Source organism: Labrus bergylta, chromosome 2 (assembly GCF_963930695.1).
Source record: "Labrus bergylta chromosome 2, fLabBer1.1, whole genome shotgun sequence".
NCBI classification, from domain to species: domain Eukaryota; kingdom Metazoa; phylum Chordata; class Actinopteri; order Labriformes; family Labridae; genus Labrus; species Labrus bergylta.
Window position 1 is genome coordinate 36,088,743 of NC_089196.1, and position 144,179 is coordinate 36,232,921.

Sequence of the window (144,179 nt, forward strand, 5' to 3'; positions counted from 1 at the left end):
GTCCAAGGATTGGAGGGTTCAGGATGGAGTTTAGGGGTGGAAGAGGGTCAGAGAGGCCGTGCAGAGATTAAGGCTCTGTAAGGAAGTAAGGAGGTCAGAGGTCAGATGCTGCACTTGAAGGTGGAGGTGGATGATGGTGGGGGTGATGTGATGTGCTGCTGGTCCTGAATGCTCTGGATTTGTTTGGACCAGAGAAGGTAGGAGGTTTTAGGGCGTTTTTAGACAGCTCTCTATGATGTTTTAATTTGTACTGCAGTACCCATTTTAAACACTAGGTCAGAGTTACATACTGCTCCTTTAACTTTTTCTGTTTTATTAAAAAAATGTTGGGCTCATGAAACATTGTTGTGTTAAAGCGTTTTAGCATCTCATGTTTCTGCGTTTCATGAAATGTTTGTGCATGTCACAAAATGTTTGAGCAATTCATGATTTGTTTTCTGTGTTCAGTGAACCTTCAGGGCCACCGTAGCTTACAGATACATGAACCATTTATGACATAAGGGACGATTATTTTCAAAACGGTTAGAAGAGTTGGTAAAATAAACCTTTAAAGACCAACATGTTAGAGATTCTTCTCCTCTGGTCATCTGTATTTTCTTTACTTCTGTTCAGTTTTTCCTGCAGCTCCTTTTCGGTGTTTTTCAGTGAAAGTGACTTTCAGAGACTTCCTGACGGGCCTCATCTTTCAGCTGTTATGGTCGATAACTGATCCGTGATATGAGTGGATAAAAGGAAAGCTGGGGGCTCTCGTGTTTGGCACGTTTTGGAGGAAGCGCAGCTGTCTGTCAGGGAGGAAGAGGAGGATGTGATGAGAATCTTCATCACTTCAATCATCTGCCAGGACGGAAACAAACCTCTATGATGAGCGCTTAATGTGTGACTGACAGCTGGATCTAAAGGGACCATCAGTTGATTAGCTCTCCTCCTCTGGGACTGGACTGGTTCAGACCGAACAGTTTGGTCCTGATTAACCAGAAACACCTCTCAGCAGGTTCCTCTGTCGGCTCTGTGGAGTCAGACTGTGTCGCTCGAGGACTCGAAAACACATTTCAAACAAGGGAAATCTATTTTGGAATGATTTTCTCAGAAAAGAAAGGAGGGATTTGACCCCAACAAACTTTCTTCAGTCAGCTCCCAAAGAAGATCTGAGACAAGCCAAGAGGCAAGAGAACTGATCCAACACTCGTGCACTGATTTTTTTAGAGGACATGTACTCCCGATCACTAGGAAGCTGCAGCAGACCGCCCCCCTAGTGGACATTACAGGAACTGTAGTTTTTGTCCATGTTTTTCCATCCTGCAGGTTTCTTTTTTAGATAGTTTTGTGGTTTCTTCTGAATAAATAAACATGAGGCTCTGACTAACTGTAACAGTTCCATGGCAACACACCGAGCAAACAATACATGCATGTCTTTATTCTGAAGCTTTCCTCCCACTGAAAAGATCCTCTCCGGCTTCTTTCTGTGGATTTCTCTGAATTTGCTCAGACATCTTTTCAAACGCACAGGCAGGCCTTGAGAGTACAGTGACGTTAATCTCTTTCTTTGCCCTTTGAAAGCTGCACACCGTTTGAAAACAGAGCTCCCCGCCATGAATAAAGCTCGGCTCTAAAGGCTGCAGAGAATAAAGAGAGACAGGAGGAGAGGAGGAGAGGAGAGGAGAGGAGAGGAGGAAGAGTTGAGGAGAGGTAGAAAGAAGAAAACAAAAAATTTCATCTAAGCCTATTCGACGAGGAAGCTGGAATTTGGATGTTGTCGGCAAATATTAGCCTCTCTGTATTTTTTCTCTCTCTTTAGATACAGACATAAACTCTGTTACTTTTTCTCTCTGAGGGCGTACTCACCACTAACACCAGGCCCAAAGTGCTTCCCTCACTGGCTTGAACTCACACTGCTCCAGGACTAACCGGGCCTGAGCACGGTAACCTCTGTACATACGTTATCATACTTGGAACGGCGCTCTGGGACTTTCTTCTCCAAGTGAGGAAATAAATTCTTTTGAGTTTGCATAATCTGGTTTAAATCCAAAAACATTTCAGTGAGCGCTTTAAGATCCAATCATCACTGAAGTGTCATGCAAGAGAGACGATAAAAACAGACACACTGCTCGGTTATCGTTTAAGGTGGATCGATGTCGTCATGACGTCACCTCAGAAAACACTCGACCTTAACATTTCCCGTAGCGGTCAAATAGCGACCACAGACTGTGATAGCAGCACGGTGAAGTTTCTCTAGTCCAACGATGGAGAACATGACGGCAGCTTTACCGACTTTGTGACTGAGGTTGAGCCGTTTTGTATCAGATAGATCCTGGATTTCTCGATTAATGAAGACGGGGGTTGATTAGAGACCAATTCCTACATCTGGATTGTGTGCGCTGCCATCTTGTGGTGGTGGCCATTACTGCGGTTTCAGCAGCCGCTTTCATGGTTAGATGAAAAACATCATGCAGCTGCTGATGAAGGAACGTTAATCGGGACATCTTAATTGTATTTAGATTTGACATATTAGACTTTTCTTTAACAACAACCTGATTTCATTACAAAGAAAAATAAAGAAAAACTCGACCGGACGATAAATACTCTGTGATGACATGCTGTGTGACGTAACGTTATGCTACAAGCTAGTTATCTTAAACTGCTGACGACATTTTGAAGTTTTTTATCTGCGCTTTAAAAACAAATCAGATATTTCCTAGAACTTGAATCGGACAGAAAGATAAACTCACAGCGAATAGAGCCACAGAAAAAATTTAGCTTCCATTTTTGTTATATAATTTCTGCGTCTAAAGCGCCTTCGTCTCCCGCGGCAACCACGACAGTGCCTCCTTAAAGCAACCAACATGTGTTTCCTGCTACGTTCAGTCAGCTGATCAGATTCACAGTTTGAGGTGGAATCAGAAATGAAGTGCTCGGAGATTATAATCTGTGTGTGTGTGTGTGTGTGTGTGTGTGTGTGTGTGTGTGTGTGTGTGTGTGTGTGTGTGTGAAGCTGAGCAGAGCATCCAGCTCTTCATTTTCCCAGAAGTTTCTCTCTCTGATGATCCCCTGACACATTTCTGACATGATTTAATACACACACACACAAACACACACACACACACACACACACACACACACACACACACACACACACACACACACACACACACACACACACACACACACACACACACACAGACACACACACACACACGAGGTTAGTGTTAGGAAGATTGAGACGATGCCTGATGGATTAACAATCCTGTGCTGGTGGTGGATTACGACTGGAGTGTGTGTGTGTGTGTGTGTGTGTGTGTTTGTGTGTGTGTGCGTGTGATGAGGATAAATCTAAAGCTGATTTTCATTTAGAGCTGCTGTTATGTAATGCCCGTCAGGTCCCATTATGAACAAATAATACAAAGATGAGTTGTGTTTCATCAATGGAGTCCAGGTTTGATGGCGAGATTTCAGGAAACGAACCAGCGGGCCGCACAACGAAGCGAGTTCTACGTACCCGGGTATCTTTAAGTCACCAATCAAGAGTTTCTATGAATGCGTTCACATAAATGAGGCAGTTTATGAATAATCACAGACACCTCCTGTTCAGACGGACAAAAAGCTGAACTGGAACCTAAACCAAATTCAAAAACATTTCAGCTCTCAGTCAAATGAAAAGAGAGAACCAGCTGATTATAAATGTATGCATAATGGACGTTTTATCATTTCATTTTCTGTTAATGGTCCAATCAGTGAGCTGTGTAGAGAGTGAGATGATAAAGGTATCTTACTCTCTGATCATTAAGGAAACATGTTGAAGTGCTGGCTTCTCTGACAACAATGCAGCAGCCAGTATGTCCTCCTTCTAACTTTAGATTCTGCTCCTGAATGCTCTGGATTTGTTTGGACCAGAGAAGGTAGGCGCACACACACACACACACACACACACACACACACACACACACACACACACACACACACACAGCCGTTTTGGACGCCCCTCGGTTTGTCAGATATGAGAGCAGTTATCAGGTCAACAGGTGTTGCAGTGATGGAAGCGGTCAAGAGAAGTGGTTCAGATAGAAGTGATTGTACCCGACCTAAAAAGCCTCTGCATGTTTCTAATAAGCTCCACGAGCAGAAACGTGCTCAAACTAGGATCAATATTGGAGATGCTTTTGAAAAATGGAGAGAGGTTAGAACACAGAAAGGTTTACAGACCCATGCAGAGCTGGATAAACACTGAAGCTTCAGAGTCCACCACATGGTGACCTGAGTGAGCATCCACTATAGAGAGGAGGGGGGGGGAGACAGTGCTCTACGATGTTTTCAATCTGGACTGCAGTACCCATTTTAACCACTAGGCGTCAGAATCACATATTGCTCCTTTAAATCACTTCTCTCTGAGTATGAGGAGCCTTGACATATCTGATGAAACCGCAGGGAAACATCTGAAAAGCAGCAGAAAGTTATCTTTCTTAAATAACCCAGTTATTTCACAGCACATTTATCCATCAGTCCATGAAGAGACGAAATGTGAACAGGTGAATCCTCAGGCACGACACAGCTGTGTGTGTGTGTGTGTGTGTGTGTGTGTGTGTGGCACACTGACCCAAATAGGAGCAAAAATTGAGCCTCAGCCACTTCTTACAAAACACAGCTTTCTGGCACCAAAGGGAGCAGGGCTTAGAGGAACACCCTAAAACATCCTCTGACAAACCACTCTGCAGACACGCTCCCACTACATGACAACAGAAAGTCAGGTCATCAGGAACTCATTAGGAGCAGCAGAGATAAATCATAATCTGATATTTTAGGGCTATGACGGTGATTTTCAGTGAGCGTAAAGACGCACATAATGCGCAGTAATCCGCAGTGAGTGTGCAGAGAGCAGCGCCAACCTGAACCTGCAGGAATCAGAGTTAATGAAGTGATCAGAACTGTCAATCATGCTGATGAACAAAGCCTCAGCCTCCTGTTGCCATAGAGAACTCATGGAGAGAACAGACAGAAACGGAGTCAGCTTTAAAGACAGGAGAGAAACCATTCATCAAACATGTCAGAGCGTCCTCACCTCGATCAGAGGCGGAGCCACCTTGTCCGGAAGTGTACATCCCAGTAATTCAGACAGGAACTTTGCCATAGAGAGGAGCGAAGTGTGCAGCAGAAATAATCCTGAAAACAAAAAAGCTGAATCAACAGGAGAGTCCTCTGTCTGTCAGCAGTCAGCAGTCAGCGTGCATCCCTCCTCTCTCTCTCTCTCTCTCTCTCTCTCTCTCTCTCTCTCTCTCTCTCTCCTCCAGCTGATCAAACCCCGGGAGGAGACAGAGAAGTGTGAAACCCGGAGGACTGAGCGCAGAGGAGCCGCTGGATGGGGAGATTGTTCGTCTTTCAAATCCTCTGTGTGGGTGAATGGACGGTCACAGCGTCACTGGCAGCGTGGACACATGTAGGTGGGGCCGCGCAGAGGGGGAGTGGGCGGGCCAAGAGCTGTCAGGTGGTTTCCATCGATGGGGTCCCCCCACTTTGAAAGAAGAAATGGAGGGGAAATCTTTACTTAGAACTACTTGAACTAGATTAAACTCCAAATGCATGATGTGTTACATCCTGAAATCAGTATTTAAAGACTCACTATCGTAAAGTCTGACCAGAAAATAGAAGCCAGAATAAAGAGATTATAATGTTTATTTTTCTGATTGTATTTCTTCTCTGTGTGAAGAAGCTTAAACAGTCGTTGGAGCCCATAAATATGCCAAATGGAAATTAAACAGCATCTGTTCTGTGCTTTGGTCCAAATATAACATGAATCAAGCACCAGAGGAGGTTTGTGACCCTGTATAAACCAGCTCTCTCAGAACGCTCCGTTTTGGTGTGTGTGTCCCCGTAGACATCACTCCTCTGTAGAGAGAATAAAAATGGCCGACCTGCACAAAAGTTTAGTTCTAGTCTGGAGGTGGAGTCCATGGGTGGTGATACCAGGGGAGATACCAGAATCCCACTGTGACATCACAAGGAGAGCACATTAGAAACAGAGCTTCTCTGTGTTGTAAGACTTATGCAGACCACAAACAAAGGACTGGATGGTTTACTTCACATGTTGTGGGTCAGTAGACTCTCAGGTTACACAGATATATGTTCAGAAATACTGTAGAAGAGGATTTTTCATAATATGTCCCCTTTAATGATTTATTTTTAGGGGCGCATTGACAGTCTGAAGGACTGAAAAGGAACAGGAGAGTTTGTTTATAATGTCTATGTTTTATTTTAACAGCGACCTGATGACAAAGAATGAGAAAAAGATTTTATTGTGAATGAAGTTAAAGTCCTTCAGTTTCAGTTCATTTGGACTTTTTTGAAAGTTCTTGCTCTGAAATCCCCCGACCTCCTCCGACCTCGCCCTCTAATTCTCTCCTGATCCGACAGCTCGACTCCCGTCTTTGAAAATTCAGCAGGCGACTCTTCATAAGCCGCTCATGCTCCCCAGGTGAGCTCTATCCTGTCAGACAACTTCCTTTACTCCTCCAACCCCCTCCCCCCCCCACACCCCCACCCCCATATATGTCAAGGATTCTCAGTCTGTGTCCTCAGTCTGTGTCCTCAGCGTCGCAGGGTTCGTCTTGTTTCCTGTCCGGTGAGAGAGAGAGGTCAAAGGTCAGACTGCATGATGTTGTCAAACTGAATAAATGTTAGTGCGGTCCCTCCTCAGAGGACGCTGAATGAGGAACTGTTCTGACAGCGACGGAGGAGGAAGAGGAAGAGGAAGAGGAGAGATGAAGTCTGAAGAGAGGACAGAAATCATGAAGTCATAAAGAGATGTTTGTGAAGTAAAGACGGTGAGGTGCAGACGAACTGCAGTATGAACATTTCCCTCCACAAAAAGCAGCAGGACCACAGCATGTTGTTCTCAAACTGCAGAGTCTACAAGGTTTCCAGAGAGATCGCAGTCTGAAGGAACGTTTACCAACATTTCAGAATCATTTCTCTTTCATAACCGTTACACACAAACAGGCATCCTAACAAGCAGTGTTTCTAGGACTTAGTTTCCAAGACAGGCAGACTCCAAAATAAAAAATATAAGGGACGGGCGGTCGAGTCCGCGTCCACACATCAGAGTACAACACACAGAACGTGACAGCTACTTTACTGACTTTGTGTCTTATGTTTGTGTCAGAATATTGAGATTTTTAAACGCAGTCTTAAAACTCATTTATTCAGTCTGGCTTTTATATAGTGCTTTATATTAATTCAAATCTATTGTATTGTCATTATTGTTTTGTCTTTTTTATCCTTTTAAATACATTTTTAATATTCTTGTCCTATGTATTAATTTTAATATGTTATTGCTTTTATGTGTCGTATTTTATTTTTTAATTCTTATTGGTGTGCATTAGTCTCTCAATGATTTTATAAACTACTTTTTCATCAATAACTTTTCTGCACTCTTTGTAAAGCACTTTGAACTGCAATTTAATTTGTCTGAAAGGTGCAATATAAATAAAGTTTGATTGATTGATTGATGTTGAGTCATGTCAGTCAGATACAGACAGAACACTTTGGGATTTCTTCATAATGAAGGTTGTCCACGTTGTGTACCCGTGTGCTTGTGCTCGTGCATGAACTGTACCTCTTCCAAGCGTGCCAGGGCCGAGGATCAGAGAACTCCACGCCAGCCAAACGAGCTGGAGGGTACAGATTGATCAGGTGAAATGTAGGTATAAAGAATCAGTAGTGTCTGAAATGTCTCTGTCTCGGGAAGCCCAAAGAGGACATGCAGCCCAACTTTTTATTTTATTTTTATTTTTTAATATTATTATTTATTTATTCATTTATTATTATTTTTTTTAATCTTTTTTTATTATTATTTTCTTGATTGGTGATAAGGTGAACAAAATGAAACAAGAATATATAGACATGACAACTAAAGCGAGAACAAACATACAAAGAAATAAAAAAAAAAAAAGATACAAAATAGCAAAACATGAGCAAAGATTCAGAGCAACAATACAAACAAAACATTTAAATGAGACGAGAGTCAAGCAATGATTTTTACGTTCAGGTAGTGTGTTAGAAACGTGTTTATTTCACTCATCTTTCCCATGATTATAAAATATTTTGGTTGTTTTCTCAAGTTCTTGTCTCCTTTGCCTCATTATCTTGACATATCACAGCGCTGGTTTTCCTGTTGTAATGTCTTCGCTTTTAGAACAGAATTAAGTAGACATCTTGAGAAAACAACCAAAAACTTATTATGACCAGAAAACTGCAGTAAGATAAAATGTTCCTCCTGCATGAAGAGAAGCGTCAGAACAGAATCTGAGTCCAGCTTGAAGTCCGTCGTCCATAAATTATTATCGTTGTCTCACCTGCGCTCACTCTCCTGTCTTTACACCCTCTGAGTTTATCTCTGTTAGCCTGCAGTGATTGGTGGACCTCTAATGGACTCCATCCATCACGTCTATCCAGAGGGACTCTCTCTCCGCCCATTGAAAGACTTTGAGCCAAATGACTCAGAGAACAACCCACTGAACACACACACACACACACACACACACACACACACACGCACACACACACACACACACACGCACACACACGCACACACACACACACACACACACACACACACACACACACACACACACACACACACACACACACACACACACACACATGTGCACACATGCAGGGAGAAAACAGACGCACCTGAAGTACTCCTGTTATTTTAATCAATCAAAAGGTGAATTTAAATCTCAGAACCTTCTTTAAGGAAGTTAAGTTTCCTAATATTGACAGATGTATGTGTGTGAGAGGGGTGTAGGTGTGAGATGGCCATCGTCTTTCAGGCTGGTCTGGGACGAGGAAGGAGGGAAAGGATGAGGGAGGAGGGACGGGATAAGGAAGGAGGGAAGGGATGAGGGAGGAGGGAAAGGATAAGGAAGGAGGGAAAGGATGAGGAAGGAGGGAAGGGATGAGGGAGGAGGGAAGGGGTGAGGAAGGAGGGAAAGGATAAGGAAGGAGGGAAGGGATGAGGATGGAGGGAAGGGATGAGGGAGGAGGGACGTTGTTGTTTTGAGGCATTCTGGGTAAATCCTCCCCTGAACTGTGTTTCTTGGAACTGGATCAACACAATCACATTACGCGTGGATTTGATGATTCAGAGGCCTCGACCTTTGACCTTCTTTGTTTGAATTTGATGCACGTCCAAAGATAGCAGAACAAAAAGCGTCAACGCTGGAAATGAAGCGTGCTTCAGAAGTTCACAAACACACAGGTAGAAGAAGAGACTTTGTTAATCCCGCGAGCTGAAATTACATTTTACACTCTTGCTCCATCACTGATGGAGAGATGTCAGAGTGAGGGGGCACAGAGAGGGCTCCTGAGCTGGGGGGGGGTCGGACCAATTTTCAGGCATGATCCTCACTGGGACTTGAACCAGCGACCCTCCAGTCCCTGCAGTCTGAACTACTACCAGGTACACCTCCCACAATCATTAAACCTCATTAGACCATATAAGGAAGAATAAACCATATTCATCATGACCCCCCCCCCCATGAAACAAACTGTTTACATAAAAAAACATACTTAATGAATCTGTCAGCGTGCACGGCGGCGCTCTCACCGACGCCCCGCTGCTGTGCTGGTTTTTAATAAAGCTGTTTAATGACATGCTCCGTGCTGGCTGGCGAGCGCAGCCCCATATGTTGTTAGAGCGGCGGGGAGCGAGGAATGAACACGATCTACACGGCTTCAGATCACAACCCCCTGCTGGGAGAGAGGGTGTGTGTGTGTGTGTGTGTGTGTGTGTGTGTGTGTGTGTGTGTGTGTGTGTGTGTGTGTGTGTGTGTGTGTGTGTGTGTGTGTGTGTGTGTGTGTTGACTTGGCCCTCCAGAGAATCTGCTTTGAGGTTTTCTTCCTTTTCGTTCTCATTTCTTCTTCTGCTCTGATATAAAAACACTAAATGTTGCATTTTAAACATCTCACACCACAGCTTCAGACAAACCTTCAACACTGCTTTGACCACAACTGACCCGATTAAAGATTTCAAAATAAAATCATCAAAATGTTTGTTAACACGATTTTAAAAGGACACAATCTCAATATTTAAAACAGAGTCAGTAGCTTGTTCCTTCAAAATAAAATACAGACTTCTCCTTCAAAATAAAAGACAGACTTCTCCTGAAGTGAAGCTGCTCCATTGTCCCTTCTGGGCCTCCGTACATGTGTGGTGGTGACTGTGTCTGCAGAGACTCTGTCCTCTGGATTTTACTGTTCTGATTTGTGACGGTTGACTTGGGACGTTTCTGGGCGGGGCTGGTGTGTTTCCTCCAGCCAATGACAGCGCAGCAGGTGAGTTTAGGAGTGGATACAATTCAGTGATTGGACGAGATTCAAACCGGTGAATATGACGGACGTGGACGTGGCAGCAAAGAAGAGAAAATATAATGAGAGTGAGGAGAAACATCAAGTGGATAAAGATCGTTCTAAAACGAGGGTGAACCTTGTGTTGTCTTTAACCTGTGGACGTGGAGTTGATCTACTTCCTGTTGGACAGGAAGGTGATGAACACCGGCGGTTAGCTTGTGCTAGTGTGCGTTAGCTTGCAGTGTAGCTACAAAGCAGTAAATTACATGCTTTCCAAATCTTCAAAATTCCTTGTTGGGCTAAACATACTCGGCAATAAAACCCACAAAGGCGAGAGAAACTGCGAGGACATTTTGATAAGTTTGATAAGTAGAGAGTAATAACACGAGCACTTCCCTTTAACTGTCAAAATAAAATGATATGAAACACAGATTTGAATCTGTCTCTGTTACAGATCTTAATGTTTCACTGCTGAGTCTCCAGCTGAGCCAAACATCAGGGTGTAAACATGTGATGTGCTTTAATGCTCACGTGTAAGTGTGTGTGTGTGTGTGTGTGTGTGTGTGTGTGTGTGTGTGTGTGTGTGTGTGTGTGTGTGTGTGTGTGTGTGTGTGTGTGTGTGTGTGTTCATAGTTCTGTGTGAAATGTGTTGATGGTGCACTTCCTGTGGTTTTATGGCTCTGCAGTGTCCACGATCTGCAAATAACAACAAAGACGCACAGACTCGTCTTCATGACCTCCTGCTGTGACTCCTCACAGAAACACGTGAAGCAGACTGAGGCTCTCGTTTATTTCTCGTCCTCTGACTCGGTCTCGATCTCTAAATGTCTTGGTCTTGACTCGGTCTCGATCTCTAAATGTCTTGGTCTTGACTCGGTCTCGATCTCTAAATGTCTTGGTCTTGACTCGGTCTCAATCTCTAAATGTCTTGGGCCTGACTTGGTCTCGATCTCTAAATGTCTTGGTCTTGACTCGGTCTCTAAATGTCTTGGTCCTGACTCAGTCTCGAGCTCTAAATGTTTTGGTCTTGACTCAGTCTCGATCTCTAAATGTCTTGGTCTTGACTCTGTCTCTAAATGTCTTGGTCCTGACTCAGTCTCGAGCTCTAAATGTTTTGGTCTTGACTCAGTCTCGATCTCTAAATGTCTTGGTCCTGACTCGGTCTCGATCTCTAAATGTCTTGGTCTTGACTCGGTCTCGATCTCTAAATGTCTTGGTCCTGACTCGGTCTCGATCTCTAAATGTCTTGGTCTTGACTCAGTCTCGATCTCTAAATGTCTTGGTCCTGACTCGGTCTCGATCTCTAAATGTCTTGGTCCTGACTCGGTCTCGATCCCTAAATGTCTCGGTCTCGATCCCTAAATGTCTGGGTCTTGACTCAGTCTCGATCTCTAAATGTCTTGGTCCTGACTCGGTCTCGATCCCTAAATGTCTTGGTCTCGATCCCTAAATGTCTGGGTCTTGACTCAGTCTCGATCTCTAAATGTCTTGGTCCTGACTCGGTCTCGATCCCTAAATGTCTTGGTCTTGACTCGGTCTCGATCCCTAAATGTCTCAGTCTCAATCCCTAAATGTCTTGGTCCTGACTCGGTCTCGATCCCTAAATGTCTTGGTCTTGACTCGGTCTCGATCTCTAAATGTCTTGGTCTTGACTCGGTCTGGATCTCTGAATGTCTCGGCCTCAATCCCTAAATGTCTTGGTCTTGACTCGGTCTCGATCTCTGAATGTCTCGGTCTCAATCCCTAAATGTCTTGGTCTTGACTCGGTCTCGGTCTCGATCTCTGAATGTCTCGGTCTCAATCCCTAAATGTCTTGGTCTTGACTCGGTCTCGGTCTCGATCTCTAAATGTCTTGGTCCTGACTCAGTCTCGATCTCTAAATGTCTTGGTCCTGACTGAGCTCTCTGGTCTCGGGTATGTCATGTTCTCAGTTTGTGTGGTTTTGACTACAACACTTCTGGAGAGATTCTTTTATGACATGCTAGTTGAAATCGGTTTGAAAGGTTCCAAACTTATAAAGCTAACTTATAGATCTACGAGGAAAGAGATGATGGATTTATTGATTTATTTGTATCAAACCTGAGAGACGACTTTCTGATCAGAATCAAACAAACCCACTTTACTCTCTCTTTGTATCACAGCGCTCTGATCACCGCCTGCTCGAGTCTGCTCTGAGGGAACTGAAGTTAAAGTGAGCTTCAGAGAGAAGGAGCTTCCTGAAAGGTGCTGACGCTCGGCCCTTGGGTTCCGAGTCAAGAGAACTGAAGGACTGGAGGAAGTGAGCTCTGTGCCGTCCCAGTGAATTAGAGCTCATTTACTAATGGTGAAGGATAAATCAGAGGCTGAGCTGTGCTGCAGTGCAGAGAGGGAGCAGACGGCTGATCCTCTCTCTGGATCTGTGCAATGGTTTTTATAGACTCTGTAGATGAAGCGACAGCCGGGCGCGTTGTGAAGCTCCGTCAGGACTCAGAGACGCCAATAAAAGAGAAAATCTCTCCATCACGGCCGTCTTTGATGCAACATTAGGCAGCTGCTGCAACGAACAGAGGGAGGCCTGTGAGACAGAAACAGTGTCAGTGTGTCACAGTGTGTGTATCTAAGCGTGTGTTTGGTTAGTGTTTGTTGCACCCATAGTGTTTAAGTTAATTAATAACAACTTACACATGTTTTGGAGCTGCAGCTGCGACTCCCATCGGAAACAAGACTTCGATGTTTCATAGAAAATACTTTTTTTTAAACCTTTTTTTAAAGCCCAACATATCGAGCCGATCATGTGACCTAACCTTCCATCTCCGTGCCCAGAATGTCCTTACTTAATTTCAAAATAAAAGCAGGGTAATATTTAAACAACAAGTCAAGTGTTCTCAGCTTAAAATTTCAAAATAAAAGCCTTTTTTTGTTTTTAAATGCGCAATAATGGAGTTTTTTACATGTGATTACTCGTGATTTAAATTGAAAAGTATTTGATTTACAAGAAGAGAAAAGATCGAACATCTTCCTCTCACTTTTCTTTTCTTCTTTCCCATCCAAACTCATTTGTCTCACTTCATCTCTTTTTAAGCCTCATTACCCTCAACTTGTCGTCAACTATAAATCACTTTTAGACACACACACACACACACACACACACACACACACACACACACACACACACACACACACACACACACACACAGACATGATCAGATTGAAAAGGGTAAACAGATGTAGTGAGCTGTCTTCTGCATAATTACTCCCCCTTTCGGTTTCATCATGCCCTTCCCCTTCTTCATCCCTGGAGGAGATTTTAAACGACAGGAGGGTCGATGGCGTTTGACCACACGGCGAGATGAGGCGTGACACGGCTGTGAATTTCACACATCAGATGACACTCTGAGGGCAGCTTTTTGGCTTTGACTGTTAAAGTGTTGACAGCCTTTTTTTCCTCTAAGAATGAATAATTGTTGTAAAAATAAGAGAAGCAGAGTTTAAAGAGAAAGTGTTTGAGGCAAAGAAAGCGTCACACCAACTCTTTATCACGCGGCCGACAAGAAGACAGAGTCCGTGTCCAGATGTGACCCCATCAGTCCTAATGTTTACCAAAAGTTATTATGGGAATTATTTCAAACTAAAAACAAAGTATTCATCAGTTGTTATGGGTGTCTAGAAGGACTGTCCGTTTTAATTTGAAACAATCTTCCAACTCTGGGAGAAAGTTCACATTCAATCTGTAAAGAGCCGTTCAAATTCAAAATGTTAAAGGGGACATATTCTGAAAAATCCACTTCTACAGTGTTTCTGAACATATATCTGGGTAACCTGAGAGTCTACTGACCCACAACATGTGAAATAAACCATCCAGTCCTTTGTTTGTGGTCTGCATAAGTCTTACAACACAGAGAAAAATGCTCTGTTTCTAATCTGCTCTCCTTGTGATGTCACAGTGGGATTCTGGTAAAAAAAAAATCCTCCCCTGGTATCACCACCCATGGACTCCACCTCCAGCATAGAACAAAACTTTTGCGGAGGTCGGCCATTTTTATTCTCGCTACAGAGGAGTGATGTCTAACGGGGAAACTCAGGGGGGGGTCACTGCATTTAAAGAGACACACACACCAAAACGGAGCGTTCTGAGAGAGCTGGTTTATACAGGGTCACAAACCTCCTCTGGTGCTTGATTCATGTTATATTTTGACCAAAGCACAGCACAGATGTTTCAGTTAGACCACAGGGGACTGTTTGAAAAGGTGGAGGAGGGGGATAATATGTCCTCTTTAAGTCTATCAGCTCCCCAGGCCGTGAAGTAGTTTGCAGTTTGATCCAGCAGAGTGTGCTCTCTTAATTGTAACTTGACAATTTCATTGCACTCTTGACCTCAGTAAATGGAGACAGTAATTTTGTGGTAAAGGTAACAGGCCTGCGATTCAGGAGATGCAGACTTACATGAGGGTGACTCGTCTCTCTCGCACACTGCTTTGGTGGAGAGACACAGGGTCGCTACAAACGTCACTCTCCAAGCTGGCTCGCAAACATTTGTGTGTGTCAGGAACGTCTGTGCGCTCTGAAAAGGTGTTCTTGTCAGCGGGTAACATCTTAAATGAAAAGAAAGCTGCACTGGATGCTGATCAGGTTAACAGACTTGTTTTTCTGTTGAAGAATATTAAAAAAATAAGTCATTTGGATGTGTTCAAACATTACCAAGTCATGTTTTGAATTTGTTCAAAGTTGATTTTTTGAAAAAAGAGATAGCACTCGTGTTTACACAACGTCCCAACATTTTAGGAAGCGGGTTTGTACGATAAGTTATGAGTACTGTGATAAAAGTCAAGGTCAATGTTTCTTAATTTGTCTCCCTCGGGAGAAGTTTGTCTCAGATACTGGGAAATTGCTGCACAGACAATAAATGAAACAAATAAAAACAGAGCGCCCTGAGACCCTGAGTCTCCATCATGTTAGAGGTGAAAGAGGCGCTGACAAAGTTTCCTTGGAGACACTTTGGCAGCAGTAATCGTATCTTAACCCCAGACATCACACAGGCAGTCCCTCGGCGCAACGTTAAAACCCTTCCCCTGATGCTCTTTAATGATAACATCCTCTCTGCTGATCCTGTCTTAGCCCACTGTGGCTGCCCTTTCTGCAGCCCATTCACCGGCTTGTCCTCGCCCTCCGGATGATCACATCTTACCCTTCAGAGGGGAGTCAAAGGGCCGGACGTCAGGGGGTAGGATTTACCTTCCATTAATGTGCTCTTTACAACACACACACACACACACACACACCCACAGACACACACATACGTCTACTCTTCTAAACTAGCTTCTCGAGTGGTGTCAGGATTAAAGAGCAATTACAAACTGCTCCAACAGCGATGGACGGAAGAGGAGTCAATGTTGACCCACTTCTTGAAGCGGTATGGCGGTGAGAGAGGAGGCAAGAAGGAGGAGAAATAACGAGAAACAAGTATAAAAAAAACATACACATAGGAGAAATATCCACAGAGCTTACAAAGATGAGGAGAGGATACAGGAAAGAGGACAGGAGATAACGACAGGAAACAAGAATCAGAGAAGCTTTACTGTCCATGCAAACAAAATGGAAAATGATTTCTGGCGCATACAGGCTCAGGTAGGGGAAAATCATCAAAATAAGGGCGTGTACTCTGCGTGCATTATGCTGAGGTGCTTTATAATTATAGTCGTTTATAGTTAGTTCGGAAAGTCTGAACGTCTTAACAACAACAACAAACAGCGTGGATGTTAGGAACAAGATGAGAGGAATGTCTCTGTTACAAGTTACATTTAAGCTAAAAGTTGATGTGCAATAAGATAATTCTTTACATTAACAAAACATATTTTTCCACCATTTTGATGAAGAATATGACGTCAAGTCAGGCAGCTAATTATTTCCCAAGGGGGTGTTCATGTACATCTTCCAATTCGGAAACTTGTTTTTCTGATGTGTCTGACACAACATGAATGCAGGGATAGTTCTGCTCTTTGAGGAGCGTGGTCAGACACAGCTCACTTGCATTTAAACAAAGAATGTGCAACTTTTTGATCCAGTAGATGTCGCCCTTGAGCACCAGAATGAAACCAAAACAAACTGCTGTTTGGCCACGCCCTCCTCTCATGAGACACACCTCTAACCTCCCCTCCACTTGCGTTTGCATGAAGGAGCTAAGCACAAGCGGCGGACATGTTGTGTTAGCATGCTAATGTTAGCTCTCTTTAGTTAGCTCGTAGCTTCACATTGTTGTGTTAGCGTGCTAATGTTAGCCCTCTTTAGTTAGCTCGTAGCTTCACATTGTTGTGTTAGCATGCTAATGTTAGCGCTCTTTAGTTAGCTCGTAGCTTCACATTTCATGTAAACTGACACAGAATGAGCGTGATCTAAAAACTCTTACTAACATCCAAATAATCAGTGAGTATGTTCTTCTTCTTCTCTCTAGTTCTTGACTAAAACAGCTTTTATACACAAGGGGAGGAGCCGGCCGTCCCGTCCATGTAAACACGGCTCTGACAACAACACAGAAACTTGATGGAGCGTTTAAAGATAAGTCCAGTTTAAAGTTTATTCATATAATAACTTTGAATGAAGATAAAACAGACCACAGAAACACAAGTCAATATGTAAAGAAGATAAACTACACACACTACAGAGACTGTGTTGTTGGACCAGTAGCTTCACTGCATGTCCCTGCGTGGATTTAAAGAGCGGCGGTGATGACAGAGAGCGAGCTTCACGAGCTCCAGTGTCACTGAAGTGTGACCTCATATATCTGAGCCGAGTCGTTCCTCCGTGAAGCCTCGGCAACTCAAAGTAATGAACTCGATCTCTGCAGAGCGAGACTCTTCTCATCTCAGCTCCAGACGATCTGTCACAGCCGTCTGCCTCGGGGCCGAGCCGTGTTGACTCTACACACGCCAGGTGTAATGGAACTGACCTCCACCGCCAGCCTGCTGCCGAATAGAAACATCAATAATGTCCTGGACTGAGAGCGGTGCGGAGAGAACTGTAAACTCAGCAGGTTGTAAATAAAGAACAACTGCAGCAGAGAGACGAGTCTCACCTTCTTTCAGGACGTCTCTGTGTCTGCAGGATGAGCAGAAATACTCTGAAATTATACAAAGAAAATGTGACAGTTGTTTTTTTTTAGATTTTTTGTCACTTCAAACCTAATTTAAAAAGTTTAAACTGGTTATGAAGCATGTGTTCATCTATAGCTAATGCCTCTATATGACAAACACACACAAACCAGACCATCAGAGAGAAGATTTCAAATTTCTGTATTCATTTTTAAAGAGGGGATCTCTACTCTGGCTTTTCTTATGGTCATACTTTATACAACCCGCCTAATTAAACATGTAAATAATGATAAAACTGGAAATGCTGTCTCAGTCTAACTTTGAGTCAACCTAACGACAGGCTGAGAGCTGGAGCTGAGGCGGGTTTTAAACCTCCTGACAAACCGTTACACCGCGCCCACCTGTCAATCAGGTCAGCCACACGCCTTATTGTGAATAACTCTTATCCTTCATCAAATCAAAACTGATGAGTCATCAAAACATTCACCCCCCGTACAGTGTGTGTCCATCCAGACATGAGCTAATCACACCTATTTGGTTTTTTGAACCAGGCTGTAAACATGTTCATCTCTGCTGTAAAAACAGGCTTTTTAGAATGGGTGTGTATGTGACTTCCTGTGCTTCTGCAGCCAGCCTCTAGTGGACACTCCAGGAACTGCAGGATTTTACACTTCATTGGCTTCAGTTTTAAACACTGAAGGTTGCTGCTTGATGTTCACAGATCTACAGACACCAGTCACATATGTGGAAACATGGCGTTTTTAGATGTGAAAGCAACAAGCATTGTAAAGAAAATAGTGTAACCATGTGGAGATGTTTTTTTTATTTTAATGAACAAGAGAGCATGTTTCCTCTCCTGAACTGCTGCAGAGCATTTTAATCTACCCTTAGATTTATATTGGGGAGAAGTTAAACACCCCGTCCTCTTTTTGCCTGCAAAGAAATTATAAATTATAAGATTCATGCTGATACGACTGATCATTTCCTCCTAAATGACACCTTCCCTCTAATAGCTGCTCCATGTTTCTGTCCGGTCGTTAATCTCCTCATTTCCCTGTTTGTGCTCTGATGTGACAAACCTTTCATTCCTTGTTACGTCGCTCTCTAATGTGAAATGTCGGAGCTGTCGAGGTGTGATAATAAAGTCCTGCTGTTAATCAAAGAGTGTGAGAGTGAGAGACAGGCTGCGGGACTTTATGACAGAAAGACTAACGAGCAGTTCTTTCACCATCAGGACAGTCCAAATGAGTTTCCTCCTAAAGGCATTATCATCTGGTTAAGGAGGAAATGTTGTGTCATATGTCAAAAACCTCAGCTAAGTTTGAGAAAGAAGTGACCATGTTTGGATGAGCGGGTGGAGCTTAAATAGGCCATACCCCCCAATTATCCAGTGGACACTGGAGGAACTGCAGCTGTAAAGTTGAACATTTTAACATAGAGCTCTATGGGGACTGACTCACTGCAGGAGACAGACTCTAGTGGACACTGGAGGAACTGCAGCTGTAAAGTTAGACATTTTAACATAGAGCTCTATGAGGACTGACTCACTGCAGGAGACAGACTCTAGTGGGCACTGGAGGAACTGCAGCTGTAAAGTTAGACATTTTAACATAGAGCTCTATGGGGACTGACTCACTGCAGGACACAGACTCTAGTGGACACTGGAGGAACTGCAGCTGTAAAGTTAGACATTTTAACATAGAGCTCTATGAGGACTGACTCACTGCAGGAGACAGACTCTAGTGGACACTGGAGGAACTGCAGCTGTAAAGTTAGACATTTTAACATAGAGCTCTATGGGGACTGACTCACTGCAGGAGACAGACTCTAGTGGACACTGGAGGAACTGCAGCTGTAAAGTTAGACATTTTAACATGGAGCTCTATGAGGACTGACTCACTGCAGGAGACAGACTCTAGTGGACACTGGAGGAACTGCAGCTGTAAAGTAGGACATTTTAACATGGGGCTCTATGGAGCCTTCAGGTATTTTTTTTTGCATCATACAAACAAGTATTGCATGAAACCTGTGTTGTTTAAGTAATGTATTCTGCTTTGTAAAATATTCAGATTTTTTTTCGCTATATGTTGCTGTCAGTACAGCGTGAGTTTTTAAAGATAAAGTCCTCAGAGGGCACATGATCCTGGAGGGAAAAGAGCAAAAGGTGTTAAAAGCGATTTATTGAGAAGGAAAACTCAATAAACTCTGAAGTGATAATTCAACTAAGTAACACTTCAGTACATCATCACTTCAGTCTCTAATGCTGCTAATGATGACGGGAGAGTGAGTAATATATCTGTATTAGTGCCTGTCACCTCTCATCACATCATTTTAAAGCAGAGAACTGTTTAACATCAGCTGAGGAGTTTCAACACCTCGAGTGACCTTTGAAGAGGAGTCCGTCCAGAGACCGAGTAAAAATGCTTTCGATTCCAAGACGAGATCAAGACCTTCAAAAAGTGGTCTCGAGACCAAGACCGATTTCAAGTACTAGAACACTACAGTAAGATGTTAAATGTGTCACTGTTTAATGTCAGAATAACTAGCTCTGAGAAGCTAAACCTGGGACCTTAAGAATACGCCTCATTGACACTGAAACCAGATCGTCTTAGTCATTTGTGTTTAACATCTGATTGACTCAAAATGGGACCTTAATTTACTAAATGAACATCATGCTGCGTTGAAGAAAACTTGACACTACAGATCGAGACGATAAAGACGTTATGTAAATGTTTACTGAGGGAATAAATCACCTGGCAGTCTGTGTGGTCTCTACGTCCTAAAGAAAAATAATCCTGATCATATGTTTGAGACATGTTGGTTTTTGTTGCGTGTTTTAAACTGTGTGCAACATGAACTCTGCGACCTGCGCTCGTGACAGGGTTCCTGAGGTGATGAGCTCCATCAGCAGGTGAGTTACATCTGACAGAGTTTATTAAAGGGGATGTGAGGAGCTGCAGGAGCACTGTGACAGCTCACACTTCAACTGTCAACACTGATTAAGGTGTCAGGGGCTCATGTGAGGAGGGGGCTGTCTGACACTCACTAATCTCTGCATGATGGTTTGAACCCAGGGATGGAGGATGACAGGAGGAGGAAAGGACAGGAGAGACAGGGGTCAGGAGGAGGAGGAGATGAGGAGTGATGAGCGATCACAGAGATGAGTCCTCAACAGATGTGCTTCAATATAAGGGCGGGGGGGGGGGGGGGGGGGGGGCTCTCTGGGGAAATGTCCTGATGTGATGTCAAACACTGAGGAGAGGATAGGAGATCCTTCAGCCACTTCTCCTCAGGTACGCTGTAGGGTTCAGATGTTCCAGGAGTCATATTTTGGTGGTTTGCAATTTTTTAGGAGCATTACAGTATGTAACTCTGACACCTACTGTTTAAAATGGGTACTGCAGGAAACTGCAGATTTCCTCTCATAGATACAAGAAACGCGTTCTCTTTTTCTGCTCTGGATTAATGAATACATTAATAGATTAAACTTGGTCAATAAGAAATGTAGCACAAGCTAAACATTCACTTAAGATTGGCACTAGAATAACAGGTAGAAAGACCACAAGGACAGAAAACTTAAACAGGTTATTTCCCTTTGTGATGAGACCTGATGAAATGAGATTAAGTGGTATCCATTAAAGGAAAGATAAATGAGGAAATATCTGCGATAACATAGACAGTTTATGGTCAAACACGATAGATTAATTGGCTCATTTGGTCTTTCTCAATAATAAGTTACTTATGAATGTTAGGGGAAACACAAATGAATTCTCTAAAGGAAGCTTTAAAATCCATCCTTACTTAACCAGCACATTTTGAAAAGCAATAACTTTCTCAGCCCAGCAGTCCAATATAGACCCTGTCAGGACCAACGTCACGGTATTAGCTGGGAGCCAAACGAAGCTAAACGAAGCTAAACTAGAAGTATACCAGAATCACCACCACAGGCAACATAGGAGTCTTAAAATGTTGTCTTCTGTTATTGGGTGCCAGATTAGGAGTGATAACAGCAACGCCTCCAAACTGAAATTCTACCGTTTACCAGCCGCCGCTGCCTCATCACAGAGCTAACATAACACGTGAGGCTAACGGTGGTTTAACGTATTGCTGTTTCATTCCATGTAATCCAGAACAGTCACACAGACGTCAGTTATATCAGTTATGTAGTGGGGTTGACTTTCAAATATAAACTGTAGGTTCACTACGTACTCAGTGGTGATTATAATAATAATAATAATGCATTGGTTTTTTATAGCGCTTTTCTAAGAACTCAAAGACACTTTGACAAAATATGAAACCATAAAACAAAACAAAAAACGACGAGGACAGTACAATGAAGAAGTAATGTAGGGGAGGGAGGGGGGGAGTTAGTGGTTGTAGGCAATGTTGAAGATATGAGTTTTGAGGGATTTCTTGAAGGAGGTGAGTTTGGGGAAGTCTCTGATGTTTTTTGGGGGAGAGTTCCAGAGGGTGGGAGCAGCAACAGAGAAAGCCCTGTCCCCCCCAGGACCGATAGTTTGTCCTGCAGGGGGGGGGCAGGAGGTTTGCATCTGCAGACCTGAGAGTGCAGGTGGGAGTGTGTCGGTGGAGGAGGTGAGACAGGTAGGGGGAGCCAGGTTGTGAGGGCTTTGAAGGTGATGATGAGGAGCTTGAAGTTGATACGCTGGGGGATGGGGAGCCAGTGGAGGTCATGAAGAACGGGGGTGATGTGGTCTCTGGTGCGGGAGTGTGTGAGGAGACGGGCTGCGGAGTTCTGAATGTATTGAAGTTTCTTGAGTGAGTGTGATGGTGATCCGTAGATGAGACTGTTGCAGTAGTCTAATCTGGAGGTAATGAATGCGTGGGTGAGGGTCTCGGTAGCTGAAAATGAGAGGGATGGGCGGAGGCGGGCGATGTTTCTGAGGTGGAAAAAGGCTGTTTTGGTGATGTGTTTGATGTGTTTGTCTTAGGAGAGGGTTTGGTCCAAGATGACACCAAGGTTACGGATGTGGGGGGAAGGGAGCACTGTAGAGCCATCGATGGTGAGGGAGAAGTTGTTGGTGGATTTGATGAGGGATTTGGGGCCGATGATGATGACTTCTGATTTGTCGCCGTTGAGTTTGAGAAAGTTGGTTTGAAGCCAAGATTTTATTTTAGTGATGCAGTCAGTGAGGATTGAGTGAGTGGCAGGAGTGATGGCTTTGGTGGCGAATTGGAGCTGGATGTCGTCTACAGTCTCCAAATGTGCAATGGGAGGTAGAGCCTTCAGTTATCAGGCCTGCTGGTGGTACAGTCTCTAGATGTACTATGGGAGGTAAAGCCTTCAGTTATCAGGCCTACTCGTGGTACCTACAGTCTCTAAATGTACTATGGGAGGTAGAGCCTTCAGCTATCAGACCTGCTCGTGGTACCTACAGTCTCCAAATGTGCAATAGGAGGTAGAGCCTTCAGTTATCAGGCCTGCTGGTGGTACAGTCTCTAGATGTACTATGGGAGGTAGAGCCTTCAGTTATCAGGCCTGCTCGTGGTACCTACAGTCTCTAGATGTACTATGGGAGGTAGAGCCTTCAGTTATCAGGCCTGCTCGTGGTACCTACAGTCTCTAGATGTACTATGGGAGGTAGAGCCTTCAGTTATCAGGCCTGCTCGTGGTACCTACAGTCTCTAAATGTACTATGGGAGGTAGAGCCTTCAGTTATCAGGCCTGCTCGTGGTACCTACAGTCTCTAAATGTACTATGTGTCATGGCTCTCTCACTCTGGCTCCCTCCTGATTGAGGTTCATTCCTTTCACCTGCTCTCACCTGCACACCAGCTCGCCATCTCCTCATCAACTCAGCAGAATATATACCCCGGCTCTCCATCCACTCATAGCCAGATCGTTGTTTCAACTACTGCAGGAGACTCGGCTCCAGCTAAATTAAGTTTCTGAAAAAACATTGGAAATTAATCTTTTTGTGCTTGTTTTGGTTTTTTGAGTCTCACCCTGTTTTTCCTTTGCTTCAGGATCACCATTCACCCACCTGCCTTCCTGCTCAGCCATTTGCCTCAACCTGCTCTCTGGACTCAAAACTGCTCAGCCACACTCACACCCCTACTCTGGTCTGGTCAGCCTTCGTCCTCTTCACTCTGCTAACCTCTGGAATCTTCAACCTATCTTCATCTCCATTTGCCACAATAAACCTCATTACCAATCAACCCCTCTGTTTATGTGTCCTCCATCTGGGTCTTAAATTCACTGGTCGTAACACTATGGGAGGTAGAGCCTTCAGTTATCAGGCTCTTCTTCTTTGAAATCATTCTCCACAACTGATCAAACATAAACGTTACAGAAGCGTTACATGGCCTGCTCCAACCACCACCTCAGTGGCAAGGAAAATCCTTCCTGCATCTTATCTCATCTCCCACTATCCCATTTTTCTTTGGTAACATAACAATGAGTAATCTTTTGTAATGTGTCTCGAGATAACACTTGTTATGAATTGGCGCTATACAAATAAAGATTGATTGGTAACTCCACAACTGATCAAACATAAATGATACAGAAGATCTGTTTAAGAACCTACTTTGGAGCTTGTTAATCATTACTGTTTCACTGTTTGATATCAGAGCCAGTTGAAGTCAAAGTACATTCAGTATTTGTTCAACAACATTGTCACTCATCTTCTCTTTATAAACCTGAAGGCGAGCAGAGCTGCATCAAAGGATGGACACAGAGATGGTGAGTACTTTTTATTGTTTCCTCAAGATCAGTAAGCGTTGGTTGTATCAGTGAAACTGTAAATCTGTAGCACAAAGGAGTATGACTGAACAATGTCACAGATCATGATAATGATGACTGGTACAGTTCAATGTAAACTGTAAGCCGGATGACTGATCCATTAAAGACTTGTCTGTGTTAATAGTTCAACACTGTCTTCTCCAGTCTTCTTTAGGAGTTGCTTTAATGTAATTTTATAAACTTCTGGTAACTAACAATGACTTTGGTGTTTGGATGTTTGTTTCATCTACAGATGAAGCCAACTGTGTTGTTGCTGCTGGCCCTGATGGCTCTGTCTTCAGCCAGTCCTCTGGACATCAGGAGCAACACAAAAAAGAAACAGGGTAAATATTAACCGTCTTTATAAGACAGGACAGATGAAGAGAGACAGGATCTCTCTCCTCTCAACAGTGTTGAGAGGAGAGAGCAGCAAAGATCGGATTGGAACTTAATGCAACAAGGACTACAGCCCCTGTACATGGGGCACGCGACATAACCGCTAGGCTATCTGCACCCCTATTTATAGTTGAAAAAATAATTGTTGGTAACAATTTCTTTGTGTCATCTCTCCAAGGTAACCTTTCACTTTTTGTTTACCTTTCTATTAAAATAAAGTGCTGTTTGCTTTTTTTTTCTTCGGTCTCCTTCATAGAATCAGATCGAAATGACAGTCCCAAAGCCACAGTGAACTCATCAGTGGAAATGGATCCTCATCTTGTAACTGTGGCTACGTTCAGACAGCGGAGGCTGGTCAGACAGCAGAGGCTGGTTCAATCCTCCGCCAGCATGCCAGAAGGAGGCTCTTTCCTGGAATGGGTGACCTGGAACAACTCTCTCCCAAACGATTCAGTTTCCATTTACAATCATTATGTTAATCGTACTGATTATGTCTGCAAATACAAGTGTCACGCTGGTTTTTATACCCCTAGTGAGGGTACTTATTGCCACTATGCCGACGCAAAGAAAGAACATACTGGTTTCCCGTTTGAGGTCCCGGTGAACAAAGACAACTTTGAGATCCTGGAGTGGAAGGATGATTCATATGGTTCAGTGCCCAAGAATTCAGTGAGAACCTGCCCTGGAGAGAACATGTATGTAGGGAAGAACAAATATGGACTTGGTGAGGTTGATACTCAAAATAAGGCCTTCTACTTGCCTTGGAAGGGTTCTGAATATTGGTACAATTACTACCAGGTCCTGACCATCAGTGACAATATAGTCAGCCAGCAGATTGACAATGTCACATACATCACTGATGGATCAGAAATAATAAAATATCCCCCAGAGATCGTGCTTGAGTCCACCATCAAGAACTTTGAATGCCACCCAGTGCTGAGGACAGACACCCTCTCAAAGACGTATCAGGTGACTCAAAGGTGGGACTTCAGTTTTTCTATCACAGCTGGGGTTAAAACAACCTTCACAGTTGGCGTCCCCTTCATTGCTGACGGAAAGATTGAGGTCAGCCTCGAAACAACGTTCCAGTACTCCATGGAAAACACTGTGACAGAAAGTATCACTGATACTGCTTCTGTGCAGCTCACAGTCCCTCCTAACACATCCTGCTCTGTTAATATGATGCGGGATAAGAGCAAGCTTACCATCCCGTTCACTGCACGCCTCAGACGTACCTATGGTAACGGGGAGATTTACACAAAGTCCATCACTGGGACGTATAGTGGTGTTCAGGTCAGAAAAGTTGAGGTGGTGCTTGATAAATGTGAACCTCTAGACATCTCTAATCCATGTGCATGAAATGTAAAGTCCAACATTATGTTTGAAATGATTTATCTGCATGTTTTATTAACTTCCACGTTTTAATGATGACGACACTTTGGCCAAAAGGCAAATAAAAGCAGTCTCATAAATTGAACATGATTATAGATCTGTGCATGTAACTTGATAAAGTGTTGAACTAGAATAAAATGACATGATGGCATTTTAAAGCCCTCCACTGCTCAGAGTTTTCTATTTGTCTTTTGTTTGTTTTTTGTTTGGATGTTAAAGCCTCACTGTGCACAGTGAAGAGTTTTACAAAAGAGATTTTTCTGATGTCTCTGATGTTACCTGAATTAAAATTGGAAAGGAATTTAAAACTCCTGCAGAGTTGGCCGGGCTTCAACTGAACCAGAATGCAGGACTCATACAAGGGCAGATTTTTTTTTAAAATCAGAGTGTAACACACAGTCCAGGTCTGTACATAGGCAATCAGTCAGTGAGTGAATAAAATCCAAAAAACAGAGCAGGCAAAAAAAGGGCAACAGTCAAAAATCAGACAATGGTCAAAACCCTAAAAAACTCTGTGGGAAGAATGCTGGGACAAGGTGACACGACGTGTAACCGGTTGTGTTTTTCTGCTGGACTATGAAGGGTGTATGTCTGTCTCTACTGTCTACTGCACAGGAAGGACGCCACAACAGAGCAGGAGTTGCCCTCACTCTGGTTCTCTTTTTTTATTCTGGAGTTGGTGTGTAAATCAACAGCACACAGTCAGTGCTGATATGCAACTTTAAGGACCCACATCAGAGATTTTCTTTGCTGAGGTACGTACGGTATACAGTCCTTTATACCGTCTCTCTCTTTACCCTTTACAGCGTAATGTCGCCCTCTAGAGGCTACAGAGTGCATCTCATGTCTACTTTAAATTAGTAAACCTGAGAGGAGGGCTTTACGTCTCTGATATCAACAGGACTAACCTGGATAAAAAATGGTTGAATAAATACTAAATAAAAACATGTGTGCACACATCCACGCAACATGCAAAGAGTACAGGTGCAGGACAACAAAACGTGTTAACTGCAGAAAAAAGAAAGAAAGGTCGTCACAGTGTTCAGCACCCAATGAGCAACTTTATTTGAAACATAGTGATGTTTCGATCCAAAAGATCTCCCTCGGGCAAATGTGGCAGGAGACAAACAGTCTCTTCTAAAGTGTAGCAATGAGCATAAAATCACCAGCAACTGTTGAACAAAACAAAATAAAAACGGGCAAAGAAAGAAGGGGACAGATACCCCAGGGAAAAAAAGAAACCCTCGTGAATATTACACAATTTAAAACTTCTTTATAGTTTACGATGTAGCACAAACATATTTTGAATCAATGTTCGTCCTATAGCAAAGATCTAGAGACAGGACTAGCTAATAGAGAAAGTAGAGCCATTAGATTTTAAACATGTATAGAATAAGACGGATAATCTGAAAGCAGCAAAAAGATCCGGAAGTGAAAGATCATCCAAAGCACATCAAAACACCAAATGAACAAATATAGACACCAAAAACCGCAGTTACAGATAAATCTGTGAAATAAACATTTTGATAAACACTAACAGAGGACATGTTGAGTTCTTTTTGTTTGTATACCTTTCTGACTAAACTTCTGCATTTGTACAGTATAAAATGTAATTTTTTACAGCCGAGCACTCTCAGGTCAAGGTTCAGGTTCAGGTGATTTTACCTGCTGATGAATTTGGTTGCTGATGAAGAGTCACATATACTTAAAGAGGACATATTATTCACCTATTCAAACAGTCCTCTGTGGTCTAAATGAAACATCTGTGCTGTGCTTTGGTCAAAATATAACATGAATCCAGCACCAGAGGAGGTTTGTGACCCTGTATAAACCAGCTCTCTCAGAAAGCTTCGTTTTGGTGTGTGTCTCTTTAAATGTATTGAGCCCACCCTGAGTTTTCCCCATAGACATCACTCCTTTGCTAGCAAGAATAAAAATGGCAGACATGTATAAAAGTTTTGCTCTAGGCTGGAGGTGGAGTCCATGGGTGGAGATATCAGGGGATGGGAGGGGATTTTTTTTTTTTACCAGAATCCCTCTGTGACATCACAAGGAAAGCAAATTTGAAACACAGCATTTTTCTCTGTGTTTCTAAGACTTATGCAGACCACAAATAAAGGACTGGATGGGTTAATTTCACATTTTGTGGGTCGGTGGACTCTCAGGTTACCCAAAAATATGTTCAAAAACAAAATGGATTTTTCATAATAAGTCCCCTTTAAAAACACAGACAATATAGAAAACATACAAAGTGCAAATGTATGGTACACGGGTAAAAGTGCATAAAGTGTGCAGTTTCCAATCGTAAATTTGATAAACAAGAAGTTGATCTGTAAAAGTTACAGAGTGTAGAACATTAAAAATAAATAAATGAACCACTAAGAAGCATGACATCAGCTCTCCTGCCTGCTATCTCCGTCCCTCCATACAAGACCTTCATGAAAATACCAATAACCACATCAAGAAGCAAAGGGGGAAAGTACAACACACACACAGATACCATACAACAATTTTGGGATGCGTTCCTTATAAGGTTGATGTATGGGACACCTGAGTTGAACAGAAGGGTCAGCCTACAGTACGTGTGGACGAGGCCTCAGCTGTTGCTCTCCAATGAGCTGACTGGACCACCTCACAATCTGGTTCCAAACACCTCTGTCGACAAAAGGACGGTCAAAAGGGGTCATCATGGTTTGGTCAGTGTTAAAGTTGAAGTTAAACATTCAACTGAGATTGACTCTGGACTCTGGTAGAAAGACCACCAGGAAAGCAAACATAAACAGGTTATTTACCTTTGTGATGAGGCTGGATGAAATAAAGTTAAGTGGTAATGTATCCATTAAAGGAAAGATAAATGAGGAAATATCTGTGATAACATAGACAGTTCATGGTCAAACACGATAGATTATTCGCCTTTGGTCTTTCTCATTAATAAGTTACTTATGAATGTTAGGGGAAACACAAAGGAATTCTATCAAGGAAGCACTTTAATTTAAAATCCATCCTTACTTAACCAGCACATTTTGAAAAGCAATAACTTTCTCAGCCCAGCAGTCCAATATAGACCCTGTCAGGACCGACGTCACGGTATTAGCTGGAAGCCAAACGAAGCTAAACGAAGCTAAACTAGAAGTATACCAGAATCACCACCACAGGCAACATAGGAGTCTTAAAATGTTGTCTTCTGTTGTTGGGCGCCAGATTAGGAATGATAACAGCAATGCCTCCAAACTGAAATTCTACCATTTACCAGCCGCCACTGCCTCATCACAGAGCTAACATAACACGTGAGGCTAACGGTGGTTTAACATATTGCTGTTTCATTCCATGTAATCCAGAACAGTCACACAGACGTCAGTTATATCAGTTATGTAGTGGGGTTGACTTTCAAATGTAAACTGTAGGTTCACTACGTACTCAGTGGCGATCATAGAGTCTATCAGGGCCTGATAAGCAAAAATTCATTGGGGCCCTCCAACCAGTGTTCATCGCCATTATTTCTGTCAGTGACCTGATGCCTACTTGTATGACTCATTCTTTTTTCACTCCCAATCGAATATTCCTCTCACTTTTTTACGCTGACTTTCATTGACAAACTTTGATTTTCACAACAAAAATTCCCTAAATGTACTATGGGAGGTAGAGCCTTCAGTTATCAGGCCTGCTCGTGGTACCTCCGGTCTCTAAATGTACTATGGGAGGTAGAGCCTTCACTTATCTGGCCTCCTCGTGGTACCTACAGTCTCTAATTGTACTATGGGAGGTATAGCTTTCAGTTATCAGGCCTGCTCGTGGTACCTACGGTCTCTAAATGTACTATGGGAGGTAGAGCCTTCAGTTATCAGTCCTGCTCGTGGTACCTACGGTCTCTAAATGTACTATGGGAGGTAGAGCCTTCAGTTATCAGGCCTGCTCTTGGTACCTACGGTCTCTGTACTATGGGAGGTAGAGCCTTTTGTTATCAGGCCTCCTTGTGGTACCTACAGTCTCTAAATGTACTACGGGAGGTAGAGCCTTAAGTTATCAGTCCTGCTCGTGGTACCTAAGGTCTCTGTACTATGGGAGGTAGAGCCTTTTGTTATCAGGCCTCCTTGTGGTACCTACAGTCTCTAAATGTACTACGGGAGGTAGAGCCTTAAGTTATCAGTCCTGCTCGTGGTACCTACAGTCTCTAAATGTACTATGGGAGGTAGAGCCTTCAGTTATCAGGCCTGCTCTTGGTACCTACGGTCTCTGTACTATGGGAGGTAGAGCCTTCAATTATCAGGCCTGCTCTTAGTACCCACAGTGTCTAAATGTACTATGGGAGGTAGAGCCTTTTGTTATCAGGCCTCCTCGTGGTACCTACAGTCTCTAAATGTACTACGGGAGGTAGAGCCTTCAGTTCTCGGGCCTGCTCGTGGTACCTACAGTCTCTAGATGTACTATGGGAGGTAGAGCCTTCAGTTATCAGGCCTGCTCGTGATACAGTCTCTAAATGTACTATGGGAGGTAGAGCCTTCAGTTACCAAGCCTGCTTTTGGTACCTACACAGTCTCTAAATTTACTATGGGAGGTAGAGCCTTCAGTTATCAGGCTCATCTTCTTTGAAATCATTTACCTTTTAGGGTACAGGAGGTAGACACACTCTGTACTTTTAGGATTAAACTTAAAGCATTCCTTCTTGAAAAAAGCTTATAGTTGGGGCAGACGCAGGTATGGACCAGCTCCTAGTTATGGGGAATGGTACCTTGAGCTCCTATCGCTCTCTCACTCCCTCTGTGCATTCACATCATATGTCTGCATGTATCTATCTGTAAATTTAAGTTAATAACCACATTTACCTAGGCTCTACTGAGCTCTCAAGTAGACAGAGCTCCTACCAGCCGACGTCCCTGAGGCTCAGCCACCACCATCAGACTTTGTCGTCCCCACAACCACCGCAATCCTCATTCATGCACGGCCTGCTCCGACCGCCACCTCAGTGGCAAGGAAAATCCTTCCTGCATCTTATCTCATCTCCCACTATCCCATTTTTCTTTGGTAACATAACAATAAGTAAGCTTTTGTAATGTGTCTCGAGATAACACTTGTTACGAATTGGCACTATACAAATTAAAGATTGATTGGTAAGTTTATGGTTAACTCCACAACTGATCAAACATAAACGATACAAAAGATCTGTTTAAGAACCTACTTTGGAGCTCGTTAATCATTACTGTTTCACTGTTTGATATCAGAGCCAGTCGAAGTCAAAGTATTTACAGTATTTGTTCAACAACATTGTGCGTCACTCATCTTCTCTTTATAAACCTGAAGGCGAGCAGAGCTGCATCAAAGGATGGACAAAGAGATGGTGAGTACTTTTTATTGTTTCCTCAAGATCAGTAAGCGTTGGTTGTATCAGTGAAACTGTAAATCTGTAGCACAAAGGAGTATGACTAAACAATGTCACAGATCACATAAATAATGATGCCGGATGATTGATCCATTAAAGAGATTCGTCTGTGGTAATAGCTCAGCACTGTCTTCTCCAGTCTTCTTTAGGAGTTGCTTTAATGTAATTTTATAAACTTCTGGTAACTAACAATGACTTTGGTGTTTGGATGTTTGTTTCATCTATAGATGAAGCCGACCGTGTTGTTGCTGCTGGCCCTGATGGCTCTGTCTTCAGCCAGTCCTCTGGACATCAGGAGCAACACAAAAAAGAAACAGGGTAAATATTAACCGTCTTTATAAGACAGGACAGATGAAGAGAGACAGGATCTCTCTCCTCTCAACAGTGTTGAGAAGAGAGAGCAGCAAATGTTGGATTGGAATCTACGGTCGCTGCGACGAGGACTACGGCTTCTGTACATGGGGCACGCGACATAACCGCTAGGCTATCTGCACCCCTATTTATTGTTAAGAAAAGTATTGTTAGTAACAATTTCTTTGTGTCATCTCTCCAAGGTAACCTTTCACTTTTTGTTTACCTTTCTATTAAAGCAAAATACTGTTTCCTTTTTTCTTCTTCTCCTGTCTCCTTCATAGAATCAGATCCAATTGGCAGTCCTAACATCACAGTGAACTTATCAGTTGAAATGGATCCTCATCTTGTGACTGTGGCTACATTCAGACAGCAGAAGCAGTTCAGACAGCAGAGCCGGGTTCAATCCTCCACCGTCATGCCAGATGGAGACTCTTTCCTGGAATGGGTGACCTGGAACAACTCTCTCCCAAACAATGCAGTTTCTATTTACAATGAAGGTCGCACTGATTATGTCTGCAAATACAACTGTCACGCTGGTTTTTATTCCCCTAGTGAGGGTACTTATTGCCACTATGCCAACGCAAAGAAAGAACATACTGGTTTCCCGTTTGAAGTCCTGGTGAACAAAGACAACTTTGAGATCCTGGAGTGGAAGGGTGGTTAACGTGGTTCAGTGCCCAAGAATTCAGTGAGAACCTGCCCCGGAGAGAACATATATGTGGGGAAGAACAAATATGGACTTGGTGGGGTTGATACTCAAAATAAGCTCTTCTACTTGCCTTGGAAGGGTTCTGCGTATTCATACAATGACTACCAGGTCCTGACCATCAGTGAGAATATAGTCAGCCAGCAGATTGACAATGTCACATACATCACTGATGGATCAGAAATGACAAAATATCCCCCAGAGATCGTGCTTGAGTCCACCATCAAGAACCTTGAATGCCACCCAGTGCTGAGAACAGACACCCTCTCAAAGACGTATCAGGTGACTCAAAGGTGGGACTTCAGTTTTTCTATCACAGCTGGGGTTAAAACAACCTTCACAGTTGGCGTCCCCTTCATTACTAAAGCAGGTATTGAGATCAGCCTCGAAACAACGTTTCAGTACTCCATGGAAAACACTGTGACAGAAAGTATCACTGATACTGCTTCTGTGCAGCTCACAGTCCCTCCTAACACATCCTGCTCTGTTAATATGATGCGGGATAAGAGCAAGCTTACCATCCCGTTCACTGCACGCCTCAGACGCACCTATGGTAACGGGGAGATCCACATCAAGTCCATCACTGGGATGTATAGAGATGTTCAGGTTGGAAAAGTTGAGGTGGTGCTTGATAGATGTGTACCTATATGGAACTCTCAACCATGTGCATGAAATGTAAAGTCCAACATTACATTTGAAATGATTTATCTGCATGTTTTATTAACTTCCACGTTTTGACGATGACGACACTTTGGCCAAAAGGCAAATAAAAGTCTCATAAATTGAACATGATTATAGATCTGTGCATGTAACTTGATAAAGTGTTGAACTAGAATAAAATGACATGATGGCATTTTAAAGTCTTCCACTGCTCAGAGTTTTCTATTTGTCTTTTGTTTGGATGTTAAAGCCTCACTGTGCAGAGTGAAGAGTTTTACAAAAGAGATTTTTCTGATGTCTCTGATGTTACCTGAATTAAAATTGGAAAGGATTTTAAAACTCCTGCAGAGTTGGCCGGGCTTCAACTGAACCAGGATGCAGGACTCACACAAGGGCAGATTTTTTTTTTTAAATCAGAGTGTAACGCACAGTCCAGGTCTGTACATAGGCAATCAGTCAGTGAGTGAATAAAATCCAAAAAAACAGAGCAGGCAAAAAAAGGGCAACAGTCAAAAATCAGACAATGGTCAAAACCCTGAAAAACTCTGTGGAAAGAATGCTGGGACAAGGTGACACGACGTGTAAACGGTTGTGTTTTTCTGCTGGACTATGGAGGGTGTATGTCTGTCTCTACTGTCTACTGCACAGGAAGGACGCCACAACAGAGCAGGAGTTGCCCTCACTCTGGTTCTCTTTTTTTATTCTGGAGCTGGTGTGTAAATCAACAGCACACAGTCAGTACTGATATGCAACTTTAAGGACCCACATCAGAGATTTTCTTTGCTGAGGTACATACTCTCTCTTTACCCTTTACAACGTAATGTCGCCCTCTAGAGGCTACAGAGTGCATCTCATGTCTACTTTAAACAAGTAAACCTGAGAGGAGGGCTTTACATCGCTGATATCAACAGGACTAACCTGGATAAATAATGGTTGAATAAATACTAAATAAAAACATGTGTGCACACATCCACACAAAATGCAAAGAGTACAGGTGCAGGACAACAAAACGTATTAGCTGCAGAAAAAAGAGAGAAAGGTCATCATAGTGTTCAGCACCCAATGAGCAACTTTATTTGAAACAGAGTGACATTTCGATCCAAAAGATCTCCCTCGGGCAAATGTGGCAGGAGACAAACAGTCTCTTCTAAAGTGTAGCAATGAGCATAAAATCACCAGCAACTGTTGAACAAAACAAAAGAAAAACAAAGAAAAACAAAGACAGACTAAAAAATGAAGGGGACAGATACCCCAGGGAAAAAAAGAAACCCTCTTGAAAATTACACAATTTAAAACTTCTTTATAGCTTACGATGTAGCACAAACATATTTTGAATCAATGTTTGTCCTATAGCAAAGATCTAGTGAGACAGGACTATCTAATAGAGAAAGTAGAGCCATTAGATTTTAAACATGTACAGAATTAGTCGGATAATCTGAAAGCAGCAAGAAGATCCGAAAGTGAAAGATCATCCAAAGCACATCAAAACACCAAATGAACAAATATAGATGCCAAAAACAGCAGTTACAGATAAATCTATGAAATAAACATTTTGATAAACACTAACAGAGGACATGTTGAGTTCTTTTTTGTTTGTGTACTTTTCTGACAAAGAAGCTGCCTCATTTTGGTGTGTGTGTCTCTTTAAATGAAATGAGCCCACCCTGAGTTTTCCTGGTAGACATCACTCATTTGCTAGCGAGAATAAAAGTGGCAGACGTGTTAAAGTTTTGTTCTAGTCTGGAGGTGGAGTCCATGGGTGGAGATACCAGGGGAGGGGAGGGGATTTTTTTTTTTTACCAGAATCCCACTGTGACATCAGGAGGAGAGCAAATTTGAAACAGAGAATTTTTCTCTGTGTTGTAAGACGTATGCAGACCACAAATAAAGGACTGGATGGGTTAATTTCACATTTTGTGGGTCAGTAGACACTCAGGTTACCCGAATATGTGTTCAAAAACACTGTAGAAGTGGATTTTTCATAATATGTCCCCTTTTAAAACACACAGACAATATAGAAAACATACAAAGTGCAAATGCATGGTACACGGGTAAAAGTGCATAAAGTGTGCAGTTTCCAATCGTAAATTTGATAAACAAGAAGTTGATCTGTAAAAGTTACAGAGTGTAGAACATTAAAAATAAATAAATGAACCACTAAGAAGCATGACATCAGCTCTCCTGCCTGCTATCACCGTCCCTCCATACAAGACCTTCATGAAATTACCAATAACCACATCAAGAAGCAAAGGGGGAAGGTACAACACACACACAGATACCATACAACACTTTTGGGATGCGTTCCTTATAAGGTTGATGTATGGGACACCTGAGTTGAACAGAAGGGTCAGCCTACAGTACGTGTGGACGAGGCCTCAGCTGTTGCTCTCTGATGAGCTGACTGGACCACCTCACAATCTGGTTCCAAACACCTCTGTCGACAAAAGGACGGTCAAAAGGGGTCATCATGGTTTGGTCAGTGTTAAAGTTGAAGTTAAACATTCAATTGAGATTGACTCTGGACTCTGGTAGAAAGACCACCAGGAAAGCAAACATAAACAGGTTATTTACCTTTGTGATGACACCTGATGAAATAAAGTTAAGTGGTAACGTATCCATTAAAGGAAACATAAATGAGGAAATATCTATGATAACATAGACAGTTCATGGTCAAACACGATAGATTAATCGGCTAACCTCATAATAGAGCTAACATATATATTTCTCAGCTTTGAATCATGCAGTGGGAAATTAAAGGAGCTAGAAGAGGGCCTGACGCTATCTCTACCTGTGGGAGCTGAGAAGTCACCCCCCTTCCCATGGGGGCTTTGGGGACTCTTGGTTCTGTGGTTGACATGATCAACTAGCTCCTTCAACTTCTTATCACAAATGCTAATATAATAGCTATTCAGGTTGGTAATCTCCTCTAAGGAGAGGTGCATCAGACCAGCAACAGTTACATGCAGTGCTTCGTGGTCTGATCAAAAAAAGAGTCTCAGCTCCTGGCTCACATAGGGTCTTGGTACGCATTTTATCTGGAAAAAAGGAACCCCAGTGAGTCATTGTTAGCAGAGCTGCTAAGCTAAACCAAGCTAAATCAACAGGAGAGTAAATTTGTTATAAGTTTAAAACTGATCACTGCTCTATACCTGGAAGCTTAAGTGAGGGGGATTCACACCTCAAGTCCTCCGGATTTGGGGAACTCAGTATGTTAAACTACTCAACTCATCAAAACAAACAAATTGATTTCTGCCTTGCTTGAAATCTATAGTACATTTTCACAAGAAATACATTCCTTTAGTATATTACTTCAGGATTCAAATCTGGATTAATGCAACAAAACGAGTTCATTGAGAAAGTCACACTGGCTGCATCATTGTGTCCAATTGTTGTATGAGCACGAAGAGGACAAACAGTTATCACTTCAACCATTAACTAACAACACACAACACAACTTAGCCACAGCTTGATGTCTGCTTTGTTTAAACAACAAGAAAGAAAAGTAAATCTTCAGAAGAAAAGAGAATTTTCCTCATGAAAAATCTCTTACTGTGCATTAACAGTGCAATAAAGGTGGTTTTATTGTGAACGTCACACGGGGCACCATTTATGTTGGGGTTTACCAGAGCTAATGCGCGGGCAACATTTATGTTGAGTTTTATCTATTCAAATTTGGTTGTATAAATTAATATTAATAATTAACCTTTAATTAGTTACTAATATAGATTAACAATATTAATAAAGTGAGTAAAGAAAAGGGGCACCACCCTGAAATCAGGGAAAAATAATGAAAATATCCCCAAAATCAGTCTCAAATTAATTAATTAAATACTAGTATCATTAATAATTAATAACTTGTATTTCATAAATTGAAGGCGTTAAATCCGTACAAAAAGTCCTTGCACCCAGCTTATATCACAATGGAAATACACCAGTAATCACAAACAACTGCTCACTTAAATTATAACAGGATTTATTTTAAAAAAGCCACATCAAGTCAATCAATGAAACTCAATGAAACAGATAACTATAATAAACCAAACTACAGCAAACAAAGTATTAACAAGCAAACAGAGTCGCACACGTGTGTGTGTGTGTGTGTGTGTGTGTATGTGTGTGTGTGTGTGCGAGAGAGAGAGAGAGAGAGAGAGAGAGAGAGAGAGAGAGAGAGAGAGAGAGAGAAAGAGAACAAGATGGAGGAGAGAGACAATGCACCATGTGGTCAAGTCACAGAGTCACATGAGAGTTATTGAGAGACGACTGCTTTTATCGACCCTACACTTAACACCTATGTGTTAGGTGTTGCAGAGCATGCTGGGAGTAAGAGTCATTTAAAGGACTCGTACTCAGGCTTCTGTATAGGCTACACTTTTCTCATAAGATAACTCAAAGGATTTTACTGCTTTTTACAAAATAAATGAAATAAAAATACATTAATTCATTTCTTAACATTCTTATGAACTTTTATAAACTTTTATGAACAAACACTTTTAAAACCTCTAATTATTTATCAAAACAAATATTTATTCCTATTTTAACACTGGGCTACACATGGTTAACTCCACAACTGATCAAACATAAACTTTACAGAAGATCTGTTTTAGAACCTACTCTGGACCTCGTTAATCATTACTGTTTCACTGTTTGATATCAGAGCCATTCGAAATGAAAGTACATTCAGTATTGGTTAAACAACATCGTGTGTTACTCATCTTCTCTTTGTCAACCTGAAGGAGAGATTTTTCTGTCAAGATAAGAAAGTGTTGGTTGGATTAGTGAAACTGTAAATTTGTAGCACAAAGGAGTATGACAAAACAATGTTACAGATCACATAAACACTGATTACTGGTATAGTTAAATGTAACCTGTCAAGCCGGATTATTGCTCCATTAAATACTTGTCTGTGGTAATAGCTCAACACTGTCTTCTCCAGTCTTCTTTAAGAGTGACTTAAATGTGATGTTATAAACCTCTGGTAACTAACAATGACTCCGGTGTTTGGATGTTTGTTTCATCTCCAGGTGAAGCCAGCCGTGTTGTTGCTGCTGGCCCTGATGGCTCTGTCTTCGGGCAGTCCTCTCAACATCAGGAGCAACACAGAACAGAGAAATGGTAAACATTAACCGTCTTTATAAGCTAAGGGAATGAAGGAACAATACACCCAAGTAAAAACCAGCTTTAATGATGCACAAAAATGGAAATGGTAAATTGACTTGAGTTTGGAGAGTTCTTTTCTTGTCTTCTGAACCCTCAAAGACCTTTATTTATAAATAAAAATATCATGAAATTGCAAAAGAGATAAAGTTTGGATGTCAGTAGAGTCAGTAGTGTAAGTGAGTGAGTGTGTGAAAAAGTGTATTGTGCAGCTGCTGGATAGAGAAGGAAGACGAAGTAACAAAACAAGGTGCATGCAGAAAGTCTCATGATCATATTTTTTCTTCTTCTGTTGACTTTATGTGGAATTGTAGAATTTTATGGCGGTTAACATCTGTTAAACCACCACGGTTTGGATAGTTCTAACTCCATTCTCCCGATCAGACTAAGGTGGCAGCTTTTATGATGACTGTGAGCACTGCAACCAGGTGCTCTCAGTCTGGCTGATTAGACAGCCACCCTACCAATTACACGAATCTGCAACACAAGAAGAGGGAATGCTGAACCTAACAGGACACAGGGCTGTCACAACATTCACACACTGATGGTAGAGGCTGCTATTTAAAGTATCTATCAGTAATCACAGTGATGACATGGAAAACTAGCCTGTCAGTGGTGGTCTTGAGACCTAGACTGTTGAAGAAATTACTAAGACTTGACTCCATACAATAAGACTCAGTTGACTCAGATGGCTTACATGATTCAACATCACACTTCTGTTCTCGTGTCTTGCTCAATCACATCTGCCGAACTTCTTGAAAGGCATCGCATATATCCTAAAGACATTATCATTATCAGGGTCATCTAGACTAAACTGTGATGTCTATAACACTGGAGCAGACAATAAGTCTACCAAACATCCTTGCAGATATTAGGAAGAACAGTTGACACTCTCCAAGCTGTACTTGGTGTTCTAATAACAGCTGAACTCTGTCAGGTCTGACTGATATTAGAGAACAGTGAATAACCCTAGTGACATCTGTACATTATAATCTAAATAACTACAGAAATTCCACCACAAGACCAATTTTGTGTACGACAACATTAGTCCCATTCATTAAAAATTGTACCTTATGTTGGGAAGGCAGAAAAATGATGCAACTTGAAATAATTGGCACTTAGAGCAAAGTTCAGATACCTGAAAACTCAACTTTGGTGCAGTTACACAGTATTTCAACTGAGTTACTTGTCACACATGCATCCATCTGATAATTTCAGAAACGTTTGAGTGTGAACAAAACTAGAAAACCAATGGATAAAAAAAAAACTTAAAGGAAGAGCAACTGAACTAGTTGTTAGTAACAATTTATATGTGTCATCTCTCCAAGGTAACTTTTCACTTTTTGTTTACCTTTCTATTAAAGCAAAGTGCTGTTTCCTTTTTTCCCTCCTGTCTCCTTCAGTAATCAGATCCAAATGAAAGTCCTAACATCACATTGAACTCATCACTGAAAATGAATTCTCGTCTTTGGACTGTGTCTGAGTTCTTACAGCAGAGGGAGGTCAGACAGCAGAACGAGGTTCAATCCCCCATCGTCATGCCAGATGGAGACTCTTTCCTGGAATGGGTGACCTGGAACAACTCTCTCCCAAACAATTCAGTTTCCATTTACAATTATTATGTCGGTCGCACTGATTATGTCTGCAAATACAACCGTCACGCTGGTTTTTATTCCCCTAGTAAGGGTACTTACTGCCACTATGCCAACGCAAAGAAGGAATATACTGGTTTCCCGTTTGAGGTCCTGGTGAACAAAGACAACTTTGAGATCCTGGAGTGGAAGGATGATTCACGTGGTTCAGTGCCCAAGAATTCAGTGAGAACCTGCCCTGGAGAGAACATATATGTAGGGAAGAACAAATATGGACTTGGTAAGGTTATTCAAAATAAGGCCTTCTACTTGCCTTGGAAGGGTTATGAATATTCATACAATGACTACCAGGTCCTGACCATCAGTGAGAATATAGTCAGACAGCAGATTGACAATGTCAGATACATCACTCATGGATCAGAAATGATAAAATATCCCACAGAGATCATGCGTGTGTCCACCATCAAGAACTTAGAATGCCACCCAGTGCTGAGAACAGACACCCTCTCAAAGACGTATCAGGTGGCTCAAAGGTGAGATTTTGGTTTATCTATCATAGCTGGTGCTAGAACATTCATCACAGTCGGCGTCCCCTTCATTGCTGACGGAAAGATTGAGATCAGCTTTGAAACAACATTCCAGTACTCCATGGAAAACACTGTAACAGAAAGTATCACTGATACTGTTTCTGTGCAGTTCACAGCCCCTCCTAACTCATCCTGCTCTGTTAATATGATGCGACATAAGAACAAGCTTACCACCCTGTTCACTGCACGCCTCAGACGCACCTATGGTAACGGGGAGATCCACACCACGTCCATCACTGGGACGTATAGTGGTGTTCAGGTTGGAAAAGTTGAGGTGTTGCTTGATAGATGTAAACCTCTAGGGAACTCTCAACCATGTGCATGAAATGTAAAGTCCAACATTATGATTGAAATGATTTATCAGCATGTTTGATTAACTTCCACTTTTTAACAATGATGACACTTTGGCCCAGAGGCAAATAAAAGCAGTCTAATAGATCTATGCCTGTACCTTGATAAACTGTTTGAACTTGAATAAAATCACATGGCGTTTGAAAGTCCTCCTCCACTCAGAGTTTTGTCTTTGTCTTTGGTTTGGAGGTTTAAGCCTCACTGTGCAGAGTGAAGACTTTTAGAGAAGAGATTCTCCTGATGTGTCTGATGGTATCCGACTTCAAAATCTGAAAGGATTTTAAAACTTCTGCAGTGTGAGCCGGGCTTTAACCGACCAGAATGCAGGACTCAAAACACTCAGAGTGTAACACACAGTCCAGGTCAGTATACAGGCAATCAGTCAGTGTGGGGAACAAATCCAAAAAAGGAGCAGGCAAAAAAACAATCAAAAATCAGACGATGGTCAAAACCTAGAGCCTGTGGAAAGATGCTGGGACAAGGTGACACGACTGAGCATACAAAAAACTGGCATCATGAGGGACGACACACTGGGTTTAAATACACAAACAGTCAAGAGATAACAAGACTCAGGTGAGTTCAATCAGAACGGGGAGCTCAAGGCCAGAAAACATGCGAAGCACGGGTACCCCTCTGAGTCTGCCTTCTCACCGTAATAGGTGAGAAGAGGACATGGAGCGAGAAAGCACCGAGACACCTAAGCCCTTCCAGAGAGGGGGCGTGGTAAGACAGAGCTCATTTACATATTTAAAGATACAGACACAGAAACAGCCTGTTCTGAGCAGGGCTGAAATAGAGGGGTTTATAGACATGATCAAATACAGGATCAGAGTGGATTTAGAACAAGACACTTCACACACATGTTTTGAGGAGCTCTGAGACTTATTTACACTGAAGAGGAGGAGGATATGTCACCTTTAATGTAAATGTTTTTAAATCTGTAAAGCACTTTATAATAATAATAATAAATTAGATTTATATAGCGTTTTTCTAAATACTCAAAGACGCTTTGACAGGAAACTTTGACACTTTGAAAATGTTCTGCATCTTGTTTTATAAGTAAAGTTTAGAGAGGACACAGGTTACATGGAAATAAAATAAAAGCACAGGTAATACGTTGTTTTATGAAAGAACAGTATTGGAGTACATTCACTAAATTTAATTCCACAACTGAGACAATCTCTGACCTGGATGTATATTTTTTTAACCGAAGTGAGGCTTCTGTAGTCAATAAACGATCTTTGACTTCAACAGGAAACAGCCGTTGATCTGCTTCCTGGTCCCGCCCCCTCTCAGTGGTTGTAAACACAGCTCCGTCCAGCTCTCATGGTCCCCTCTCTGCTCCTCTGACTCCTCCACGATGGGAGAAAACGACGAAGGAGACATCATCGAGCACCACGCGGAGGAGGAGATGGAGAAGAGGGGCGCGAGGAGCCACGCCGAGAGCGTGACTCCGTCCGACCGGGAGGGCCACAGCGGGACTCAGTCCTCCCACCGCCTGCTGGCCTACAGCGACGCCCTCATCTCCATCATCGCTACTGTCATGGTGCGACACACACACACACACACACACACACACACACACACACACTCAAACATGCACACATAGAGACACACACACACACACACACACTCAAACATGCACACATAGAGGCACACACACAGACACACACACTCAAACATGCACACAACACACAACCTGTAGAGACACACACTCACACACACACTCAAACATGCACACATAGAGACACACACACAGACACACACACTCAAACATGCACACAACACACAACCTGTAGAGACACACACACAGACACACACACTCAAACATGCACACAACACACAACCTGTAGAGACACACACACACACACACACACACACACAACCTGCTGAGACACACACACACACACACACACACACAACCTGCAGAGAGACACACACACACACACACACACACACACACACACACACACTCAACCTGCTGAGACACACACATGACAGCGTCATGACAGCAGCCAATCAGCCGTCACCACGGATTAGAAAGCAGTGAGGTCCAGAATGTTATCAGCTGACTGACATTTACTTCCTGTTTGTCAAGTGAATGATCTGCGGATCACGTGCAGGCGGGCGGTCATCCAAACAGAGCGTCCATGACATTACAAAGTTTAACTTGACCTATTTGCTGTTTTATAGATATAAAGATGTGGACTGGACAGATGTTTCTTATAAACATGTGGACTGGACAGATGTTTCTTATAAACATGTGGACTGGACGGATGTTTCTTATAAACATGTGGACTGGACAGATGTTTCTTATAAACATGTGGACTGGACAGATGTTTCTTATAAACATGTGGACTGGACAGATGTTTCTTATAAACATGTGGACTGGACAGATGTTTCTTATAAACATGTGGACTGGACGGATGTTTCTTATAAACATGTGGACTGGACAGATGTTTCTTATAAACATGTGGACTGGACAGATGTTTCTTATAAACATGTGGACTGGACGGATGTTTCTTATAAACATGTGGACTGGACGGATGTTTCTTATAAACATGTGGACTGGACAGATGTTTCTTATAAACATGTGGACTGGACAGATGTTTCTTATAAACATGTGGACTGGACAGATGTTTCTTATAAACATGTGGACTGGACGGATGTTTCTTATAAACATGTGGACTGGACAGATGTTTCTTATAAACATGTGGACTGGACGGATGTTTCTTATAAACATGTGGACTGGACGGATGTTTCTTATAAACGTGTGGACTGGACAGATGTTTCTTATAAACATGTGGACTGGACAGATGTTTCTTATAAACATGTGGACTGGACGGATGTTTCTTATAAACATGTGGACTGGACGGATGTTTCTTATAAACATGTGGACTGGACAGATGTTTCTTATAAACGTGTGGACTGGACAGATGTTTCTTATAAACATGTGGACTGGACAGATGTTTCTTATAAACATGTGGACTGGACAGGATGTTTCTTATAAACATGTGGACTGGACGGATGTTTCTTATAAACGTGTGGACTGGACAGATGTTTCTTATAAACATGTGGACTGGACAGATGTTTCTTATAAACATGTGGACTGGACGGATGTTTCTTATAAACATGTGGACTGGACAGATGTTTCTTATAAACATGTGGACTGGACAGATGTTTCTTATAAACATGTGGACTGGACAGATGTTTCTTATAAACATGTGGACTGGACAGATGTTTCTTATAAACATGTGGACTGGACAGATGTTTCTTATAAACATGTGGACTGGACAGATGTTTCTTATAAACATGTGGACTGGACAGATGTTTCTTATAAACGTGTGGACTGGACGGATGTTTCTTATAAACGTGTGGACTGGACGGATGTTTCTTATAAACGTGTGGACTGGACAGATGTTTCTTATAAACATGTGGACTGGACGGATGTTTCTTATAAACATGTGGACTGGACAGATGTTTCTTATAAACATGTGGACTGGACAGATGTTTCTTATAAACATGTGGACTGGACAGATGTTTCTTATAAACATGTGGACTGGACAGATGTTTCTTATAAACATGTGGACTGGACGGATGTTTCTTATAAACATGTGGACTGGACAGATGTTTCTTAAACATGTGGACTGGACAGATGTTTCTTATAAACATGTGGACTGGACGGATGTTTCTTATAAACGTGTGGACTGGACAGATGTTTCTTATAAACATGTGGACTGGACAGATGTTTCTTATAAACATGTGGACTGGACGGATGTTTCTTATAAACATGTGGACTGGACAGATGTTTCTTATAAACATGTGGACTGGACAGATGTTTCTTAAACATGTGGACTGGACAGATGTTTCTTATAAACATGTGGACTGGACAGATGTTTCTTATAAACATGTGGACTGGACGGATGTTTCTTATAAACATGTGGACTGGACAGATGTTTCTTAAACATGTGGACTGGACAGATGTTTCTTATAAACATGTGGACTGGACGGATGTTTCTTATAAACGTGTGGACTGGACGGATGTTTCTTATAAACATGTGGACTGGACAGATGTTTCTTATAAACATGTGGACTGGACAGATGTTTCTTATAAACATGTGGACTGGACAGATGGTTCTTATAAACATGTGGACTGGACAGATGTTTCTTATAAACATGTGGACTGGACGGATGTTTCTTATAAACATGTGGACTGGACAGATGTTTCTTATAAACATGTGGACTGGACAGATGTTTCTTATAAACATGTGGACTGGACAGATGTTTCTTATAAACATGTGGACTGGACAGATGTTTCTTATAAACATGTGGACTGGACAGATGTTTCTTATAAACATGTGGACTGGACGGATGTTTCTTATAAACATGTGGACTGGACAGATGTTTCTTATAAACATGTGGACTGGACAGATGTTTCTTATAAACATGTGGACTGGACAGATGTTTCTTATAAACATGTGGACTGGACAGATGTTTCTTATAAACATGTGGACTGGACAGATGTTTCTTATAAACATGTGGACTGGACAGATGTTTCTTATAAACATGTGGACTGGACGGATGTTTCTTATAAACATGTGGACTGGACAGATGTTTCTTATAAACATGTGGACTGGACAGATGTTTCTTATAAACATGTGGACTGGACGGATGTTTCTTATAAACATGTGGACTGGACGGATGTTTCTTATAAACATGTGGACTGGACGGATGTTTCTTATAAAGATGTGGACTGGACAGATGTTTCTTATAAACATGTGGACTGGACGGATGTTTCTTATAAACATGTGGACTGGACAGATGTTTCTTATAAACATGTGGACTGGACAGATGTTTCTTATAAACATGTGGACTGGACGGATGTTTCTTATAAACATGTGGACTGGACGGATGTTTCTTATAAACATGTGGACTGGACGGATGTTTCTTATAAACATGTGGACTGGACGGATGTTTCTTATAAACATGTGGACTGGACAGATGTTTCTTATAAACATGTGGACTGGACAGATGTTTCTTAAACATGTGGACTGGACAGATGTTTCTTATAAACATGTGGACTGGACAGATGTTTCTTATAAACATGTGGACTGGACAGATGTTTCTTATAAACATGTGGACTGGACAGATGTTTCTTATAAACATGTGGACTGGACGGATGTTTCTGATCTTTTATGTAAAGCTGATTTATCATTTATCACCTGACTGACCAGACACACAGGGATCTTATTTTATATTTCTTCTGGGTTGTTTTGTTTTAAGAGAGAGAGGGAGGGAGAGAGAGAGAGAGAGAGAGAGAGAGAGAGAGAGAGAGAGAGAGAGAGAGAGAGAGAGAGAGAGAGAGAGAGAGAGAGAGAGAGAGAGAGAGAGAGAGAGAGAGAGAGAGAGAGAGAGAGAGAGAGAGAAAGAAAGTGGAGAGAGAGAGAGAGAGAGAGAGAGAGAGTGGAGAGAGAGAAAGGGAGGGAGAGAGAGGGAGAGAGAGGGAGAGAGAGGTTTTTTTGATTTTTGCAAAACACTTTATTTACATAAATTTAGTTTTCACAGTTCAACTGTTCAACAAAGTGCTAATGCATTAAAATCTGAGTATGTTTAAAAAAATAATAATTTATCTGATAAAAACTTGTGCAAAAACTAATTCTTCATCAACAACTGAACAAACTGTGTCATTAAAACACCAGCGCTGTTTAAAAGCGTCCAAGTCTCCAATGTGTTTATAAAATCTAAAATCTAGCCAGAGTCTTGCTCTAATGTTTACCAGCCACACTGCCTTGGCCTCCTGCCCCTCTCTGTTCTCCACTCTGTTTCTTCTGCTGATGTAAATACCCATTTTTGCCTCACCTGAAAGGTAGTTAAGGAGCTGCCACTTCTCTTTTTGTTCTTTTTTGTAGGCAGCTCCCATAATAAAAACCCTCTCAGTAAAAACCACATCAAAAAAGTAAAAACCAATGTTAAAAGAGAGAAGAAGCTTGTGAGCCTCTTACACTCTATAAAAACATTCAGTCTCTGGAAGGCAACAAAAAGGACAGGTGTTAAGAACAGCAGGGTTAAGAACAGAAAGAAAAGCATTGGAGGCAATAGCACCATGTAAAATCCTCCACTGGAGGTCGGCAGTCCATTTTTTGAGGGGAGGTTTATATAAAATCCTCCACTGTGGGCCGGCTCCATTTGCTCCCAGCCTGTTTGACCACACAGTGGGGGGGCGGTTGCACAGTCCGGCCTTGTGGATCGCCTTCACACAGTTCATGTACCAGGTTTTTTTGTCAGCTTTGTTTATTGTCAGCTTTTCTGGTTGTGCTATAGCCAGCAGGGGGTCGGTGAGCTCCCCCAGGCCTGGGCTCAGGAAGACGTCAGGGAAGGGGTCTGCAGGGTCCGGTCTGGCCTTTCTTTTACCATAGTCCATGAGGAGGCTCCTCTCTTTCCCCGAAAGCTTCTGGCGCCACAGCTCCAGGAGCCTCCCCGCCACCCGGACAGAGTGCAGGCCCAGAAGAGAGCCCAGGGCCCGGGCATCACGCAGCGCCGGCCCCACTGCATCCACCAGCTGCTGCAGGCACAGGGTCTTGGTTTTGAGCAGCGCCACCGTCAGGCCGGGGGTGACGCTGCTGCTGATGTCCAGCTTGGCCCTGTGAATCAATGGCTCTCTCAACAACCAGTACAGAGAGTCAGACTTTGGGCACCTTTTACAGTTAAAAAGGGCCCAAGACTTAAAAACACCCTGATAAAACGGAGGCAGCCCACTTCATTTTAAAAGTTTAGGATCAATTAAAAACAGAGCCGCATCCAGCCCCAGGAAATCTGCACGTCTGAGAATGCAGCTGGCCACATCTCTCCACACTAGATCAGCCGGACCTGTCAGATATTTTTGTAAGAACTGTAGTCTGAAGGTGGCTGTCCGGCTGGCCAGGTGGACGAGGCCCTGTCCCCCCTCCTCTCTGGTTTAAAAACAGCACCCCTTGTGGCACCCAGTGTAGACCATCCCAAAAAAAATCTACCATTTTCTTTTGTAGCTGGGCTAGCAAGCCTGAAGGGGGGTCTACACAGGTTAAACGGTGCCACAGTTGGGATGCTACAAGGTTGTTTAAAACCAATACTCTACCTTTAAAAGACATTTGAGGGAGCAGCCATTTCCACTTGGAAAGTTTCCCCTCAATTTTTTCTGTGACAGTCTCCCAGTTCTTCTGGACTATGTGTTCTTTCCCGAGGAAAACCCCCAGGTACCTAAAGCCATCTGTTCTCCAGGCCAAGCTCTGGGGAAGAACTGGGAGACCGTCACGCCACTCACCGACAGCGAGGGCTTCACTTTTTATCCAATTCACCCTCGCTGCCGATGTTACGCTAAAACGTTTTATAATGTTGGTTAAAATATCTGCATCCCTCTGGTTTTTATGCACAAATTTCCCCCACGGGGGATCAATAAAGTTTATCTTTATCTTTATCTTTATAAAAACAACAATGTCATCGGCGTAAGCACTTAAGACAAAGTTGCTATTAAAACCAGGTAAAACCAAGCCCTGTAAGTGGTAGCGTATATTGTTAAGGAGGGGTTCCAGGGAGAGTGTGTAAAGCATGCCGGACAGAGCACAGCCCTGCCTGACGCCTCTACACACCCTGAAAGGAGCACACAGGCCGCCGTTAAACTTCAGCACACTCTCAACCCCACTGTACAACACTTTGATCTTGGCTATGAACCCAGCGCTGAACCCAAACTTCTCCATAACTTTCCAGAGGAAGTTGTGTTCAACGCGGTCAAATGCCTTTTCCTGGTCTAGAGAAATCAGACCAGTGTTACAGCCCGATGAGCTGGAGACGTCCAAAACATCACGAATGAGGTGGACATTGTCCACCATGGACCTGCCGGGCACACAGTAGGTCTGGTCCCGGTGGATGACCTGCTCCATAGCCTTCCCCAGCCTGGAGGCAAAGAGTTTGGACAGAAGCTTGTAATCCACACACAGCAAAGACACAGGGCGCCAGTTTTTGATGTCCTGCAGGTTACCTTTTTTCGGGAGCAAGGTGATTACGGCTCTCCTGCAGGACATGGGCATTGAGCCAGAGGCCAGACTTTCATTAAAAACATCTAAAAGATCTTTTGCAAAGATGTCCCAGAAGGCTTTGTAAAACTCCACACTCAGGCCGTCTATGCCGGGAGCCCGCCGCCCTTGCATGCCCTGCAGAGCGGCCTTCAGTTCCTGCATCTGTAACGGCCCGTTGAGCTGTGAGTTTGTCTCCTCAGAGACCTGAGGCAGTCCATTACAGAACTCCTCCATCAGAGCTTCCTCCTCCTCATATTCACTTGAGTAGAGTGCCGAGTAGAAACTCACAGCTCGCCTTCTTATCTGGCATGGCTCTGTCAATGTTTGCCCTGTGTCTGCTAAAAGTGAGTGGATTACCCTCCTCTGCCCACTCCTCTTCTCCAGGCCGAAGAAGAAACTAGAGGAAGCATCCATCTCCGTGATGGCTTGAAACCGGGACCTGACCAGTGCACCCTGTACTTTAACATCCAACAGGTCGGCTAAAGCTAGCTTTTTGACTTTGAGGATTTCAATATATCCTCGATTTGCTGTGGACTCGCTCAATCTTTCTAGTTCCACTATATCAGTCTCCAGGTCTTTCATAGATCTGGTGATGTCTCTGGTGACATTGAGGGTGTGCTGTTGACATAAAAGTTTAATCTCAGTCTTACCATGGTCCCACCACTGCCTAAGACTGTTAAACTCACCCTTCCTCTGTCTAAAAACATCCCAGAAATAAATAAGAACCTCTTTAAAATGTTTATCAAATGTTAAGACTGAATTAAAATGCCAATAAGCACTTTTAGGTAAAATGTTTTGAATAAAAACATTACACAAAAGTAAAGAATGGTCAGTAAAACCAGCAGGAACAATACTGCACATTTTAAAAATATTAAAATGATGCTTAAAACAATAAATACGGTCTAGTCTAGCTGAGGAGATCCTACTCTCTCTGAGGTGGGACCATGTGTAATGTCGGCAGTCTGCATGCATCCTTCTCCACACGTCCACCAGGCCATGAGAATAGACCAGCTGCCTCAGAACATGTTGGGAAACTGGATGCGGCTCTGCATGGTTGCGATCTAAAGATGCATTCTCTGTACAGTTAAAATCCCCACCCAAGAATAAGAAATCCTCCGAGGCACAGCCATTTAAAACATGGTTAACTTTTTGTAAAAACAGCTTCCTCTCTGCACCGATTGTTGGAGCATACACATTGATAAAAACTGCAGTAAAAAGGTCGAACCGTGCTTTAATTAAAAGCAACCTTCCCTCGATAAAATGCTCGACCTCCAGTGAAACCGGAGTGAAAGACTTGGAGAGGAGAAAGCCAACTCCTCCACTAAGAGAAGTGTTGTGACTTAAAATGACTTCCCCCTCCCACTCTCTCCTCCAGTCTGCCTCATTGGTGCTATCACTATGTGTCTCCTGGAAATAAAAAACATCAATATGTTTCATTTTGGCCGTTTCATATATAGCTGCTCTTTTTTTTGACTCTCTGGCTCCATTTATATTCAAACTTCCCACTCTAAAATTATCCATAAGTGAGAAATTAAGAACAAAAATAAAAATCAATAAATTAATTAAAACACACATTGGAGCTCTTCCCGTCATCATTGTTCAGTTGTTTTCTAACTTTACACACAAGTTTTTTTAATCTAAAAAACTCCTTGTTAGTGATGCCAGACTCCTCCCTTTGGCTCATGTGGAGTCTGGCCGAGGTATAAAACAAACTTAAAACTGGGAAATGCTCTTCAACTTTAACACCTTTAGCATTTTTGGTTTTTGCTAAAAACGACTGAATCATTTCTGCAGAGTAAAGTTTTTTCTGTTGACTGTTACTTATTTTAAATCCAGATATATCACTGCTATCAGAGACACAGTCATCACTTTCACTTTCCTCTGTCTGTCCCTGTCCCCCTACTGTCTGTCTGTCCTCCTCCTCCTCCACTTTGCTAGTCTTTGCCTCATACTTTGTGCCTCTAGTTTTCCTTCTGCGTTTAGAAGCAGATTTGACCCTCACTGCCTCCTCTTCCTCCTCCTCCATCTCAGCCTCTTCCACCTGTTCCCCCCATGTAAGTTTACTGTTCCCCCCACCTGCCTCCTCTGCCTGTGTTTCATCTTCCTCCTCTGACATACCCTCCTGCACTTCACTGACCCCACTTGCTTTATTTATCTGCACTTCACTCACACTTTTTCCAGCTGTTTCTTCCCCCTTTTCTTCACCCACCTCACTTTCCACCACATCACCCAAAACCTCTCCTTCACTTCCCTGATTGTTTTCACCCACACCGTGCACATCATTCATACTCACCACCCCGTGCTCCAGGTCCGACACAGCAGCGGCGATGCTGTCCGGGCCGCAGCGGATGAAGTCTCACACACTAACAATTAACTTAAAGTGAAACTACAACCAATAAACTACATTAAATTAAATCAAATTACTAAAGAAAAAAAACGAGAGAGACACAGAGAGAGAGAGAGACAGAGAGAGAGAGAGAGAGAGAGAGAGAGAGAGTCTCAGTGAGCAGGAAGTCTTTTAACTATCGTTTATTAAAAACATAAATGAAGATTTTGTTTTTCATCCACAGATCTTACCTGTTGCTCACACGAAGGTGGAAGATAACGAGGTAACGCACAACACAGCATGATGTCATCATCTCTAAAAACTGCAACATCGTGTGTGTGTGCAGGAGTTTTTCCTTACGTGTGTGTGTGTGTGTGTGTGTGTGTGTGTGTGTGTGTGTGTGTGTGTGTGTCAGGAGTTGCGGCAGAGCGTGCAGCTTCTGTTGTCCACAAAGATTGCCGTTTATTTGATGACGTTCATGATAGTGACGGTAGCGTGGGCAGCTCACATCAGGTCTGTTGTTTTATATTTAATATTATAATGAACAGAACACACCCACACACACACACACACACACACACACACACGTTCTGTAAGTTATTGTTTCTCTTTGTTTGTGCTGATCATCAGATTGTTTCAAGTGATTGTTCGTATCGATGACTGCCTCGCGCTGCTGAACCTCGTGAGTAAACGAACTCCTCCTCCTTCGTCTCCTTATGTCCTCCTATGACCACCTATTCCTTCCCTTCCTTTCCTCTCTTCTTCTGTTTTTTTTCCTCCTCGTATGTCCTCTTACCCTCCTCCATCTTTTAAAGAATCAGTATTCAACTCTGACCCCTAGTGTTTCAAATGGGTACTGCAGTCCAAAATCAAAACATAGTAGAGAGCTGTCTCCTGTTTATATTTTTCTGATGTGGCGTTCTGGTGGTTAACTTTCAGGCGTGCATGATGCTGATCACCTTCCTGCCGTACACGGTGAGTTTGAGTCTCTGCAGAGAAGTTAAATAAATAATCCTGTTTGTACGTTTTGTTTACTTACCTCTTCTTCTTCTTCTCTCTCGTTTATGAAGTTTTCTTTGATGGCGACTTTCCCGGACAACGTTCTCGGGATTTTACTCTTCTGTGGCTGCGTGATGGTGATGGGCGTCATTCAGGTGAGACAGCGCTCCTCTCTTTATCACCCTCCTTTAAAACATTAGTGAATCAAACTTTATTTACACAGCACCTTACAGACAAAGGGAACTCCAGTTCTTATATTGAATCATCCCTTAATCTAAACTTTTTCCTCTTTTAATGTAAAATCCTGCAGTTCCTGGAGTGTCCACTAGAGGCTGGCTGCAGCAGCACAGGAAGTCACATACACACCCATTCTAAAAAGCCTGTTTTTACAGCAGAGATGAACATGTTTACAGCCTGGTTCAAAAAACCAAATAGGTGTGATTAGCTCATGTCTGGATGGACACACACTGTACGGGGGGTGAATGTTTTGATGACTCATCAGTTTTGATTTGATGAAGGATAAGAGTTATTCACAATAAGGCGTGTAGCTGACCTGATTGACAGGTGGGCGCGGTGTAACGGTTTGTCAGGAGGTTTAAAACCCGCCTCAGCTCCAGCTCTCAGCCTGTCGTTAGGTTGACTGAAAGTTAGACTGAGACAGCATTTCCAGCATGGAGACCGCCATCGATGGGACTCCAGCGCCCCCTGCAGGGACAGACGGGGGACGTCACTCAGGCTTCAAACATTCTGTGGTAAAAGGTAAAAGGTGAACATAGTAGGCAAGGTAAAAGGTGAACATAGTGCACATGATAATCCTTCCCTGGATTCATAAACTGCATCGTGTCGTTCTTTATTCCGTACAGTGTCTCATCGTGTTGTACGCCTTCAGCCGGCCCTTCCTGCTGAACGAGCAGATCCAGATCTCCGAGAACCAAACCTTCTACAAAGAGCACATCCTCAAAGTCATCATGAGGGTTCCTCTCATGTGCTTCATCGCCAGCATCTTCTCCTTCATCTTCTTCCAGCTGGTAAGTCCAATAAACGCCTTCACCACGATACGACACACGAATTTTTACAGTCATAGAAAAGCAAAATGTCCTGGAAAATTATTGAAACATTCTCTAAATTTTCCCCTTATTCCTCAAAATTAGACCTCGACCGATTAATCTGCCAGTCGATAATATCGGCCTATATTAGCTATCGGTATCGGCAGATTTGATCACAACTATGCGCCGATATTACTCGATTTAGTCGCCGGTCAAACAGCATTTAATTTCATTGTATTACTGTAGCAGTTCTCTGTCTCCAGCAGAGGGCGCTATATGGATTACAACGAGCATCATCACTCTGCAGAGTGTCGAGCGCTGATGCACGTACATGCTCAGTGATTTTCCAGCTGAGTGACCATCTTCTCCTCATTATAAATCTTTTCCACACGTGTTTTATAACTGAGGGATCAACACAATAAATGTGTTTATCTATATCTACAGATCTACGAAAGATATCTGCTGATATATCGGTTTAGGATTGTAGTCTCCATATCGGTGTTGGCCCCTAAATCTCCACATCGGTCGGGTCCTATTCAAAACAGATGTTTATCTCGTCTGAAGGAGCTGTAGTGATTTAAAGTGTGGACTGTGTGGTGACTCTTTCCTTTCTGTCTCTCAGTCGTATGTTCTGTTGGCGATCGTCATCTTCCTGCCGTACATCTCGCGGTCTCTGAAGTGGTGTCGGAACAAAGCCATCGGTAAGAACCGGACTTCAGGTCCACGTTCGCTCTGGATGTGGATTCTTTTTTTTTTTTTTTTAAACATAACCAAACGCTGCCCCCTGCAGGTCAGGTGGAGGAGACTCCGGACTCCATGATGTTTTACACCTACCTGCCCAACGAGCCGCTCAGCAAGGAGCGCGTGGAGGCGTTCAGCGACGGAGTTTACGCCATCGTAGCGACGCTGCTCATCCTGGACATCTGGTCAGTGTCACTGAGATTTAACAAACGCAGGATTTTAATACACGATGCATTGTTAGTTTAAGAAATAAAGGTCAGAGCGAGTTCACATGAGATGAACATGTTGGATTTAATGGATTTACAAAAAACGCTTAAAGGCTTTATATATGATTTTTTTGATCCAGCAGATGTTGCCCTTGAGCACCAGCATGAAACCAAAACAACTTGCGCTGCATTGTTGTGTTAGCATGCTAATGCTAGCGATCTTTATTATGCTGGTATCTTCACACTGCATGTAAATTTACCTGAAATGAGCGTGATCTAGAAACACAGTTAAGCAGTGAGTACAGTATGTTATTCTTCTTTTCTCTAGTCCCTCAATTAAACAACTTTTATACACGAGGGGAGGAGTCAGCCGGCCGTCCTGGCGATGTAAACAAAGTGAAGATAGGACTCTGAAAACTCTGAAAACATCACAGACAGTGGGACTCGGGTGTTACACCCATTGTAGACAGTCATGACTCACAGAGTTATTTTCAGAGGAGATACTTGATTTCTACATTTGAGTGTGTCAAATTTAGGGTTTAGTTCCTTTAAGGCCCTGCGTCCACAGCTCGGGAGTGTTTGCATGAAGTGTTTGTGCGCTGAGAAGAAAAGCGCTAAACGTCCGTCCTGTCTCCATGACAACAGTCGGTTGACCACGGCCACTGTATGACCGACACTGCTCCGTTACTTTTTACTGCACGTTTTATATTTGAGAACGTTTATTTCCCGATGATACAGATTTTCAACTTGAGCGCTCGGAGCGGCCGCACAGAAAGGGCGGAGCACTCGGAATAAAAGACGCTGGGCCGCCGCTTTCTGCGGAGAACGCGCTCCCCTCATTGAAAACAACAGAAAAAAGACGCTCTGTGGACCTAACTTTGAGTGAAGAGGCGTCGCTTTTTCACCCGAGGTCACATTTATAACGTCTCAAACTTCCTTTGAAACGATCGGAAACACAGAATGAACAATAACGTGGAGCTGTGATTAAACCTTTGTGGATTCATTCTGATAAGCCGTGTTTTTTCAAATGTCTTCCTTCCTTGCAGCGAGGACAACGTTCCCGACCCGTCCGTGGTGCAGAAGCAGTTTGGCGGCTCTCTGGTGGCGGCCCTCCAGGTTTACGGTCCAGAGTTTCTCGCCTACTTCGGCTCCTTCGCCACCGTCGGCCTTCTCTGGTTCGTGCACCACTCGCTCTTCCTCCACGTTACCAAGACGACGCGCTTCATGGGCCTGCTGAACACCTTCTCGCTGGCGTTCGTCGGAGGCTTGCCTCTGGCCTACCAGCTGACGCACGAGTTCCCCAACAACTCCCGGAACGAGCTGGAAGCCATCCAGATCAGCTGTGTCATCATTTTCTTTGCAGGGATTTTCCAGCTGGCGATCTGGGTGGTGGCGCTCTATAACGAACAGGAAACACTGCACCCGTACGTACGCTACGGAGGGCGCGAGCACGTCTTCATGCTTGCTAAGCTAGGTCTGTACCCGTGTGTAGCCTTAGGGACGTTCTTCCTCACCTGTTTCCTGAGTAAATTTAGCGCTCCGATCTTCCACCTGATGGAGATCACCGTGCCTTTCGCTTTCCTCGCGCTCAGGCTGCTGGTGCGTGCCGGGTTAGCTCTGATACGGCTGTTTTTCTGTCCCGACGGGGCAGACCAGAGATCTGTTGTTATAGAGGACGAAGACGAGACAAGAGTGCCATTTAACGCTTTAGTGACTTAGCTTTGAGAGGAGAGTGGAGAGAAAGTCAAGTTAGCACAGAGCAGGGAGCTGCAGCTAAAGGAAGAGATGGGCTCTCTTCTTTTAAGCTGGTTCAAACTCTGAGAAAGAATCAAATGGGATTAAAGAGACGTGTCTTATTTTGAAAGGGAAGGCAGGAAGTGGACCAGAGAAGTGAAGGACACAGACGGCCAAAAGTCCATCCTTTCATTTCATGTTTTCACTCGAATACTTTAAGCTGCTTCTTGTGATGAGCGAATAATCAACAATCGTCTTCGTGTTCTGATTTATTTTACTTTCATTTCTTAAAGTCACGCGTTTGAAAAAGTGGCTTTAAACGGTGGACGACTAAACGCCGATTAAACTTCAAACCTTACTCTGACAGATTCAGAAGAAGCGCTAACAGGTACAGGTGTGATGACACTCCGTCCGACGGTTACGATTTTAATCCAGCCGTTTATTCATGTTTTGGCTTTTTGACCTGGAGAAGTTGAACATGTTCACAAGGTTTCATCCATCTGAGCAGATCAGCATCAGAGAGTAAGTTACTACAAGTAACACATTGGACATGTGGCTGCAGGAGCTGGGGTTCGAACCCCCTGCCCAACTGAGCCACAGCCGCCCCTACCAGCTAATGTTAGCCTCTTTGTGATTATAACTCCAAATTCAGCCTCATTTCCTTCTGGGTTTTCATTTTTTAAAAAGCATTGTATTTCATCTGCTGATGAATCTAAAGCTGCACTCACAGTGGGAAATCTGTACGGTGCCTAAACACACTTCACCCCGAAGTCCAGTTTGTGTGACGAGTGTGAGTGCTCCAATCTGTGCCCAAGCACGCTACACTTCCTTGGCCCTGGCTCGCTTTGAAGAGGTGTGCTTCTGCACGGGACAAAACATAGAGGGGCAATCATGCTTAAGCACGGTACGGGACAACCAGGCGGAGTGTGGGTGTGCCCTAAGAGACCCAAATCTCTGCATATATCGTTCCTAAAACATCCCATTGTGTCTGAGCGAACGTGTCAAACTCTTTAAAGGGATACTTCACCATGAAACATGACTCTCTGTTGACATCGGGTCATATATGTAGAAATGTGAAATACATTTTGAAGTTGGTGCCTTCTTGGCTGAGAAAAGGCAGAAAGTGTCTTTTTGGCTCATGTGGATGAAAGACACCAAATCCCAGAATGCACAGCACCGCAGGCCACTCCCACTAAGGTCAGGTTTACAGACATATTTACTTCAACACATACGGCCGTTTCCTCAACTGATTCTGAGATTTCTTCCAGAATTGATCTTGTAAATTCCTGAAAAAGAAAACAGACTCTGTGTCTGAGTCCAGAGACAAACAGTGAGAGCACCGACACTACCAGTCCACCCCAGCTCCTCATCCTCACCGCTGCCGACAGGCAGGCTGTCTCAGCTGCTGGGGCGGCCGGCAATATAGCCGTAAGACGGTTGCTGCCGGCAGGCTGGGTTTGTTTCTCGGCTGCTGCGGCCAGCGGTGGTCCCGGCGGCCACCAGCGGCAGCAGCCAAGACACAAGAAGACCCGCCTGTCGGCAGCAGCCATCTCGCTGCTATATTTATATTTTCTCGCCATTATCAGCTTTCTCCATAGAGCCTGTTAGCATAGCTTCCAAGCAATATGGCGGACGTTAAGTTTCAATTCTGGGAGTGAGTTCCCACCCACTGATCTGTGATTGGTCTGTAGCTTCAGTGGTCGCAAATATGAGGAACTAGCGTTGTAGTTTCACCCCGCTAACCACAACAGTGACACAAAAATCGTGATTTTGCGTCACTGGAAGCTCCTTATCAGACTCAGAAATACAAAGATTTCACATCTCAGGGGAAAATGAGGGCGGGATGCACGACCATTCAAAAATACTACCAGGTTTCTAATGATGCAAAGATTAATGCTAATGGGTGAAGTATCCCTTTAAAATAAGGTCGTCCTGTCTGCAGACACGCTCTGAACAGTTCATCCACAAACCTTAAATTTGCACTATTTCAAATGTTATGATGAAGAATATTTTTTGTTTTGTGCACTGGAATGAGAAACTTTAACTGCACTGTATCTCAATGACCTGTTTCTCTTCACGGCTGCAGGACTATCAGGTGTACCACGTCTGTCCGGAAGGGGGCGCTGTTGTTTGTGTTTAAAAGGTCCTGCAGCTGTTTCCGTCCCCATCATTGAGGCAGTGAACTTTCATGTGTTTGTTTTTATACCGACTCTGAGGAAAGTCGGTCCCGAGATGCACTTTAACAGAAACCTGTCAGGTGTCTGAAGACGGAGAAGGCTCTGAATGTGGGATGAATCCAGAAATCAGCTGCTCTCAGATCCAAGCGTGGTCGTTATGTTTGTTTTTGTGTCACTCCTTCAGAACGGCCAACAAGGTTTCTCTTGATGCTCGTGATCGTTTGCAGGCTGCCGTTTTTCTTTCCCGCTGTGCAGTAATCGTTCTGTTTCAACCTGCTGAGCTGTTTGTGAATAAATCTGAAGTTCAACGTTAAGCCGAGTGATCCGTGTGTTTATTTAAGGGGACATATTCTGAGAAATCCACTTCTTCAGTGTTTCTGAACATATATTTGAGTAACCTGAGAGTCTACTGACCCACAACATGTGAAATAAACCATCCAGTCCTTTGTTTGTGGTCTGCATAAGTCTTACAACACAGAGAAAAATGCTCTGTATGTGTGTTCAATGTGTTCTCCTTGTGATGTCACAGTGGGATTCTGGTTAAAAAGAATCCCCTCCCCTCTCCACCCATGGACCCCCAGACTGGAGCAAAACTTTTGCGCAGGTCCTCCATTTTTATTCTCCCTACAGAGGAGTGATGTCTACGGGGACCACAGGGGACTGTTTGAAAAGGTGGAGGAGGGGGATCATATGTCCTCTATAAAGAAAGGACAGGAAACAAAGATGTGACACGTTGTAGAGAAAACCGACTTTATTCATCTCGGTTACAGTATCCCTAACCCCCCCCCACCCCGTCAACGTGGATCGCCCCGATATATTAACAGCCTCTTTATTATATATTATATATATATATATATATATTATCCACTCCAAAAGCTACACATCTCCATTAGAAAACATTTCAGCTCAAAGAAAAAAATCACACAAAATATTCACAAGAAGACAAATAAAAAAAAAAAAACATCCTCAGTGCATCGTTATCTGACAGCTCCTAAACGAGCCACTTCCTGTTTCTACCTTAAAGTCTGTGAACCTGTGAGGGTTATATAGAAATGATATATAAATATATATTAATGAATCCACACCAGCAGGTCAAATTTAAAGTAGGACTGTGACGCTGAGAGTCTGGAGCGTGCCGACAGAATCAAACATTTGTTGAAGCAGGAAGCGAAGTTTCTTCTTGATGCTTTTTATAAAATAAATAAATCTCTCTTTGATCTGTTTGTGTCTTCTGATGAAACTGGACTCAGTAATTAAGTTCATGAATCAGCAGATATGACACGTTCATAATCTTTTAGTTTCTCGAGTCGTTAATTCCTGATTTATAAATTCACTGATTTCAGCAAACTCAGAAGTTTTTAATGAACTGAAACATTTTAATTGAAGGGAAAATATGCAGGTTTGTTTGTGTGACGAGGACGGACCGCCAGAGGGGAAATGAGCCGGAGAATAAAATTAAAATTTGATGTGAGCAGGGGCATGTCCAGAGGGACGGCACGGGCCCCCCTTTAAATCTTATTGGCCACCCCAGAATACTTAAAGGGTTAATATGAAGAATTTTCACATTAAAATATCTAAATGAATTAAAAATGGTCTAAAAATATTTTATATTGTTAAGTTCTTACATTACCTAGAGTATTTCCAACAGTTATCAAAGCCATAGAAATCCGTTATTTTAGAGTTTTCAGACGGAAACGACATTTTTACCGTTGCCGTGGAAACACTGGGTGTTACGTCTAAAACCGCAGGAAAGACGGTTTTCTGATTAATTCTCTAATTATCAGAGCGTGTTTAATATTTCAGGTCGCACACACTCCAGACTCTGGGTCATAATTCCACCGTCTGCGGTCCATGCTGATTGTTGGTGGCATTCAGTCATCTGAATGTGATCTTATTTTGAAAGGTCGAAGAGAGAAAAACTCTGTAAAGCAGGTTTATACAGTACGATACAGCTGGTCCCAAAAAAACATCCACCCAGCACCGCTTTTCTTTGTAAAACGCCAAAATGCACAAAAACAAAAACCGGACGAACAAATTCAAACGCCGTCTGCGTCCGCCTGAAGGAAGAGAACAGAATTTTTTTTAAAAAAGGGGGACACACATTGCACAGGCCGCCAAAGTTAAAGTCCTCGCGTCGCTCCGCAGCTCAGATCCAAACTCTGCTCGAGTCGTCCGTCAGGAGAGCGGAGACGAGAGTTTGGATCGGTGAGCGTCAGAGCGTCTCTTAAATAGAAATAAATCAGTGTTAATCAGACAGTGCTTTGGTAAACAGTTCAGAGAATCAGCCTCGTCCTGACGCTTCCACTTCCTCACTCATCAACCATGAATATAACAGTCTACCCTCCCCCCCCCCCCCCCCTTCTTGCATAAGATCAAATATTGCTGATAAAACATCGGCCCAGAGGATCACGGTCTATAAACTCAGATCTCATCAGTGAGAACTTCCTGCGGCACCAACTACATTCAAACTGATTTAATGCAGACGAAGATTTAAACATCGAGTGCGAGGACGGAGGAAGGTCAACACGTTCGGTTTCTCCATCAGAGAGTCAGAAGAAGAAGAAGAAGAACCTCACGCTCGGGTCCACTGAGTGCGGAGGCTATTAGCCTAGCTTAGCATAAAGAGTGAAAGCAGAGACCACATCTTGTCTTTCTTCGTCTTAAACCGGTGTCAGACCACACATCCTCACGTTGACACCAGACACACGGCGTAAATGTAAAACTAAATGTTTCAGTACTTTTTGACATCACGATAAGTAACGGACGCCATCCGTCTGCTAAGACAGGAGCTCTGGTGAGGCAGACTCCTCACCAGCGCCTATTGTTGCTATGGTTACTAATATTTACTTTAATTCAAAGAAATATCACCATGAAGATGATGTAAAGGAGTCGTGACGTCAGCAGCAGCTCGACACATGGAAACTGTTCCCTCCAAAAAGACGAGACAGATGAGCGTCTCCTCCGCCATTGCTGTTAAAGTGGATTTTGTAAGTCCCGCCTTGTCTGGATTCTGATTGGTCGGTGAGCTAGAAGTGACATTGAGGAGTGCTGCGCTCTTCTAAAAGTTAAACTGTTTTCAACTGTGAGCGCAGTAACAGCTGACACAGAGGAAGGTTTAAATGCTGACCTTCATTGATTTGTTTTGAAAACGGGCGCCATCTGTGGACACGCGCCCTCGGGCGTTTCCGATGTTTTGGTGAAATTTACAGAATGTGCAGGAGTTTGCCTACGACTTCTTTCTTTGCTGCTGTCATATCGAAACAGGTTTCTTTTGATTCAAGCTGCTACCATGGCGACTCGACCAGGTTGAACATTGTGTTTTCATTTCGAGGCATAATCTCCTAAATCCATGTTTTGCAGAAGTTTCCTGCTTTCAGTCTTTCCGCTGCTTATTCTCCGGCTCCACACTAAACACACCGCACGGCTTCGGCTCTTCTTATCTGAAACTCTCAGACCGTCTTCCAAACGTTGACCTCCTCCTCTCAAACCTCGACATTATGCTCACCCAGCACCCCCTCGAAAAAGCAGCGACCTCATATCAAAGCTACGTCTACAAGTTAAAAATCTAAAGTCTTCATGCTAAAGGCTACGGATGAGTTACTCCTCTTTTCTTTTTTTCTTTTTTTTTTTGCATATCATTTCTGAAAGCTTCAAAGTGTTTTTCTCTGCAGCAGGTCACGTAAGTAGTTTAGAGTATGTAATAGTATTTGTTCAGATAAATATTTCCAGTATATTTATGTACACGACATGAAGTTGAAGTGTTGACGCTCTAGTTTCTGCGTTAGCATGCCTACAGTCAAACTCTGGAAATTGTGTGACTCTCTTTTTTTTTTCTTTTTTTTTAGATTCAGACAGAAAACTAAAAGCTAAAAAGTTCACACTGTGGAAGAAGAAGAAACATGGCTTGGGTTAGCAGGACTTGCGTACATGCTACATGTTTTGTTACGCTGTGAGGTTAGCTTACATAGAGTCTATAAAACAGAGTCTACAGTATGCCGCCGCCGCCGCGTCTTCACTTCACTCACACAAAGACGAGTCATCAGTCTGTTCGCTGCAGCTCAGGTCCGCCCGCCCCACACTTTGGGCCCCCAGGTTTTGCTGGTAAAAGCTTCTGAATTTCTTTGTTCAGCTAGAGTCAGTGCAATATCTGCGTCCACATGGAAGCTGCACACCCCCCCATGTGTGTGTGCAGAGAGCGCCATGTGCATAGAGTCTGTTTGTTCCATTAATCTGCAGTCTGTGTTTTTTTAGGATGAGGACCTCAGCGTGTTTGTGTGCTGCTCCGAGTGGAAGCAACAAAGCCTCCCTTGTTTTTCTTGTTGTGTAAATGTGTTTTTTTTAGGTCATTCCACGTAGTGTGAAGAGTCGCCTCGGGTTCAGGGTCGAGGTTTGGAGCTGGTTGGAAGTTGAATGAAGAGCCGGCAGGACGAAGAAGGAAGCTCTGCGAGTTGCTTTGGATCACACACCAAACAGCCATACTAATGAGTGTGTGTTTGTGTCTGTGTGTGTTATGTGTGTGCATGCTTACACAAACTCTCCAAACCCTCACACACACACTTGTGTCGTCCCTCCTGTGCAGCCGGCCGTGTTTCACTCGGCCGGGGGCGGCGGCGGGCGGCAGCATGCCTCGCTCTCTCAGGTGTGAGTTGAGTGTGTGGAAGATGCCGAGCTGCTGGTCAGGCCGAAGCATCAACAGCTGCTGCAGCACTTTGCTCGGGTTCGGTCCCCTGAAACACAAAAAACAAACATATGAGCAGAGAAAAAACAAAAGAGGAAAGAGAAAAATCCTCAATCAGGAGCGAGCTACCTCGCCGTACAAGAAACACCAACTATTAGAAAACATGTTGATCTCTCGCTCTGCATGGGTCTGTAAACCTTTCTGTGTTCTAACCTCTCTCCATTTTTCAAAAGCATCTCCAATATTGATCCTAGTTTGAGCACGTTTCTGCTCGTGGAGCTTATTAGAAACATGCAGAGGCTTTTTAGGTCGGGTACAATCACTTCTATCTGAACCACTTCTCTTGACCGCTTCCATCGCTGCAACACCTGTTGACCTGATAACTGCTCTCATATCTGACAAACCGAGGGGCGTCCAAAACAGCCATGTGGGGGCATGTCTTAAAAGCGCCTACCTTCCCTGGTCCAAACAAATCCAGAGCATTCAGGAGCAGAATCTAAAGTTAGAAGGAGGACATACTGGCTGCTGCATTGTTGTCAGAGAAGCCAGCACTTCAACATAGCATGTTTCCCTAATGTCAGATGATTTCCCGCTCAGACACACGTCCTTCATGTTCTCACCTGATGAAGCTGGCGATGTAGACGTGTGTGAAGGTGGCCATCAGGTACTGACAGTCGAATCGGTCCATGATGCCTCCGTGGCCCGGGATGGTGCTGGCAAAGTCCTGAAGGAAAGGAGAGAAAGGGCGAGAGATAAGGGCGGCGGTACCTGCAGGTGTGACAGGTTTGTGTGTTTCCCTTCAGAACATTACGTGTGTCCTGCTGCAGTTTTCAACCTGTGGTGTGACCAGGTGGAGACGTCTGCTGAGAGGTACTGATTACACAAACATTAAGTGGATCAGTTGTCTGAGAAATTACTTTTCCCAGCAGGGAGCCTTTAAACCAGCTGCTCCCACTGCGATGGGGGTCGCAGTGATGACTGTGAGAGGGATTACTTAAAGCAGAGCAGAGCTACCCGTCACTTTGGGGAAAATCTCTGCTCCTCTCTGAAATCTTTAGATTACTCACTCAAACTGTCCGAGTCTGTGAGGTCCAGCTCAAAGCATTTCTTATGATTCAAACAAATGAAATATATGAAAATATATTGTGGAGCAGTGACTTCCTAAAAGAGAGTGAAGTCAAACTCCCCTCTGTGTTTGTTGTTTTCAGCTCTGTGTTCACACAGACAGGACGGCACGGCCTTCAGCTTGTTTACGTTTCAGGGCGCACAACCGCTCCAGGACAAACCGGGCCTGAGCACGGTTACCTCTTGTACATGACGTAATACAACTCATGCATGGCTTTACATGGTCATGAAGCGTGGTTGCAAAAAAAGACAAAAAAAGTAGCAACGGAGCCGGACACACCGCAAAAACAAGGTGACGACTGCTCACTGTCGGTCCAACTAAAACTGACGGCTGAAGATCCCCTTGGTGTGTCAGGGCTTTAAATCTAATCAAACAGATTTAAAGGAAAACTTCATCTAGTTCCAAATGTGATCAAAATAAAACGAGTCATAAAGACGACCAGAACGAGAAACGAGACTAAAGACAAAATTCAACCGTGGAGAAAAAAGGAACAGAGATGGGCTGTACTTTTATTTTGAAGGCTCGCTTGAAGCCGCTGGCGAAGAATCCTCCGAACGGTCCGATGAGAGACCCGAAGGACGAGAGGAAGACGCTGTGGATCTGGAAAGGGTACAGGTTCACCGTTTTCTAATAGAGAGAGAGAGAGAGAGAGAGAGAGAGAGAGAGAGAGAGAGAGAGAGAAAGAGAGACAGAGAGAGAGGGAGAGAGAGAGAGGAGAGGAAGAGAGAGAGAGGGAGAGAGAGAGAGAGCGAGAGAGAGAGAGAAAGAGAGACAGAGAGAGAGACAGAGAGAGGGAGAGAGAGAGAGGAGAGGAAGAGAGGGAGAGAGAGAGAAAGAGAAAGAGAGAGAGAGACAGAGAGAGAGAGAGACAGAGAGAGAGAGAGAGAGAGACAGAGAGAGAGACAGAGAGACAGAGAGAGAGAGACAGGAGAGAGAGAGAGAGAGAGAGAGAGACAGAGAGAGAGAGAGAGACAGAGAGAGAGAGAGAGAGAGAGAGAGACAGAGAGAGAGAGAGGGAGAGAGAGAGAGAGAGAGAGACAGAGAGAGAGAGAGAGAGAGAGAGAGACAGAGAGACAGAGAGAGAGAGAGAGAGAGAGAGAGAGAGAGAGAGACAGAGAGAGACAGAGAGAGAGAGAGAGAGAGAGAGGGAGAGAGAGAGGGAGAGAGAGAGAGAGAGAGAGAGAGAGGGTTAACCAGGGAGCAAAAAGTCATCTCACTATCAAAGAGATTTACACGAGAGAGAAAACTGAAGTGTGTAAAAGAAACCACAGGGAGCTAACAGCTAGCCACATTTATCATGTTGTTTACTCTTAAATGGCGTTTGACTGCGCCTGCTCACACATTGTGAGAGTGGAGACTCTGGTTGTTGGTGAATGAATCTGTGAGTGTGTGACGTGCTGAGTGCGTCGTCTCGTTGCTCTCCACTCACGATAAGAACTGAACCCGTCCTTACCCATCTCAGAGTGTTCTGGACGACGGCGGGCAGCGTGTACTCCTGCATCACAAAGATGTCCGAAGGCTCACATTCCACCGTGAAGCCGTTTGTCTCGCTGTTGAAGCCCACGGGACACACAAAGTACTGGAACTGGGACAGGAGGTAGGCCAGCTGGGGGGGGAGATAAACGAGACAAACCGAAAACATCAGAGTTACAATTTATGTATTTATCAGCAGGTTCATAAAATCAGCTGTTGGGCCGTCAAACGTGTTTTTTGATACAAAACAGGATGTACAATAATTTTTAAAATGTAGGCGTGAGATTGACAGGCGGATCAAGCGTTGTAGCTGACCGTTGTGGTGAAGAGCGAGCTGAGCCTGAAGGCAACGCTCTCCATTTACCGCTCGATCTTCGTTCCAACCCTCTCACCTGTGGTCATGAGCTTTGGGTAGTGACCTAAAGAATGAGATCCAGGATATAGGCGGTCGTAACGAGTTTCCTTTAGAGGGGGTCTGGGCTCAGACTTACAGAGAGGGGGAGGAGCTTAGACATTTGGGGGGAGCTCGGGGGAGAGCTGAAGTGGTCCGGGCATCTGATCAGGATCCCCCTGGACGCCTCCCTTTGGAGGTTTTCAGGGCACCTCCAACAGGGAGGAGACCCAGAGCTGGAGGGATTATCAAAATCATTGAGGTCTGCTGATCAGTCACTTGTGGTCGCACCTAACGCTAGGCGAAAGCATAGGGGAGACCGGGCCTTCGCAGTTATAGCCCCTAAACTGTGGAACCAGAGTTAGGTTGGCACCCACGTTCCCCGTGTTTAAATCACGTCTGAAAACGTATTTGTTTACTTTGGCGTTCTTAAACCCGGTATAAGAGTTTGTCTGTTTGGTTTTTTGCTTTGTCTATTGTTATGTTTCCTTTTTGTTGATGTAAAGCACTTTGGTCAACTCTGTTGTTGTTAAATGTGCGTTATAAATAAAGTTGGATTGGATTGGATATATCCCGTCTGTCCTGGAAACGCCTCAGGAGGAGCTGGAAAACGTTGCTGGGGAGAGAGACAGCTTGCGTCGCCTGCTGACACTGTGACCGACTATAGATAACGGATGGAAATGTTTTTTTGGCTCATTGAAAAGTCTCTTTGAGTCTCTGCAAATATTTTACATCCCTCAAAAATCCAAACATGGGGGGCCTCACGCTGAGAAATGTCAAAGACTGATCAGATAATGTGGACTAACTAAACATGTCTGGAACTGCTGGAGAATAACTGCCTCTGGTATTTAGAAACCAGAGCATGTGATTGGTTAATAAAATCAGATGGAGTGCACTCACGATGAAGCCAAAGACCACAGTGGCAAAGAAGCCTCCAATGAATCCCTCCCACGTCTTCTTAGGGGAGAGCTGCAGAGAAGAGAGCGAGGGGGGGGGGGGGGGGGGGGTTAGAGACAGAAACAAAGGCGCTCTTTCATGTCAACATGACATCAGCCTCACCACACACTACATGTGATTTTAAATAAACTTCTTTCTTCCTCACGTCAGAGCGACTGAATGGATCCTGTGTGGATGGATGTCAAATAGAATTTTTCTTAGAATTAAGAAGATTTTTAGTTTTCAAAGAATTCAGAGTTCAAGAGGATTTTTTTTTTCAACCTGCAGTGTTCGTCTCGTCCAATCACTGCCCGTCTGTTTGGAGCTGATAAGAGACGAGTTTTATGACCTCAGATTATGAGGCTTCGGGGAATATAGAGATCCATTTGAGATCAGTCCACTCTTAACTTTCAGACAGCTTTGTATGTCAGTGTAGAGAGGACGAGGACCTTTCTAGTCTTCCTGCTTCTCTTTAGAGGCATCCTGAGCTCAGAGACTCACAGAGGGATGTGTGCGATTAGCCGTTTTGGACGCCCCTCGGTTTGTCAGATATGAGAGCAGTTATCAGGTCAACAGGTGTTGCAGTGATGGAAGCGGGCAAGAGAAGTGGTTCAGATAGAAGTGATTGTACCCGACCTAAAAAGCCTCTACATGTTTCTAATAAGCTCCACGAGCAGAAACGTGCTCAAACTAGGATCAATATTGGAGATGCTTTTGAAAAATGGAGAGAGGTTAGAACACAGAAAGGTTTACAGACCCATGCAGAGCTGGATAAACACTGAAGCTTCAGAGTCCACCACATGGTGACCTGAGTGAGCATCCACTCTAGAGAGGAGGGGGGGGGGGGGGGGGAGAGCTCTCTATGATGTTTAGAATTTAGACTGCAGTACCCATTTTAAACACTAGGGGTCAGAGTTACATATCTATAACTGCCGTGAGAGAAATCTGCTTCTACAGAGCTGGCGATCAGTTAAAGGAAGCTTTCTTCTCTCTTCATTTCTTAAAGACGAGTAAAAAAAACTTGAATGTGATGTAAAATATGGACAACGTGAGCTCATGTTCAGTGTACCTTTATCAGAGGAGTCCTCCCAAAGAAGAATCCAAACAGGTAGGCCATGATGTCGTTGCAGATCACAATGGAGATCGGGACAATGAACCTGAAAAATACATCTTTTATAACATCAGGAGGCGGTGGAAGGTCGTGAGATTTATTCTGACTGTCACTGGATATTGTGTCTGCTCTGCTATGAAACTATAAATAGCTGACAATTTAGCAGGAAGTAAAAATGTTCACCTGAAAATCTACCGCACTCTCTATGCATATCTTAGATTTCACTCTTAAAGCAGTAAACTGTAACAGAGATGCTTCATTTGTACTTGTATCTGTCTTAACAGTCAAAGTTTACATCGTGCACCAAACAGTGAAAAGACGACATGTGCAGTGATTCTCAGAGACAACATGGCAGGTTTTCCTCTGTCTGTCTGTGTCTTACCAGATCATCCCTTCAAACAGGTTCTGAATGACAAGGTGGGACTGAGTTACCACAATCAACAGGGTCACATGGGTCCAAGCAAACTGGAATGGCAAACACAAACACAAACACCACAGCGTCACTGCACTGGAATGTGGACCGGCTGCTCAGAAAAGTTGGCTCGTGTCAGAAATCATGAAATCATACAAACAGACGAGGTGAGGTGAGTGACACGGCAGAGTGAGATGAAGGTGAAACACATCAGAGTAAAGAGACAGGATGGGGGGGGGGGGGGGCAGGCAGCAGGTGGGAAAGCTGGCAGGTGTTTGGGGATCAGTGTCGCAAAGTTATCAGAATTATTTAAACCAGGAAGCGCACAAAGATAAACATATTTAAGACACACCGCTGCAGCCAAATCAAACCAAACAGGACGCAGTTTTTAAGATGAGAAAAAGCCTCTTTTTGTTGATTAATACAACTCTCACACTAGGGTGAGTTGTCCCATCCCGTGGTTAAGCACGATTCTTCTCATCCCCCCGCTGGCCTGCACTCACACCGCTCCAGGACTAACCGGGCCTGAGCACGGTTACTTCTTGTACATAATGTCGTAATACAACTCATGCATGTCTTTATGTGATCATGAAGCGTGCTCAGTTTACAAGACAGGCGTGCTCAAAAAATTAAAATAAATGAAAGGGACGCTTGGTCAAATCCCTGCTGCACATCAGAGAACATGAAGGCTATTTTACTGACTTTGTGTCTTATTTTGACATAAGACACGCTTTAAGTCCCGCTTTAATGTTTTAAATAACTAAATAAGAGAGAAGGCATCAAAGCCACAAAACTGAAAGGAAATGTCTGCATGTATATGTCATTAGAGAAGCTTTTTAAATTTAATTCAAGTCGACGATCAGATTGTATGAAATGATGAAGAGGTTAGTTTTTAAATGAGGTGAATAAACACGCTGCACGATGGAAGAATCAGCAACAACAGATGTGTGAGAAGAGAAGTGAAGTGAAGCCATTGCAGGAAGCCATTAACTCCCCGCCGGTCACATGACTAAGAGCTACAGTCATGTGAGCGGCGTGGGTGGGTCTTAAGTGTGTGACGTCTCGCGACCCAGAACTTCCACCAGATACGTGTGCACTGCGTGTCCACTCTGGTCCAGTACGGCTCCCTCGTTTGTCAACACTCACCGGCTGCATTCTCTTTGTCTCGACAGCTGGAGTGCCGAGACATAGGAACTTTTGCGGTAATTTTACATATTCACTCGTGTTTTATTCTAAAAATAATCTGGATGTTTTCATGTTGTTTCAGTGTCTGACTTCCTGTGCTACTCGATCTGCTCTGTGGTAAACTGATGCTCCGTGCCCTGACATCCTGCAGAAATAGAGACCTTGTGTATCTGCTGCAGAGGACTCTGGACTCACGGAGCTGAAACGCAGCTCAGCGGAGCAGGAGGAAGAACACACACTGAATAAAGTAAAAAAAAAAAATCAGCTCAGCTGCCGGAAAAGGAGCGGAGACGGACTGAACACGCATCTGGTGGAATTTAGGCTTGAGAGTTATGGGGAGAACTTTTCTGTGATTTAAAGAATAATAAAAATTTGCATTTCAAAAGAGAGATAAATCTTTAAGACTTCTACAATGGAAAGATCAGGGCTGAAGACGGGAGGAGCAGCAAGGAGGAAGAGGAGGATGAAGAGGGAGAGGAGGAGGAAGAGGAGAGGAGAGGAGAGGAGGAGAGAGAGAGGAGGAAGATGAAGAGGAGGAGGAGGAGGTTACTCTGCTGATACACACCATATAAAACTGCAGGCGGTAATGTTTCTTCACTAAACTCAGCACAAACATGCAGAAACCTGTGAAAGAGTAGACAACATGCTGTCAGATTTTACAGTTCATTAAAACAAATGCATCACATGTAACACAATAATAACACTGCGCGCGTGTGTGTGTGTGTGTGTGTGTGTGTGTGTGTGTGTGTGTGTGTGTGTGTGTGTGTGTGTGTGTGTGTGTGTGTGTGTGTGTGTGTGTGTGTGTGTGTGTGTGTGTGTGTGTGTGTGCGTGTGTGTGTGTGAACGTTTAAATGTAGAGTCCGAGGTCGAGTCAGAGTTTAAATCAGACACATGAATCTAAAATGAGTCGACGGCCTCATTGTCAGGTTCGTCCACGGAGTCCCTCAGGGAGCGGTTTCCTGCAGACAGACTGATGAAGACGCTTCAGGACTTCAGGATGTCCCTCAGGTCTAAAACTGCGGCTGACACTTTGCTGGGTCGACTGAAAGACGGCCAAGGAGGCTACACTCCAGACGATTTTAGGGACGATTTTGGGCCTGATCACCCAACCATCGGGGGGGAACCCATTATTTTTGTCCAAATTTTTCTTGAGTGTTTGATGTCAATACTTTGATTTACTGCTCAGAGAATTCCTCACCTGGAGTCGGGCTGCCTCAGACTGAATACCTGAGAGTACAATAAGAGCAAGGAGAAGCGGGAAGCGTCACCAACCGGGTGTTGCATCACTTTAACTTTTCACAAACATGTCAGCGAACATAAACACGGGGTGGAATATTGAAGAAAAAGAGCAGCTTGTGTAACTATGGCAACAACACGAGTCTCATGAAGACAAACCACAGCGTACAGCCAGTGCTTTTCAGCACATCCAAAAATGAGTCGGCTGGCTGTGCGCTCCGGAGCATGTGGATGAAGCGATTGCACGCTGAGAATAAAAGTGCTGAACATGCATCTTGTCTCCATGACAACAGTCTTTTAAAAACGGCTGCTGTATTAACGACATTGCTCCGCTGATTTGCAACATGTGTTTGATATTTGAGATCGTGTTTCCCCTTCATTATCACGGATGTTCACCATCCTATGATTCATATGAGACAAATATACAGGGAATATCATAGCTTACATTAAAAAAAAAAGAAGGGCGCTGGTGACGTCTGCAAAGTTTGAAGCTTTTAAACCCGAAACCCTCTGAGCAGCCGCAGAAAAAAGCAATAAAGATGGTGTGTGCTGCACTTTTCACAGGAGATGAAAGCTCCTGTTTTATAATCAGTCCTTAAACTTTAGAAGAGTTTATATTATTTGTATCCCGGATATCGTCCCCTGCTGTACACGCGCCATGTCTGCTTTGAGTGTTTGTTTCCTCTAAACATGGGCAGGAGCCGACGGTTCAAAGGTCTTGTGAGTCGCTCTGAGATACAGAGCTCATTACGTCTTAAAGGCGAGACTCACCTGCCAGGTACAGAGCAAAGGAGATGAAGCGGTGATAACGAGCCAAGAACTGCAGAGGCTCCTCCCTCTGCACCAGAGCGCCAAAGTAGTCGGCTACAGTTTCACCATAGAAGAAGTAGTTCACACAAATCAGGAAGTACCTGAGGAGAAAAAAATAAAAAATAATTTTTACTCTGTGTTTGTGCACCTTAAGCTGGACTACTTGCCACATGTACACTGATCAGTGTGTGTGTGTGTGTGTGTGTGTGTGTGTGTGTGTGTGTGTGTGTGTGTGTGTGTGTGTGTGTGTGTGTGTGTGTGTGTGTGTGTGTGTGTGTGTGTGTGTGTGTAGTTGTTATGACGGGTGGCCTTGGTCAAAGAGGGCAAGCTTCAATTAGCTTCATTTACTTCCAACATATCAGTGATCTTTGCTCCTGTCTGCTCTGGATGCTGCAGTCACACAGAGTAGATGTGTAGGTGTGTGTGTGTGTGTGTGTGTGTGTGTGTGTGTGTGTGTGTGTGTGTGTGTGTGTGTGTGTGTGTGTGTGTGTGTGGAGCAAACACAGCAGCAGACTCTTGCACAGGTTGGAGGGTGTGTGTCGTTTATTCTAAGCTTCCTACCTGCAGACAGACGAACGCTTTAAAGGAACTAAAGCATGTTTATAAAATAAATGTGGATGCGTAAAAGATAATAAACTGTTATATTATTTAATAAGGTTATAAAACACAATCTAAGGCCTCATCAAGACATAGGCGAATATTTTTGAATATGCACGGTTTGACCTTTGGTACACAAACTGTGTTTTAGGTCTCTGTAAACTCTCCTTTAGTAAAACTCCTTCCAGGGTGAAGATGTTCAGAAACTCTGTTTGAGGTGTTTCTGTGTAGACGTCACGCTGTGCGGCGCCGGTTTCTCCTCCTGTGTGATGTCATCGTGTGACGCTGTCACTTTAGTTTACATGAGATTAGTGCGATGGCAGACGTAACCAAAACTATGTAGTTGATTGTGTTCTTCTTTTTATTCACTGTTTTCTTTCTTTGTAAGGTGACCTTGAGCGACATAAAATATAAATGCATTATTATTATTATTAACTAGCGCTAGTGCTAACAATGCTAACTGGACTTTTTACACGCTCACACATACACAGTTACTCTCCCACTATGTTGACGAGCAGAGACGCATGATTGGACGACGGATGTCACTGCTGCTTCATACAACAGTCCCACCACACAAACTCCGCCCCCAACGTCGGCGAGACCCGGTCAGACTTCAGGCTTGTAGGACATTGTGTTTGTTGTGTCTGATGTTTAGTGTACAATCTGTTCTCACCAACTGAGCGTCCTGAACCACGGCAGTTCATAGGAATGGTAAACTCTGTAGCCGATGGTGATGATCTCCTGGAAACATTTGATCTGGACGGTCATGACCTGCATGAATGGACGAGAGAAGAAAACGTCATCCTCGGTTCAACCGTCAGAAAGCACAAACAGTGTCATCACAGTCACTTACCACCAATATTAGAGTGACAGGTCCCATGTAGATGATGAGGAAGAAGCCTGAAATCATGGCCAATGAAAGAACGCCTCGTATCCAGTAGTTCTTCCATCTGCACAGAGAAGAAACGTTCAATCATTTCAGAATATTTCATTAATGCATTCATGCTTCATTTGAGTTTCCAAAAAAAAAGAGAGAGAGAGCGAGAGAGAGAGAGAGAGAGAAAACTGACACAGTCTGAGTCCACGTCTAAGTTTGCAGTTATAGAACACAAGCTGCGTCAAATTCCACATCAGAAATATGAGGTCTTGTTCGACCTGTAGAATTTGAGGAAATGACGCGTTTATACCAGCTGAGCAGATGAGGGGCCGTGAATAAACGAGGAGCCGTGAATCTGTGTTTGAGGACCTTTTTTTCATTGGCCGTGGCATTCACAGCTGATGGTTTATTAACCGTGTAGATTCACTGACATTAGCCTTTACATATCAGCTGCATTAGCAAGAGTTGTATTGAAAACAGAAGCATCGCTTTGAGACACAGACTCCGAGACTTAAGCTGAGCTAGTCGCCCTTAAAGCTGTACTGAGGCACAGTGGTCCTCAAAAGCATTATGCTAATTTTAATGTGCTAACATGCAACCTCCAGAACTGAATAAAGTCAAAACCTGCAGTTCCCCCAGTGTCCACTAGAGTCTGTCTCCTGCAGTGAGTCAGTCCCCATAGAGCTCTATGTTAAAATGTTTAACTTTACAGCTGCAGTTCCTCCAGTGTCCACTAGAGTCTGTCTCCTGCAGTGAGTCAGTCCCCATAGAGCCCCATAAAGACGCTGTATGTGTGAACGTAAACAGCCAAATTTTTTGCTTGGACTTCACCCGGAGTTTCTCCTGTGAGAACACAGCAGGATATAATCAGGAGAATTCACCTGGAGTGAGTGGGAGGGGGAGTGATCGCTGCACGGTGCACAGACTGTCTGCACGCCACCACTACGATCTCCGTGCAAGTAATTAAACGGCTGCATTATGTTTCCTGTTCTCCAGTTTGTTCTTCTCCACTCTTCTGTTGATGTTGTCATTCCATTGGATTACACGTAGCATTAATATAAAGACAAATTATAGCATTGTATAGGGGACTCTGTTGCTTAGTCCACTACTACTACCTCAGGAGACCCCCCGCCCCCACCACCTGTCTGACAGGGATAGTCTCCCGCTGCGAGGTGCATATGTGAACAGTAAGGACGGAGAATCTCCCGAGCAGTCCTCCTGAAATGATCTAGATATTTTCAGAATATGTGAAAACGGCTCTTGAGCGTTGTGGAGCAGACGCTAACAGATACAGTCTACATCCCTCCTGTGTGTTTGTTTGTTTTGTCCGAGTGTCTGTGTTCAACACGTCTTCTCCTTTAAGTAGCCGACATGACCAAAAGGCTTAAAGGTAATTAATCCTCTCAATCTGACAACAAATCTTTTTACCAGTGATACCTGTGCCGGGACACAAGCAGGGCTAAAAAATAATAATAATACAGGATGTGGGCCTCGTCCTCTGGAGTGTTTTTCAACCACGTCATGCAGTTTATGTTTGTGTGAGACAAACTGCTGCTGCACCGCCTGCAGCCCCCAAGCAAAACAAAAGAGAGGAGAGAGCGGAAAGCTGCACGGCGAGCTGCTGTGTGAATGGACGAGAGAAACAGCTGCATCATGAAAAACTCTGCTTCCACTCAGCGCTGCGGCCTCTCTCTCTCTCTCTGTCTGAGCATCACTCTCTCTCTCTCTCTCTCTCTCTCTCTATCAGTCTGTCTGAGCATCACTCTCTCTCTCTCTCTCTCTCTCTCTGTCTGAGCATCACTCACTCTCTCTCTCTCTCTCTCTCTCTATCAGTCTGTCTGAGCATCATTCTCTCTCTCTCTCTCTCTCTCTCTCTCTCTCTCTCTGTCTGTCTGAGCATCTCTCTCTCTCTCGCTCTCTCTCTCTCTCTCTCTATCAGTCTGTCTGAGCATCACTCACTCTCTCTCTCTCTCTCTCTCTATCAGTCTGTCTGAGCATCACTCACTCTCTCTCTCTCTCTCTCTCTGTCTGTCTGAGCATCTCTCTCTCTCTCTCTTTAAAACGACTCTTCCTCCTCTCTTCACCTTCAAGTCCATCCATTCATCCCTCTCTGCTGTGTCATTTCTCTCGCTGCATCCATCTGCTGCCATCCCTCCTCCTCATCGCTGCTACACCTGCTCCATCTGCTTCTCTTCATCTTTCTTTCTTTCCCTTTCTCCGCCCCCCTCCCCCCCTCGCTCTGCAGTCTTATCCTCCTCAGGTCTCTCTGCAGCACTCCTCCTCCTCCTCCTGTGACGCTCAGCCTGCAGGGATTAGTGCTTCCCTCCTCCCCGTGAGCCTTTAATCCGTGTGACCTGGCCCTCCTTCATTGGTCACGCCCTCCTCTCCTCGCCTGTGTATCAAACGTGGCCCCTCGTTCATCGTGTTCGACATGCTGCTGACTCAAAGGGCCACAGGCTGACGTGAAACAATCAGAATACAAACGCGTAAAGCATGTCAGGAATGTAAACAAATGAGAGTAGAATGTAGAAAAACATCTCCAGATACACTTTGTTGTGAGTTGGCGATGTACAAATGAAGATTGATTGACAGTCTGAGTCAGGCTGAACTCAATAATACAAAACAACAAATCAATTGAGGTGGTGGAAGACCTGCAACTCCCGCATTTTGCAAGATAACCTTTTAGTTTGTCTAAAAGAGGATCCGTTTTTAATCCAGAAACTGCCGTTATGTCCCCGTCTTCAAAGCCGCCCAGTTCCAGTTAGTTTACCTCGCAGAACACAGAGTTGCTGGTCTACCTCTGTGTGAACTCGCCCTTAAAAAACACGTTTAGGGTGGAGTTGGCCACGGTTTAAAAAGTTTATGACGAGGAAGGAAAAATACAGATCTGTGTTTTTAGAGGGTTTGCATGTGAACATTATTCAGACATTTAATCGATCAAGAAGATTTTAATTTCAATTTTAGATTTTAGATTCAAGTTTTCTGACACCAACTAAAAAAAAGGATGTTGAATACCATTTCCAGTTTTCCTTTTCTAAAGCTACTGTCAGCTGATCGAAGCGACGGCATCAGAAGACATGTGTGGTTGTTCAGCATGCTGCATCATTACAGACGGATCAACACGCGTTTAATCGTTTTAACATATTGTGACATTAAAGCCGACCACACAACTTAATGTTCACCTGAATACCACAGGACTAGACACGCCAGGCTGTCAGCACACCTTTCACAGGACTCCAGGTGAATAAGAAATACTTCTATAATTAACATCAATGAGGGACGGTTCAGTGACTTCTCACAGGTGTGTCAGACGTGTTTGTGTTCCCACGCCTCGTTTTGATTCTGCAAAACTATATCAACCAATCATCACTTCTTTATTAGGTCACTGCTGTGTTTGTTAAAGGTCTCTGTAATGTTGAACATTTATTACCAGCGGCTTTGCTTCTCTACTTTAATAAGAGAAAGTGTGCAGAGTGCAGTTAACCCCCATGTGAAGAGGGAATATGATCGATCACTCAGTCAGGGTCCTGTTAATGATGGATGGAGGGGAAACTGCTTAATACAGCAATATCAAGGCTGTACTACATTAACTCAGTCTCTCCCTCATTCCTGTAGTTCCTCCACAGTAAAAGTACGCCTGTCCATGCCGCTTGTTCTCGTTATATCTGGATGTTTAACGTTTTGCACCAAAACTCACTTAGTGATAAACCTGAGTTTGATTCTTTGGTTGAAGGTGTTCGAAAACAGCGAAAATCTGGTGTTTTGATCAATTTAAAGGAGGAGTCAGTAGAAATGTTTGCAAACATTCAAACTGAATCACTCCTCCTGGGCTCATCACCTTAAGAAGCTCACTCAGGACATAGTGTGTACGTTTACTGCTTGTAGCTACACTGCAAGCTAACGCATGCTAGCACAAGCTAACCGCCGGTGTTCATCACCTTCCTGTCCAACAGGAAGTAGATCAACTCCACGTCCACGGATTAAAGACAACACAAGGCTCACCCTCGTTTTAGAACGATCTTTATCCACTTGGTGTTTCTCCTCACTCTCATTATATTTTCTCTTCTTTGCTGCTACGTCCACGTCCGTCATATTCACCGCTTTGAATCTCGTCCAATCACTGAATTGTATCCACTCCTAAACTCACCTGCTGCGCTGTCATTGGCTGGAGGAAACACACCAGCCCCGCCCCCAGAAACGTCCCGAGTCAACCGTCACAAAGCAGAACAGTAAAATCCAGTCAGAGGACAGAGTCTCTGCAGACACAGTCACCACCACACATGTACGGAGGCCCAGAAGGGACAATGGAGCAGCTTCACTTTAGGAGAAGTCTGTATTTTATTTTGAAGGTCTCTACATAAGTCTGTATTTTATTTTGAAGGAAGAAGCTACTGACTCTGTCTTTAAGCGCAACATGTTAAAAGCTCCTCGTAGCTTGTTTACGCTGCTCCAAGTCGGGTTAACTCCAGGGCGTATTTCAGAAACAAACGTCATCTTTCTCGTGTGTGTGTCTGTGTTAGGGCAGTGTGTACCTGGGCGGCAGGCCCTCCAGAGCTTTGTTCAGGCAGTTTGGAGTGTTGTCTGAGTCTGCAGAGGAGAGAGGAACATCTGGAGTGTCTGCTTTGGAGTCAGCATCAATTTCTCCCTCTGTGTCGCCTTGCAGGCCCAGCCTGTCATCACCGTCAGCCTCCTGCAGGGACACACAAACACACACACAGATGTTTAAACACTGATGTAAGATAGTGACAGACAGACGGACCACAGAGCAGAACACACAGGGCAATACCAGAAAATAAGAAGAATAAAAGCAGCAGCACCATTATGTCAACAAAAAGGACAAACATAGTGATGACTCGTGAGAAGTAATGTAGAAGTAGTCAAACAGAGTCCAGAAGGGATAGAGCAGAGACAGACGGAGGTTTAATCAGGCCACAGTTTAGTCTCTCATCTGGAGGGACGACGACACAGCTGATGAATGTGCCCTGTAAGTCACGCAGGACTTCAATGTGTAGCTCTCTAACTAGAGCTTAACAGAACCTTACTCTCTGATCATGAAGGAAACATGTTGAAGTGCTGGCTTCTCTGACAACAATGCAGCAGCCAGTATGTCCTCCTTCTAACTTTAGATTCTGCTCCTGAATGCTCTGGATTTGTTTGGACCAGAGAAGGTAGGCGCTTTTAAGACCCCCCCCACACACGGCCGTTTTGGACGCCCCTCTGTTTGTCAGATATGAGAGCAGTTATCAGGTCAACAGGTGTTGCAGCGATGGAAGCGGTCAAGAGAAGTGGTTCAGATAGAAGTGATTGTACCCGACCTAAAAAGCCTCTGCATGTTTCTAGTAAGCTCCACGAGCAGGGTTATCAAATTGTCAGATTTCTAAACTTCCACATGATTCTGGAAAAATCAAACAATATTGATACTTGTTCACAGCAACAAAAACAGGCGTTCAAGGCACCAAATATTGAATAATGTCTTGTTTTTAAATTACCAAAAACTCCTGCACATCTGGGCTGAATTGTACAACATTTCTGTACCGAAACATTGGCAGTATATTTGTGCAATGTTGTCAGTGCTCTCTCTCTTTTGCATGCTGCAGCTTTTGGTTATAAATACGGCTGATGATCTTTGGTACTTTTCAATACTATGGATCATTAAAAAGATGCCGACTGTGCGGTTTTTAAACACACGGTATGAAAAGGTCTTGAAACGTTTGACAACATTTGAGCTCTTTTTCACTGAGAGTTGAGAGGAAGCTGCATGTAAGTGATGACGGGGCCCTCAGACGCTCTGGGTTCATTAATAAATGAGCAAAGTGACATGCTAGAAGTTAAGCCTGACACGTCTGTTCCCGGGTTCACACCACTGATGGTCTCTGGTGAAACAAAGCCGCCGCTCGGATGCTTTTCCTGCCCAAAAGAGGCTATTTTTAAAACCGAATGAAATTCCTCCTGAGATTAAGTTTCCCTCTGCAGCTGAGAGGCTCGCTGATGCCTCCTGGACATTTCTCTCCTTTCATGGTTACTTTGACTCAAACGTTGCTAAATACGGTCAGCGAGGGCGTCAGGGTTAAACCGCAGAGCCTTTCATTCGGACTGAAGGTCTGTGATCTCCGTCAGACACTGTAATGACCTGGAAAACGCTGAAAGTGGAGGCAGGCGCGCGGGGGGGGGGGGGAGCAGATGGAGAGGAGGGGCGGGTTGAGTTGAGGTCAGAGTTCAGGAGAGCGGAGGTGTAACTGAAGATTTCTACTCAGGTTTTAATGAGGAAGCTTTGAAGCCTGCAGAGTGAAACAGAGGAAAGCTACCGGGTCCCGTCTGACAGTTTAATTTGCACCTGTTGTGAAGAGAAATGACACGAATCTCGTCTTGTCTCGTCTGGTGAGCCGTGTGTATGGTCACACTGCCATGAAACAGACCTCAGCTTTGTTCAGCACATTACCTAATACACACTGATGTGTTACATACAGAGCTTCAGTAGTAAGGCCTAATCTGTGTGACCGTACGCACGCTGGTTAATTAAAATGCCAAACACTGTTAATCCTCTGTGAATGTAGCTAACTGCTGCGTAAGTCCTGCAGAGTCAAACATGCTGCAAACCTGTGACGTAACTGTGAGAAGTGATGCTAAGAGGTCAAACTAGTCCTGGATCTGGACGTGTTGCTATCAGCTGTGAAGACAAAGACAGCTAAACATGCTGACAGAGCAGGAAACCTAACGTGAAAGCAGAAGAAGAGAAGCTGGAGCATCCCAAACATTTTTTTACAGCACATGCCGAGAGCCAAAATAGATGGTGAGGCAAAAGAAGTGAATGATGTGCATGCAGGTCTGAACCCTCCTCCTCCTCCTCCTCCTCCTCCTCCTCCTCCTCCTCCTCCTCCCTCTCTGCAGAGTGGACAGGAGGAGAATCAGAACAAGTGACAAGTTGCTGAAAGCTTGAAGCTGATCACAATTTATTTTCACCCTGACTGGTTTGATGCAACGATCAAATCACTGGTGCCAAATATCTGTTTTTTGTCCTAAATGAAATTCAACTTTTCGGGTCTGACTCAACATGTCATGACTCCTCACGATGGCCAAAGAAGAAGCTGACAGCGGGATGACGTCAGACAGCAACACCATATTTATAAATGAATTCAGCACATTTAACACAAAATGACAAAAACACTAAATTCTTACATTAAAGAGTGTTACATTCGCCCTCTTCTCGCTCGCTCTGATTCTCCCTCCTCTTGCACACCTGAGTGCAATTTTGACTCTGGGAGGGGGAGGGGTATTTAGAGGAGCCATGTAGGAGAGAGAGAGCAATGGGCAGCGACGTGGTAAAGACATTTGGTTCCGGGATGTTAATCATTGGTAGTCCTATTTTCGGTTTTTATTTTGTTCAACTTTTCTTCTCAGGTAGTTTTAGGGGGAGGGGCCGAGGTTTTGCCGGGGTCTCCAGCCCCTTTTTGTGTTTATTGTTTGTTTGTTTTCTTTCATTACTTTGGGGTACTTTTTAATCTCTGTGTTTTGAGCCTTGGTTTAGTTAAGGAGGCCGTAACAAAGAGGCTCAAGGCAGAAAATATTTAACTGAAAAATCCCCAAACAATCCACCCACTATCAAAATGTTAGGAGATGACTCTTCTTTCGTTTGATTCATATCTTCTAGCTTCTCTATTCCTAACCTCACAACATTTCTGCACTCACTTCTGCTACAAAAATCCCCCGTGCAATGACTCTGTGTTTTCAGCTCAATCAGTAGAAATAAATAACGATGCGCCGTGATGCAGTAACCCACAGGTGTAATCACAGATTAATGATGGCCACTCTGATTTAGCCTGCAAGGGTTAACAGCAGCAAACAATGGTGATATTCTCACCACAGGACACAGACACACACCTGTGCGGTTCAGACCAGCAGACAGCAGCAGCAGCAGGAGGTCACAGGGGAACTGATCTCAGACTCTCACGCTGCAGGAAATGAAGCTAATCAGCAGACAACATTGACCTAAAGTAGCGCCGCTGATAGCAGCACCTTCCAGCTTTTAACAGCTCAGCCTTTAACATAAACTGCAGCACAAAGCATGAAGACACAACAGTCTGGAGACACACAGGGAAACTCCCAATAACAGCATTATTTCACCCACAGATGGTGCATTAAGTACTACGTCACACACACAACGATGTGTGTCTGATGAGCATTCTCGACGGCGTGCATTAAATCATTACCTTAAACATCAAACCTACAGCAGAGCTCACACCTGATTGTATCTTCAACAGGAGATGGTTTGAATGTTTGTCGACACTGATTAAAGAAGATGCACCTCTGCAAAGCTTCTTTGCAGTTCAGTAACAGCGCCTCCTGCCGGCTCCGAATACAGTCAAAATGAGCACAGTTAAATTTGTCTGCGGGCTGAGTGTGGCTAACGTTAGCAGTACTAGCAATGCCAGCCTTCAGTCCTCCCTGCAGGTTAACGTCGTCATGCATGTGAGGACTCAATGTTCAGGTCGATATGCCAGTTTAACCTGCCCACAGCTTTATCTCCAGTTTCTAGCTGTTCACTGTAGCACAGTAGCACAAGGACAACAGGCCCATTAGCTGCAGCTAGTCTACGGCTACAGCTCCGGCTCAGACAGTTTACAGCCTGAGCTCTGCCGAGGTACCCTTGAGCAAGGCATCGCGCTCCCAACTGCTAAACAAAACAAGAACAAGAAATATAAAAGAGTTTGTCTCTTTTTGTTCCTGTGTTTTTTTTTTTAAGGTATTGATTTTGTTTGATTTCTACAGGAATCTTATTGAAGGTTAAATTGTGGCATCGTGACAGACAACCCTGAGATCTGATCCCTACAGACACACAACTTAAAGATCGTTAATATGTGCAGTGCTCCTTTTTGTACTTCACTGAGTCAGAGTTTAAAAGACAAACTAACCGAGGTTACATAAACGCAGAGCCTCAACATGAAGCAGCCAGACTCCTCTGCTGTCTAAAGACATTTCTACGCTGCTCTGTACAGAGTGAAGTGATCATCAGAGCGTTAAACCGCCTGCTGCTGCTGCCATCGCCACCGGGGCTGCTGCCGCCACCACTGCTGCTGCTGCTGCTGCTCCTGCTGCTGCTGCTGCTGCTGCTGCTGGGTTCAGGACGTCCAGCCGGTCAGCAGACAGCTCGCCAAGGTCAGCCGTCATGTGGAGTCCTGAGCAGCAGCTAACTGTCCGGACGACTGAACGCAGCATGGAGGGAGAGCAGCAGTGTGAAGAGCTCACACAACACACACACTCTCTCACACACACACACACACACACACACACACACACACACACACACACACACACACACACACACACACACACACACACACACACACACACACACACACACACACACACACACTGTGTGACTAATTAAGTCTGTGTGTGGGATGTTTAACACACTTTAGAAACTCCACAGAACACTTCACATTTTTGTTGTTGATGTATATTTTTAACCCTAAGCTGCTGCAGGAGACGGAGAGATGCTGCAGTGACTAAATGAAAAACATATGTCAACATATTCCTGCAATTTAGATTCTAGATTTAGTTTTTGATAATTAAAAACAAGATATTACCACATATATTGGGTGTCTAGGACTTCGTCTTTTGTTGCGCTGAGATCGTTTGATTTTTGCTAGAATCAAATTGAAGTTTAAAGTTCTGCTATCCTGACGACCCTAAAACCTTACGGAGGTTATTTATACCCTCCAATGGAAACGTACACCAGTATGGTCTGTTTGTTTATAATCATTCTCCACTTGTGTAAAAGTAAACAAGGATTGGCTCACAGCGCTCGGCCTCCATCATGTCCCGCTGTGAACTCGTCCAGTCATGCTTCTCACATGTCTTGAATCACGACATAGAGGGTGGCGGGGGGTTCCCCAACAGACCACCAAATACGGACAAAACGGAGGAGCTGACCATAAACTGATTAAGACACTAATGAGATCACACACACACACACACACACACACACACACACACACACACACACACACACACACACAGGGTGTGTGTGTGTGTGTTGGGTGTGTTTCAGTCTGTTTTAAGTCCGAGGGCGTCCAGTGAACTCAAACTGTCAGTCAGACTCTGGATGTTGCACAAAGAGGACATCATGACGCAACAAACCCACATTATGGTCAACAACGTCTATTTTAGTTTGAGTCGTTCTAAAATTAAGACCTGAGCAATAAGTGCACATAAACGTGTTTATTTTTAGGGCTGTCAGCTTTAACCAGTTACTCGTGATTAATTAAGGTCTAATATAGTATTGCATGTTATTTTGTCCCTTCAGGCTCTCCGTAGATAGTGGTCCTCAGTGTCTCCCTGTAGTCTCAGTGATGTAAAAGAAGAACACTGCTGCATCTTTGAATGTCTCATTTCACTTTAACAAACTCTCAGACAGCTCAGCTGACGAGTCCAAAGTAAAATCCACCTTATGACATCACACATTGACCTTATGACATCACACATTGACCTTATGACATCACACATTGACCTTTGTTACCGTTCCTGTGAGCTGTTTGACTTCACTTTGGGATCCCTAACCACTTCCTGTTTCTGTGCTTCATGTCCTAACCTTCCATCTACCAGAAGGGCCTCACTATATTTCAAAATAAAAGCACACAGGAAGTACTCTCAGCTTAAAAGGCACAGAATGTAAACTCCACCACCAGGGGGCTTTCAATCAAAACAATCACAAAAGATGGCGTCAAGGCTGGCGGGGAATTATGGCAGTGTTTCGCTCTGATACTCCCCCCATCCCCCACTGCTGATAAAAACAAACTCTGAACATATCATGAGTGCCAAAAGAACCAAAACTGAATTAACTTTATGTTAGAAGACAGTTGCGCAAGAGAGGAATAATTCCATCAGAAATTGTGGTCAAAGTCCGGCACAAGTCCGTCTAAACTGCACAAAAACAAGAGCGACATTTTGTTACGGAAACGTTGCCAATGTTTTTGTGCAATAGAGACAATGTGCAGGACTTTGCCTTCATTTTTTTGCTAACTAAGAACAAGAAATGATCCGTTATTGGATGCCTCGGACTAGGTCCTGACCAATATGGGAGGCTTGGGGCCGATGTCGATACTGGGGGAAATAAATCAGATACCGATATATTTATTAGATCGATCAAATCTGTAGAGATAGATAGATAGATATAAACACATTTATTGTGTTGCTCCCTCAAATGTAGTTATCAAAAACATTAAAGATAATGTAGCCAAGATGATCACTCAGCTAGAAAGTAACTGAGCGTGTATGTACGTGCCTCACCGCTCTGCTGGTGACTGCTAGTGTGATATAATGACTGCTGAATAAATTGAGTAATATCGGCACTATATATGCGATAAAATAAGCCGATACCGATAGTCACTGGAAATGCTGATACAGGCCGATATTATCAGCTGGCCAATTAATCAACTAGAAATGTATCCTTTTTATTTTTGCTTGAGTCTTATCGCAGTTTAAACTCCCGGTATCGTGACGATCCTAGTGGCTTTATACAACCTTACATACTCCACTAGACTTTCCCTTCGTATCTGATAAAGAGCTTCAGGTGCGGCGGGGATATGAAAATGCTGGTCACTGTGGCGGCTCTCTTCCCACAGAGATGACCTTGTACAATCAGACCTGCACATGTGTGATTTAAAGCAGAGTTTCTGGGACATGTTGAACTCTTTGGCTTAGAGTATCAGTCAGAGCTCTTCCCTCTGTGAGGTGACTTAGGACTTAGGGTGGGGGAGGGGATTGCTCAACCACCTCTGCATGCATGCATTACTCAGGGTGGTGGAGCTGTTAGGTGGGGTCGGCTGTATGTGACCTTTGGAACAGTCTCACAGAGGGAAGGACTCTGACACACGTGATGTAGACTGCCTGCAGACCTCGGAGAGCTGACACAACAGATCGTAAACAGGATTTACTTAAAGGCAATTACTCCGGATCCACTCAAAGACTTTTAAATGTGGGAGATTTAGTCGTCCAGACACAAGGATGCATCCATCAAAACAAAGCCTACACAGATCAAAACTGAAATATGAAGACTCATCATCTGCCTGACAGCACTGAAGAATGTTATTAAAGATGTATAATAAAGGCTGGTATCTAAATATTAGATCACTTATACTCAATAAATTCATAAACAATGCAACAACAATAGAAGCTCCCACTGTTGGCTAATTCTTGATTCAAAAGTTGCCGATGCATTGCACAAACACGATAATATGCTGCTGTGATTTCTTACAAACTGTTTCTGTGTTTTCATTGGCTGTCAGCCAGTGAGGCCTGGCTCACACTGCAGGAGTTTTAAAATCCTTCACAATTTTGAATTTGGGTTGCATCACACACGTAAGGAGAATCTTAACAGATCTTCTTCTCTATAATCTGAAGCATTCTAACACTAAAATGCTGAATGGACTTGAGTTTGTATATTTTCTTTTTCTAGTCTTCTGATTACTCAAAGCACTTTCACACCGCAGGTCACACCTACACATCCACACACTGATGGTAGAGTCCATCACAGTAACTCATCACAATCTAACATCACAGACTAGAGGGTTTTATTGAGATTATCGTGCCTGACGGAGGAACCACCAACTCACATGACCTCATGTAAACAACAGAGCCGGCGGTTAAATTTGTAATTTGAATCATTTGTGTAGAGAGAAAAATATAATTTGAGTGAAGAAATGTCTGAGGAGACGCGGACAACATGGGTTGTCTGTTCTTCAGGGAGAGCTGGAGGTCAGGTTGAAACCGTCAGATACATCTCAGGTGTCTAGCCGCCCGTGGAAGTTGCGTCCTGCCACTGGCCGCCAATACTGTCTACTTGTTACCGTCCTTCCTCTTCCATCGCGGTAATTGTAGTCACACAAGACTCCCGGACAAAACCGCTCATGACGTAATCGTCAAGATTCTAAATTCTAAATATCAAACGTGTTTGAAATAAATCAGGGCATCCCCGATGATCTCTGAGCAGATCGGGGACGCCAAGATGGATCTTGATACGACTCACACTGCACGATTGTCAGGAAGGAATCAGACCACAAAGTCTGAGTCCGGCTTTATCGATAAGAGAACCCAGGACTCATGACTCTGAACTTGATTGCTGGTTTTTTTGCTTTCATCCATAAGAAGCCACAAGTTCAGCATCTTTACTGCTGCCAGTTTGTTTTTGTTTTTATGTGGATCCAGTGGTGAGGAGGGGGAGGAGCTATAGAGGTGCAGGTATCAAGTCTTCGCTAAATGCTAATTCATCATCTGGCTAATTGTAATAGTTCAACACGAGGAAGTGAACAACCAAAACTTCCTCACATCACTACGGGGAAAAGACAACAACAACCCTGACTCTAATGAACGGGCCGCCACATATACATCAATGTATGCAGGGTGACGGTGGCCTAGTGGTTAGTTCGACTGCCTTTTGCACACAATCCTCAAAGCGGGCAACCCTGGTTTGAATCCAACATGTGGCTCCTTAGCCCGCATGTCACTCCTTATTCTCTCTCTCTGGTTTCAGACTCTATCCACTGTCCTCTCTCTCTCTGGTTTCTGACTCTATCCACTGTCCTCTCTCTCTCTCTGGTTTCAGACTCTATCCACTGTCCTCTCTCTCTCTGGTTTCTGACTCTATCCACTGTCCTCTCTCTCTCTGGTTTCAGACTCTATCCACTGTCCTCTCTCTCTCTCTGGTTTCTGACTCTATCCACTGTCCTCTCTCTCTCTCTCTGGTTTCAGACTCTATCCACTGTCCTCTCTCTCTCTCTCTCTGGTTTCTGACTCTATCCACTGTCCTCTCTCTCTCTCTGGTTTCTGACTCTATCCACTGTCCTCTCTCTCTCTGGTTTCTGACTCTATCCACTGTCCTCTCTCTCTCTCTGGTTTCTGACTCTATCCACTGTCCTCTCTCTCTCTCTGGTTTCTGACTCTATCCACTGTCCTCTCTTTCTCTCTGGTTTCTGACTCTATCCACTGTCCTCTCTCTCTCTCTCTGGTTTCAGACTCTATCCACTGTCCTCTCTCTCTCTCTGGTTTCAGACTCTATCCACTGTCCTCTCTCTCTCTGGTTTCTGACTCTATCCACTGTCCTCTCTCTCTCTCTCTGGTTTCAGACTCTATCCACTGTCCTCTCTCTCTCTCTGGTTTCAGACTCTATCCACTGTCCTCTCTCTCTCTGGTTTCTGACTCTATCCACTGTCCTCTCTCTCTCTGGTTTCTGACTCTATCCACTGTCCTCTCTCTCTCTCTCTGGTTTCAGACTCTATCCACTGTCCTCTCTCTCTCTCTGGTTTCAGACTCTATCCACTGTCCTCTCTCTCTCTCTGGTTTCAGACTCTATCCACTGTCCTCTCTCTCTCTCTGGTTTCAGACTCTATCCACTGTCCTCTCTCTCTCTCTGGTTTCAGACTCTATCCACTGTCCTCTCTCTCTCTGGTTTCAGACTCTATCCACTGTCCTCTCTCTCTCTGGTTTCAGACTCTATCCACTGTCCTCTCTCTCTCTCTGGTTTCAGACTCTATCCACTGTCCTCTCTCTCTCTGGTTTCTGACTCTATCCACTGTCCTCTCTCTCTCTCTGGTTTCAGACTCTATCCACTGTCCTCTCTCTCTCTCTGGTTTCTGACTCTATCCACTGTCCTCTCTCTCTCTGGTTTCTGACTCTATCCACTGTCCTCTCTCTCTCTCTCTGGTTTCTGACTCTATCCACTGTCCTCTCTCTCTCTCTCTGGTTTCTGACTCTATCCACTGTCCTCTCTCTCTCTCTCTGGTTTCTGACTCTATCCACTGTCCTCTCTCTCTCTCTGGTTTCTGACTCTATCCACTGTCCTCCCTCTCTGGTTTCTGACTCTATCCACTGTCCTGTCTCTGTAATGGAGCCTGAAAATAAACCTTTAAAACAATGAATCAATGAAACGGTGAACGAGCCAACAGGCACTGAAAGCTGCGGATCAGTGCTAACGTATACACAGAACACTGCATCTATTTCATAAGACATCTGCAAAGGAGAGCAAAGGGTCCATCAGAAACCTAACGTGCAAACATACAACGCTTACCAGACCTTCCCCTAGCAAACATTTGTTTTCTATTACATGATCAACATTAGTAAAAAAAGTAATGTAAGAGGCGGGACAGCGGGTGGTGTTACAAACATAGGTTTCCTGTGATGAATGTTTTCGTAAGCTGCTCATGGATGCTTTGAATTAGACACTTTACACTGTTTACATTATTCTATATTTTGTATATTCAAATATTTCTTTTTTAAATTTGACATTATATTTCTATTTTACTGTATTTATGTGTGTTAGTAATTTGAGTGTTTATTGCATGGCCTTGCGGAACAGTCTTTACATTTCACTGCACATCTGTATGAGCAAATCTTGAATCCCCCTCTGGATCAATAAAGTCTCTGTGTATAAAACTCTAAATCTAAATTAAACAAAAAAGTAAACACACTGTGGTAAACATCTTTGGGGTATTTTGATTGTTTTAATGCAGCTACAAGGTTTTAACAGTTCTGAGACTTAAAGAGAAACAAACCCAAACATTAACTACGTAAGTTAATATCTCAAGCCCCAAATAAAAGGCCCCTTCCTCCATTCGGGGGCCCCTGAGCACCTCATTATCTCTACAAAAACCAAGAGGCCTCCCACCAGTACACCTGTTCTGTAGCCCAGATCACCTGTCCCAGCTGACCGTCAGTGACCTGAACGCGCCATGTCTACGTCAGTTTCGCGATGACAGGGTGAAAACGTCGTGACATTCCCGGCCGCGGTGATGAGTCCGTGAACGTCTCACCGAACAGCCGTTACCGTGTGGACGTCGCTGCGGGATTACGGCTAGCTGACTAACTAGCCCACTTAGCTTGTAATGCTAATACACCCTGACAGCCCAACGGCAGAAACAACCTGTCAGACCGGCTCCGAGGCCGAGCTGCAGGCCGTTAAACCGGTTCAGCCTCGGTTCGGTTTACCTTGTCGCTGATATTCTCGGTGCTGTCAGGGTCTCCTCCGCCTCCGCCGCGCTTCCTCAGCTCCGTCATGTTTCTCTCGTTTCGCCGCCGGGACGTTAATGTGTCACATAAGCCGACTCCCGGTGGAGGAGGGGGGGGGGGAGCGGGGCTAAAACCTCGGGGGGGGTTCCGGGGTAACGTCCTGGATTCTAACCCGGGTCAGACTTAAAAAGCTCGCTCCGTGAAGGTCAGCCGGTGAGGAGATACTAACGAGCCTCGTACTGCGTGTGTTTGTTTATCACCGCAGTCCCCGTCCCTCCTGCTACCCTCCTACTGTCGTCAGGGCACAGGAAACAAGCACACACTGCATCCGGTAGCGACCTTCAGAATAAAAGCCTGGTCTAGTACGTTAATACAGTTTATAGTTCAAAATAGTGGTTTTAGGGTTTAGTTACTCTTAGAGAGACCTTTAAACGTTGATACGATTCAAGTAAAACAAAAAAATCTAATGACTTAATCTAAGCTACATCTCAAACAGAAATTCTAGTCTTTGGCACCAGGGATGGGTCCAGACTTTATATGACTGGTGGCTCATGAGGCACTGACTCATTCAGAGGTGGCAAACTACACAATAATGTCAAGGCTACTTCCTCACATAGACTGTAAAGATAATTCCTATAATAATATTATTATAATATTGTATATTATCATTATATTATATATTATTATGATTATGATTATATTATTACATTATTATTATATTATTATTATTATTATTATGATTATATTATTATATTATATTATTATTATTATTATTATTATTATTATATTATTTTTATATTATTAATATTAATTCCTCACAGGAGATAATGGAAACATTTATATCTTCTGCACTTAATTCATTAATGACACAGAAACAAGAGGTCTGTTCACAAGTCACAATTTAATGTACTTAGAAAATTGCAACTTGCAAAAATTAATTTACTGGCAATGTTTTGGGCTCGAAAAATTGCCAGTTAGTTCATTGATAATACAGCAGTGTGCATTACTTTTCTATGCATCTGCCTTATGAAATATATGTGCCAATTATTTATTTGCAATTTAAAGTATAAAAAAGATAACATGCTACATAGATATTGTAACAATTGTAATGTACTTTTAAGACATACTGTGTTGCTAAGTCACTAGAGGAGCAAAGTCACTTGCAGATGTCTGTGACCGATCTCCTGTTTTCCCTTTGCCTCGTAACTCAACAGTAACGTGAGGGTTCATGAGGTTAGGACACTATTTTGCTCATGTATGATTAAAAGGTAGCTGTAAAACTGGGCTTTGTGAGGTTGATGTGTAGTTTGTAATAAACAGCGAGAATGGTGGAAACCCCTGACACGTGTGTGTGGTTGTGCACTTTTGTCAAACTTTACTGTCTCTGACGCTCTCCAGAACATCGTGAACCAAGAGGCACGGAGCCAAACCGTTATGAGATGTAAAGAAAACTACGAGCAGCCAAAAGTAACCCAGAATAGTTTTTTGTTTATTTACACAACTTCCACCTCTATAGCCCAATCACAGTTTAGGGTTTTTTGGGTCAGCACCTGATGGCTGTGGTTGTGGCTCAGTTGGTAGAGTCGGTCACCCCCCAAACACACACACACACACACACACACACAATCAGCAACTACTGTTAATACTTCAGTGTGTGTAATTGAGCATTTATTGACATTTATTTTGAAAAACTAAACAAACAGCTTCAGGTCTCAGTCTGTGTTTGTTCGTCTGACTTCACACAGGTCTTCTGCTGCTGCAACTCTCTTTCCCTCTCCCTCTCCCTCTCTCTCTCCCTCTGTGTGTGTGTGTGTGTGTGTGTGTGTGTGTGTGTGTGTGTGTGTGTGTGTGTGTGTGTGTGTGTGTGTGTGTGTGTGTGTGTGTGTGTGTTCTTGGTTGAGCTCTGCTCCATGCTGCAGTAGACTTGTAACCAGTAACAGTTTCCTAACTGTGTGATGAAATACTTTACCTGCTTCCCTCATACTTGTGTATTCATATGAAAAGTCTTCGCTCTGCAACCCACTCACGAAACGTATTTTTGTTATCTGTTCCCAAAGTGTGTCTTGAAACGGGAAAAAGGAGTTTTAAGTACACCGCTCCGGCGGTCTGGAATCTCCTGGAGGATCTGTGTCTTTGGGAGCTGGTCTCTTAAAATCTTTTTAAAAGCAGATTGAAGGTGTTGGATGCAGATGCTTCAGGTTGTAGATGCTCTGACTGGTGACTTTCTGCTCTGTGACTCAGGAGATGTTAATCTGTTGTGTTTTATGTCTGTAACATTTTGTTGCTGCCCCACGTAGCCAGGCCACTCTTGTAAATGAGATTCTTATTCTCAATGAGGTTTCACCTGGTTAAATATATTTTAAATAAAATAAATATTTATGTGATGCATTCAAAGGACACATCTTCAACTTCTTTGTTTTATTTTTTTAAAAGATTTAAAACATTGTAAAAACCCTTTTCTCCCTGTTTCCTCTTTTCTGGTTGATGTGGTTTGTAGAAAACAGTCACTGAAATAAAAGTAGAACATAAATGTTTCCAGTACGATGTCCTGTAATCCTCTTGTTGACAGCCCATATATCGGCATATTAATGATAATATATTTTAAAGGTCACATATTCTCCTCCTCTTCTTCAGTTAAGTTAAGTGTCAGAGCTCCTCAAAACTTGTGTGAAGTTTCTTGTTCTAAATCCAATCTGATCCTGTATTTGATCATGTTTAGAAACCCCTCTATTTCAGCCCTGCTCAGAACAGGCTGTTTCTGTGTCTGTACCTTTAAAAATGTAAATGAGCTGTGTCTTACCACGCCCCCTCTCTGAAAGGGCTTGGGTGTACTTGGTACTTTCTCGCTCCATGTCCTATTGTTTACGGTGAGAAGGCAGACTCAGAGGGCAGAACAAACACCTAGCTGTGGGAGTGTCACCCACCTGCGGGAGGGGCTACTGCCCTTTGTGATGTCATGAAGGGAAAATCTCCAATCTCGCCTGTTTGAGCACACCCTCATCCCAGCCGCTTCACATTTAACTACAAACCGCCCCAATGCCTGCTGGATGTCCCAGCATGAAGAAGTCGACAAAACCATATAATTTCCTTAAACTTTTAAATTATTCTATTAAAAATCAAGCATCAAACACACGGACAAAATTGCAAAAAAAACATTGGCAACATTGGAATTTATATGAATGGGCTCCAAATAAATGAAACATGACTCCGTCCGTCAAATAACATTGTTATGACCAGCTCGCTTAGGCCATAACAGTCAAGGGACTGTTACTTTTTAGTGCCCATCTGCAATCACAGGTAGGTGTGCAGGGTCTCCTTAGCAACCAGCAGGCATACCACCACCAACCACCAGAGGGAGCCAAAACTCTGAAACATAAAATAACATCAACACCACCAAGCAAAACACCATGGTCAGGGCCGTCACAAACATAAGCTCATGTTTTCTTTTTGTCTTTTTATTTTAGCATTAATGTCACGTCATTTTTTATTTTGTACTTTCTGTCCTGTCTTCCAGATCGTGCTCCTCATGTTTACCCGCCCTGATTGTACTCACCTGCGTCACCTGAGTCAGAAACGAGGGAGAGAGAGAGTGGGGAACGACACGTGGAAAAGGAGCCACAGGTTGGACCCAAACCTAGGCCGCCTGCCCAGAGGACCACAGCCCTCACACATGGGGCACACGCACCCACCACTAGGCTGCCGGCGCCCCAACTGTCTGTGTATTTAAACCCAGTGGCGTCCCTCATGTTGCCAGTTTGTTGCATGCTCCATCGTGTCACCTTGTCCCAGAATTCTGTCCACAGAAAAGTTTTCTAGGGTTTGACCATTGTCTGATTTTTGACTGTTGCCCTTTTTTTAGCCTGCTAATATTTTTGGATTTGTTTCCCTCACTGACTGAATGCCTGTGTAATGACCTGGACTGTGTGTTAAACTCTAATTTGTATTGCAATCTGCCCATATGTGAGTGGTATTTTGGAGTCTTAAGAAACAGCTGTTGGATACCTCTATTGACAGAGGTTATTCTCTCCAAAGGAGCACCTGAATCATCCTCATGGATCTTCGTGATTGCACTTAGATGTGATGCATTTTTTGGCATTTAGGACACTAAGACTCCTGGGTATGTGATCAAAGATGGAGGGTCACTGCATTGAGCGCTCTTTCCTCATGAGCTGCACTAAGCACACCCTCAGACTGGCTGGGAGGATAGCCTCCGACCCTTTGCATGTCCTACATGAGGAGTATCAGCTCCTGCCCTCTGGGAGGCGTTTTAGGGTGCCAGACTGGAAGAGGAACAAGTACTCTTTCATTCCTCACTACATATTACTGCTGAACAAACCGTAGAGCGGAGGCAGGTCAAACCCCACCCCACACATTCCCAATCATTAACGTACCCAACCTGGGTTGCACATGGACTGTGAGCACTTTCATGGACAATCTCCTAACATTATATATTTATATATGTCACTCCTGAACTGTGAAATTAAATGTAACTTATGCTGTTTTTATGTTCGGTCTTTTGAGTGTGATGTGATCTAATGGGGTGTGAGGATTTCTGAGCTTGTAATGCAAGACAAGTTTCCATGCAAACGGATGATAACATGTTATCTAATCTTGTCTTAAATGTAATGGCGGCTCACAAAACCCCCCGTTCAAATCAGGCTGATGTTGTTCAAAGCTACAAGACAAAACGTTCCACTAAAGCAGAGGAGTAAACCCCACACCTGATATAACTCTTCACTGTGCACAGTGAGGCTTTAACATCCAAACAAAAGACAAAGAGAAAACTCAGAGCGGAGGAGGACTTTAAAATGCCATCATGTGATTTTATTCAAGTTCAGGCACAGGCACAGATCTATAATCATATTCAGATTATGAGACTGCTTTTATTTGCCTCTGGGCCAAAGTGTCATCATTGTTAAAAAGTGGAAGTTAATCAAACATGCTGATAAATCATTTCAATCATAATGTTGGACTTTACATTTCATGCAAATGGATTAGAGATGTCTAGAGGTTCACATTTATCAAGCACCACCTCAACTTTTCCAACATGAACACCACTATACGTCCCAGTGATGGACGTGGTGTGGATCTCCCCGTTACCATAGGTGCGTCTGAGGCGTGCAGTGAACGGGATGGTAAGCTTGTTCTTATGTCGCATCATATTAACAGAGCAGGATGTGTTAGGAGGGGCTGTGAACTGCACAGAAACAGTATCAGTGATACTTTCTGTTACAGTGTTATCCAAGGAGTACTGGAATGTTGTTTCAAAGCTGATCTCAATACCTCCTTCAGCAATGAAGGGGACGCCGACTGTGACAGTTGTTTTAACCCCAGATATGATAGAATAACTGAAGTCCCACCTTTGAGCCACCTGAAACGTCTTTGAGATGGTGTCTGTTCTCAGCACTGGGTGGGATTCAAGGTTCTTGAGGGTGGACACACGCATGATCTCTGTGGGATATTTTAACTTATCTAATTCATCAGTGATGTATCTGAAATTGTCAATCCCCTGTTTGACTATATTCTCACTGATGGTCAGGACCTGGTAGTCATTGTATGAATATTCATAACCATTCCAAGGCAAGTAGAGGAGTTTTTTATGAGTATCAACCTTACCAAGTCCATATGTGTTCTTCCCTACATATATGTTCTCTCCAGGGCTGGTTATCACTGAATTCTTGGGCACTGAACCACGTGAATCATCCTTCCACTCCAGGATCTCAAAGTTGTCTTTGTTCACCAGGACCTCAAACGGGAAACCAGTATATTCTGTCCCTGCGTCGGCATAGTAGCAGTAAGTACCCTTACTAGGGGAATAAAAACCAGCGTGACGGTTGTATTTGCAGACATAATCAGTACGACCAACATAATCATTGTAAATAGAAACTGCATCGTTTGGGAGAGAGTTGTTCCAGGACACCCATTCCAGGAAAGAGTCTCCATCTGGCATGACGATGGGGGATTGAACCTCGTCCTGCTGTCTGAACGTAGTCACAGTCACAAGACGAGGATCCAGTTCAACTGATGAGTCCACTGTGATGTTAGGACTGCCAATTGGATCTGATGGAGACCGAAGAAAAAAAAGGAAACAGCACTTTACTTTAATAGCAGGGTAAAAAAAAGAGTGAAAGGTTACCTTGGAGAGATGTGTCACGAACTGGCTCGAAGTAAGTGACAAAGGAAGGGTATCACACATGAAACAAGGTTTAAAGGAAGTACATTTATTATCAAACTAAAGTTGAAACAATCATAATTAGGTAAATCAGTCAAATCAGTCATGAATGCAATGTATGGATGAGTGTAGTGTTGTAGAGTGCAAACAAACGCAAACCAGTTAGTGGAGGTCTGAGAGAAAGAGAGGACAGACACAAGTTAGAGTGGAAGCCACTTATAAGCAGAGTCCTGATGGACTCAGGTGTACCCAGTTTGACTAATGGCCTTCCTGACTCCGCCTACTGTCTGCCAAGCCAGGAAGCCAAACAAATGCAGACAGAGGGCAGGATGATACAAAGAAATTGTTACCAACAATACTTTTCTTAACAATAAATGGGGGTGCAGATAGCCTAGCGGTTGTGTCGCATGCCCCATGTACAGAGGCTGTAGTCCTCGTTGCAGCGACCGTAGATTCCAATCCGATCTTTGCTTCTCTCTCCTCTCAACACTTCCTGTCTCTCTTCATCTGTCCTATCTTATAAAGATGGTTAATGTTTACCATTTCTTTGTTCTGTGTTGCTACTGATGTCCAGAGGACTGGCTGAAGACAGAGCCATCAGGGCCAGCAGCAACAACACGGTCGGCTTCATCTGTAGATGAAACAAACATCCAAACACCAAAGTCATTGTTAGTTACCAGAAGTTTATAAAATTACATTAAAGCAACTCCTAAAGAAGACTGGAGAAGACAGTGCCGAGCTATTAACACAGACAAATCTTTAATGGATCAGTCACCCAGCTTTACTGTTGTGAATATACATTTCACTGTTTTAAGTACTGGGGTCCCACAGGGCTGCGTCTTATCACCCATCCTCTTTTCCATCTATACAAATCAAATAATCTGTGGGGGGGGGCTGAACCCCTGATACCGCACAGCCTCTCTCTGGGCCTATCATGCTGGAATGGCAGGTGGTGGAACAGGTCAATGTCTTCAGGTACCTAGGCACTGAGATCGACCACCACCTGTCCTCCACACACCATTTAGACTTATCTATAAGAAAGCACCCAAGCCCAACTGTCAGGACTTTAAATTGCGGGCAGCAGAAAGGAAAGCAGTCTGCATCACTGAGGACGCTTCACATCCCCTTCACCACTCATTTCAGCTGCTCCCCTCAGGCAGCTTCAGAGGACCATTAGATATCTGTGACATTCTTAAATCATACTCCTTTGTGCTTCAGATTTACAGTTTCACTAATCCAACCAACACTTACTGATCCTGAGAGAAAAATCAAAAGTACTCACCATCACTGTGTCCATCCTTTGATGCAGCTCTGCTCACCATCAGGTTTATAAAGGGAAGATGAGTGACGCACGATGTTGGTGAACCAATCCTTTAACTACTTTGACTGGCTCTGATATCAAACAGTTAAACAGTAATGATTAACAATCTCTAAAGTAGGTTCAGTGTGATTTTCTGATCTTGTTCTCCTCCAGTGTCTACGCTGCTCAACAGAATTTTAAACTGGTTTGACAAATCGTGTTTTTTTTTAAAACAGATTTTCTTTAACAGTTATATTTAATCAGTTATGGAGTTACCAAATAACATAACAACTTGTATTATCAACTGGGGCACCAGTCGATATGTTGTCATCGACAAACAATGTGAAACTAGATGAAAACAAACATTAACTACAGAATCAACACTCTCTCTTTTTTTTAAGATTTGTTTTTGGGCATTTTGGGCCTTTATTGGAGAGAGATAGGACAGTGGATAGAGTCGGTAATCAGAGAGAGAGAGAGGGGAATGCCATGTGGGGAAGGAGCCACAGGTCGGATTGGAACCTGGGCCGCCCACTTGGAGGACTACAGCCTCCATACATGGGGCACGCGCTCTAACCACTGCTCCACCAGACATACTGTGTTGCTAAGTCACTAGAGGAGCAAAGTCACTTGCGGATGTCTGTGACCAAGTTCCTGTTTTACCTTTGCCTCGTAACTCAACAGTAACGTGAGGGTTCATGAGGTTAGGACACTATTTTGCTCATGTATGATAAAAAGGTAGCTTTAAAACCGGGGTGAGGTTGATGTGTAGTTTGTAATAAACAGCGAGAATGGTGGAAACTGTGGTGTGTGTGTGTGTGTGTGTGTGTGTGTGTGTGTGTGTGTGTGTGTGTGTGTGTGTGTGTGTGTGTGTGTGTGTGTGTGTGTGTGTGTGTGTGTGTGTGTGTGTGTGTGTGACCTGCTTCCCTCATACTTGTGTATTCATATGAAAAGTCTTCGATCTGCAACCCACTCACAGTCCATGGCTCACTGAAGTCATAAGAGAGCAAAGAGCAGGGCTGAAGTCAGCAGAGAGAAAATGGCAAAAATCTAAACCGTCCGCTGACCTCAGTGACTATAAGCAAAGACTTGTCTCATTCTCCTCCAGCCTGAAAACGGCCAAGACAACATATTATCAGAACAAGATATGCAATGCCACAGAAACAAGAAAAATATTTTCTGCTTTTAACTCACTGTTTCAACCACCTCCTCCTCCACCCTCCGATCTGTTCACACCAGACATGTTTGCCTCGTATTTTACTGAAAAGGTTGCAACCATCAGTAACCAGTTTTCTGAGCCTGACCAACTCAGCCCAAAGGCACCAACCAAAAGTGCCTCACTCGACTCATTCTCCTCTCTGACTGAGGATGAAGTCTCTAAGCTTGTGCTAGACTCTCAGCCCACCACCTGTCCTCTGGACCCAATACCATCAAGCCTCCTGCAGACCATTTCCTCTCCACTGAATGTTGCACTTAAGCATATCATCAACTCCTCTCTGTCAACGGGTGTGTTCCCCACCGCATTCAAGCAAGCTCGGGTCACCCCTCTGCTCAAAAAACCCACACTAAACCCAGCCCAGGTTGAAAACTACAGACCGGTTTCTCTTCTGCCCTTTCTGTCAAAAATACTTGAGCGCACAGTCTTTAAGCAAGTCTCTGAGTTCCTGTCCAGAAACGATCTGTTTGACCCAAATCAGTCAGGCTTTAAGCGGGGCCACTCTACTGAAACTGCACTGCTGTCAGTAACAGAATCGCTACGAGCTGCCAGAGCTGCAGGTCAGTCCTCAGTTCTATTACTGCTAGACCTGTCTGCTGCCTTTGACACAGTCAACCATCAAATCCTCCTGTCCACGCTCTCTGAACTTGGGGTCTCAGGATCTGCCCTCTGCTGGTTCGTGTCCTACCTCTCTGGGCGATCCTTTAGAGTGTCGTGGAAGGGAGAAGTGTCCAAAGCGCACAGCTTATCCACAGGGGTACCTCAAGGGTCAGTGCTTGGTCCTCTTCTCTTCTCCATATACGCAAACTCACTTGGTTCAATAATCCGCTCTCATGGCTTCTCATACCACTGCTATGCTGACGATACCCAGCTCTTCAGTCACACTCCTCATCAGTGCGACCAACATAATCAATGTCAATAGAAACTGTATTGTTTGGGAGAGAGTTGTTCCAGGTCACCCATTCCAGGAAAGAGTCTCCATGTGACATGACGGCAGACGACTGAACCTCCCTCCGCTGTCTGACCAGCCTCTGCTGTCTGAACGTAGCCACAGTCACAAGACGAGGATCCATACTGATAAGTTCACTGTGATGTTAGGACTGTCATTTCGATCTGATTCTATGAAGGAGACAGGAGAAAAAAAAGGAAACAGTACTTTGCTTTAATAGAAGGGTAAACAAAAGTCTTTAATGGATCAATCACCCAGCTTTACTGTTGTATATACTTTTCATTGTTTTAATAACTGTGGTCCAACAGGGCTGCTTCTTATCACCCATCCTCTTTTCCATATACACAAATTTCATCATTTTTCAATAAAAAAAGATAAAACCACAAATACTGGACAAAAGTTGGTGTGTCTCGTCCCTCCAAGTGAGTATTAGTTATAAATATTGATTTGAGGATAGTTGGTCATAAAACATGGAAGTTATTGAAGAAAATTGATTAAAATATGGATGTTGCCCCTATGAAACAGTAATTTATTGATGGTCCCTAAAGTCGGTCTCCATCGGCTAGGGCGAGCGCCGGGAGAGGATTTGACCATCCTCCTACCATCTCTCGTGGAGACAAGTGTGAGGTTTACGTAGCTGGCTCCAGCGTGAATGTCTGTCTAATATCCAACAAAAGGTTATTTTAGTGGAGTTATCCTTACCAGACAGACAAGACGGCTGCTTTATAAAACACAGTGTGTTGTAAGAGTGTCAATATTTGTAGACTTCACCCCGGCTGTTGCCAAGAAGCGGGCTGGTTTCGGGGAAGTGAAGCGCCTGCTGCGCGCCTGCCCGGTGGTGAAGTTTGGCCTTTGAGGACAATTTGAGGACCCGGCACTCGCGGCAGATTTAATCCAAAAATGCTTTAAACACAGTTGCCTTAAACATGGTCCACATGTTCCACGCTATGCGGCTCAACAGCTCAAGGCATTTTTGGATGAAATCTGCCGGGTCTGAAAATCTGTGAGTGGACGCTTCACTTCCCCGAAACCAGCCCGCTTCTGGGCAACAGCCGGGGTGAAGTCTGCAAATATTGACACTCTTATAACACACTGTGTGTTATAAAGCAGCCGTCTTGTCTGGCTGGTAAGGATAACTCCACTAAAATAACCTTTTTTTATGTCACTTTTCTTTAAAAACCATATCGGTAATAGTGAGTAGATACTATAGATGCCATCCTACTATAATGTTATATAATGATTCAGTTTTGCAGGATTGTACATGCACGAATGTGAGGGTGTGTATTACCCCTATTTGTTGGAGTGTTGGGGGCATAGGCGCCGATTCCGTGGGTGCTTCGGGGCCCGAGCACCCACGGAGAAAGTCGAGCACCCACGGGCACCCACTGGTAAACACCAACAAATGGCAGCTGCCAGAACAGCTTTGTTGGCGATTCTTTCCTCAATCCAGTACCTTTCATTTCAGGGATTGGCCATCTGAGGAAGCACTTATTTGTGACATGATAACCCTAATCAGAAATTCACCTAAGCGTCTCTCCTGGTTCCAAGGGTTTCAATGCAAAGACGCACCCTCTTTGCGACCTCTGTGCCCGACGCACTGGACAGTGAAGGCGGCCTCATTGCAATCCATTGCGTCTAACTACAGTGCGCTGATGGAATTTCTAGAGGACCTGTGTTTAAATGACAAAGGTGATGCAGGAGGTAAAGCCAGTGGACTTCTTCTGCACCTGCAGAAATTTAGCACCTTTTTTCCTTAAAACTCATGCTTAAATTCTTTTCTCGCATGGAAACAGTCAACGCTGCACTACAAAAACGCCAGTTACACATGCAGAGCGCAAGACAGATAGTTGACACACTCAGAAGAAGGATTCCCAGAATTTGGGGAAAACACTACTGCAGAAGCCCATGACTTGAACTTGGAAAGCCCAGCTGTGCCCAGACCAAGAAAAATCCCCCTCCGATTGGAAGATGGAGGTACGCAGCCACACAGCTTTCAGACGCCAGAAGAACTGTTCCGACAGCAGTACTTTGAGATAATGGACACAGCATCAACATCCCTGGACTGTAGATTTAGTCCATCTGCATTTAAACACTTGCCAGACGTTGAGGATTTTGTGACCGGTAAGGGCGACTGCAAAAACATCATACAGTTCCACAGGGAGGATTTGGATGAAATCAGGCTCATACTGCATCATGATATGTGCATGGATGTAGCAAAACAGTGAGGAGTTTGTTTAGGTACTTTTCAGGATGTAGTGGACTTTCTGAAAGGGGATCAGGGAGAGTACTTGAGAAACATGCTGCCAGAGATCACTAAACTTGTGAAACTCACACTGACTGTCCCTGTAACATCCTGCACTTCAGAAAGGTCATTTTCCAGCCTGCGGCGCCTGAAGACCTATCTTCGATCCACAATGGGGCAAGTGCGACTGAACCATGTTGCTATACTGAACTGTCACAAGACTTTGACATGAAATAGTAACTTAGACATAATCGCAGACCAATTCATTAAGCGCACGGTTACAAGGGGCAACACTTTCCTGATCAGGAATTAACAGCACAGTGACAAAAATGTACGGCCTTTGTGTTGATGTAACCGGCTGTGTATGACTGCATGTGCTTTGATCTTTTGCAATGTCGTGCTTATTATAATGTGTTTGACTTGTTAATAGTGGGCCTCTTACCTTTACTGTTAGGTTATTGTTTTAATGGATTTATACTGTAGTGCTTTGTAATATAGTTGGTGTCGGAGTTGTATCCTCAGGTGAGCCTTTTTACTGCAGTTTTGGTGGCAATGATTTGCTAGTTTGTGTCGCTTGTTAAAGTTTTTATTTTTCTGATTAAGAGCTTCGTAGTGATCATTTCATTAGCATAGTGAATAAAGATCAGGTGGAGCAGGTGCTGAAAAGTGCGTGCTTTATAGTTGAACGGACTTTCAGCACCACGGGCAGCGTCACATTCAGGTGCGCTTATAGGCCTATTTTCCGGCTTGGAATAGCCTAGCCTATATGTCTGTGGATTTTTTTGTTTTTGTTCATGTGAGCCTTTGGCTTTATTGAGTAGCATTGAGTATTACTTTCCGTGTAGTGCAGTGTATGTGTATGTGTGTATTTGATCTTCGAGGCTTAAATACAGGTTGATGATGATGATGATTTGTTTATGCGTGTGTCCGTGTGTGTGTGTGCGTTCATGTCCGTCGTTGCTGCAGCCTATATGGAGGTTTCAAAATGCATGCATTTAAATGCTTAAATAATTTTTTTTTTTAAAGTCACGTTTGGTGTTGGGCACCCACCAGCATGAACATAAATTGGCGCCTATGGGGCAGTTATTTGTGTCAGATGGCCTCAGGCTTTAAAGTTTTACAACCAGCTTTACATCTGAAGGAGTTAATATTCATGTATAAGTCGGCTTTTTTTAAGTGACTGAGTTGGAGGCCAATTTGTCTCTATTTGTTTTCTTAGTTGATATTTTCACAGTGGTCACACATTTCAGGTAGCAAAGAGTAAAGGTAAGAATGTTTTGCTCTAGGTTTTCTGTCTATCAAGGTATTTGCTTGCATCTCAGTTGGGGGGATGCTTCGGCATTGGGGGGGTGTGGGGAAAGGAGCTCTTTGCTCTTTTTGCTCTTCATTTTTAAAAAGTCCTTATATGTTTCTTGTTGTGCTTTTTTGTTTGAATTTTCTATTTGAATCTAAAACTGAAGGGTCAACCATGATTATTTGTTCATATTGTGCCTTAACACGTCCTCTTTTTCTTAACACATGACTCAGCCTGCTGTGATGCTTCCGGCGGGGGCTGGCTGTCTTAATTTTCTCACCTGGAACTGCAGGGGTATCAATAATCCAGTTAAACGCAGTATTCATCATCTTCATCTAATGAAGGCTCACATCGTATTTCTCCAAGAAAGTCATCTTAAGGTATCACAACACTCAAGTCTTAGGTGCAGGTGGGTGGGTCAGGTGTTCCATTCCTCATTTCAGAATAGGGCAAGGGATGTGGCTATTTTAATTCATAAATCAATACCCTTTACTTGCTCTAATGTTATTGCTGACCGTAATGGTAGGTACGTCATTGTCAGTGGTACACTATTCTCCACTAAGGTACTTCTAGTTAACGTCTATGCCCCCAACTGGGATGATAGGGATTTTTTCAAATCAGTGTTTTCTTTGCTGCCTGATATGTCCTCTCATATGTTGATATTAGGTGGTGACTTTAATTGCTGGCTGGCTCCTCATTGGACAGATCTTCCTCCAAATTTACAGCTGTTTCAACCACAGCGAAGGTTATTTGAAATTTTATGTCAGAATTGACAATTTCAGACCCTTGGAGAGTTTTTCTACCCCACTTTTGTGGTGTTGTTTGTCATTCCCTGTCTGTTTAATCCTCATGTGTCTCTCTCCTGTCTGTGTGAGTTTGGTGGGCAGGGTTCAAGTTCTCAGGCGGCACCAGGTGCAGCTAGTTGGTCATCAGGATCTCTACTACAAAGACTTCCCTCTGCTTCACCTCGCCGCCAGATTGTTTCACCAGCTCGCGTGGTATTGTACTCTCTTGGCTTCTCTGTGATTACTAGTTCTCGTTGTGATAGCTTGTGTAGCTAACCCCTTTTTTCTTCTCTGCCTTGCATCAGATAGCTGTTTGTGTTTCTTGCTTCACCTCACCTGTGCTTTTGGGACACCACACTGGGATCACGGACACTGCCACTGGGAAACTCGCACTACCCCTCCTCCTTGCACTTTTTGAGTCACTTTTGGAAATAAAGCTTTTTGTTATCAACTTGATCCTGCCTATCTGAGTCGTGCTTTTGGGTCCAGAATTTGTACTATCCATAACATATTCTTTCTTTTCTCCAGTCCATCACAGTTTTACTAGAATAGACTACTTCCTAGGGGGTGATGGACTCCTCCAATGTATATCTAATTGTTCTCATAACCCAATAGTTATTTCTGATCATGCCCCTGTCATTTTGGAAATTGCCTTTCCAGCTGCAGATTGTTCCAGACAACCTTGGCGGTTCAACACATAGACGCTAAGCAATGAATCTTTTGTGAAGTTTGTCTCGGAACGAGCGATGGTTGTGGGGACGATACAGTCCAGACTATCTAAAATTTACAAAGATTTGAGCCCTCACTGTTTGAGATGTACTCAGTCATCTGCAAATCACACTCACATGATTTGGTCTTGCCCTTCCCTAGCCATTTTTTGGGTAACTATTTTGAACACAATTTCAGAAATAAGCAGTACCAAGATTGACCCTCACCCCTTTAATGCTTTATTTGGTGTTCCCTCCCCAGCTTTACAATTGGCCAAATAGAAGAAGGATTTGATAGCCTTTGTCACATTGTTGGCAAGAAGACTTATTTTGCTCAGATGGAAATCCCCTGCTCCTCCTTCGTATGGAAATTGGATTCACTCTGTATTAAGTTGTGTAAAGTTGAAGAAAATTAGACACACTCTAAGAGGGTCTCTAAACAAATTCAATGCAATGTGGTCCCACTTCTTTTCTTATGTTAGGCGTCTACATTTCCCTGCGGTTCCAGAGTGATGTTTAAGCACAGGTATTTGTGTATTAGACTATGCTGTATGTATGTGGATCTATATTTGTAAGCTTATTTATTATTTCTTGCACCTACTAGTGCAGGAGGCAGGATTTTTAGAATACAATAGAATTACTAATTTGGGGTACGTGTGTGGCAATTAAAATCTTATAGACTGCGGTATATGTTTTTTTTCTAAATCGGGTTGACCTGTAATTGATCATCTATATAAATGATCTGGGGTTTTTTTTGTATTTTTATAATATATACTTTTTAGTATTTATTTATTCATTACCTTAATTTTCTTAAGATGTTTTTTATTTGGTCTTCATTCTGTTTTAAATGTCTGTTGCTTTCAATGCAAATAATGTTCCTCTGCATAAAAATTCACAAGTGCAATTATTGTTACTATTATGCTTGCTGAAAAAGAAAAAAAAGTGTTCTGCTTTCATCATTTTCACGCAGGCTGGTCTCGAACTCGTTAATTTACGAGATTATACTTGTACATTTACGAATTTAATCTCGTAAATTTACGACTTTATTCTTGTATAATTTTCGATTACACATATATAAATGTGTGTGTGTGTGTGTGTGTGTGTGTGTGTGTGTGTGTGTGTGTGTGTGTGTGTGTGTGTGTGTGTGTGTGTGTGTGTGTGTGTGTGTATGAGAGAGAGAGACAGAGGGGGAGAGAAAACAAGATGCTCTCTGAGCTGAGTTCAGTAACTGTTACTTAAACACCAGAAAGCCAGTGGCCAGAGGGACAGAGAGCAAGAAAGCTGTGGAAGCCTGGCTTAATGCCCCTCCACTCAGGTGAAGCTCATCTGCAATCACAGGTAGGTGGGCGGGGTCTCCTTACCAACCAGCAGGCATACCACCACCAACCACCAGAGGGAACCAAAACTCTGAAACATAAAAGAACATCAACACTACCACGCAAAACACCATCGTCAGGGCCATCACAAACATAAGGTCATGTTTTCTTTTTATTATTATTAAATTATCTTTATTGGTTTTTCAAGCAATCAAAGGAGAAACACACATTGACATCACACATTATTCAAAACAGTCAACACCCCCCCCCCCCCTTCCCCCCTTCCCCCCTTGATGAAAAGGCCAAAGCACGGACACCAAATATTGCCAACCGGGCACCGGATCAATGTCCTTATTACACATGTACGAAAATGTCTCAAAAATCCTATTCCAAAATTTTTTCATCCCTGGGCATGACCAGAAAGTGTGAAAAAGAGTTGTTGGGTCCCTGTTACACCGTTGACAGGTTGGGTCAATTTCAGGAAAAAGTTTGGCAAGTCTGGTCCTTGATAAGTGAAGTCTGTGAATTATTTTAAACTGAATAACATTATTTCTGACACAAATAGAGGCTGAGTGGATCCCAGCAACAGCTGATTTCCAGGTTTCTTCGAAGCGTCTTTCGCCAAAATCATCCTCCCACTTTGACTTTAAATGGTTCAAGCTGGGCGAGGCTGTCGACAGTAAGATGTCATATACTTGCGATATAGAATTATACTCAGAAGGGCCTTCACGGATACAATCCTCTAACCAGCTGATGGGGGTTAGAGAAGGGAATGTTGTAAAATTCTTCATAACAAAATCCCTGATCTGAAGGTACCGAAAGAAATGAGACTGTGGAATACCAAAACCTCTTACTATCTGAGACATGAAAATATTATCTTTGAACAGATCTGACACCTTGCTCAAGCCCTTTCTAGACCATTGCAGGAATGCTGCATCTAGCATTGATGGTTTAAAAAGTGGATTATTGGTGAGTGGCATTCAGCAAAGGGCTTGCTTTAACCCTAAGTGGGTCATACACTGTGACCATATCTTTAGAGAGCCTTTAATGAGAGGGTTACCTGCCCCTTTAAAATTGATAGGTAATGGGGAGCAGACTAAAGAGCCCAAGTTTGTTGGGTCATTGAGGCGTCTTTCCATGTTCACCCACTCCGGACTACCATGATCCTCTGGCACTGAAATCCAATGAGCTATTTTGTGTACATTAGCTGCCCAGTAGTATAACATGACATTGGGAATACCAAACCCCCCCTCTTCCCTCCGACGCTGAAGAAAGATCCTTTTCACTCTGGGGGTAGTTTTATTCCACAAAAAGGAATTTATATATTTATCAAACTCCTTAAAAAAAAGCTTTTGATATAAAAACGGTATCGTTTGAAACAAGAATAAAAATCTAGGCAAAACTGACATTTTTACAGAGTTTATTCTCCCTGCTAGAGAAATAGGGAGGGAGCACCATCGTTGGAGGTCTACTTTAGCTCTATCAAGGGCAGCTTTGAAATTGTATTTAAAGAGGTCCCTGTATTTTCTGGTAACTGTTACTCCAAGATACGTAGAGTTATCACAGCTCACTTTAAATGGGTATATACCTGTTCTGGCAGGCCGTCAACCAACTATCTTGAGGAGCCTAAGAGGGCTCAAGAGCTCCCAGGAAAGTAGGTGGTTAGTGACTGAGATTTACAGATCGATACATGCAGTAATATGATGTACTGTATATGCACAGAGAGAGAGAGAGAGAGAAGAGAGAGAGAGAGAGAGAGAGAGAGAGAGAGAGAGAGAGAGAGAGGAGCTCAAGCCTATAGCAGCATAACTAAGAGCTGGTCTACACCAGCACTAACTATAAGATTTATCAAAAAGGAAAGTTTTAAGTCTATTCTTAAAAATACAGACTGTGTCTGCCACCCGGACCCCGACTGGAAGGCGGTTCCAGAGGAGAGGAGCCCGATAACTGAAGGCTTTACCCCCCATAGTACACTTAGAGACTGTAGGTACCACCAGCAGGCCTGCACTCCAGGACCGCAACGCTCTCGAGGGACAGTACGGCACTAGTAGCTCCTTAAGATAAGATGGTGCCTGGCCATTTAGAGCTTTGTAAGTGAGAAGAAGGATCTTGAATTCTATTCCAGACTGTATAGGGAGCCAGTGCAGAGAAGCCAACACAGGAGTGATGTGGTCCCTTTTCCTAGTTCTAGTCAGTACACGAGCTGCAGCGTTCTGGACCAGTTGAAGAGTCTTTAGAGACTTGCCAGAGCACCCTGACAAAAGAGAATTACAATAATCCAGTCTGGAGGTAACAAATGCATGAACTAGTTTTTCTGCATCATTTTGCGACAGGATATTCCTGATCTTGGATATATTACGAAGGTGAAAATAGGCTGTTCTTGAAATTTGCCTGATGTGAGAGCTAAAAGACATATCTTGATCAAATAGAACTCCTAGATTCCTAACAGTGGTGCTAGATGCCAGGCTGATGTCACTAAGGACAGTCAAATCACTAGAAAAAGTATCTCTGAGGTTTTTAGGGCCTAGCACAATAACTTCAGGCTTGTCTGAGTTAAGCAGCAAAACATTTCTGGTCATCCAGGTCATAATGTCATTAAGGCATGTTTCTAGCTTACATAACTGACTGGTGCCATCGGGCTTCATTGATACATAAAGCTGAGTATCATCTGCATAACAATGAAACTGTATGGAGTGTTTCCTCATAATATTTCCCAGAGGAAGCATATATATAATGTAAAGAGAATTGGTTCAAGCACTGAACCTTGTGGGACTCCATGGCAAACGTTGGTGTGCATAGAGGACTCATCATTAACATGTACAAACTGAGATCGGTCTGATAAGTAGGATTCAAACCAACTTAAAGCAGTCCCTGTAATTCTAAGTAAATGTTCTAGTCTGTATAATAGGATCTGATGGTCAATGGTGTCAAAAGCAGCACTAAGATCTAACAAGACGAGCACAGAGAGAAGTCCCCTGTCTGAAGCCTGTCGTTTGTAACTCTAACTAGTGCAGTCTCAGTGCTATGGTGGACTCTAAATCCTGACTGAAACTCCTCAAATAAACTGTTGTCATGGAGAAAGTCACACAGCTGATTAGCTAGAGTTCCTGAATCTAGAGTAGGTTTTTTGAGTATAGGTTTGATTACCGCTACTTTAAATGCCTGGGGTTCATAGCCTGCCAGTAAAGACATATTGATCATATCTAATATAGAGTTGCTAACTAAGGGAAAAACTTCCTTAAACAGCTTGGTTGGGATTGGGTCCAAAAGACAGGTTGACGGTTTCGACGCAGAAATAATTGAATTTAGCTCTGAAAGGTCGATTGGAGAAAAACAGTTGAGACTAATATATGGTCCTGGAACTGTCTCTGCCGTATCAGACGTATCTGCACCAGGTAAGGGCAGTCATTACTGCTGAGGGCTAGAGGAATACAAGGCTCAATGGAGCCATGACTCTCTGTCAGCCTGGCTACAGTGCTGAAAAGGTATCTAGGATGGCTTTTGTTTTCCTCGATTAGAGAGGAGCAGCTCGAGCATGACGTAGAGCCTTCATATACTCTACATTCAAAGTCTACACTCTACATTTGGTAGAGTGACTTTGTCCAGAAATATAGGTGCTTATAAAAAGATTTAAACTGCTCATTAATCTCACGTTGGCCAATTGTTACGTTACCATCCGCTGTCTCAATCTCTGAAATATATGCTGTCGCTTCTGCCTGTTTTAACTGGTGAGAAAGTAACCTATGTGCCCTCTCTCCAGATTCGTAGCATTTAAATCTGGATTTTAAATAGAGTTCTTCTGCCTTACCCGTAGACAAATTATCAAATTCAGTTTGCCACCTGATCCTCTCTTTATATAGATCCGCTGTAGGCGAAGCTGCATGTTTTATGTATCTATTTTGTTAATTAAAGAAGTTAGCTCTTCCAAGCGTTGTGCCTTTCTTTTGTTCATACTTGCTGTATATGCTATTATCTGTCCTCTGAGGTATGCCTTCATTGTCTCCCATAGATTACCCCTACTGGTGTCTGGTGTATCATTAGTTTCCAAAAAGAAATCTATCTGGTTGGATAGAAATTAAACAAACTCCTCGTCAGAAAGCAAAAGGGTGTTCATCCTCCACAAACATCTAGAAGAAACATTATCCAGGAAGCAAAGTGACAAAACCACCGCACTATGGTCTGAGATTACTATTTCCCTGACATTGCAAGAATTAACTAGGGGCATGAGTCTATTACCTAAGAGGAAGAAGTCAATCCTCAAGTAAGATTGGTGCGCAGATGAGAAAAACGTGTAAAATCTGGAGGTGGGTTTTTTTTAAACTACAGGGATCAACTAAACCATAAGCTTGAAGTAATGAATTGATATATTGTGCTGAGTTAGACATAATTCTACTGGTAGGACAACGTTCTTGAAGCCAAAATACGCCGCTTAGGGGCGCTTCCATCTTGCGATTTTGACGTCATTTGGAGCCAGAGTCTGCGCAGTAGAGTCCGGGGGGAGGAGCCCTGGTAACACGCCCCGCCCACTTAGCGTACTGCCCTGATGACTTACGCAGCCCAGCTACGCTGAAAGCGCTCTGCCGGTCTACGATGAAGAAATGTGTAAGTACAACAAACCGCCGTATTCAAAGTCTAATATTTAAACACAGTGTTTTAAAAAATCCAGTTATTTTGATCATTATTGAAAACACATGGGCTGGTTTTAACGAAATCATTCTATATTTAAGCTATATTTAAGCTAGGTTAGCACCACAGACCGTAGACTACAGGTGGTAAGATATGTTGTATTCTGTTAGAAACTGATAGTCTGCAATGTGATTCAAGTCTGCTTTTCTAATATATTTAAATGAACAGTAAATCAATTGTTTTTGTGTCTTCATTTAGGCAAAGAAAAGATAAAAGCTGGTCTGACATCTTCCACAGAGGTGAAGTGTAAGTTAAAATCATCTGTTAAAAGTTTATATCCTGTGATTTTTATTTAAGTTTCATAAGAGGATTGTCAAAACAAGCTGTTGTTAACAATACAGTCTTCTAAAATAAAAATCACACTGAGTCATACACCAGCTAAATGTTAAATAGAAAGGTGATGTTTTCTTTTCCATTTTACAATCAACAGAACCTAAAAATGACTCATTTCAACCTTCATCTGCACACCTGTTACAGAGGTCAGGCTGGGGTCTCTTAGTTTGAAGGAACCTCCTCCTTTTATCACCTGTGCCAGATGCCCTGCTCATCCACTGTGGGAGAAATGACCTTACACCAGCAGCTCTCCCAGATGAAGAGTCCTCTCTGCCATCACCCAGAGGAGCTGATCGACGTCTGAAGAAGGTGGACAGAGTCTGGTGCTTTGTGACAGTGAACAGTGAGAAGGCTACCATAGTCATCCTCAGATAAAACACAGAGATCCAGGTCAATATTTAATTTATTTTTCTTTACATGATGTTGCCCTGTGTTTGAAAGGCCAGATGCTGGAGGGTTGTGTTGGATTTGCTTTTCCATCATATTTTAACAGTCAAACAATCATCCAGGATCTCTTTACTTTATTTGATTTTTGTTTGGATTTCTTTGTTAAATTATGTTTTATACTTTCTCTTATGTCCCAGCAGTTTGACCTGATGGTCTCCCTTACTTCCACATGGTTAATGAAGCCAGGGGTTGTTTATTGAAGATTTTTTTTTTTCATAAAATGTTTAAATAAACTTTTTTTAAATCTGATATGACTGTTTCTGATTAACTGGAGTACAACAACGTGTTGGTCACAGTAAAATCATTTAGCAGTTAAGTTTATAGCTCACATTTGAAAAGGCCTTGAACTGACATTAATTTCTTCTTGACCAACAACAGCAAAGCTAACAGACGAGCTCAGCTTGTCACAGCCGGGCTCGTCTGAGATAAATGGCTTTCAAACTTATTTAATATTAAACATTTAAAGCCAATAAGCATAGCAAGATACGTATGAGATTCCATTTCCATTTATTCAATCACAGACTTGTCAAACAGTCTGGCATGTTGTGCTGCTGTTTTCAAGAGTTAATAACTGAAGAGAAGAAGACCATCGAGAGAGGACAGGAAACACTCAGGGGACGAGTCCTCCATGTTGTCGGGGGACGAGTCCTCCACGTTGCCGGGGGACGAGTCCTCCACGTTGCCGGGGGACGAGTCCTCCACGTTGCCGGGGGACGAGTCCTCCACGTTGTCAGGGGACGAGTCCTCCACGTTGTCAGGGGACGAGTCCTCCATGTTGCTGATGGATCTGAATCTGAGAGCATCTTCTGTAATAAAGAAAAACAATCACAGAGTTAAATGTAAAGTATAATGAATTTTACTGTGATGTTTCTGCCTCAGACCTGAAATCAGATCTGTCCTCAGGTTCTGCTAAACTTCAGGTTCTAAAGGTTGTTTTTAAGACAGGAGAACTATTTAAGAGAAAAAACTAAATATATAATAAGACATGATGAATTCAATAATACGATCATCTTTATGAATTTATGTTGTAAGACAAAAGTGTTCCTGCCACTTTCTATTGAAGATTATTTTAAACTGTCATCACATGGGCCAGCCTGATAAATCAAACTAATGTTAAATATTCTCATATAATCAGAAAGCCAATTTGTGTGCTGAACCTCACCGGAGCTGGAATCAGAGTCTGGACTGCTGTTTCCTTTGAGCATTGATTTCTTTGAAGACAGAAAGAAGAACAATTTAAACATGAACTTCTTGTAGAACCATAGAGGCTGTTAAAATCTTCTGCTAGTCTTCCTTACATTTTAAGAAGGATTATAATTTGTTACTAAAATGACTTTGATGCCGATAGCGGTTACAATAACACGGTCCAATCATATGAGAGATCATTTTACCTCTGAGTCCTCTGTGAAGGTGTTCTCTTCAGAATCAGCACTGCAAAGACAAGATGATGGCGTCCACCTTCACAAGCTGCTGCTTCAGTCTGGCTGCATCATGGTCACCTACAGGAACACCACAGAAATACAATCAAAGTACTTCATTGTATTTATCAGAGGATGTACTGTATGCAAAGTAGAATCTTTTTAGCTGTAATTCCTCAAAAAGATTTGAGACTGCTTTGTTATTTGAGAGCACAGATTGTTTCTTTTCCCTTCTCTCTGTTTGCCTGTACATGACCTTTCAGTGCTGTAGAAGATGCTACAGTAAATCCTGGATCAGCTGTGTGGATGGTGTGACTGTGTGCTAAAGCTTTATTAAAGTTGTCACGCACATACTCATATACCTTTGGAGAGTAAAAGTGCAGTGTGGTGGCAAACTGCTTATAAAATATAAAATAGTATTTTATTGGTGAGGTGCCCCAATCAAAGCGTCCTACAGAGTATCAGCAGCTTTAGAGGGAGGTGACGAGAGCATTATGGAGAGGAGCACACCGCAGGGGGCGAGCTGGGGGAGAGACGCACAACCTGAGAAAAAGGAAATCCCTGTTTAAAATATAATGTTGGTGAAAAGAGGGAAATAGGACGACATAAATGTAAATGTTGAAATTCTTTTGAATGCAGAGGCTGTGAATGTTCAGTTTTCTTTGGCTATAAAAAGACAACAACAGCCTGTAGTTTAATCCTGGTGTTTCTCTTCGTTAACGATTATTGAAGTGAAATCAAAAATAAATGCATGACATTTAAAACTTATTAACATGTGTGGGGGGAAAACGTGATCTTTATGTCTTCTTTTATTGTCTCCTCCTCACTCACATAACAGCAGCATGTTGTGTGTAACACTGGTCTCCTGCATTAACACCTTCCTTTCAACGGTGATAAATACAGACACCGTCACATCACCTCAATGTTTGTCAGGTTTTGTCAATTTTTAGTACAATTTCTCTATGAGTGTCATTAAATTTACAATATGATCAACTTGTGACTGTTGAATTGGTCGTGTGTGGAAGACAATGCAGAACATTTATCAGTTTAAGCAGCATGATGCTCAGTTAATATTACATTACACCGCCATTACACTCCTGCCTCCTCCTTAGTGACCGATGCGCCCTGTCCAGCACCGGAGCCTCATCCAAACGTAGAGACACCGCGAGCATCTTGGCCATAAATTTGACCGGACGCTCACCGACTAACATGCTGGGTCTTTGTAAATAATATAACAAAGAATAAGGTCTTTAGTTTAGTGTCTTGACACAACATTTTATATGAATTAGCGCTACACAAATTTTTATTAAATAAAGATTGTATCTTAGACCTCGTCCTCACGTAATCAGGTATTTTTTTTAAACAGGTTTTTCTGGTTTTGACCGTTCATACACAAATTGTGTTTTAGGTCACTGAAAACTCTCCTTAACTAAAACTCCTTCCAGGGTGAAGATATTAAACTCTGTTTAAGGTGTTTCTGTGTAGACTGGTAAAACAGTTGTTCTTGTAACGTCACGCTGTGCGCCGGTTTCTCCTCCGCGTGACGTCATCGTGCGACGCTGTCACTTTTGTTGTCATGATGATAAGTGCGATGGCAGACGTCACCAAAATAGCGCTGGTGCTAATGATCCTAACTGGACTTTTTAATTTAATTTAGATTTATTTTTGGGCTTTTTGTGCCTTTAATGTAGAGATAGGACAGTGGATAGAGCAGGAAATCAGAGAGAGAGAGAGTGGGGAATGACATGCGGGAAAGGAGCCACAGGCTGGATTCGAACCTGGGCCGTCCGCGTTGAGGACTACAGCCTCCAACTGCACTTTTTACATGCTCACACGTACATACTCTCCCACTATACGAGCAGAGACGCCTGATTGGACGACTCTGTAAATGAAATGTTAATTGCAAAGGAATGGCGATTAAGTGTTTGCATGTCAAGGACATTGTTTTTGACTTGATGTACTCATGAGAGTAGTAACAGTGTGTTTTACATTTTCATGTGGACAAAGATGTTTTTGAGAACTTGGCGCGTGTGTGTACAGGATTGATTTCTTTTGGTTTTGTTCAGAGGAAAGAGGACAGTATACATCTAGTAATGCGCAACAGATTACAGTTTTATTGTAACTTGCAGAATCATACAGTTTACAAAGTATTGTGAATGATGAAGGTGCTCTAAGAGTCTTAAAAAAAATACTTTTAAGAAATAAAGATGAGTCCAACAACTTGAAAGGAAATAATCTGAAAACTTAAAATACAGCTTAAAAGAAGAAAAATAAAAATTAACCATAAAATCAAAAGGTTATCTAAGAGTCTGTGGGAAAGCTCTCCAAAATCAGATTTTGTTACTGAAAATGTGAGTTAGGCACAAATTGGTCAGCCATTTTACTTTTCCTCGGATAGTTATACAAGAATACGCTCAACTATACTTCTGCTGACTTGAAACAAGGCGTTCTTTTAATGCATGTAACATTTCCTTTATATTTCAATAACCTAAAATAAAATGTCAGTATTATCATGCATCATAACACTTTATGGGCAGTAATATTTTTGCAAGTTGCAAATGGTCCTATAACACACCCCTTATGTTTTCTTAATCTTTATATGTCTATATCATTTTCATAAATATTCTGGATTTGCATGTGTGTGGCTGCCAGTTATTGTTTTTTCAAAGATGTATAGCATTGTGTACAGTGTGCAATGATAATAAAGGAATTCAGTCCTAAAACAATCTAATAGGAACGCTGCACACTAATAACACGAAGCAGTGACCATATAACAATTACCTGAAATGAGTCTGCGGGATACCTCTAAGATATCAAACTTTTTTTGGAACAATGTGTATGTTTATAATCCATTTCATTATTTCTATGATAGCTATTCAAGAAAAGAAGATAGAACAACAACCAAAATATATATCTGAAACCCCTTTTATAAAAGTTGATTTATCTGTATATCTTCTGTATCTGTATATCGGTACTTAACATTCCCTTTTATATCATATCTTAAAAAGCTCCTCTCATTGCTTTTCAGGAGCAAGGCCTGGCATTGGGTAGGGGTTCGCAGCGATCCACAATAGTGTGGATTCTGTCAATGTTTACACCTTTGAACGTACCGCTGATGGACACCTCTGTGGTCCTCCTGTCATAGTATGTCCGTCTCAGGCGTGCTGTGAAGGGGATGTTTGCCTCGTACTTGCTACCAACCATGTGGATTTTGCAGGAGTGGTTTGGAGGGACGGTTTGCTCGACAGAATCAGTGTAGGTTGTTGACTTCGTCATGGTTTGACCTGAAGAGAACTCCACTGTTATCGCAGTCTCGAGTGTGATACCCAAAGACCCGATGAATGGGATTGTAGCAGTGATGCTACTACTGATCCCAGTCGTAGTGGCAGTGCTGGTGTCCCACCTTCTCTCCTCCTGATATGTTTTTGAGAGACTTAATGTTTTCGTAACTGGAAGACACTCCTTGTTGGTGATGGTGGACTGGACCATGATCTGTGGAGGATGCTCTGTAACCTTTACATTTGTGTTGTATATGACATTGTACATGCTCTCTTTGTAAAAAAGTTTGTTGATGGTCAGGACTTGGTAATGCTTGTACCAATACTCTTTACCCTCCCAGGGGAGGAAGAAGGCCTTATGTCTGGCATGCACCTTTCCAAGACCATACTGGTTCTTTGCAACATATACGTCTTGTCCTAAGCAAGTCGTGACTGAATGTTCAGGCACACCACCCCATGAATCATCTTTCCATTCCAAAATCTCAAAGTTGCCTTTGTTCACCAGGATTTCAAATGGGTAGCCAAGACGTTCTTCACCACCATAGGGGTAGTGGCAATGGAGCCCCTTACTAGGGTTAATAAAGCCTGCAGAGCACCCGTATTTGCAGACGTAGTCAGTGCGCTTGGTGTAACTGTTGTAAATAGAAACAGCACCAGAGGGGATGGAGCCATATGAGGTCTGCCATTCCAGGGTGGAGCCTTGATACCGGAAAGAGAAAGAGTGACGGGTTCTGCTCCTCAATAATTCAGCAGGAGTCAGAGGAGCCAACGGTGATCCATTATCAGTGATTTCAGGAACCTTTTCCTCCAGATCGGGGTTCAAGAGAGTGACTGCATGGAGGGATAAAAGTAGAGATACTGATTATATTCCTCTACAAATCAAACTAAAATTACAGTCAAAAGGATGTTGCACCAGTGTGAGATTAGGAACTTTAAGTTACGTAAATCAAGGAAAAAAATGATCCAAAAAGCCAGGGTTAGTCATGAATTTATATTTATGATAGCTTTCTAATATATTTTCAAGTTGACTTTTCAAGCAAGTATTTGCTCCTCCATGATTATTAAGTAACTAGTTGACTAACTTACTAGCTAACTAACCAGTTAACCAACCACTCACCTTACCAACCATTTAACCATCCAACCAAACAAGAAAATACTCATAAAACTAAACAATTATCTAATCTATTGCCCTAAAAGACAACTACCAAGCCAACCAACCAACCTTTCAACTATCCAACCAAACAAACAAACAAACAAATGCAAAAACAACAACCAACTAACTACCAAGCCAACCAACAACTAACTGACCAACCAATAACCATCCAACCAACAATCCAACAACTAACTGACCCAACAACAACCATCCATCTAACAAACAACTAACTTTATGACCAAAAACCATCCAACCAACCAACCAACCAACCAACAACTAACTGACTGACCAACAACAATCCATCCAACAAACCAACAACAAACTTACTGACATAAACCAACCAACCAACCATCCAACTAACCATCCTACCAACCAACCAACCAAAAACTAACTGACTGATCAAAAACATCCATCCATCCAACAAACCAACCAAAAACTAACTGACCGACCATCCATCCAACCAACCAACCAAAAACTAACTTACTGATAAAAAACCATCAATCAAACCAACAAATCAACCAAAAACTAACTAACCAACAACTAACTGACTAACCAACATCCAACCAACCCACAAACCAACCAACCAACCAACAACTTACTGATCAAAAAGCATCCATCCAACCAACAAACCAACCAAAAACTAACTGATAAAACAAAAAGCATCCATCTAACCCACAATCCAACCAACAACTAACTGACTGACCACCAACCATCCATACAACCAACAAACCAACCAACAACTAACTGACCAACCATCCAACCAACCAACCAAAAACTAACTTACTGATCACCAACCATCCAACCAACCATCTAACTAAATTTGTTCTGTTATTACTTCAAGAATTATTTTTTAAATGGGTTTTCCACTTTATTATTCTATGGTCAACCAAAAAAAGGCGTACCATAAATTCAGCCTGAAGATGAATTATTAAGAGGTATCCCTAATATTGTGTCCAACCCATACATATAAAAGAAGATAAATCTTAGAAACCCCCTTTACACATTGACCACCCAACTTCGACCTCAATAACAAATTTAAATTAGAATCACAACCTTTAACAAGTGTCAACCATAACAGAAAAGATAGTCTTGGTTAAAGTAGAATTCATGACCTCAAGGCTTAGTCACCTTCAACAGCCTACATGTAAAGAAACAAGTGCACTAAAAATGTATGTTATTGAATTTCCTCAGTAGAGACCTTATTGTATTACTAGTAGCAAACAAGTATATTATCATGCTGCAGCTGTATTACAAACAGATCAGAGCTTTACTGCTCTACTGTACCTTTAAATTGAACCTTTAAGGTCAAACATTAACTTAAAAAATGCCAAAAACCTGCAGGAGAGGTTGAAATACTTACTGGGGCCAAGGGCCAAGTACTTACTGTACTTCAATCCCCCCCAAAAACGGCTTCATACACTGCAAAGGTATCTAAATCAAATAATCCAGCCCCAGTAACAATGAAATAATATAAGATAAAACAATATTGAAAAAACTACACTTTAAAATAATACTATGAACAAAAATGGAGAGGTGTGGGTCTCCTGTAAGTTGCCTGAGAGACAAAACCCAGGGCCAAAAAAGTCCAAATAAAGTCTTTGCACAAGTAGCTGCAGCTCATTCATTGAGAACAGTTTTCAATTATTTGAATATTCAGAGTGATTCTCATGAGTAATGAATCTTATAAAGTTAAAATGATGCCCATGGTAGAGCGAAATAAAGTCATATCATCAACTTCTTCAAGATAATGGGGGTTTAAGACTTGCTTTTAAAATAATTTAAACTCTTAAATAAAAAACAATCAGCAGCATTTACAGTGTACATGTGTGTGTACCTGGTGAAGGTAATTTGCAGACGCAGTTAATGAAAGCATTTTCTGTTTACCTTCTTCAGTCTGTGGGTTCTCCTTCACGATGTCCTGCTGAGCGGCCGAACACAGAGCCAGCAGGGCGAAGAGCAACATCCCGGAGAGCTTCATCTAAAATACAGTTCAGATCGATGAATGCAGACAGACATACGATGAAATCAAGAGAAATATTGGACACATCGCGAAAGAACTTACCTTTGCAGTCCTGTCTCATTGTGTCCACCTCCTTTCTCCTCCAGGTTTATATACTGTCGCTGCTTCTTGAAATCATAAAACAAATAGTTTCCATTTGACTTGGCTCTGACCTACATTGATTAGATCAGTCATATTTAGGAGTTTATAGCCACACGTGAGAGTTGTTTATATGAATGTCTTTATCAGATGTACTTGCTAATGACCTGAACCCTCTACTGCGATCTGTCATTTCAGTCTTAAATGTCAGATTCAAATCTTCCATATTTGTTCTTTCCAATAGTTTGTTCCAAACCAGCTGGAGATATATTGTAAGAGAATTCATTCTCCCATTTTTTTTACCTCAACACTAATTTGTTTGTCTTGATGATTAGATTTTACTATTTTTAACTATCTTAGTTAAAACCTTGGTGTCTGTTACGCCCAAGTGTCAACCTCCGGTCAATCCTGAAGTGCAGAATCCTGCAGTTTGCCGAGGGGCTGCTTGAGGCTGGCTCCAGGAACACCAGAAGTCACATACACACCACAGCCAAAACAGCCGTTTTTATAGCAGAAATCAACATGTTTACAGCCTGGTACAAAAAGCGAAATTGGTCTGATTAGTGTAATGTGAGGGTCCGATGTGTGGTGGATGGATCACTCTAGTTAAGAGAAACAAAAGGATGGAGACGGATAACTTTCTCAGCAGCACTTTACTGTCATCCACATTGTTCAGCTACACAACCACACACACTTCCTTGTTACTCATCACATGTCCCGTCCTTAGCCAATCAGAGGTTAGGATGATCAAACTCAAGGCAAACATTGTGACAAACACAGAAGTAGATTCAATATAATTTGGTCACAGTTACTAGGTGATACTGCAAACATTAAAACAAGTAAGTATATCAATATTAACTTTGTAAACTCAAATATGTAAATAGTTCACTGTATAAATGTTAACTTATTTTTAACTTAAACTTAAATACATACTCAAATATATGAATTTACTTCACTTTTAAATCTTACATTAGTTAAACCCTTTTCACACAGACGGAAATCTCCTGAAAAACTCCAGAGATTTGTCTACCCGGAGGTTCTTCAGGCTATGTGTGAATGCAAACAGCCACATTTTTCGCACAGACTTTACCCGGAGTTTCTCCGACCAGACCCCCAGTATTTTATCCGCAGAATATTTGAGTGAGCTGATGTCTGAACGCGGCCGAATACACTCCAGAGATTTCAATTTCAGCCAATGAAAAGAGAATGACGTTTATATAGTGACTGCCTAAAGTGTCTGCACACGACCACTAAGATCTCCGTGCTCTAATGAACCTGCTGCATTATGTTTTCTGTTCGTCAGTATGTTGTACACATAGCATTGATATAAAGGCAAATATTCTCATTATAACGTTGTGTAGCGGACTCTGTTGCTTCGGTCGCTACTTCCGCGTTGTTTATTTACGTCACGTCTTACGTCGGGAAATCCCCCACGGCCCCTCCCCTCTGACAGGGAAAGTCCCCCGCTGTGAGGAGCATATGTGAACGGCTAGTTCGGGAGAATTTCCGGAGAAGTCCTCCTGTAAATATCTAGATATTTTCTGGAGTACATATGTTAAAAAGGCTATATTTTCATCACTGGCACATACTGTACGGGGGTGAATTGTTTTTAAATAGCTTAGTTTTGATTTGATGAACGATATGTGTTATCCAAAGTTAGGTGTGTAACTGTGTCAAAAGTGATCAGGATCAGCAGGTCATCCTTCCTGGATATTAATGTCCAAAGTAATAACGGTGGATTTCAGGAAAAATCATCTCCCCAATAACCAGGCTGTTGAGGCTATAAGTATCTGGGCGCCAACGTCCATGACAAGCTCACATTTGAGCTTCAAACTGTTGAAGTTCAACTGCATCAAAGCTCATCATCGTGTGCACTTTCTTAGGACGCTTTTCGATGTATAATTTGAAGGTGTGCAACAAAATTCAACTGTCCTTAAACCCTTAAGACTGCCATGAATGAGGCACCAGTAGCTTACTGGTTGGTGCGCGTGCCCTATGTGGGCGGACCTGTGTCTCCTTTCCCGCATGTCACCCCCCACTCTCTCTCTCCTTGATTTACAACTCTATCCACTGTCCTGTCTCCCCAGTAAAGGCAGAAAATGCCAAAAAAGAAATCTTAAAAAAAAGAAGACTGCAATGAATGCACCTGTTTACTCTCAAGCCTTTGTTATGTCTCTCCTTTTTGTTGTTGCTTTGGATGTTGTATTGATTTATTATATTCTTGTATTTGACGATAATAAAACAATAAAACTGGATAATAAAGCGCTGCACACTAATAACACAGATGACCTACCTTTTATTTCAGGTCAGGGTTAATAAAGGGAACAGACATCTGTTTGATAAGAACAAATCTCCCCTGAACGTTATCTAGAAGGTCACGTGTTTGAAATCAGGGCAGACAAATTGAGGACAATCCAAAAGTTTAAAATAATAATCAAGACATGAAAACAAACATATCAAGGCAGTTTATTTATACAGCACATTTCAGCAACAAGGGGCTTCACACACGACATCGAAAAGCATCGAGACAAAGAGGAAAAGAAACATTACAGAACATAAGAATCTCTAAAAACAATCTGTCAACAATCAGGAGAGACGAGTAAATGATTTAAATACAATATTCATATGACATAGGATATTGGCTGATTGTCAGAGAATCTTTGGCACTTGAACTCTGCATGGAGATGAGAGATTTATCCCTCAGTGCCGTCTTCTTCTTCTTCTTGTAATTTTTCCGGCAGTTTGGACGCATCTAGGCATATTACGGCCCTCCACAGGTAGATGGGAACTAAGTAATTCTACAAAGCATAACTTTAGATTCTTGAAAACAATTTTGTAGCTTGTAAAAAAATAATAACTGCTTTTGCAATCAAGTGATGGTTCTCATATTGGTCAAGCAATGTTTTAACTGAAAAACAAGTTATCCCCACGTCAGACAATCTTTTGAATAATGCCGTTCTTTGTAAGGTGTAATTTTTACATTGTAATAATATGTGTATAACTGTTTCAGGACTTCCACATTCACACAGTCCACTGGGATGTTTTCCTATAGTGTGTAAACAGTGGTTTAACCCACAGTGACCCAGCCTCGAGTTACTTTGACTGCTTCTCTCCTGTTTCCAGCATAACTGACTGACTTCCTAATCAATGGTTGTAGATTAAAATAATGTCTTCCTCTTTTTTCCTTCTCCCAAGTTTCTTGCCACTCTTGCTCAAGAACTTCTTTAATTCTTCTTCTGTATTCAGCTTTTCCAAATGGAACATTCACATCTGTATTAATTCGATTTAAAGCTGATTTTGCAATCTTGTCTGCAACTTCATTACCCATGACCCCAGAATGCCCAGGAATCTAGACTAATCAAACTTCACAGTTCAGTTTTTCAACTCTAAACAAAGTAATTAAAATGTCATTTACAATATAAGGTCGAGATGTAGATCTCCTTCCTCTTAAGGACATCAGGGCTGCAGCTGAGTCTGAACAAATCACTACTTTATCTGGTTTGACATCTTCGATCCAGTACAATGCCCAAAGTATTGCTAATAATTCCGTTGTAAAAACAGATGTAAAATTATACTGGGGAAGATCTAAAGGCTCCTGAACAGAGTCTTAATGCTTTAGAAGTGTCTATATTTTCTAAAAGAGTCTTGGCAGCAGAGCCGTACACCTCACAGCCATAATCAAACACTGACCTTATCATAGCTTGATAAATTGTGTGCATGGTTCCTCTCTCTGCACCCCATTCACAACCACATAAACTTCTCATTATATTTAGTACTTTTCCACATTTTTCAATTATTTTTCTGACATGGACAGCCCAGGTGAGCCTTTCATCAAACCACACTCCCAAAAACTTAAATTCCTTCACTCTTTCTAAAGGACAACTATACAAACACAACTGTATATCAGGCAATTTTTTCTTAAAGCCAAACACCATGTACTTTGTTTTAGAAGCAGAAATTCTAAAGCCCCACTTATCTACCTCAACAGAGTCCAGAGCCTTTTGAATCTGTTTAATAGTGAACTGAACATTTCTTCCACTTCTCCAGATGGCTCCATCATCAGCAAACAGAGACAGGCCAATCCCCATGTCAACATTGTTAAATATATCATTAATCATTATGTTTAAAAAAAACAGGACTTATGACACTTCCCTGGGGGGTTCCTTTTTCTAGCTGAACAACTTTTGAATATTTTCCACCTACTGTTACCTCTATAGTTCGTTTCAACAAAAAGTTCTTAATCCAATTAAACATTCTTCCCCTAATTCCCAAATCATGTAACTTAATCAATAACCTTTCTTTCCATAAAGAGTCATATACTCAAATAAGTGCGAGGAGAGAACAGTGCATATATGGAGCAGTACATTGCTCAGCTGTTAAGAGATGCAAGAATGCAACAACCGTCTCACCCGGGTAGTCACTCTGAGGCAAGCGAGGTCAGCCTCCTAAAATAATCTATCAGAGGCTTCCTATGACTGTATAATTTGTCTGTCAAACCCCTTACTGATAATTTGATCTTTTCCAACTCTAAAAAATATATTTATCACGTAACCATGAAGTAGGTAAGGGGGGGCAAAGGTTTCTTCCACAATAAAAGTATTCTCTGGCGGGCTATTGGAGAGGTATACCAAATATAGCAGTCTTCTAGGATGGTTCTATTAGTTGCTCTAATATTTCCGAAATTGCTCTCAAATAAGACTTCCAGTACTCCCCCAGTCTCGGACACGACCAAAACATATGAGTGAGATTACAAGGGGCCTGGGAACATCTATCACAATCATCAGCCATATTCGGGTAAATCTTGGCAAGTCTAGACTTATTGTAATGTCAACTGTAATGAGCTGAAATTTTGCACAAGATGAACAAGATTTTAGTTCTTTCAGCACCTCAGTTCACCAATCATCATATATAGTGCTAAGTTCTGCTTCCCATTCCGTTTTAATTTTCATTAAGGCTTTAGGTGCATCTGGAGTTAAAAGGTCATATAAAAATGAAATATGTTGCTTCGTTATTGTCGTCACCAGCAGAAGTTTATAAATTACAGAAGCGGGTGGAATATCTGGAAACGAAGGTGTGTTTGATTTGAGGAAATGCCTAATTTGAAAGAACCTCAAGAGGTGGGATTGCTGTCGGTTAAAGGCCGTACACAACTGAGCAAAGGTAGAGAGTGTGCCTTCACTATAGAAATCACAGATTGTGCTAAAACCTCGTCTGACCCAAATCAAGAAAATAAACTGTGAGGAGTTAAAGAAAAACTGATCACCTCTCAGCTGTGATATAGACGGGGTTCTTGTATACAAAGGGCCTGATTTACTAAGATCCCAATGAAAGAGTACTAAATTGCGTGTTCGTTTCAACAAATTGTACGTTTGGTTGGTGGGCGTTTTGCAGGTGATCTACTAACCTTGTGGAGGCGGTACTATTTAAGTTTTTGTGTGTTCTACTGGTGTAACAACACCACAGGTAAGTGAACCCAAAAGCACGACTCACGACGCAGTCTTTGATGGGGGAAAAAAACAGTCTTTACTCTTGAAGAAGATACAATCCAAAAAAGTGATCAAAGGGGAAACAAAAGGCTTGAACGCTTCTCACAGGGGTCGAAGACGAACTGGCACAGAAGGAAGGGAAGCTACAGACTAAATAGTAGGGTGAGGGGGAAGACAACGAGATGCAGCTGGGAACAATCAGGGCGGGGCAGACAATCACACAGGTGGGAAACACATGAGGGCAGGAAGTGAAGGATCTGAAACGAGAGGAGAAATTAGTGACCCAAAACAGAAAATAAAACAAGATAGAAATAAAAACAACCTAAGACCCTGAGCTGGACATGACAACTGGTTTACGTCATGGAGAGTTTGGACGGAAAGCAGAATGACTGCAAGCGCAAAATAGGTATCAGTGGAAGAGGTAAATGAAGGTACAGTATTTTTGAGTTATAGCAGATAAAACTGAATATTACAAAAATAAATTTGGTTTATAAGAAAACCTTGTTATTAAACAGGGCCTCTCTTTTCTTCATCTTTTGAAGATGAATTGTCATACATTGTGCAGGAGGTGTGAGCTGTGTCCTCTGTGGTGCTCAGGCGCGACACTCAGAACATTGTTGAGCAGCAGACAGCTGGCCAGCGCTGTGTCTGATCGGACAGAAAGGCTCTGGAAAGAGGTATCGAAGACGGGGGTACAAGCAGTGGTGAGGTCCCCCCAGTCAAGCGTAGCAGCAGCGGGCTGTAGAGGGAGGAGACGAGCGCACTATGGAGAGGAACGCACGAGCTGGGGGAGAGACGCACAGCCCGAGAAAAAAGAAATCCCAAGTTTAAAATATAATGATGGCGAAATGAGGGAAACAGGAAGAAATAAATGTAAATGTTGAGATTCTTTAGAATGCAGAGGCTGTGAATGTTCAGTTTTGTTTAAATAGACAACAATATAGTTTAATCATGGTGTTTCCTGCTGTCATTCCAAACATATTAACATGTGTGGAGAATAACATGATCTGTATGTCTTCTTTTGTTGAGCCTGTGTCTCCTCCTAACTTCAATAACAGCAGTCTGTTGTGTGTAACACTGGTCTCCTGGGTTAGCACCTTCTTTTCAAAGGTGTTAAATACAGACACCGTCACAATCACCTCAGTTTTTGTCTGCTTGGTAAATCACAATGCTGTACTAACTTAACTTGTTTGCATTTTCTCCTCCCAGTATTTTGCACGTTAGGACAGAAACGCCCCATATTACATATTCATTAAGTCAAACGTACTAAAAGGACAATGTGTGTTGTTTTGCTCATATGAAAGATTCAATCCTCACTGCGCGCCGTTAGTAGATCAGATAGCACTATTTTTGCTGGTGGTATCAAGTTTGCACACGTTTTAAGACACGCAAACCTTTAGTAAATCTGGCCCAAAGAGTACTGGGTGCGCGCGCAGCCAGGGGGCAAAAAGAACGCTTCGTTAGCCATGACAAGTCAGTTGATATAAATGTAGTTGCTGTATTGTTTGTAAGTTCTCGTTGACTAATTTGTAATAAAATGTCATTTCATAGTTCCAGCTGTTTGTCTTTTATTTGGATCATAAATCTGAAAAAAAAAACTTGCTGAAATGTCCATGAATTTTGCTCGATGTGTTGGCTGTTTGTAACGTTCATGTCCCAAAGGCTAACTAAGTCAATGTAAAAATGTTTACGACGTGGCTTGTTTACGGCCTGCCACATACATTTAGAAGACAAAAATTGACCGCCAATATTACTGTAAACATACTCTACATGACAGGAGACTTGATGTAGCCTACAGCTAGCTTGTTATCTGGGTCTGGTTCAGAAATGGCTGAGATCAGTTACATAAGAAGCCTAAGTAGCTCGGACTGCATCGATTATGCAAATAAATGAGTCCTTAGTAATGACCAGATCCATACAACAGCCCAAATGACAAATGGATTTCAGATATGTCCAAATGGCCCGACATATACACCGATCTCTGAGAGAAGCCCAGTGTGTATATGAAGGAAAATCTGCGTGCATACAAATCCCTAGACGCATATAATTATGAACTTTGTGGTCATGTGCAAGATGTAAAGTTTCATGACCCGAGTTCAGGGTTTTGCGTTTTGAGGGCAGAGACAGGGACTAAAAAGTAAACCTTATGATGCCTGGGTTTACGTGCATAGGGATCTTGGTAACAGCTAACTGCACACAGCAGATATAGGAAGTTCATGTTTCACTCACTTTTGCAAATAAATCTATCCATCGCACCAGCCACACAAACATACCAGACACGAAGTGGACGCTGCACAGACTCTCACCACCTTTAGGACCGCCGGGGCCCCAATCCTCCCTTTTAATGGCCTGGAGCCATAATCACCTTCTTCTTTTCGCAAACGGATGAGATCCCCCCGGGATATGGAACATTTTCCACCCGTCTTTTCTGCGGTTTGTGCAGTTAACCGCACAACAACCCCTCGTCATCGTTACTCGTCTGATTGAAATCAACGGAAAGGAGCCCACTTTCTGCCCCCTGGTTGTGTGCGCATATATGCGACGACGTTGCACAGAAACCCGTCTATAAAGACGCTTAAAGCAGATAATCTGTCATGTGTGAGGCTGACATGTCAGAAAATGTGTGTTTGAAATGCACACACGTTTCCACTCTTAAAGTCATGATTTTGAAAGTAGCATTCCCTCAGTGCTCCGTCTGCACCCACCCCCTCCCCGTCTGTGCTCCCTCTAAAGCCACGCCCCCTCCCCTCTGTGCTCCCTCTAAAGCCACGCCCCCTCACTTACATGCACGAGCGCCGTGGCTCCAGAAGTGGACCTCAGCTCATGTTTTGAGCGTGGGCTAGTCCACACAAGAGGTAGAGAGTGAGCAGGGAGACAGGGAGGCGTGTGATTGGTTCATCAGATTGGTACCTCGTGGCAGACATTGGTTGAAGTTTTTACAGACTTACAAACTGATACAGATGATGGATTTTCTTTGTTCCTTTTTCAGAGAACATGAGTTATTCATTTCTGTCAGGACATAAAGAGTCTGGAGGAAATTAAGACTTTAAGATGTCTTACCGTATTTTAGCTCCTGTTTTGTTGAGTTGCCTTCATGTTGACTTTTTCTTTTTTAGTGTAAATCTTGTGATGTGTCCTCTCGTTTTGTGGAGCCTTGAGCCGGGCTGTGACACTGAAGACGGTTCAATAAAAACACGATCTAAGAAATGATCCTCTGCACACATTATAATCACGTGTTCCCACCAGATAAAGTTACATTCTGCAGAACTTCTGGGGCTCCAAAGAAAACAGATGTATGTCCCACAACAACAACTAAACAGCTGATTAAAAACAGGACACAAACAACATCTCAGATCAGCTTTTTATTTTCATTTCTGCAGAAAACCCACAAAAGTACGGAATAAAAATCATAGTAACTATAAGTGTTTCTCTATAAATTTAGGTTATACTAGCTCTGTTACAATAGATTTATTTATTAGAGTTACTAAAAGATAAAGAAGCTCGGGGGGGAGGTGAGTCGTGTGCGTAGCTTATTACAAACCTCCAGACAAGAAGAGAAAGGAACACAAATATTTAAATAAATGCTTTCAAAGAAAACTAAAAGCTGCGGTGACGTAAACATCAGTGGTTCATCCCCAAACGTGAGAACGCGTGTGATTAATAACCTCAAATACAAACAGGTAGTGTAAAGACAAAGTGTGCAACTGATATATAAGGAGCCGGAGCGAGCCAGCGTAGTGTGAACGAGATGAGAAACTTAAAAAATACTACGAACTGAGAGTCTTAAAAGCAGATTTCTGTTTGTAAATGGGGGAAAAACGGCCAAAAGGATTTCTTTAATTGTTTCTGATGCAACAAAGAATTGTTGATGAAAATGTTTTTACTTGTTTTGCAAAACGCCACAGATTTGCTTTTTCCAGGTTTGAAGTTTGAGTATTTTTCAGTTTGATATGTACGGAGCCCCAAAGAGGACAAAATAAATAAAATAAGCTCATGAGCTGCCGGTACTGACCCGTGAGCTCGAGAAGGTATTGCATGTGTACCAGAGAGTTTGTGGTGCTCATGAGAACGTCTCTCTCCATCACTAGAAATGATTGAATGTGCACCAAACGTTCTCTGAAAGGCTGGGATACGATAAGCTTCATGCTCTTTTGTCTCCTCTGTTTGCTGAAGATACCTCAAAGACTCTCAGGTGAGCACAAGACGATCTCAGATGAGCATGATTAAACTGAAACTGTGACCACAGATTGAAACTCCTTACACACAGATTTGTAAACTGATGGCTTTTTATGTTTCTCTCACTTTAGCCGTCTGAAGCTCAATACATTCCTGTGCATGTCCCTTCAGGGGCACCGTAGATATGTCTGTTTCAATCCTTTGCAAAACACAGGTGTCCCTGTGGAGTCTATTTTTTTTACTTTCTGATATTTAATCCTCCTCTGTGAAGTGAATTATGTCCAGATTAGATGGACCAGGAATTTAAACATCATCTGCAGCGCGGCTTCGACTTTCTCCTCGACAATCTCAGATCAAAACATCCGAGTTATCAAGTGAAATCTAAAGATTTATGAGAATTAATTCCCTGCATTCTGTCAGTGTTTTCCCTCTTCTTCTTCTTTTTTTTACAAACAGAAAAATATGATTTCAAGACTCCTCACATGAAAATGATCCTTCCATCCAGAGCTCAAACTTTCTTCTCAAACAAACTGAATAAAGTGTAAACCAGCCGGCTGGTTTACAACATCCTAACTCTTCTCCTGTTTCTGTCAGAGCTTCAGAAACATCTCGTCTTTCTGCCTCTGTGGTGTTTGATCGTCAGCTGTAAACTGACAGAAAGTAAACACCACAAGAGGAAAGACTCAAGCTAAATAAAACCTGACAGCAGGCCGTTGCTCCACCAGGGGGCGACAAAGACTTTAAGAGTTCAAGCTGCTGCAGGAATCCTTCAACACTTCCTTCATCTCGACTAAACGTGAAACCAGAGCAGCCTGTACCACAAAGCGGCTGTTTACGTCACGCTTTGTTTAGAACTTCAGATGGCTGCGAAAGGAGACAAACGATCTCTCAGGGATTTGAATCCTTCATGCAGACGGAGCAGTGCAGCGTATGATGCAGTGGGATCTCCAGTGAGGCTACACCTGCACACTCAGAGCAAACACAATAAGACACACAAAAAAAAAACAAGAAGTTAAAGATGTCTCCCTCCTCCCCGTCACCAGCACGCTGTCGGTGCTTCAGGCTCATTGGAGAGAAACTCGAGAGGCACAAAGTGGTTCAGCTGCGTTTTCCCCCGATCAACAGGGAACGGCTTCAAAACAAAAACTAAAGTGATTCAGAGTTTCAGCGTCTTCACAGCTGCTCTGCGGGGCTCAAACTCGCCACCTCTCTCAGCGCTGGAGAGAGACCTAGTTTACCGTTTCAGTTTGTGTCTGATTCACTTTCATAAAGGACAAGACGATGTTTCAGAAGTAAACGTTTTAAAATGTGACACTTTGAACGGGCGCGGTCGCCTGACCATCAGCAGAGTAAGCACAGAGCATCAGTGATAACCATCGACTGTATATTAGGATGGACGGAGCAACAGCCACCTCCAAGTGAAGCCAAAAAGATTTAGAGCTCCCCCTGCTGGCCGGCTGCAGTATCGGTCATAAAGCCGCCTCCTCCATGTTAACAGATGAGACACACCAGAGATCTGTCCTCAAAGTTCTTATCATGCAGATTTATCAGTGTTCACTTTTGTTTGAATTTTCTTATTTGACGCAAAAAAAACCCTGGCCTGATTGACAGCTCTGTTGACCAATGAGGCTCCTGTGTCATTGAACGTTCCATAACCGTGAGCGTCTGCTGCAAACCTTTGCCTTTCCTTGACCTTTTATTGGCAACTTAAATGTGGGTTAGAGGAGGAAGGGGCGGGACGTTAACTCCACCAGTCAGATCTCCTAGTTTCAAACGACGTCGGCAGTGCAATATGTCAGCGCCCGTTGCCGTGGTGTTTTGGCTTCAACTTTGTTAAAACGGAAGGAGGCAGAGATGTGTCGTCCATGTTGATAAACAGTCGATGGTTACAACACACGGATGATTCTACTGTCTGTATCTTCTCTGTAATGTTTAAATCAGGGGAAATTAAATTTAGAGCACCTTAAACTAAAAATAACACGAGGCAGTGTTACAGAAACGTTTCTTTGCATGTGGCTCGTTCACTCTGAAAACATCTGAGCGGAGTGCAGACGAGCAGACGGACACAAACTTCACATAAAGTGCAAACTGACGAGGTTCTCTTCTCACGGCGTCAGACCGGCTGAAGCTCCAAGAAAACCCCGGAGACAGCAGACGAGGCGATCCTCCTGCTCTCCGTTTAGTGGCTCTCTATCACCACAGGCTCATAGCCGCCTGCAGACACCCTGCAGACACACACACACACAGGGGTCAAAGGTCAGCTGGTAGTTTCGACACATTTGAAGACGTGATGAAAGCAGAACTGATACAGTAAAACTGATACTAAAACTGAAAGTGACCGATTGAAAAGAGGAAGAGAGAGAGAGTGACTCATAGTTCTTTCAAACATGCAGAAAACTCCTGAAAAACTCCTGAAAAACTCCTGAAAAACTCCTGAAGTGTTCAGTCTGAGCGTCATGTGATCACACAAACATCTGAATGTTTCTCTCTCCACCTGAAGTTTCTCCTCCAGCCTCCTCATATTTATCCTGCAGAAAGTCAGAGTGAGCTGATGTGCGAACACAGCAGGATATAATCAGGAGAATTCACCTGGAGGCAGTGGCAGGGGCCAGTGGGAGGGGCCAGTGGGAGGGGCCAGTGGGAGGGGGTGGTGACCTTTATTCCCTGTGATCGCTGCACGACCATAGACTGTCTGCACGCCACCTCTACCATCTCCGTGCTCTAATGAAGTTATCTAGATATTTTCAGGATTTCGGATGTGAAAGCGTCTCTAGGTCGGAACAGAAAGGGGAGAGAAGAAAAGAAGGAGAAATAAAAAAATGTCTGCTCACCTGTTTCCGAGCCTGATGCCGCTGAGCGCAGTGGTTCCATCTCTGCTGACGAACAGACGCAGGTTGCTGTCTGAAAACCACAAACACAGAAACACGGTGAGCAGAGCGGTGAGGAGGAGGAACACGAGGAGGAGGAACACGAGGAGGAGGAACACGAGGAGGAGGAACACGAGGAGGAGGAACACGAGGAGGAGGAACACGAGGAGGAGGAACACGAGCAGCGTTCACCTCTTTAAAAACAAAGATGTCCCATAAACTTTTTACAGGAGGACACTCTCTGGATTATTTCTGCAGCGCTCGCCGTACCTTCAGTGTTGTGAATATCTGCAAAGTTTTGGCTTTGCACGATTTTCTCCACGATGTCGTCGGCGTCTATGCGCGTGTCGTTCACCCAGGAGGGGTGACTCTCCACCGAGTCCTGCTTCCTCCTGAAACACAGAAGAAGAAGTTCAAGTGTCAATCAAAATGCCCTGAGCACCTCAACCATCCACTGGTCTCTGTGTGTGTACCTGGGGGGCCTGTTTGGGGGGTGGACAGGCCGCGGGGGTCTTGGAGGTCTCTCCGGACGTCCGGCGTCCCTTTCCCCCTCTGTGGGCGTGTCAGTGGTGAAGCCCAGCCCCCCCGAGGTGCTGCTCCCCGTGGAGGTGTTTCTGCGGTGTGTGAGGTCTGACAGGCTGGAGGAGCAGGAGTGCTCAGTGCTGTAGCCTGCAGGACAGTGAGGAGACATCAGAGGAGACATCAGAGGAGACAACAGAGGAGACATCAGAGGAGACAACAGAGGAGACATCAGAGGAGATGACAGAGGAGACATCAGAGGAGACGACAGAGGAGACATCAGAGGAGACATCAGAGGAGACATCAGAGGAGACAGCAGAGGAGACATCAGAGGAGACGACAGAGGAGACATCAGAGGAGACGACAGAGGAGACATCAGAGGAGACAGCAGAGGAGACATCAGAGGAGACAGCAGAGGAGACATCAGAGGAGACAGCAGAGGAAACATCAGAGGAGACCACAGAGGAAACATCAGAGGAGATGACAGAGGAGACATCAGAGGAGACCACAGAGGAGACAGCAGAGGAGACAGCAGAGGATCAGAGGAGACATCAGAGGAGACATCAGAGGAGATGACAGAGGAGACAGCAGAGGAGACAGCAGAGGAGACATCAGAGGAGACAACAGAGGAGACATCAGAGGAGACAGCAGAGGAGACATCAGAGGAGACAGCAGAGGAGACATCAGAGGAGACAGCAGAGGAGACATCAGAGGAGACAGCAGAGGAGACATCAGAGGAGACAGCAGAGGAGACATCAGAGGAGACAGCAGAGGAGACATCAGAGGAGACGACAGAGGAGATAGCAGAGGAGACATCAGAGGAGACAGCAGAGGAGACATCAGAGGAGACGACAGAGGAGATAGCAGAGGAGACCACAGAGGAGAGAGCAGAAGAGACATTAGAGGATGAGAGGAGACATCAGAGGAGACAGCAGAGGAGACAGCAGAGGAGACATTAGAGGATCAGAGGAGACAGCAGAGGAAACATTAGAGGATCAGAGGAGACATCAGAGGAGACAGCAGAGGAAACATTAGAGGATCAGAGGAGACATCAGAGGAGATGACAGAGGAGACAGCAGAGGAGACCACAGAGGAGACCACAGAGGAGACATTAGAGGATCAGAGGAGACATCAGAGGAGATGACAGAGGAGACAGCAGAGGAGACCACAGAGGAGACAGCAGAGGAGACATTAGAGGATCAGAGGAGACATCAGAGGAGACAGCAGAGGAAACATTAGAGGATCAGAGGAGACATCAGAGGAGACAGCAGAGGAGACCACAGAGGAGACAGCAGAGGAGACATTAGAGGATCAGAGGAGACATCAGAGGAGACAGCAGAGGAGACCACAGAGGAGACAGCAGAGGAGACATTAGAGGATCAGAGGAGACAGCAGAGGAGACAGCAGAGGAGACATTAGAGGATCAGAGGAGACATCAGAGGAGACATCAGAGGAGACAGCAGAGGAGACATTAGAGGATCAGAGGAGACAGCAGAGGAGACATCAGAGGAGACATTAGAGGATCAGAGGAGACATCAGAGGAGACATCAGAGGAGACAGCAGAGGAGACATTAGAGGATCAGAGGAGACATTAGAGGATCAGAGGAGACAGCAGAGGAGACATCAGAGGAGACATCAGAGGAGACGAGGTGGGGGTGTTACCTGAGATCTTGCTGTGCTGGCTGGCGTAGCTCGAGTTACGAGAGTGACCGGACTGAAAGACGTCTGCAGAACCGGACTGGTTCACTTCAGATTCTTCAAGGAGACCTGCAGCAACAAATGATGAAGAGAACAAAACTTATTTTATTTGTAAAGGGACCATGTACAATAAAGAGAGGAGAGACGAGAGAGGAGAGAGGAGACAGCAGAGGAGAAAGGAGACAGCAGAGGAGACGAGAGAGAAAAGGAGAGGAGAGGGGAGAGGAGAGAGGAGAGGAGAGGAGAGAGGACAAGAGAGAGGAGACAGGAGAGGAAACTCCAGAGGAGAGGAGAGAGGAGACAGGAGAGGAGAGAGGAGAGGAGACAGCAGAGGAGAGAGGAGACAGGAGAGGAGAGAGGAGACAGGAGAGGAGACAGGAGAGGAGAGGAGAGAGGAGACAGGAGAGGAGAGAGGAGAGAGGAGACAGGAGAGGAGAGGAGAGAGGAGAGAGGAGACAGCATCATGTCAGAGGAGAAAATGAATCATTTTAAGTCCTAAATCTTTTGCAGCCTCGGACATGAAGCCATTTTTAAAGTTGAATTTGTATTCAAACTGATTTGTCCTCAACATCAGCAGCTTGTTTTATTTATGAATGAGGAAACTTCCTCCAGCAAAATAAAACCCAGATGTGGAAGTCTGGACCGGTCTGGTTGTTGTCTCTAATCCGCTCAGACTTTAAAGATAAACTTGAATGATCTAGTAATTGAACTTGGAGTGACACGCTGTGAGAGACTCGTACCTGAGCTGATGATGGAGGGTCTCGGTTTGGAGGCCCGGCCCAGAGAGACCCCTCCAGCCAGGATGTGCTCGGCCGTCCCCTCCCCCTTACAGTCCAGCTGCAGGGTGTGTTCCCGGCCCGGGATGGAGATGGACTTCGCTGTGCTGGGAGGCCTGCAGGACGCAGAAAAAAACAGATTCAACGAGCTCCGATTACTTTGACTCTCCTGACTGCAGCGAGAGTGAGTCACAGGACGGAGGAGCGCTGACATCATCAACGACTCATAATCAGGTCAAAACGACCAGGACGCCAGGACACAAGGGGACTCCTTGAGGAAGTGATTACAGATCATAAAAAAACACTTAAACAGGATAAAAACCTGGATGATCAGAGACTCTGCTGAGAGCCACTAACCCCAAACAGACGTCTGATTGGCCGCTTCATCAACAACCAATAACATCTGCAGAAGACGTTTGTCTTCACTCTTTTCAAATGTGTCTGAACATCCAGCTGACCTTTGACCCCTGTGTGTCCGCTGTGTTCAGCAGATGAAGATCAGAGGAGGAACGTTTCATTTCAAGCAGCAGTCTGGATGAAAGTGGCCAAGTGGCGTTTTTGTTTCCGGGCAGAAAAGCGATTTCAAGATTTTTTACTTGAGCGCTCGCACGAAGATGGAAGAGCGTTTGGAAGAAGAGACGCTGGGCGCTCTCTCCTCTCTCGCTCAGAAAAAGACGCTAGGTGGACACGGGGACAAAGTGGGGTCTTTTTGTGTTCTGTTGCCGTGGTTTTGGTTGCTAGGTGACAGTAATCGGATGGACCATCGAGAGATCACTGTTGTGATGTTTTATCTTTTTAAGTGAGGGGCGGGCGATAAAATCGTGTTCTGTGAAGGCTTGTCCATGTGCACACTCACGTTTTAAAACACGGATCTCCAGACAGCAGGGTCATCCCGATGATCACCTTTAAGAAACAACAGAAGAAGAACATTGTTTTACAAACTCACATTTTAGCACACGTTCTCTCTATTCTGATATTCTCTGTTTCCCCAAATCAGGACGGAGCGTTCCCTTTTATCAACAGAAAACTCCCACAGACGAGACGGAGGACCATTTCAGTTAACCCATATGCACACATCGGCAAAACACACACACACACACACACACACACACACACACACACACACACACACACTCTCTCTGTGTCACTTGGAGGTCTGCTGATATCTCTGCCATAGTTACGTTCATGACAGGAAGATGGAGACAGAGAATGAGATCAATGAGATCGATGAGAGTCTCTCTCTCTCTCTCTCTCTCTCTCTCTCTCTCTCTCTCTCTCTCTCTCTCTCTCTCTCTCTCTCTCTCTCTCTCTCTCTCTCTCTCTCTCTCTCTCTCTCTCTCTCTCTCTCTCTCTCTCTCTCTCTCTCTCTCTCTCTCTCTCTCTCTCTCTGGTGAAGTCATTGTAAGATGTCCGGGAACACTTCGGGGGTAGATTCCCGTTAAGCTCCTTGACGTCTGAGTCTGAACTCTCTCTCAGAGGAATCAGATGACTAAACTCCTCATGACTGTTTTGGCTCTGTGTTTGGCAGAGCAGTTTGTGTTTACGGCCTCTGGGGGGCGCTGCACAGACGTTTGATTCAGCTGCAGCTTTTTACTGACTGCACTGAAGGAGAACAGGTTGATTTACTTTTTCTTCACAGAATTTCAGGAAGTTGGGAAAAATAAAGCATCAATAATAGCAGAATGATAAAGTGATATTGAAGTCTTATTTTCAGCTGTAGATGGATCTTATCTTAGGACCAATGTGTGACCAATAATACCACTGAGCTAAGAAATATCAGACCAACACCCTCCTCTTCACATCTAGAAATATGAATACACACTTTTATCCTCTCTCGTCTACATTACTGTACATGTCTCTATTTCTGACCTCCTTGTTCCATGTTTCACCGCTCGTCCACTCATCTAACCTCGGCCTGCTTTCAATCCCTCGCTCTAACTTAAAAACTAAAAGGTGATTACGCTTTGTCTCTCGCCCTCTGGGATCTGCTCCCGCAATCCATCAGATCTGCAGAATCTTTGGACCGTTTCAAAAAACTGTTGCAGACGAGACCTCGAGAAACTCTCCTCCACTTCCTTCTGCGTTTGCCTGATCTTAGTTTGACCCCGTCTGACCCTGTGATTTCTACGATTTAGTTTGTTTGCTTTCATTTGTGCGGCACGTATTAGTGCTACATGGATACAGTTTCACTTCCTGAAGTCTTGAAACAAAAGCCCCTCCAGCAGTTTTATGTAACAAAAGGAAGAACTGGTCTTCAACCTCTCCTCTCTGGTTTCCTCTGAACACATCGGTGGAGTGGAAACAATCAATGCAAAGGTCAGAGTCAGAGTTAATGATCGAGCTTGCTTTAGGCACTGAGACCTGCTGAAGGTACAGACGGTTAAAGAGACATATTGAAGAACGTAAACACTAAAGTTCATCCTGTGTTCTGAGCTCGACATTCCCTCGTTCAGTCTCGTCACCTTGAGTATGGAGTTGTCCTGCCGTGTGTTCTTGGTGTCGTATCCCTCCAGCAGACAGCAGCGCACGGTGGAGCCCGAACCCGCAAACTCGGCCATGTTGAGGTCTGTGAAGCCCAGCTGAGGGCGAGAGACAGAGACAGAGAGAGAGAGAGAGAGAGAGGGCGAGTTAAATCTAGACTCACTAATGGAAGGCTTCACTGGGATTTATTTTTGGCAAAGTGTTTTTGAAGAGATGAGAGATCTCTGCAACGCCCGTTCACGGCTTTCCCATCACAGGCTTCTGAAGGTTTTTTGTATGAATGACAGGCTGCAGGGACCACGAGACAAAGTCCACAGACTGGTACTTTTAAAGAGTCCCTGGAGGATATTTAGATCCTAAACAGTTAGCTGATAATAGACCTTTTTCAGACCAGATAATAACCCCCCCCGTCTCGCCTTCAATCTGAAGGAGGAAGCGTGATGGGGGGACGCAGGGGGCGTGGGAGCGGGGGAGTGCAGCGCTGTGTGTGTGTGTGTGCATGTCTGACTGTGTGTGTATGTGGAGCTCCCGCTCTCACACTTCCAAAACACAGCAATGCAACGTGAAGTCACAGACCGGGACATCGATGTTACCCTGTTGCTAAACCAATATAAATGTTTTTAGGTGCTGTTTTCTCCCGCTGGCTGGCTCCAGCGATCCCACCTCGCCCCTGTGTTGCCTCTGAGGAGGGGATCACTTAGCCCCCCCCCCCCCCCCGCGACATTCATATTGAAATACAGACGAGACAGGGGCGAAAAACATCCTGCCAATGCTCCATTACAAGTTTCAAACTTCTTTATTTAGGACAATAAAACAGCTGGTACAGGTGTGACAAAGAAGGGAAATTTACTAATCAGGCCAATTAGAGAGGCTTCTTCTGACCATCAATCAATACATTTTTATTTGTATAGCGTCAACTCATAACAAGTGTTATCTCAAGACACTTTACAAAGAGCAGGTAAAAGACCTTACTCATTGTTATGTTACAAAAAGCAGGTAAAAGACCTTACTCATTGTTATGTTACAAAGAGCAGGTAAAAGACCTTACTCATTGTTATGTTACAAAGAGCAGGTAAAAGACCTTACTCATTGTTATGTTACAAAAAGCAGGTAAAAGACCTTACTCATTGTTATGTTACAAAGAGCAGGTAAAAGACCTTACTCATTGTTATGTTACAAAGAGCCGGCCTATCCATCATGAGCACTTTAGCAAAGCAGCTAAAGTTACAGTGGTAAGAAAAAACTGCCTTAAAAGCATGAAATACTTGACAGTTAAGTGACTCATGTCCTCCACTTTACTGATCATGAGTTTAATGTGTGAGCGCCGTTATTCTGCAGACATTTCAAAGGTCTGAGTTGTTCCCTGACCTACATGCAGCCTGAGATAGCGACCCTGCTTACATGACCCTGATCACTAAATAAACCTCACAGCTTCTTCTTTTGTCTGCACCACATGTTGTTATTTTAAATTAACTCTGCAGCTTTCTCCAGCTAAAGGTCCCCATTCTTCCCCCCTCCAGGTTTCCCTTTCTTTAAGCAGCTCCTGTTTTCATAGGTGAGCGTTCAAGGAAGTCGACTTCTAAGGAGGGAAGCGAGGTAAATTTAGACTGGAGGAAATCTAAATGGAGAAACGTGGGAAACAAGAGGAAACGGTTCCTGTTGGGCCGACGACGTGCAAGGACCAAAAGGTAGTTTATCTTTATGAGAGATGTGGCCTTGTGTTTTATTCACGAGCGAGCACAGTGACCGTCAGCGAGCCGTCGGCGGGGGTGTTCTGCTGTTTCCGAGAATATGTGAGCGTATAAAAGTCGGCTTGTAATTTACAGTCACGCCCTGCGAACCCAGCGTGAACAAGCGGTTAGAAATGCTAATATTTACATGAAGAGGCTTTAAGTTTACAGGCGCTGACATGAACTGGTCTGTTACCGTGACGACGTGTTTATGACACGGAGACTCGGGGGGTTCTTACCTTCGAATATGCTTTTCCTCCTTTGAGTTCCTGCAGAGAGAAAAAAACAGGAAGACAGAAAATGAAGCCAGAGAATCCAAACTGATCCGTCCTCATATTACACAGTCAGGAGATTACAGGGCGCCAAATTACAGCTTCAGACCTCACTCGTGGTTATGTTAGAGCAGACGCTCACACGGGAGGTTTCACCATCGAGACGACGCACAAAAATAACCTGAGAAGAAGTTTGTGTCTCCAAAACGTCTTTAAGCAGTCTGACAAAGAGTCAGCTTCGTCTGTAAGAGGACGCAGTTCACTGGTGATGATGTGCGCCCGACCCTCGAGGGTTAATCAGAAACACAGCAGCAGAGGTTCAACATTACAAAGCTGCATGCTGCGTCTTTTCTCTACAGAAGATGTTTTTCATCATGGTCTAACCAGAAGAAATCAACGTTAATGGAAGACATTTTTCTACATCCCTAATGTCGTCCCCTCCTGGGAGCTCCTGAGCTCTCGGCCTCTACTCTCTAACGATCCTTTAGTTTTGGTTTACACAACACATCGACCGACCATTTTCTCTTTGACTCTTAATCTCCTGAATATCACAGAGTAACCCGTCAAATAAAACTCAGATTTGAACTCATTGGTCCGGTGGTGACGGTGAAAAGCTCTTTTCAGTGAGTCTCTGATCCCCGAGCTGAATCTCTTCACAGTCACGTCTCATGTTTGGAGGCTCGATGCCGGTTGCATCTTCAGAGGAGCTGCGTATCGTAAGTAACACGACGACGGAGACACTGCTGTTTCAAAAACTTTGCATTTTATAGTCACCCAGGAACACGCGTCGTCGTGTAACAAAGATCCTAAACGCAACAAAAGGTTTGAGTTCCAGCTGAAATCGTTGTTGTGTCGTAAACAGGACCTGAGGCCAAGAGTTTCAAAAGACAGGAAAGCGTCCTGTGACACTTACCAGAGAGACGTACATGCTCAGTCCATCTGGTCTACATTAAAGATCTTTTCCACACGTGTTTGATAACGTCACCTGAGCGATAAACGTGTTTAATGTATATCTATGTATATCTATCTAACTTAGATCTAAGAAAGAAATCGGTTGATATATCGATATCTGATTTTTTTCTATTCCTGATATAGGCGGCGTCGGTATCGACCCCAAAAATCAGTCTCGCTCGAGTTTTTTAAAGATTTATTTTTGGGCTTTTTGTGCCTTTAATTGAGAGATAGGTGGATAGAGTGAGAAATCAGGGAGAGAGAGAGAGCAGGGAATGACATGTGGGAAAGGAGCCACAGGCTGGATTTGAACCCCGGCCGCCCGCTTGGAGGACTACAGCCTCCATACATGAGACACGCGCTCTAACCACTGAGCCACCAGCGCCCCAGTCTCGCCCTAGTTTTGACTCATTAGGAGCGTAGTTTTCGTCACCGCCGGTTCAAAGACCCCCTGCTGATCTGTGTCTCTGCAGCTTGAGGAGTCCTACCTTCCTGACTGACAGCCTGCAGACGGACGGATCCAGGACTCCCGTGTGAGGGTTGGCGCTCATCTTGGACACGAAGGTGAACCTCTTCCTCCAGCGGACACAGTTCTCCTGAACCTCCACCCTGTGAGGAGACACAAACAGGAAGTGATAAATCTCAGATGAACACTCACATGGTGCCTCTATGAATGATTCAGCAGAGTCATTAAGGAGGGAATAAAAGAGAGAAACATTAAAGTCTGTTTCCACACAGATCAGAGGTCAGGCTCCCTGTAAACACATCAAAACCTATCATTACGATTCGTTCTGTCCTCGGACGCCAGAACAGCACATTTTTTCCTGTTATATCATCGTGTCTCAGCCTCGTGATGCAGGATGTCCACGGAGAGAAAACATGTTGTGAGCAACGTTTTCCAAAACGGACCCGACCAGCGAGCTGATTCTCATGGCTTCTGACACCAGAGACATTCTGTTTAGGACATTTAGAGGATTCCAGTGATTTCAACCACAATACTGAACTTTACATCACAGCACACTTCAATAGAGTCAGCAGCTAGTTCCTTCAAAATAAAACACAGACTTATGTAGGGGCCTTCAAAATAAAACACAGACTTATGTAGGGGCCTTCAAAATAAAAGACAGACTAATGTAGGGACCTTCAAAATAAAAGACAGACTTATGTAGGGACCTTCAAAATAAAACACAGACTTATGTAGGGGCCTTCAAAATAAAACACAGACTTATGTAGGGGCCTTCAAAATAAAAGACAGACTAATGTAGGGACCTTCAAAATAAAAGACAGACTTATGTAGGGACCTTCAAAATAAAACACAGACTTATGTAGGGGCCTTCAAAATAAAAGACAGACTTATGTAGGGGCCTTCAAAATAAAAGACAGACTAATGTAGGGACCTTCAAAATAAAAGACAGACTTCTCATTGTCCCTTCTGGGCCTCCGTACATGTGTGGTGGTGACTGTGTCTGCAGAGACTCTGTCCTCTGACTGGATTGTACTGTTCTGCTTTGTGACGGTTGACTCGGGACGTTCTTTTGACGACCTTAGAAGCGTGTAATGCTAACACAACCAACATTAAACTGTATCGTGTTTGTGTTGTGTCCTCATGTCGTCCTGATATTAACTCACAAACAGGAGACATTTCTGAACACTCCTTTTCCTGCACGCTCCACCCAGCACCCTGACCTCCCGCTGTGACGTGCATGTGTCTACAAAACGTGCAGTCCGAAGATGAGAAAATGCCAAACTCAAGACTCGACAACAATCTCTCGCAGGTGATTTAATTCCTCTCTCTCTCTCGAGTTACTTCAGTAGCCGAACGATACTGAGGCTAAAAACGGTGCTAAAACAGGGAGACGCCCACTTCAGCATGTTTAAGAATACTTACAGGTTCAAAAGGAACTTCAGAACCCTCACATGCAGGTCCTAAGTATCACTACAGGATCAACACAGCTCAGTGAATAACCACACGTCTAAGTTAAACACCACCGTCTTAAAGAGCGCCGTTCATTTGAGTAAACGTCCCGTCAATCACCAGAAAACCAGCCAAGTGTTTCTCCTCTTACATACCAAACAGGTCATTTTAAAATGTTCTTTGGATTCAGTCCAGACATGGACATGCTGAGAGGGAGAATTTCAGCCTGAACATTCAAATGTTTCTGGAGACATTTAAACTGCACGACGCCTCTTTTAATTCCAACACGTATAAATCACAGACTCACGGCTTCATGCTGAGTGTGAGTGAATCTCTGCTCAAAGAGTGAGAGAGACGAGTGAGTGTAAGAGATGTTTAAACTCCACCATCATTAATAACTAGTTATTTAAATATCTGTTCAAATCGTTTAAGGTCCAATCAGTGAGCTGTGTAGAGAGCTAAATGATAAAGGTATCTTACTATCTGATCATTAAGGAAACATGTTGAAGTGCTGGCTTCTCTGACAACAATGCAGCAGCCAGTATGTCCTCCTTCTAACTTTAGATTCTGCTCCTGAATGCTCTGGATTTGTTTGGACCAGAGAAGGTAGGCGCTTTTAAGACCCGCCCCCACACGGCCGTTTTGGACGCCCCTCGGTTTGTCAGATATGAGAGCAGTTATCAGGTCAACAGGTGTTGCAGCGATGGAAGCGGTCAAGAGAAGTGGTTCAGATAGAAGTGATTGTACCCGACCTAAAAAGCCTCTGCATGTTTCTAATAAGCTCCACGAGCAGAAACGTGCTCAAACTAGGATCAATATTGGAGATGCTTTTGAAAAATGGAGAGAGGTTAGAACACAGAAAGGTTTACAGACCCATGCAGAGCTGGATAAACACTGAAGCTTCAGAGTCCACCACATGGTGACCTGAGTGAGCATCCACTCTAGAGAGGAGGGGGGGACAGCTCTCTATGATGTTTATAATTCAGACTGCAGTACCCATTTTAAATATTTGATCCTTAATCAATAATAAAAGTTTAATTTGATTAATTAATTTGAATTTAAATCAATTCTAGAGTCAAAACAAGCAAGTGAGAGATTCAGCATCAGACAGAAGGAACACACACACACACACACACACACACACACACACACACACACACACACACACACACACACACACACACACACACACACACACACACACACACACACACACACACACACACACACACACACACACACACACACACACACACACACACACACACACACACACACCACAAAGCAGCAGCTGCTCCTCTCACCTCCCCTCCCCCTTCATCATTATCCATCTAAATGTGCCATCATTGGATTTTTAGCACTTCTCTTCTTTTCATCCTTTTTCACAAATCAAGGTGACATTTGCAGAAAACAAATAGGTGCAAGCTTTTTATGGATTCTTTTTGATAACACATTTCATAACAGCAAACATCAGCGCCTGTGGAGCGGGGCATACAGGCGACCACTTAGTAGGAAAAAACAGGATTCAAGATTCAAGTTCTTTTGCTCTGAAACGAGGAGCAAAAGGAGGTAAAGCCTCCGACAGAATCAACACTGATCAGTCTGTGTTCCCTGCAGTGAGTCGTGAGTCAGGAGTCTTTGAGGTTTGATTTAGGAATAATTCAAAAAGTTGAGGTTCTGCATCAAGGAAACACAAAACAATCACGATGTCTGACACCTACAAAACAAACACTTGGAGAGAGAGCCGTGAAACATGGTGACCTCACGGGGAGGATTTCTCCTCGTCTGTTTATCCCTGGAAACAAGAGAGGTTCTCAGAAGAGCGGGAACACACACACACACACACACACACACACACACACACACACTGAGCTCTTATCAGGACCCACACTAATGGTCATCTAGTGTGTAGCAGGGAGCGTTCCAAACCACATTCCTCAGTCCAGATGGCTTTGTTCAGACTCCATGGAAACCTCACACTCCTCGGCTCCACACGGCCGCTCGGCCTGCCAGCAGCTCGGAGGAGGAGGAGCGGCCGAGCGGCCACAACAACACTTCAGCCGCTCCGACAGTTTTATAGGCCGTCTCCACGTTCGGGTTTTTATTTCACCTGCGACCTTTACTCTTGTTCTGTTCACTCCATGTATCCTCACACGTTTGAGTGTTTGTGCAGGAGGAGGATGAGGAGTAACATTTAACAGAAACCAACAGGAGTCTGTTTCTGCAGCTCATTATCCAAACTCAGACTTTACCTCCCTTATTTAGGAACCAACGGCCACTACAAACACATTTAAAAAACAAAGAAACAAATGATGCTGCAATCTAATAACTTCCTTAGGCCCTGTGTCCACCTGCCGTCTTTGTTCTGAGCGTCTGTGTCTCCATAGTTTTCAATGAGTAGAAAGCGGCCGCCAGGGGAAAAAGTGCAGCACCCAGCATCTTATTTCTGAGCGCTTCACCTTTGTTTGAGCGGCTTCTCCGAGTTGAAAATCTTTCAACTTTTCCAAATCTTTCCAGATGTTTGATATTCCCCATATAGTTTTGTCTCCTACAGATCGTCTCTTGTACTCACAGCGTCCTCGCTCCGCGTCTGATCGGGAAATAAACGATCTCAAATATAAAAAAAGTTTACACACAGTAAACAAGTAACAGTTAAAAAGTAACGGAGCAGTGTCGCACATACAGCGGCCGTTATCCGCTTTACTGCCCTGTAAATATAACAGGTGGACACGAGGACTAAGACCTTCATGTCATGATGTCAGAATTTTTAACTTAAATTTGATTCTAGTAAAAATCAAACGCCATCAATGTCGGTTTTGATATCACGGGAAAACAAGTAGAAGTTCTCTGTTCCCAGTGTTGGCTAATTCATGTTTTTAATGCAGACAAAGTCCTGCACACATTCCTTTTGATTCTCTTTGTGTGCCTTGTTTTTTTTATAATTGAACACTAAACTTAACCCTTGCTCTCAGTTTTGCAATGCATTTGTTATTTTGCAGTTAATCTAATCGGTGCGATGAAGAAAAGAGAAACTTACAGACACGGGAGGCGAAGAGTTTAATCAGAAGAAAAAGAAACATCTGCTCTGGAGGTT

General features: G+C 43.3%; 8 protein-coding genes and 1 pseudogene across 9 annotated transcripts in view; 4 read left to right on the forward strand and 5 right to left on the reverse strand.

Moving 5' to 3' along the window:
* Positions 1-24,021: 24,021 nt before the first annotated feature.
* LOC110003748 (natterin-3-like) lies at positions 24,022-26,173 on the forward strand. The gene is made up of 3 exons (XM_029282535.2): positions 24,022-24,101; positions 24,394-24,484; positions 24,793-26,173. The coding sequence occupies exons 1-3, from the start codon at positions 24,087-24,089 to the stop codon at positions 25,893-25,895; spliced, it is 1,209 nt and encodes a 402-aa protein (XP_029138368.2). The 5' UTR covers positions 24,022-24,086; the 3' UTR covers positions 25,896-26,173.
* A 5,130-nt stretch (positions 26,174-31,303) lies between these two features.
* Positions 31,304-33,341, forward strand: LOC110003747 (natterin-3-like; annotated as a pseudogene).
* A 3,676-nt stretch (positions 33,342-37,017) lies between these two features.
* Positions 37,018-40,683, forward strand: LOC136176990 (natterin-4-like). Its single transcript, XM_065962547.1, is given in 2 exon segments — positions 37,018-38,137; positions 39,583-40,683. A coding segment is annotated over 1 exon segment (1,050 nt). The 5' UTR covers positions 37,018-38,137; positions 39,583-39,633.
* Positions 40,684-41,996: 1,313 nt separating this feature from the next.
* On the forward strand, positions 41,997-58,303 carry tmem175 (transmembrane protein 175). Its single transcript, XM_065951840.1, has 10 exons — positions 41,997-42,255; positions 51,331-51,369; positions 51,502-51,599; positions 51,717-51,768; positions 52,026-52,061; positions 52,157-52,240; positions 52,949-53,113; positions 53,754-53,832; positions 53,922-54,057; positions 55,125-58,303. Exons 1-10 carry the CDS (start codon positions 42,070-42,072, stop codon positions 55,795-55,797), a joined length of 1,548 nt encoding a protein of 515 aa, XP_065807912.1. The 5' UTR covers positions 41,997-42,069; the 3' UTR covers positions 55,798-58,303.
* Positions 58,304-61,595: 3,292 nt separating this feature from the next.
* cds1 (CDP-diacylglycerol synthase (phosphatidate cytidylyltransferase) 1) lies at positions 61,596-89,118 on the reverse strand. Of its 2 annotated transcripts, XM_065951847.1 has the most exons (14): positions 88,800-89,118; positions 77,354-77,511; positions 72,798-72,894; positions 72,618-72,715; positions 71,309-71,448; positions 69,867-69,925; positions 68,087-68,169; positions 67,663-67,750; positions 66,558-66,626; positions 65,247-65,399; positions 64,301-64,420; positions 63,288-63,391; positions 62,250-62,716; positions 61,596-61,790 (listed from the first exon to the last, which is right to left on the reverse strand). In XM_065951847.1, exons 1-13 carry the CDS (start codon positions 88,866-88,868, stop codon positions 62,251-62,253), a joined length of 1,704 nt encoding a protein of 567 aa, XP_065807919.1. In that variant the 5' UTR covers positions 88,869-89,118; the 3' UTR covers positions 61,596-61,790; position 62,250. The 2 variants fall into 2 exon arrangements, with proteins under 2 accessions (XP_065807919.1, XP_065807917.1); XM_065951845.1 differs by having other exon boundaries at positions 61,596-62,716.
* Positions 89,119-93,615: 4,497 nt separating this feature from the next.
* LOC110004881 (natterin-3-like) lies at positions 93,616-95,623 on the reverse strand. The gene is made up of 2 exons (XM_029282913.2): positions 95,533-95,623; positions 93,616-94,880 (listed from the first exon to the last, which is right to left on the reverse strand). Exons 1-2 carry the CDS (start codon positions 95,621-95,623, stop codon positions 93,802-93,804), a joined length of 1,170 nt encoding a protein of 389 aa, XP_029138746.2. The 3' UTR covers positions 93,616-93,801.
* An 18,153-nt stretch (positions 95,624-113,776) lies between these two features.
* LOC110004882 (natterin-3-like) lies at positions 113,777-118,286 on the reverse strand. The gene is made up of 3 exons (XM_065951861.1): positions 118,179-118,286; positions 118,001-118,094; positions 113,777-115,794 (listed from the first exon to the last, which is right to left on the reverse strand). The coding sequence occupies exons 2-3, from the start codon at positions 118,092-118,094 to the stop codon at positions 114,710-114,712; spliced, it is 1,179 nt and encodes a 392-aa protein (XP_065807933.1). The 5' UTR covers positions 118,179-118,286; the 3' UTR covers positions 113,777-114,709.
* An 8,763-nt stretch (positions 118,287-127,049) lies between these two features.
* Positions 127,050-144,179, reverse strand: part of eeig1a (estrogen-induced osteoclastogenesis regulator 1a) — a 30,617-nt gene continuing 13,487 nt past the window's right edge. Inside the window, exons 3-12 of the mRNA XM_065951969.1 lie at positions 139,659-139,780; positions 138,187-138,216; positions 136,199-136,315; positions 134,593-134,639; positions 133,701-133,852; positions 132,925-133,029; positions 131,217-131,412; positions 131,014-131,135; positions 130,708-130,777; positions 127,050-130,101 (exon numbers count right to left, since the gene is read on the reverse strand). Coding sequence (XP_065808041.1) covers positions 130,056-130,101; positions 130,708-130,777; positions 131,014-131,135; positions 131,217-131,412; positions 132,925-133,029; positions 133,701-133,852; positions 134,593-134,639; positions 136,199-136,315; positions 138,187-138,216; positions 139,659-139,721 — 948 coding nt within the window. The 5' untranslated portion in view covers positions 139,722-139,780 and the 3' untranslated portion in view covers positions 127,050-130,055. The remainder of the gene's footprint in view (positions 130,102-130,707; positions 130,778-131,013; positions 131,136-131,216; positions 131,413-132,924; positions 133,030-133,700; positions 133,853-134,592; positions 134,640-136,198; positions 136,316-138,186; positions 138,217-139,658; positions 139,781-144,179) is intronic.
* Positions 130,111-144,179, reverse strand: part of mmp11a (matrix metallopeptidase 11a) — a 193,741-nt gene continuing 179,672 nt past the window's right edge. Inside the window, exon 9 of the transcript XR_010665532.1 lies at positions 130,111-130,579. The gene's annotated coding sequence lies outside the window, so the exon portion shown is untranslated. The remainder of the gene's footprint in view (positions 130,580-144,179) is intronic.

Excerpts from the sequence above, each read along its gene's own strand:
- LOC110003748 (XM_029282535.2), top strand. Across the intron at positions 24,485-24,792 it reads CAACACAAAAAAGAAACAGG|AATCAGATCGAAATGACAGT; the intron begins GTAAATATTAAC and ends TCTCCTTCATAG.
- tmem175 (XM_065951840.1), top strand. The coding sequence starts at position 42,070 with ATGGGAGAAAACGACGAAGGAGACATCATCGAGCACCACGCGGAGGAG. Across the intron at positions 51,600-51,716 it reads GCGTGGGCAGCTCACATCAG|ATTGTTTCAAGTGATTGTTC; the intron begins GTCTGTTGTTTT and ends GCTGATCATCAG. Across the intron at positions 54,058-55,124 it reads CTGCTCATCCTGGACATCTG|CGAGGACAACGTTCCCGACC; the intron begins GTCAGTGTCACT and ends CCTTCCTTGCAG.
- cds1 (XM_065951847.1), bottom strand. The coding sequence starts at position 88,868 with ATGACGGAGCTGAGGAAGCGCGGCGGAGGCGGAGGAGACCCTGACAGC. Across the intron at positions 68,170-69,866 it reads ACCGCCTGCAGTTTTATATG|TTTGCTTGGACCCATGTGAC; the intron begins GTGTGTATCAGC and ends TTGCCATTCCAG. Across the intron at positions 65,400-66,557 it reads CTGTGGTCTTTGGCTTCATC|CTGGCCTACCTCCTGTCCCA; the intron begins GTGAGTGCACTC and ends CTCCCCCCCCAG.
- LOC110004881 (XM_029282913.2), bottom strand. The coding sequence starts at position 95,623 with ATGAAGCCGACCGTGTTGTTGCTGCTGGCCCTGATGGCTCTGTCTTCA. Across the intron at positions 94,881-95,532 it reads CAACACAGAACAAAGAAATG|ATCCAATTGGCAGTCCTAAC; the intron begins GTAAACATTAAC and ends GGTCTCCATCAG.
- LOC110004882 (XM_065951861.1), bottom strand. The coding sequence starts at position 118,094 with ATGAAGCTCTCCGGGATGTTGCTCTTCGCCCTGCTGGCTCTGTGTTCG. Across the intron at positions 115,795-118,000 it reads GAACCCACAGACTGAAGAAG|TCACTCTCTTGAACCCCGAT; the intron begins GTAAACAGAAAA and ends CCCTCCATGCAG.